This window comes from Chiloscyllium punctatum, chromosome 49, assembly GCF_047496795.1.
Source record: "Chiloscyllium punctatum isolate Juve2018m chromosome 49, sChiPun1.3, whole genome shotgun sequence".
NCBI classification, from domain to species: Eukaryota; Metazoa; Chordata; class Chondrichthyes; order Orectolobiformes; family Hemiscylliidae; genus Chiloscyllium; species Chiloscyllium punctatum.
Genome location: NC_092787.1, coordinates 36,740,029 through 36,884,207, shown reverse-complemented (window position 1 = coordinate 36,884,207; position 144,179 = coordinate 36,740,029). Strand labels below are relative to the sequence as shown.

Genomic DNA, 144,179 nt, shown 5'->3' with positions numbered 1-144,179 from the left:
TCTACATAAACCCCTGGAGTCAGCCCATCAACATGCATCAACCCTCCCATACTTGAACAAGCGCAGCACAGTGGCTCAGTGGTTTGCACTGCAGCCTCACAGGTTTGATCCCAGCCTCAGGCAACTGTCTCTCTGTGTCTGCATGGGTTTCCTCCCACAACCCAAAAAGATGTGCAAGTTAGTGGAATTGGCCACGTTAAATGGCCCATAGTGTTCAGGGATGTTTTGGTTCGGGGTAAATGTTGAGTAATGCAGAATGGGTTTGGGTGGGATATCCTTTGGAAAATCAGTGTGGACTTGGAGGGCTGAAGGGCCTGTTTCTTAGCTGTAGGGATTCTATTCTATATTTTAAAAAAGCAGCAGTGCGAACAACACACAATGATATTCACTAACTTTATTTTTGTAAGTACAGCAGTCTTATGCTGTAAAATGTGTTTTTCCTAATTCAGTACACTATGAAAAATAAAGTCAAATGAAAAGATAAAGTTAGATTACAGGGAATTCAGGGTGATACAACTGCATACAAAATTGACTTAGTGGTAAGAGACTGAGAGTGATGGTGGAGGGCTGTTTCTCGGACTGAAGTCCTGTGACTGGTTGTATTCCACGTGAACATTACTAAATCCACTTTTGTTTGTCATTTATGAAATGATTTAGATGGGAATATAAACGGTAAGGTAAGTAGATTTGCAGATGATATCAAGATTGGCAGCATAGTGGATGGGGAAGAAAGCCATCTAAGATTACAAAGAGATTTTGATCAATTCGGTCAATGTACTGAAGAGTGACAGATGGAGTTTAATTTGGATAAATGTGAGATATTGCATTTTGGTAAAACAAACAATTAATAGTAGAGCCCTGGGTAAGGTTTTAGAACAGAGAGACCAAGGGGTTCAGGTACATAATTCTTTGAAGTTTGCATCACATATAGATAGGATGTTAAGAAGGCTTGCCTTTATCGCTCAGACATTGTAGTTTCGGAATTGGAATATTCTGTTGAGATTGTACAGGACATCGATGAGGCTTATTCTGGGGTATTGTGTCCTGTTCTGGTCTCTGTGTTATAGGAAGGGTATTATTAAGCTAGAGAGGGTTCAGTAGAGATTTACCAAGATGTTTAGATCAGAGTGGTACTGGAAAAGCACAGCAGGTCAGGCAGCATCTGAGGAGCAGGAAGTGTTGCCTGGAATGGAAGGTTTGAGTTATAAAGAGAGGCTGGATAGGGTGGGACATTTTGACTGGAGTACAGGAGGTTGAGGGGTGATAGAGGTTTATAAAATTACAAAGAGTATAGATAAATTGAATCATAGTTACCTTTTTGCTCAGGTGTAGCATTTCAAGTTTAGGGGTCATATTTTAAAGTGAGAGGAGAAGGATTTAAAAAAGACATGAGTGACAATTTGTTTACATAGAGTGGTTCAGGTGTGGAATGAACTTCCAGAGGAAGTGATGGATACAGGTACAGTTATACCGTTTAAAGGCATTTGGATAAGCAAATGAATAAGAAATATTTGGAGGGTTATGGATCAAGCGCAGGCAGATGGGATTGGTTTAGTTCAGGATTGTGATTGGCATGGACTGGTTGGGGTGGCACAGTGGCGCAGTGGTTAGCACTGCTACCTCACAGTGCCAGGGACCTGCATTTGAACCCAGCCTTGGGTGACTGCCTGTCTTTGTGGAGTTTGCATATTCTCCCTGTGTCTGCGTGGGTTTCCTCTGCGCTGGTTTCCTCCCACAGTCCAAAGATGTAAAGGTTAGGTGAATTGTCTGTGCTCAAGGATGTGTAGGTTGGGTGCATTAGTCAGGGGTAAAATGTCAGGGAATGGGTCTGGGCGAGTTACTCTTCAAAGGGTCAGTGTGGATTTGTAGGGTTGAAGGGCCTGTTTTCACACTGTAGGAATTCTATTCTATTCTATCAGATAAGAATGAAGGGCATGTTTCTGTGTTGCATGACTTTATGACTCTATATGGTCTTTACAACCTGCATTAAACAAAAAGTTACTGATCCTGGATGAATCATCAAATTTTGCAAATCATTTCCAGGACTGTACTAGAACTTAGTCCTGTCTGGAATCACAACAGATTAAAGTCTATTTGTGAAATTTCAAATCCAAGGACGGATACAGGATTTACTGAAGGTAAGGTCAACAGGATCTCAGAGTGTACCTTATAATTTACTGAAAAGCAGGTATGGCTTTGTCAATTATGACTTCTCTGCAGAGAGAGCATATATGCCAGAATTATTTACATAATTAACCAATAGCATTAACTAAACAATTAAAGTGGAATTTTAAGGAATTGGCTAAGAAGTCCGATATAATTGAGGTAATAGCACAGCATTTGGAACCAGAAGAAAAGCCTGACCCTGCTCTAATGCAGCTTGATTTAGTTGCAGTTGAAGCTGTTTGAAATAGAGAAGAAATTTTTAAGAACCTGGTTTGGAAAAAAGACAAAGAATTGGAAATGTGAAAGAGACAGAAAGCTTTAAATAAAAGGGAAAGAGAGACAATTTGCTCTAAAATAGAAGTCCAAAGTTACTGAATGAAAATATGATTGTGTCATCTCCCACCAAGAAATCTTTACCTGGTACCCTTGAGGACAGAAACAAAGAAACCGAGAAACTAGTTACAGTACACCTGTTGGCCCTTCAAGTCTGAACCAACATTTGATATGATCATAGCTGATCATGCAAGTTCAGTATCCCATTTCCAGTTTCTATCGATGCCCTTTGGTTCATTATGATCGTGACTGATTATCCAACTCACTAACCTGTTCCCACTTCTACCCCATATCATTTGATCCCTTTAGTTGCAAGGGCCATGTCCAACTCCATCTTGAATATATCTAATGAATGGGCCCAAAAGTCCTGAATGGCTTACCCCATATTCTTAGACTGTGACCCCTAGTTCTGGACTTCCCCAACATTGGGAACATTCTTCCTGAATCTAGCCTGTCCCATCAGGAGTTTTATGTTTCTATGAGACTCCCCCCTCATTCTTCTAAATTGCAGTGAATACAAGCCCAGTCAACCTAGTCTTTCATGACATGTCAGTCCTGCCATCCTGGGAATCAGTTTGGTGAATGTTTACTGGACTCCCTCAATACAAGGAGTGTCTTTTCTTAGCTGAGGAGACCAAAGCTAGACTCAAAACTATGCACAATACTCAAGGTGTTGCCTCACTAAGACCCAGTATAACTGCAGGAAGACATCTCTACTTTTTTACTCAAATCCTCTCGCTATGAAGGCCAGAATGTCATTTCCATTCCTCACTGCCTGCTGCCTCTGCATCCCAACCTTCAATGACTGTTCCACCATGACACCCAGGTCTTGTTGGACCTCACCTTTTCCTAAACTGTCACTGTTCAGACAATAATCTGTCTTCCTGTTTTTGCTACCGGTTTCTCTCACATTTATCCACATTATGTTGCATTTATCAAGTATTTGCCCACTCAGCCAACTGGTCCAAGTCATCCTGCAGCCTCTCGGCATCCTCCTCATAGCACACACTGCCATCCAGCTCAGTGTCATGACAGAGTTGAGGGAAACTTTCAGAAAGTGGCTTCAATCATAAGGACCCAGAGGCTCTTATTTTCCAAAGCAACTTGTTCAGGAATGTAATGGATGTTAATACTAACCTTTTTGCAGAACAACATTCAAATGAAGAGACAATAAAGGTTGTGACACTAACAGCTTGTTCCTGGAACAGATCACTTAAGATTTTGGACTTTACAGAAAGAACAGAATGAAAACTTTATTTAGTTTGCTGAGGAGAAGGAAATCTTGTTTGGGAGATTCAAATAGCATTCCGATAAACATTAGATCACACCAGGAAAATTATAAGAGAAATGGATGTTCTGGGAGATGGATATGATTATCACATAGGTAGCTAAGACAGTAGGTCTCTATTTGTAAACTCACAGGGAAACCCGAGGAATTATAAGTTTTCTGGGTTCAGGGAGATGGCCGAGCAGTCTCAGTAATTTTAAATTACCTCAGTAAAAGGTAATTTTATACAACAATGATAACTGGAATGGAGCATATTTTCAAAGAAACCAGTAATTGGAGATCATGCGAGGAATTTTGGCTTGGAGGATTCTGTGCATTTGGTTGTATGCAAATGTTGAAACTGGGAAAATTGCCAGTGCTTAACAAAAATAGCACTAACTATTGACGTCAGATTTAATTCAAGTACATTGGGGTATGTGACTGAGAACAGGCAATGTTCCGAGTAAAATATCCTGTGTGGTCACTGAAAATAATATTTCAACCCAATTTTACATTTCATCTCACATCCAGAAATATCCCAGGATTCCTAAAACTGTGTGAAAGCACAGCAAGGATTAAACAACAACTGAGACATTGGATACAGTGCACAGGAATATAGCCAGGAATATTCAGCACTCAGAGCTGCCCACTGCCGCCCTTGGAACAGAGTATTCCCTTAATATTTCATTAGGAGTACCTATCATTCTTAAACTCTCCAATGAATATAGGCTGAAATTTTCTATTTTACCCCTCTTAAAAAAAGCAGAGTGACATGTACAATGTTCTAATGCAGTTATATTCTGTACCTAGGAAACTCTGAGAGATTATGGTTAGGCGATCGACAGTGTGGTCTCTTACTTCCTTTAATGCCATTGAATGGAAAGCATCAGGTCCTGGGGATCTTTTACTCTTTAATTCCATTAATTTCCTTATCAACAATCTTTTGCTTAATGTTAATTTTATTAGTCCCTGTTCCCAATCCACTATTTCTTTCCTCGGGACTACTGGTAAGGTATTTTTCTAATGTTAATGCGGTGGAAAGTTATTTTTTCAAAATATCTGCCATTTCCCAAAGTCATTGACAATATCTCACTTTCAATTGTTAGTGGGCCAACATTGCTTCTAGCCACTTGCTCTCCTTTCATGTAATGATAAACATCTTTCTCTCTGATTATGATGACCCTTAAAAATTGCTGCATTGTTCTCCTGCTGTTTAATTTCTCGTGTAGGTGCTAACTGTGTAATCACTGCCAAGCTCCAAACCACACGTCTGGTCCAACTATTCACGACTGTCCACTCCCCACTCAATTATTCACTCACTCATCACTTCCACCCCACACTTATCGCTCCTCTCTGTTCCTTCTTAGATAGTCTCATGGAATTGAGAATGACTTGCTTTTCCTCTAGTTCGATGGGTTATGAAATTGCTGATAGGTCTAGTGTGGATCTGCAGTATCTGCCAGATATAGGATTAATGCTGAAAGGATTAGGTGAACATAGACAAAGACCATACAGCCCACAAACACTGCTCTGCTATTCTAGATCATAGGTAATCAAATTGTCAATGTCCTTTGCCAAGCGTTCTCTGTCCCTTAAAGTCACTAGTTTTCAGAAGCCTATTGACTTCTGTCTTAAACTTGCTCAAATATTGAGCTTCCACAAACCTCTGGAGTACACAATTCTGAAGATGCGTGACCCTCTGAAGAAATGGCCTGTTTTTATCCTTTTCTATTTTGGGGAAGTGATGGCCTAGTGGTATTATCGCTCGTCTATGATAATGTTCTGTGGACCTGGGTTCGAATTTTACTACGGCAGATGGTGGACTTTGAATTCAATAAAAAATATCTGGAATTAGGAGTCAACTGATGACCATTGTTAATTGTCAGAAAAGCCCACCTAATGTCCTTTAGGGAAGGAAATCTGCCATCCTTACCTGGTCTGGCCTACATGTGACTCCAGAGCCACAGTAACGTGATTGACTGTCAACTGTCCTCTGAAATGGCCTAGCAAGCCACTCAGTTGTACCAATCACCTAAAGGATATAACTGATAGACTGGGTCTGCAGCAGGTGGTGAAGGAACCAACAAGAGGAAAAAATAGACTTGACCTCATCCTTACTAATCTGCCGACTGTAGAAGCATCCATCTATGACAGTATAGGTAAAGGTGACCACCGCACTATCCTTGTGGAGATGAAGTCCTGCCTTCACATTGAGAATAACCTTCATCGTTTTGTGTGGCACTATCACCGTACTAAATGGGACAGACTTCAAACTGATCTAGCAGCTCAAAACTGGTCATCCATGAGGCGCTGTGGGCCATCAACAGCAGCAGAACTGTACTCCAGCACAATCTGCAACCTCATGACCTGGCATATCCTCCACTCAACCATTATACCCGTGGAATACACCTGTGCTTGCTGTGTAGAACTAGGTAAAATATGAAAAAACACTGACCTTGGCAGCTGTATTATAAATATAACTTTGAAATTCTGAACAGTATTGATCATCTCAGTGTGAGTTAAGCAAACCTAAAACACTAATAAGTCTTATTTTTCTTTGTATGCTTTCTCCAATTCCTTCTCAAGGGTTGATCAGTTATTGGAAATGGGAATCAAGGTTGACTTTCCTGTCTTAAGCTTGGGAGGTTGACCCATTCGTAACATCCCTGCAGAGACTGGCTAATAAGTCAAGTGTTAAATTTAACACTTCCTGGTTTACATTATAACTTGAAGTGCTACATTTACCAACCAATTAATTTAGGAAACTTTCTTTCGGAAGCATTCAACAGAAATTTGCGTCTAGCAGGTGGTTACCACAGTTTGCAGTGCTACATGGACCTGTTGGGTTTTCACCCCACAAAGAATTGAAGTTACTTCTAATTATTCTTAGCAGGCCACTCTATGAAATTTCAATACAAGGGTTTTGGAGAGATCCAGTATTCACCTCCCAATCTTCAAGTTCTTGGTACTGGAACATTTTAATTGAAACAGGACTGGAACTTAGAAAAGTGGAAATTTAAAATGTCTTATTCTAAGCAACTATAACAAATGTGTTGCTTGCTGTGTTGTGGATTATCAGTGATGTACAAAACTTTTCCAGATCTAGTGAATAAAGTTGAAATGTGTTTTTAAAAAAAAACTGGGTGGCATGGTGGCTCAGTGGTTAGCAGTGCTGCCTCACAGCGCCAGGAACCTAGGTTCAAATCCAGCTTTGGGCGACTGTCTGTGTGGAGTTTGCACATTCTCCCTGTGTCTGCGTAGGTTTCCTCCGAGTGCTCCCGATTCCTCCCACAGTCCAAAAGCTGTGCAGGTCAGGTGAATTCGCCATGCTAAATTGCCTATCGTGCTAGGCGCATTAGTCAGGGGTCTGGATGGATTGCTCTTCAGAGGGTCGGTGTGGACTTGTTGAGCCGAAGGGCCTGTTTCCATACTGTAGGTAATCTAATCTAATCTAATCAAAAATTACCATCAAGCCAGGGGGTCAACCCTAGTTCAATGAAGAGTGCAGGAGGGCATGCCAGGAGCAGCATCAGGCATACCTAAAGGTGAGGTGTCAACCTGGTGAAGCCACCAAACAGGACTACTTGCATGCCAAATGGCATAAACAGCAAGTTATAAACAGAGCTAAGCGATCCCACAACCAACGGATCAGATCTAAGCTCTGCGTGTCCTTCCACTTCCAGTCGCGAATGATGGTGGACAATTAAACAACTCAATGAAGGAGGAGGCTCCACAAATATCCCCATCCTCAATGATGGAGGAGCCCAGCACCTCAGGGCAAAAGGTAAAGCTGATGAATTCACAACAATCTTCAGTCAGAAGTGCCAAGTGGATGATCCATCTTGGGCTCCTCCAGTGATCCCCAGCATCACAGATACCAGTCTTCAGCCAATTAGATTCACTCCACGTGATGCCAAGAAATGGCTGGAGGCACAAGATACTGCAAAGTCAATGGGCCTTGATAATATTCTGGCAATAGTACTGAAGACATGTGCTCCAGAACTTGCCCCTCCCCTAACCAAGCTCTTACAGTACATTTACAACACTGGCATCTACCTGACAATGTGGAAAATTGCCGAGGTCTGTCCCATTCACAAAAATCTGGACAAGTCTAACCCAGCCAATTACTGCCCCATCAGCCTACTCTCCATCATCAGTAAAATGACGGAAGGTGTCATCAACAGCGCTATCAAGCAGCACCTACTCAACAACAACCTGCTCAGTGGCACCCAGTTTGAGTTCCACCAGGGTCACTCGACTCCTGATCTCATTACAACTTTGGGTCAAACATGGGCAAAAGAGCTGAATTCCACAGGGGAGATGAGAATGACAGCCCTTGAGATCAGGGCCGCATTTGATCAAGTGTGGCATCAAGGAGCCCTGGCAAAACCGGAATCAATGGGTATCAAGGGGCAAACATTCTGCTGGTTAGAGTCATACCTGGCACAAAGGAGAGTCAGTCATGTCAGCTCCAGTACATCACTGCAGGAGACCCTTAGGGTAGTGTCCTAAACCCAACAATCTTCATCAATGACCTTCCCTCTGTCATAAGGTCAGAAGTAGGGATGTTCGCCAATGATTGCACAGTTCTCAGCATCATTTGTGATTCCTTAGATACTGAAGCAGTCTGTGCTCAAATGCAACAAGATCTGGACAATATCCAAGCTTGGGCTGCCAAGTGGCAAGTAACATTCATGCCACACAAATACCAGACAATGACCATCACCAAGAAGAGACACTCTCACCACCACCCCTTGACATTCAACGGTAATACCATCACTGAATCCCCCACTGTTAACATCCTTTGGGTTATTATTGACCAGAAGCTCAACTGGACTCACGACATAAACACAGTGGCTACAAAGGCAGGTCAGAGACTAGGCGAGTAATTCACCTCCTGACACCCCAAAGTCTATCCACCATCTACAAGGCACAAGTCAGGAATATAATGGAATTCTCCCCACTTGCCTGGATGGGTGCAGCTCCAACAACACTCAAAAAGCTTGACACCATCCAGGACAAAGAACCCACTTGATTGACACCACATCTACTGACATTCAATCCCTCCACAATCAGTGCTCAGTAGCAGCAGTGTGTGCTATCTACAAGATGCACTGCAGAAATTCACCAAAGATCTTTAGACAGCAAACCCATGACCACTTCCATCTAGAAGGGCAAAGGCAGCAGGTACTTGGGAATGCAAGTTCCCCTCCAAGCCACTCACCACCCTGACTTGGAAATGTATCACCGTTCCTTCACAGTCGTTGGGTCAAAATCCTGGAATTCCCTCCTTATTGGCATTGTGGGTCAACCCACAGCAAGTGGACTGCAGTGATTCAAGAAGACAGCTCACCCCCACCTTCTCAAGGGCAAATGGGGATGGTCTATCAATGCTGGCCAGCCAGCGATATAGTCATACAGTCATAGTGATGCATAACACGGAAACAGACCCTTCGGTCCAACTCGTCCATGCCGACCAGATATCCCAACCCAATCTAGTCCCACCTGCCAGCACCCGGCCCATATCCCTCCAAACCCTTCCTATTCAAATACCCATCCAAATGCCTCTTAAATGTTGCAATTGTTCCAACCTCCATCACCTCCTCTGGCAGCTCATTCCATACACGTACTACCTACTGCATGAAAAAGTTGCCCCTTAGGTCCCTTTTATATATTTCTCCTCTCACCCTACACCTATGCCGTCTAGTTCTAGACTCCTCCACTCCAGGGAAAAGACTTTGCCTATTTACCCTATCCATGCCCCTCATGATTTTATAAACCTCCATTAGGTCACTCCAACTGTGGCCTAACCAATGTCCTGTACAGTCGCTACATGACCTTCCAACACCTCTACTCAATACTCTGACCAACAAAGGAAAGCACACAAAACGAGTTCTTCACTATCATATCCACCTGTGACTCCATTTTCAAGGAGCTATGAACCTGTCTCTTTGTTCAGCAACACTCCCTAGGACCTTACCATTAAGTGTATAAGTCCTGCTAAGATTTGCTTTTCCAAAATGCAGTACCTCACATTTATCTAAATTAGACTCCATCTGCTACTTTTCAGCTCATCGGCCCATCTGATTGAGATCCCATTGTAATCTGAGGGAACCTTCTTCACTGTCCACTACACCTCCAATTTTGGTGTCATCTGCAAACTTACTAACTTTACCTCTTATGCTCACATCAAAATCATTTATATAAATGATGAAAATTAGTGGACCCAGAGCCAATCCTTGTAGCACTCCACTGGTCACAGGCCTCCAGTCTGAAAAACAATCCTCCACCACCACCGTCAGTCTACTACCTTTGAGCCAGTTCTGTATCGAAATGGCGAGTTCTCCCTGCATTCCATGATACCTTGCTCACCAGTCTCCCATGGGGAACTTTGTCGAACAACTTACTGAAATCCATATAGATTACATCTACTGCTCTGCCCTCATCAATCCTCTTTGTTAACTTCTTTAAAAAAAGTCCCACAAATGAATTTTAATAAAAGTCACCAGCTGGTAAAATCATCCTATTGACACCCACCCTGTAAGAATTTAAGTTTCAATGAGGCCACCCTTCAGTTTTTTTTATTCTAGCAAATTAAAACTTGGTTTCTTCAAATTGCACCTCATAAAACTATCCTGCCTTCCCAGGACCAATCTGATGTGCCTTCATTGGAAACTATATCCTTCCTTGGAGAAGTAAACTAAACCTGTATACAAAACAAAAAGTGAGGACTCACCAAGTTTCTGTACAAATGCAGCAAGATGCCTTAACTCCTGTTCTCAAATTGTCTGAAATGAATGCCAACATTCCATTTGCCTTTCTAATTGTCTGCTGTACCTGCAGGCTAGCTATTAGAAATTCATGGACAAGGACACCCAGATCCCTTTGGACATCTGCGCTTCCTGACCACTCACTATTTGGCACATATTCTGCTTTATCTTTTTTTCTGCCAAAGTAAATAATATAACACTTATTTAGATTACACTCCATCAAGTGCAATTGTATGCTCTGTCTGAGTCCTCCTCACATCCTCATCATCACAGACAGCCCCACCCAGTTAGGAGCCATCAGAAAATTTGGAAGTATTACAGTTGGTCCACACATCCAAGTTGTTGAATAGATTGTGAAATGCGAGAAGTAGAAACAGGTGTAGGCAGTTTGGCCGCATGAGCCTACTCCGCCATTCATAGGATCTGGCTGATCTGGCATTCCTTATATCCATTTGCATGACTTTTCCCCTTAACCCTTGATTCCCCTAAGAGTCTATCTCAGCCTTAAATGTAATAAGGTCTCTGCCCCACAGCTATCTGTGGCAAGGCATTCCATAACCCTCTGAAAGAAGAAATTTTTTTCTCATCTCAGTCTTAAATTGGCACCCCTTTATTTGGAGATTATACTGTCTGGTCTTGGACTTCTCCCATGAGGGGAAATGTTCACTCAACATTCATCCCACCAAATGGCGTAATAATCCTCTATGTTTCAATGAGCTCACCTCTCATTCTTCTAAATTATAGTTAATAAAGTCCCATCCTGATTAGCCCCTGCTCATAAGACAATCCTTCCATACTAGGGATCAACCTGGTGAACGTTCTATAAACTGCCTCCAATGAAATAATACCTTTCCTTCAATAAGGGGAACCAAAACTGCTCGCACGACTCTAGATGTGATCTCACCAACACTTTGTACAGTTAAATAAAGCCTTCCTTATTCTTATACTAATAAGGATCAACATTCCATCAGTGTCCCTAATTTTCTGCTGCACCTGTGTGCTAGTTTTCCATGTTTTGTGCACAAGGACCCTAAGACCCTTTGTGTTGTCACTTTCTTAGTTTATTCCTCCATTTAAATAATAGTCTGTTCTTTTGTTATCTCTTCCAAATTGATCAATTTCACATGTTTTGCCCACTTACTGATCAATACCTCTCTGTAAACCTTTTGTATCCCTCTTGCAACCTGCCTTTTGTGTCATTTGCAAATTTGGCTATCGTAGATTTGCTTCCTTCCTCATTGTTATTAATATACATTGTGAACAGTTGAAGTCACAGCAAGGACCCTTGTTCTAACTCCACTAGTTGCAGGTCACCAACCTGAAAAAAAACCCTTATTCCCACATTCTGTTTCCTATCCATTAGGCAATTCGCAATCCATGGCAAAATGCTACCTCCGAAACAGTAGTCTCTTATCTTATGATTTAACCTTTTTTTGAGATACCCAATCAAACGCCTTCTGGAAGTCCAACTTCAACAAATTTGCTGGTTCCCCTCTATCTGGTTGAGATTTCCTCAAAAAGCTAATAAGTTAGTAAGATACAAATTCCCTTTCATGAAGCAATGTTGATTCTACTTGATTATGTTATGATTTTCTAAGCGTGCTGCTATTACTTCCTTAATAATCAATTCCAGTATTTTTCAAGCAATAGATGTTAGGCTAATCGGCTATAGTTACCCACTTTTTGCCTTCCTCTTTTTTTGAATAGGGGTGTCATATTGGCACTTTTCTAATCCTCCAATACACAGGATATTGGAAAATTACACCTAATGCATCCACTATCACTGCAGCTACTTCTTTCAGGATCCTTAGACTGAAGGCCATCAGGGCCAGGGGCTTATCTATCTGTAGCCCCATTAGTTTGTTTCATACTACTTCTCTCCATATTCTTTAGTATTAATAAGACATTCAAAATATCTTACAGCATATAGACTAAAGTAAAATATCTGTTTACCTCCATTGCCATTTCCTTGTTCCATTATTCTCTCTCCAGATACATTTTCTAAGGGGGCCATGTTTATTTTGACTTCTTTCTTCTTTTTATATATTTAAAGATGATCATAGAATTCCAAAAGTGCAGAGACAGGCCATTCAGCCCAATGAGTCTGCACCAACCCTCCAAAGAGCATCCCACCCAAACCCAGCCCATTCCCATAACCCTGCAATGACCATGGCTAACCTACCTATCCTACACATTCCCAGACACCATGGGGCAATTTGCTATGGCCAATCCTTCTAACCTGCATAATTTGGATTGTGGGGGCAAACCAGAGCACCTGGCAGAAACCGATGCAGACATGAGGAGAACGTACAAATTCCACACAGACATCACCCAAGGCTGGAATCAAACCTAGGTCCCTGGCACTGCAAGGCAACAGAGCAACCAATGAGCCATAGCAACAACTCATGAAGTTAAACTCACCCATAGGAATTGGTCTTTTTTTACAAGCCCCCTTTTTTTGTTGATTTATACACTTTTCAACAGTGTGGCTACCATTTGGGAGTCTATAAACAACTCTTTCTCTTGTGATTTTTATTTCCGCCTAAATGAACTCTCCATCATCCAAGCTGAGATGATCGCACACAACTTCCATATTTCATCCCTAAGTAACAGTGCTCCTCCAAATTTGCATCTTCCTGTCTTTCAAAAGGCCAAATATCCCTCAATATTAAGTTCCCAGTTTTGATCACCTTGGAACCATACCTATGTAATTGCTGCGTGATTATATCCATTTATGTCAATTTGCACATCAGTTCCTCTACTTATTCAGAATGCTTCATGCATTAAGATACAAAGCCTTCCAGCTGTTTTTTTTTGCCATTTTAAATCATCCTAACATTTTTTTGTACCTATTTGCTTCTTGTTTGTGGCCCAGGCAACAGAAGGAACTAGATTGAACTGAACCAATTAATCAGTTACTCTCCAATAGAAGCAAAATACGTAAGATACTGGAAATCTGACATAAAAGTAGAAAATGCTGGCAATGTACAGCAAATCTGACAGTATCTGTGGTGAGTTAATATTTCACACCTGGTATGACTCTTCTTCATAGAACATAGAACATAAACAATACAGTGCAGGACCAGGCCTTCAGTCCTCGATGATGTGCCGACCTTTTATCCTACTCGAAGATCAAAATAGCCTACATACCCTTCATTTAACTATCATACATGTGCCTATCCAAGAGTTGATTAAATGTGCTTAATGTATTTGACTGTAATACCACTGCTGGCAGTGCAGTCCACATACCCACCACTCTCTGTGTAAAGAACCTTATAATCCAAAGATGTGCAGGTTAGGCAAATTAGCCTAAATTGTCTATAGTATTCGGGGATGTGTAGGTTCAATGGAACCACAGACTATAGCAGGGTAGGGGAATGGGTCTGGGTAGGATACTCTTTGGAAGGTCAGTGTGGACTTGTTGGGCCAAATGGCCTATTTCTACACTGTAGGGATTCTATGATTGATGAACCTACCTCTCACAATTCCCCTAAACCTTCCTCCAATCACCTTAAACTTACTTGCACTCGTGATAGCCATTTCTGCCCTGGGAAAACGTCTGTGGCTATCCACTCTATCAATGCCTCTCATCACCTTGTACATCTCTATCAAGTCACCTCTCATCCTTCTTCACTCCAATGAGAAAAGCTCTAGCTCCCTCAATCTTTCTTCATAAGACATGTCCTCCAGTCCAGGCAGAATCCTGGTAAATCTCCCCTGCACCGTCTCTAAAGCTTCCACATCCTCAAAGTTTGTGAGAAGATTTGTAGCTCGGGTGCTCGTTGTTGTGGTTCTGTTCATCGAGCTGGGAATTTGTGTTGCAGACGTCTCGTCCCCTGTCTATGTGACATTCTCAGTACTTGGGAGCCTCCTGTGAAGCGCTTCTGTGATGTTTCCTCCGGCATTTGTAGTGGTTTGGATCTGTCGCTTCCGGTTGTCAGTTCCAGCTGTCCGTTGCAGTGGTCGGTATATTGGGTCCAGATCGATGTGCTTATTGATTGAATCTGTGGATGAGTGCCATGCCTCTAGGAATTCCCTGGCTGTTCTCTGTTTGGCTTGTCCTATAATAGTAGTGTTGTCCCAGTCAAATTCATGTTGCTCATCACCTGCGTGTGTGGCTACTAAGGATAGCTGGTCGTGTCGTTTCGTGTCTAGTTGGTGTTCATGGATGCGGATAGCTGTCTTCCTGTTTGTCCTATGTAGTGTTTTGTGCAGTCCTTGCATGGGATTTTGTACACTACATTGGTTTTGCTCATGCTGGGTATCGTTCTGGTTCTGGTGAGTTGTTGTCTGAGTTGTTGTCAGTTGTTGGCTGTTGGTTTGTGTGCTGTTATGAGTCCTAGTGGCCGCAATAGTCTGGCTGTCAGTTCGGAGATGCTCTTGATATATGGTAGTGTGGCTAGTCCTTTGGGTTGTGGCATGTCCTCGTTCCGTTGTCTTTCCCCTAGGCATCTGTTGATGAAATTGTGCGGGTATCCGTTTTTGGCGAATACATTGTATAGGTGTTCTTCTTCCTCTTTTTGCAGTTCTGGTGTACTGCAGTGTGTTGTGGCTCTTTTGAATAGTGTCTTGATGCAACTTCTTTTGGGTGTGTTGGGGTGGTTGCTTTCGTAGTTCATAGAACTACTATCCTTAGTAGCCACACATGCAGATGACAAGCAACATGAATAGTGGGACAACACTACTATTATAGGACAAGCCAAACAGAGAACAGCCAGGGAATTCCTAGAGGCATGATGCTCACTCACAGATTCAATCAATAAGCACATCGATCTGGACCCAATATACCGACCACTGCAATGGACAGCTGGAACTGACAACCGGAAGCGACAGATTCAAACCACTACAAATGCCGGAGGAAAGATCACAGAAGCGCTTCACAGGAGGCTCCCAAGCACTGAGGATGTCACCTAGACAGGGGATGAAACGTCTGCAATACAAATTCCCAGCTCAGCGAACAGAACCACAACAACTTTCACATCCTTCCTATAATGAAGTGATCAGAACTGAACACAATATTCCAAGCGTAGTCTAACCATGGTTTTATCGAGCTGGCCCATAACCTCGTGGGTCTTAAACTCATTGCCCCTGCTCATGGAAGCAAACACACCATACACCTTCTTAACAACCCTATCAAGCTGGGTGGCAACTTTGTGGGATCTATGAATGTGGACCCCAAGATCCCTCTGTTCCTCTACACTGCCAAGAATCCTGCCTTTAACCCTGTAATCTGCATTCAAATTCAACCTTCCAAAACAAATCAATTCACACTTTTCCAATTTGAACTCCATCTGCCACTTCTCAACCCAGCTCTGCATCCTGTCAACCTACCACAACCCTCCACACTATCCAGATCTCCACCAACCCTCAAATCTTTGGCAAGTTTACAAACTCACCCTTACACTTCCTCACCCAAAGATCCCAGAACAGATCCCTGCAGAACACCATGGTCACTGAGCTCCAAGCTGAGTACATCTACTATCAGCCTCTGTCTTCTATGGGCCAGCCAATTCTGTATTCAGACAGCCAGATTTCTCTGCATCCCATGCCTCCTTACTTTCTGAATGAGCCTGTCATGGGGAATCCTATCAAACACCGTATCATATGTATACATATTCAGAAGCAAAAAGTCATATTGGACTCAAAAAATGATCTCTCCACAGATGTTACTAGCTCTGCTGGGTTTCTATATTTAATCTCCAGAAGAGCTAGTTTACCCTGTCCGAAGCCAGGAGAAACTTTATTTTCTTACCTGCAGTTGATTCAGAGCGCAATGACAAACTGTTCAATGCTAGCTATAGGTGACACTTTTAGAAATAGGTTGATATTTAGTAGCTCATCATTCGCCAAATTCAATCTACACGAAATTTCTGCTGCACTTGTATTTATACTATTTGAATCACCAGTGTGGGAACTAGATTGAACCGGTTTAACTAGTTAACTAAACAGTTCCTCTCCATGAAGTACTTAGATCCGGGTCCAAATCTCATCTGCAAAGGAGGTGTACATGTCTGAACATGTTAAAAAATGATTTTAACCCTAAAGCTGGAAGAAATTGACTTTATTTCCTTATCTTGCATTAATTCTGAAATAACTGCACAGAGACCAGTTGTCCATTACCACGTCACCCTTTATTTACTAGTGCACAGTACACTGGCTGTGACCAGTTTCAGAATTAATCATCAATCTCCTAGTTGTTTTATATTGAAAAATGCAGAAAATATGAACAGTCAACAATAAATAGCAATTTAGAGCAGAAAGGGGCTGCAAAGCCGAAACTGCAAATCCCAGACTCCACCCGTACAATTTATTCACAGAGAAATGTGGATGAACCCAACTTAATTTAACAAAGATGAAATAGACACAGTCACATACAAAACAGTCCAATCAACTGAATAATAAACAGTGCATTTCACACAGACATTTAATGAACCAGCAAATGCATGCATAGGATAAATAGACAAAGTCTTTTCCCTGGGGTCGGGGAGTCCAGTACTAGAGGGCATAGGTTTAGGGTGAGAGGGGAAAGATATGAAAGAGACCTCAGGGGCAACTTTTTCACACAGAGGGTGGTACGTGTATGGAATGAGCTGCCAGAGGAAGTGGTGGAGGCTGATACAATTGCAACATTTAAAAGGCATTTGGATGAGTATATGAACTGGAAGGGTTTGGAGGGATATGGTCGGGTGCTGGCAAATCGGACTAGATTGGGTTGGGATATCTGGTTGGCATGGACATGTTGGACTGAAGGGTTTCTTTCCATGCTGTCCATCTCTATGACTCCTTCCAGCCCCCACCTTCCAGCCACCCAAAGGCAGCCAACCCCTGCGCACCTACTGGCTCTCAGTCCACCCCTACACCCCTTCTGGCTCTTGGTCTGCCCATACACCCCTTCTGGCTCTCAGTCTGCCCCTACGCCCCTACTGGCTCTCGGTCTACCCCTAGACTTGTTCTCGGCTCTCAGTCTGCCCCTACGCCCCTTCTGGCTCTTGGTCCACCCCTTCGCCCCTTCTGGCTCTCGGTACACCTCTACACCAATTCTGGCTCGCAGTCTGCCCCTACGCCCCTTCTGGCTCTCGGTCCACCCCTTCACCCCTTCTGGCTCTCGGTCCACTCCTACACCCCTTCTGACTCTCAGTCTGCCCCTCCGCCCCTATTGGCTCTCGGTCCACCCCTACGCCTCTTCTGGCTCTCGGTCCACTCCTACTCCCCTTCTTGGCTCTCAGTCTGCCCCATGCCCCTACTGGCTCTCGGTCCACCCCTATGCCCCTACTGGCTCTCGGTCAACCCCTACGCCCCTTCTGGCTCTTGGTCCACTCCTACTCCCCTTCTCGGCTCTCAGTCTGCCCCATGCCCCTACTGGCTCTCAGTCCACCCCTACGCCTCTTCTCGGCTCTCGGTCCACACCTACGCCCCTTCTAGCTCTCAGTCCACCCCCACACCCCTTCTCAGCTCTCAGTCTGCCCCTACGCCCCAACTGGCTCTCAGTCCACCCCTACACCCCTTCTCAGCTCTCGGTCCACCCCTACACCCCTCTGGCTCTCAGTCCACTCCCACACCCCTTCTTGGCTCTCAGTCTGCCCCTACGCCCCTACTGGCTCTTGGTCCACCCCTACATTTCTTCTCGGCTCTCTCCACCCCTACACCCCTTCTCGGCTTTCAGTCTGCCCCTACGCCCCTTCTGACTCTTGGCCCATCCCTTCTGCCCCTTCTGCCTCTCAGTCTGCCCCTACGCCCCTTCTGGCCCTCAGTCTGCCCCTACACCACTTCTGGCTCTCAGTCTGCCCCTACACCACTTCTGGCCCTCAGTCTGCCCCTACACCACTTCTGGCCCTCAGTCTGCCCCTACACCACTTCTGGCTCTCAGTCTGCCCCTACACCACTTCTGGCCCTCAGTCTGCCCCTACACCACTTCTGGCCCTCAGTCTGCCCCTACACCACTTCTGGCTCTCAGTCTGCCCCTACACCACTTCTGGCTCTCAATCTGCCCCTACACCACTTCTGGCTCTTGGTCCGCCCCTTGTCCCTTCTGGCTCTCAATCCACTCTGACACGCCTTCCGGCCACCTCTAGACCGGCCCTTCCTTGGACGATAGCGATCAGGATATTCTACCACCTTCTGGCTTCCCTAACCACCCCTCTGGTTCTTGGTCCGTCTTACATGCCTTGCAGCCATCTCTAGTACAGCCCGCCTCAGTACTATCCAGGGAAGACAGTGTTTAGGATGGCCTACCCACTTTCCGACTGTCAGAGCAGCCTTCCCACCTTTTGGTCCTTGGTCAGACCTTCTGCACTGTCTGTCTCTCGCCAACCCCCCACACACTTTCTGGCCCTCAGACCGCCCTGATGCACCTTCCAGCCACCTCAAGGACCGCCCTTCCTTATACCTACCCAGGACGACAGCGTTCAGGACGGCCCACATGCCTTCTGGACCTTAACCTGTCTCTACGCATCTTCTGGCTTTTGGTCGACCCGGACACAACTTCTGCCGCCTCTAGGACAGCCCATTCCCCTCCTTCCTCAGGACGATGGTGTCCAGGAAGACTTCCCCTCCTTCCAGCTCTCAGGGTAACTGGCATTGGGTCGGCTTACTCACCCTCCAGCTATCGGGGTGACAGCTTTTGGGACAACCTATGAACCTTCTGGCTTACAGTCAGGCCTGCTAGACCCAAGGACACAATGACACAATGCAGGTGATAAAATCAGCCATTGAAAAAGCTGAGTCCATTAGCAAAACAAAGCCCACACCCGAAGGCAGAGTCCGGGCCTGAAGGCAGAATCCAACCCAATGGCAGAGTCCACTCCAGTTTGCAACAAATGGATACCTCACAGCGTTCAACAGGGGCTCAGTCTCGATAGAGGCTTAGTCCACCCATAGAGGCCCAGACCCACTCACAGTGATAGAGTTCATTTGTAAAGGCACAGTAGGCCAATAGATGCTCAGTGCAAACACCAAAAAAGTGAAAACACATGCAAAAAAGAAAGTGCAGATACTCAAAACCATAGTACGAGGGCCAAGCCCTGCCACAAAATCAGCATTGTCCTTGCTTAAAATGAAACAAAAAGAGTTTCCGGGAGAAAGCCACAGTGGCCAGATCTCTTTCACTGAGCCTGGCTCTGTGGCTCAGAAGGAAAGGGGAATGAATAGGAGAGCGATAGTGATAGGAAATTCAATGGTTAGAGGAACAGACAGGAGATTCTGTGGTCGTGAACGAGACTCCTGGATGGTAGGTTGCCCCCTGAGTGCCAGAGTCAGGGATGTCTCGGATCGAGTTGACAAAATTCTTAAGGGGAAGGGTAAGCAGCCGGAAATCAAGGTACACACCAATACCAGTGACTTAGTGAGGAAAAGGGAGGAGGACGTGAAAAGTGAATATAGGGAATTAGGTTGGAAGCCAAAGGGCAGGACGAGCAGAGTAGTAATCTCAGGGTTGCTACCAGTGCCATGGGCTAGTGAGACTGGGAACAGAGCGCGATTGCAGCTGAATATGTGGCTGCAGAGCTGGTGTAGGAAGAAGGGCTTCAGATATGTGGATCATTGCGATACCTTCTGGGGAAAGTGGGACTTGTACAAGGAGGACAGATTGCTCCTGAACTGAAGGGGCATCAACATCCTAAGCGGGAGGTTTGCTAGAGAGAAAGGGGTAGCTAGTGAACAGGCAGATACAGGATGCAGGGAGTCTGTGAGGAAGAATTGACAGTTGATAGGGTGGACTTGCAGTCAGTATGATGGGTTGAAGTGTGTCAATTTTAGTGCTAGAATTATCAGCAAAATGGGTGACGAATTTAGAGCATGGATTAGTACTTGAAGCTATAATGCTGTGGTCACCATGGAGACTTGGATATCGCAGGGCCAAGAATGGTTGTTAGATATTCCAGGGTTTATGCATTTCAAAAGGAAAAGGGAGGGAGGTAAATGAGGTGGAGGAGTGGCATTGCTCATCAGAGATAGTATCATAGCTGCAGAAAAGGAGGTCACTGAGGAGGATTTGTCTACTGAGTAATTACAGGTGGAAGTCAGAAACAGGAAAGGAGTAGTCACTTTATTGGGAGTTTTCTATAGACCACCAGCAACCACCCCCCCACCCCCAGCCCCACCCCTCACCCCATAGCATCAGAGACACGGAGGAGCAGATTGGGAGGCAGATTTTGGAAAGGTGTAGAAGTAATAGGGTTGTTATCATAAGTAACTTCAACTTCCCTAGCATTGATTAGAACCTCCTTCATGCAAATAGTTTGGATAGAGCTGATTTTGTCAGATATGTTCAGGAAAGACTCCTGACTCAATGTGTAGATAGGCTGACTAGAGGAGAGGTCATATTAGATTTGGTGCTTGGCAACAAACCAGGTCAGATGTCAGATCTTTTGGCGGGAGAGTATTTCGGTGATAGTGATCACAACTCCTCGACCTTTTCTATTGTCACAGACAAGGATAGGATTAGACATTATGGGAAAGTATTCAAATGGAGGAGGGGAAATTACAATGCTATTAGGCGGGAACTGTAGGGCATAAATTGGGAACAGATATTCTCAGGGAAATGCACAACAGAAATGTGGAGGTTGTTTAGGGAGCACTTGGTGCAAGTGCTGGATAGATTCATCCCACTGAGGCAAGGAAGGGATGGTAGGGTGAAGCAACCTTGGGTGACAAGAAATGTGGAACATCTCGTCAGGAAGGAAGCTTACTTAAGTTTGAAGGAGCAAGGACAAACAGGGCTCAAGAGGATTTCAAGGTAGCCAGGAAGGAACTGAAGAATGGACTTAAGAGAGCTAGAAGGGGGCATAAAAAAGCATTTGTGGGTAGTATTAAGGAAAATCCCAAGGCATTCTACATTTATGTGAGGAACAAGAGGATGGCCAGAGTGAGTGTAGGGCTGATCAGGGATATTGGAGGGAACTTGTGTCTGGCGTTGGAAGAGGTAGGGGAGGACCTTAATGAATACTTTGCTTTAGTATTCACTAGTGAGCAGGACCTTGATGTTTGTGAGGACAGCGTGAAACAGGCTAATGTTAGGAAGGAGGATGCGCTGGAAATTTTGAAAAATATGAGAATAGATAAATCTCCTGGGTCAGTCAGGATATATCCAAGGTTAATATGGGCAAGAGAAGTGATTGCTATGCCATTGGTGATGTTCTTTGCATCCTCACTGTCCACTGGAGGTGTACCAGATGACTGGAGGATGGCAAATGTTGTTCCCTTCTACAAGAAAGGGAATAGGGATAACCCTAGGAATTATAGACCAGTCAGTCTTACTGACAGACAGGATTTATGATTACTTGGAAAAGCATAGTTAGATTAGTGATAGTCAACATGGCTTTGTGAGGGGCAGGACATGCCTCACAAGCCTTACTGAATTCTTCGAGGATGTGACAAAACACATGGCTGAAGGTAGAGCAATGGATGTGGTGGACATGGATTTTAGCAAGGCATTTGCTAAGGTTTTCCATGGTAGGCTCATTCAGGAAGTAAGGAGGCATGGGATAGAGGGAAATCTGGCTGTCTGGCCCATACAAGACAGAGGGTGGTAGTAGATGGAAAGTATTGAGCCTGGAGCTCAGCAGGAATCTGCTCTTTGCAATTTTTATAAGTGACTTGGATGAGGAAGTGGAAGGGTGGGTTAGTAAGTTTGCTGATGCCACGAAGGTTGGTGGAGCTGTGGATAGTGTGGAGGGCTGTTGCAGGCTACAACAAGACATTGACAGGATACAGAGCTGAGCTGCAAAGTGGCAGATGGAGTTCAACTTGGAAAAGTGTGATGTGATTCCTTTTGAAAAGTCAAATATGAATGCAGATTACAGGGTTAAAGGCAGGATTCTTGGCAGTGTGGAAGAACAGAGGGTTCTTGGGTCCATGACCACAGATCCCAAAAAGTTGCCACCCAGCATGATAGGGTTGTTAAGAATGCTTGTTAGCTTTCATTAGCAGGGCATTGAGTTTAAGAGCTGCAAAATTATGCTGCAGCTCTATAGAGCCCTGGTTAGACCGCACTTGGAATATTTTGTTCAGTTTTGGACAACTCATTAAAGGAAGGATTTGAAAGATGGTGGAGAGGATGCTGCCTGGACTGGAGGGCATTTTTTGTGAAGCAAGATTGAGGGAGCACGGCTTTTTCTCATTGGAGTGAAGAAGGATGAGAGGTGACTTGATAGAGGTGTACAAGATGATGAGAGGAATAGATAGAGTGGACAGTCAGAGACATTTTCCCAGTGCAGTAGTGGCTATCACAAGGGGGCATAATTCTAATGTGATTGGAGGAAGGTTTAAGGGAGATGTCAGAGATATGTTGCTTACACAGAGAGTGGTGGGTGCATGGAATGCACTGCCACAGTCGTAGTAGAGTCCGATACGTTCGGGACACTTAAGCGACTCTTGGATATGCACATGGATGATTTTAAATTGAAAGGTGCATAGGTTAGTTTGATGTTTGAGTAGGATAAAATTTCGGCATAACATCTAGGTACAAATTGGCTGTGCTGTGCTGTATAAGAATAGAAGGTCATAGAATTCCTGCAATGTGGAAACAGGCCATTTGGCCCAATAAGTCCATACCGACCCTCTGAAGAGTAACCCTCCCAGACCCATTCGCCTAACCTACTACTCTATATTTACCCCTGATGAATGCACTTAACCTACACATCCCTGAACACTGTGGGCAATTTAGTATGCCAATTTACCTAACCTGCACATCTTTGGATTTTGGGATGAAACCAATGCAGGCAAGAGGAGAGTGTGTAAATTCCACACAGACAGTCACCCAAGGCTGGAATCAAACCTGGGTCCTTGCAGCTGTGAGGCAATAGTGCTAACCACTGAGTCACTGTGCCGCCCCGTACCGTTCTAGGTTCTATGTTCTTATTAGCACACAGGCTGCAACTAGCCAGTGAAACAACTCCCTGGTGAGAAGTGAAATACAGCAGTAACACACTGATGATGTGGTCAGACAGTTCAGAAGTCAGCCCTCAAAAAGGAATAACAGGAACAAACTAGCTGTGTGGCCATCCAGGTCAGAGTCAATCCTCAACTGTGGAGATTCTATATATTCGACAGAACCTGGTTCCTGATACCAATTCACCCATTATTTATGAGGGCACAATCCCAAGATGTGTAGGTTAGGTGAATTGGCCATGCTGAATTTCCCGTAGTGTTCAGGGATGTGTAGGCTAGGTGCATTAGTCAGGGGAAAATGTAGAGTAATAAGGTAATTAGAGTAATTAGGGGGCGGCACGGTGGCACAGTGGTTAGCACTGCTGCCTCACAGCGCCAGAGACCCGGGTTCAACTCCCGCCTCAGGCGACTCTCTGTGTGGAGTTTGCGCATTCTCTCCGTGTCTGTGTGGGGTTTCCTCCAGGTGCTCCGGTTTCCTCCCACAGTCCAAAAATGTGCAGGTTAGGTGAATTGACCATGCTAAATTGTCTGTAGTGTTAGGTGAAGGGGTAAATGTAGGAGTATGGGTCTGGGTGGTATACGCTTCGGTGGGTCGGTGTGGACTTGTTGGGCCGAAGGGCCTGTTTCCACACTGTAAGTAATCTAATCTAAGGTAGGGGAAAAGGTCTAGGTGGCTTACTGTTTGGAGGGTCGGTTTGGACGTGTTGGACCAATAATCTGTTTCCACACTGCAGGGATTCTATGATTCTGTGAGTACACTCGTTGTAACCAGCCAGTTTGGAGTCAGTCCTCAATTGAGGAGATTCTAATTTCATTGGTTATATTTTTTTCTTTGGTTATATTGGTCAGCCGAAGATTTTCTGATTGGCCCAGGTTAATAACCCCAAGCAAATACCTTGCCGTTAACAAGGTCGACTTGGTCCCAGTCACTACATCCCTCCCCCTCTATGTCCAGGGATGGAGGCCTGGCCTTTCACTTGTGGTTTCTCTAGTGACGTTTTCACCTCAGATCCAGTTTCTCTGACTTGGACTCAATCACAGCTGGTGTGTACCAGACTGTGGCCTGTCTCTTGCATCCAGAATATCTTGGAAAATTCTCCTCCTCTTCTTTTTTCGACAGCAATGGTATTGAGGCTGCATCCATTTGAGACTCAGAGGTCTCCTGACACTAGATAGAGGGGGAGCATCTTGGTTTCTGCTGGACCTTTGGGCTGTTCTGAGTACCCAGGTACATTTTGCTCCTGCCCAATCTGTGAGATAAAAGTTTTCAGGTGATCCACATGTTTGTTCAGGCCTGTATCATCTACCTGAACTTTGTAAGTCATGGGACCTGACCTCACGTCAACCTTGCCTCACAGCCATACAGGGCCATTCCCATGGTTCTGGAAGCAAACTTCATGCCCTGAATTAAATTGTCTCCCTTGCTTAGAGGAAGCATTTGGCTGGCATTAGCATTCCTGCTCCATTTCACCCTCTCCCCATGTCTGGGAATATCAGGTTTAACCTGGTTTGGATTCTTCTCCCCAGCAGTAACTCCACTGGAGCTATCCCCATTTTTACACATGGGGTGGTTCTACAATCGAATAGGAACCGGGACAGTTTGGTCTAAATTGATACTGCAGGCTGCTTCTTTAAGCCTACCTTCAACAGTCATACTGTACATTCTGTTAGGCCACTGGATGATGGATGGAATGGAACTGTGCTAATGTGCTGAATATCATTTAACTTTCGGAAATATTCAAATTCCCTGCTGCTAAATTACATCTTATTGTCTGTGACCAATACTTCTGGGAGTCAGTGTAACATGAATGATGTTTGCAACTTGTCAATCATCACTCCTGAGTTTGCTGAATGAACTTTGAGTACATCCAACCACTTGAAACCATGTCCGTAATGACCAGGAACATTGAGCCCGTGCAAGGATATGCAATCAAGTCCAGGATTTATCCAGCCAATCCCACGAATGTGAGGATGCTGGTGCTGGCAAATTTTGTCCTTGTTGGCACTCTGATCACATCCCACCAATGCAGCTGTTGGTATCCAACCCTGGCCACCACACACAGCTTCTTGTTAGCACCTTCATTCAGGGGTAGCCCAAGTCACATGCATCTGCTAGTCATCATAACCTTGTCAAAAATCCTGATACAGGTTCCCCTGATTCTTCAACTGCCAAATAAAATGAATAGCATTGCAGTGTTAGTGAAGGTTTGGGGTCTTGACATTCCTTAAACAAGTCTATCAACTATTGGGAAATGTCTGGATCCTCTGGGAGAGTTAAGACCCTCATAATCAAAAATACTATGGGTCCACACACAGTCAGGAGGATTGCTCATTGCTTTTCATCTGCCCCAATGTCATTTGCCTGGAAAAAAATATGGCATTCTTTCCACATGCTGGACCCAGTCTTTGATCGCAGGGTCAAATGAGCCAAGCTTCCCAAATAGAAGCATGATGTCAGAAATGCTTACCATAACTCCAAGATGAGTTGCAAGTGAATGTTCCTCAGACACATCCTGTTTTCTTCCATTTTGCTAAATAACTGTACAGAAGTTGGTGTCCCATCACCCAAGCCCTCCTTTATTAACCAGAAGGCCAGACAGCTCACAGTCAGTTCTCAACTGAGGAGATTCTAATCTCGTGTTATTCTTCTTTTTCTAATCCCCCTGTTTTGTTGCTTTTTTTTCCTTTTTTTTTTCTAAGTCAACCTTTATTTACTGCTGGACAGGACACTGGCTGTGGCCAGCCAGCTCACAGTAAGTTCTGAACTGAGAAGATTCTGATCTCCTTGTTTTTATGAAAAAGGAAGGCAATATCTCCCAGCCCAGAGAACATTTTTTCCCCTGCAGTACACTGGTTGTGTTTGGCAGCCAGCTCAGAGTCAATCCTCAGTTGAGGAGATTCTAGTCCTCTGTTTTTTGTTTTTCCCCACACTAACACCTAACAGCGGCAGTGTTAATTTTTCCCCAGCACCCATGGTGTGTGTGTGCAGGTATAAGACACAGTGAAAGACAACAAGTGTATAAATCTTTATTTCTCTTCCACAACCAGGAAGAACGGAAACACCAGGGTGCCCAGTGACAAGCAGTGCCCTTCCTGACAAAAAGCACTACAATCTCCTATTATTTTATCCCCCTTTCTTGGAGTCCTTCACCACTGATACAGCTCCCTCAGAGGCAGATCTCAGAGTGACAGAACCCCTGACCTCCTGTTTATTTTTTTTCTTTCCTTTTCAGCTCCCATAGTGAACAGAACCTCGGACACTCCTATTTATTATTAATTTTTCTTTTTTTTCTCCCTCTCCCTCCACACTGCCGCCTAACAGTGCTTATTTTCCCTATGTTGCATGTGTGCAGGTGGAGGACACAGTGCGTAAATCTTTATTTGTATTCTACCACCAGGAAGAAAAGAAATACCAGAGTGGCCTGTGACAAGCAGTGCCGTTCTTGATAAAGGGCAATAAAACTCCTGTTTTTTTTCTTCTTTTCCCACACTACTACCTAACAGCAGGAGAGTTTACTTTTTCCCAGTACCCATGTTGTGTGTGTGCAGGTGTCAGACATAGTGAAAAGGTGACAAGTAGGTTAGACCAGGGAAACCCAGTGGATGTGGTCTATTTAGACTTCCAAAAGGCCTTTGATAAGGTGCCACACGGGAGGCTGCTGAGCAAGGTGAGGGCCCATGGTGTTCGAGGTGAGCTACTGGGATGGATTGAGGATTGGCTGTCTGACAGAAGGCAGAGAGTTGGGATAAAAGGTTCTTTTTCAGAATGGCAGCCGGTGACGAGCGGTGTCCCGCAGGGTTCAGTGTTGGGGCCACAGCTGTTCGCATTATATATTAATGATCTGGATGAAGGGACTGGGGGCATTCTAGCGAAGTTTGCAGATGATACGAAGTTAGGTGGACAGGCAGGTAGTACTGAGGAAGTGGGGAGGCTGCAGAAGGATCTAGACAGTTTGGGAGAGTGGTCCAGGAAATGGCTGATGGAATTCAACGTGAACAAATGCGAGGTCTTGCCCTTTGGCAAAAAGAATAAAAGCACAGACTACTTTCTAAACGGTGAGAAAATTCATAAAGGCAAAGTACAAAGGGATCTGGGAGTGCTAGTCGAGGATTCTCTGAAGGTCAACATGCAGGTTGAGTCAGTGATTAAGAAAGCGAATGCAATGTTGTTACTTATCTCAAGAGGGTTGGAATATAAAAGCAGTGATGTGCTACTGAGACTTTATAAAGCTCTGGTTAGGCCCCATTTGGAGTACTGTGTCCAGTTTTGGTCCCCACACCTCAGGAAGGACATACTGGCACTGGAACGTGTCCAGCGGAGATTCACAGGGATGATCCCTGGAATGGTAGGCCTAACATATGAGGAATGGCTGAGGATCCTGGGATTGTATTTATTGGAGTTTAGAAGATTAAGGGGAGACTTAATAGAGACGTACAAGATAATACATGGCTTGGAAAGGGTGGACGCTAGGAAATTGTTTCCGTTAGGTGAGGAGACTAGGACCCGTGAACACAGCCTTAGAATTAGAGGGGGTAAATTCAGTACAGAAATGCGGAGACATTTCTTCAGCCAGAGAGTGGTGGGCCTATGGAATTCATTGCCGCAGAGTGCAGTGGAGGCCGGGACGCTAAATGTCTTCAAGGCAGAGATTGGTAGATTCTTGTTGTCTCGAGGAATTAAGGGCTACGGGGAGAATGCGGGTAAGTGGAGTTGAAATGCCCATCAGCCATGATTGAATGGCGGAGTGGACTCGATGGGCCGAATGGCCTTACTTCCACTCCTATGTCTTATGGTCTTATGGTCTTAACAGGTACATACCTTCTCAATAAAGGGCAATGCAGTCTCTTGTTATATATTTTTTAAAATTATTATTCCCCACGTTACCCACACTGCCCTTCTCAACAAAGGGCAATGCAATCTCCTGTTTATATATACTTTTCCTGTTTTTTTGGCCCAGTCAGCACATAGTCAGTCCCCTAAACTGAGGAAATTCTAAATCCCCTGGTTATATTCCCCTCCCCCACCCCCGGACTAACAGCAGTAGTGCTTACCTCCTGGTTATATCAGTCAGCCAGGGATTTCCTGATTGTCCCAGGTTAACAACTCCATTCAAGAACCTCATAATTAATGAGGTCAATCTGGTTGCGATCACTACAAAATCTTGGCCCACTAAAAACAGACAGGTGATAGTTGCAGTCTACACTTTTAGAATATTAATGACACTTATAACTCATCACTTTGGAAATAAAGTAAACAAAATAACTGTGGATGCTGTAAATCAGAAACTACAACAGAAATTGGTGGAAGCGTACAGCAGGCATGGCAGCATCTGGGGAGAGAAATGAGAGTTAATTCTTTAGGTCAAGTCACCATAAAACATTCTGAGGAAGGGTCACTTGACCTGAAGCATTAACCCTCATTTCTCTCCCCATATGCTGCCAGACCTGCTGTGCTTTTTCAGCGATTTCTGTTTTTGTTTGTTTCATTCATTTCTGGGATGTAGGCATTGCCGGCTGGCCAATATTTATTGTCTGTCTCATGTTGTCCTTGAGAAGATGATGATGCGCTGTCGTTTTGTCCTGCTGATGTCCATCTGCCATGGGTTGACCGAAAATGCTATAAGGGAAGGAGTTCCAGGATTTGACCCAGGGAATGTAAAGGAACTGTGACATCTATCTAAGTCAGGATGGTGATTAGCTTGGAGGACAACTTGAAGATGATGCGTATCTACTGCCATTGTCCTTCTAAATGAAACTGATTTTGGCAGGAGCTGTCTCAGGATGTTTGGTGAATTTCTGCAGTGCATCTTGTAGACTGTAAACGTTGGTGCTACTGAGTGTCTGTGGTGGAGGGAATGGATGTGACACAGTGAATGAGGTTTGTCCTTTGATGTCTCAGTTCCATTCTTGCACATCACTGACAAAACTTCCCTCTGTTTTTGGTGCCTTCCTGAATGAATCTTCTCCTTGTTGATCTCCCTTCAAACCTCATTCACCAACCCATTGTTCATTCACGCAAACTCTTACCCACTCATTGCACGTTTATGATCTTCATCAAACCCTTTAAGATCTTTAAACACTGACCTGAGCACTTCAGCTAGTCTGTGCCTGCACTCCCTGGGACTGCTGCACTATGAGATTGCTTTTTTAAATTGTGAAAATATATTCATAGAAAATATCTTATAAGCATAACCACAATGTTCTCAATCCATTCCATACAGTCATTATAGACAGAAGGAAGGAAATAAAATGACATATTGGAATTTGACATCTAACAAGGCTGCCACGCAGTTGCAAAAACAACGTTTTTTTAAATTCATGTAGGAAAAATATTTACATTTATTTCGACTCAGTGGGGAGGTCTGAGATTTAAATGGACTCCTATTTTACTTCTGCAGAAAAACCTTGGGTAGTTGTCTTTCCCCATTGTGTCCTGGTGGCAGCTGCCACAAGCTTTCCTGTGCCGAACAACATGTAGACTGGGATTTTGGAGTGTGCCACAAGATCATGAGCCAGAAAGACTTGAGTATGAGGACAGATGTGATGGCACAGTGGCTCAGTGGTGCATGCTGCTCCCTCACAACTCCAAGGATCCATTTAAAAGGCATCTGGATGGGCATATGAATAGGAAGGGTTTGGAGGGATATGGGCCAAGGGCTGGCAAATGGGACTTGATTAAGTTGGGATATCTGGTCGGCATGGACGAGTTGGACCGAAGGGTCTGTTTACATGCTGTATATCTCTATGACCCAAGTTCAATTCCTGCCTTGGGTGACTATCTGTGTGGAGCTTGGTGCATGTTCTTTCCGTGTCTGCATCAGTTTCCGCTGAGTGCTCCGGTTTCCTCTCACAGTCTGAAGATGTGCAGGCTAGGTGGATGAGCCATGGTAAATGGGATAAGGTGGGTTGGGGCAGTCTGGTTAGGAGCTCTTCAGAGGTTTGGTACAGACTCAGTAGGCTCTTTCTGCACTGTAGGGAGTCTATGAATAAAAAGGGACTGCTGGCAGTTATTATTGCAATCAACTTGCTCACCTCAAAATAGCTGCTAATCTGGCCTGTTATCTTGCAGATTTGTTGACATTTTCACTGATTTTAACAAATTCCCAAGCTCAACTGTCAAGCTCTTATTACTATTTAAAAACTGATTAGAATAATTCTATCATTAGTGCTTGGGAAAGTGGAAGAAACTTTCGACCTTTTCCATTGGTGCATTGTTGCCTCGGTTTGACAAAATCTGTCGGAGCCTTTTCCACAGTCTACACACTCTGCAGTTCATCACTCCTCCATGATGATGGGAGCTTCAGGCAAGAATTTACAACCTAAATGTTTTACAATATACAGTTTTAATTACCTGAAGCATTTTCTCATCTTTACTCCCTACCTTCCTTTAAAGTTGTTCTCTGTCTCCAGGTTTCTCCCTGATGGTAATGTGAAATAAACAAAGTTTTGAAAAGTTTGATACAAGCAGCAGTTTACAGCAACACGGATATTTAAAAAGGAATTTATTCAAACCAATTGTGAAGGAAGTAAGAAAGTGTTGACACCTGGCCTTGCTTAACTTGCTTAATTGTAAAAGGAGTAAATCAATTTCATGCAGGATTGTTGGTCAAAGTTAAACAAATCAAGAATAGCAATGAGTTAGAATATACAACATAGAACATTACAGCACAGTACAGACCTTCAGCCCTCGATGTTGCGCTGACCTGTGAACCAATCTGAAGTCCATCTAAATTAGATTAGATTACTTACAGTGTGGAAACAGGCCCTTCGGCCCAACAAGTACACACCGACCCGCAACCCACCCATACCCCTACATTTACTGCTTACTAACACTATGGGCAATTTAGCATGGCCAATTCACCTAACCTTCACATCTTTGGACTGTGGGAGGAAACCAGAGCACGCAGACAGGGGGGAAAACGTGCAAACTCCACACAGTCAGTCGCCTGAGGCGGGAATTGAACCCAGGTCTCTGGCACTGTGAGGCAGCAGTGCTGACCACTGTGCCACCGTGCCGCCCACTATCTATTCTACACTATTTCATTCTTGTCCACATGCCTATCCAATGACCATTTAAATGCCGTTAAAGTTAGTGATTCTACTACTGTTGCAGGCTGTCACTGTCCATCCCATCTAACCCTCTGATTATCTTCTATATCTCAATTAAGCCACCTCTCAACCTTCTTCTCTCTAATGGAAACAGCCTCAACTCCTCAGCCTTTCCTTATAAGACCTTCCTTCCATACCTAGTAAATCTTCTCTGAACCCTTCCCAAAGCTTCCACATTCTTCCTATCATGCAGTGACCAGAACTGTACTCAATAGCCCAAGTGCGGCTACATCAGAGTTTTGTACAGCTGCTGCATGATCCAAAACTCAATTCATCTACTTATAAAAGCGAACACACTGTATGTCTTCTTAACAACCCTATCAACCTTGGTGGCAATTTTCAAGGATCTCTGTTCCTGGGCACTGTGATCACTCTGCTCATCTACACTACCATGAATCTTACCATTAGCCCACTACTCTGCATTCCTGTTACTCCTTCCAAAGTGAACCACCTCACAATTTTCCGCATTAAACTCCAATTATCACCTCTCAGCCCAGCTCTGCAGCTTATCTATGTCCCTCTCTAACCTATAACATCCTTCGTCACTCCACAACTCTATCAACTTTATATCATCTGCAAATTTACTAACCTATACTTCTATGTCCTCAACCAGGTCATTTATAAAAATGACAAACAGCAGTGGTCCAAAACAGATCCTTGCAGAACATCACCAGTAACTGAACTCCAGGATGAATATTTCCCATCAACTACCACCCTGTCTTCTTTCAGCTAACCAATTTCTGATCCAAACCGTTAAATCATCCTCGATTCCATGCCTCCATATTTTGTACAATTGCTTAACATGGGAAACCTTATCAAACACCTTATACACCATATCAATATACGTCCATATACACCACATCAACTGCTTTACCTTCATCCAGTTGTCTGGTCACCTCAAAGAACTCAATAAGTTTTGTGAGGCATGATCTATCCTTCACAAAACCATGTTGACTATCCCTAAACAAATTATTCCTTTCTATATGATTATAAATCCTCTCCCTTATAATCCTTTCCAACACTTTACCCACAACTGAAGTAAGGCTCACTGGTCTATAATTACCATTGTTGTTTCTATTCCCCTTCTTGTACAAGGGAACAACATTTGCTATCCTACAGTCTTCTGGCGCTATTCCTGTAGACAATGATGACATAAAGATCATAGCCAAATATTCGGCAATCTCTTCCCTGGCTTCCCAGAGAATCCTAGGATAAATCCTATCTGGCCCAGGGGAATTATCTATTTTCACACTTTCCAAAATTGCTAACACCTCCTCCCTGTGAACGCTAATCCCATCTAGTCTAGGAGCCTGTACCTCTGTATTCACCTTGACAACATTGTCTTTTTCTCATGTGAATACAGATGAAAAATATTTATTTAGCGTTTCCGCTATCTCCTCTGACTCCACGCACAACTTCCCACTACTATCCTTGAGTCACCCAAATCTTACTCTACTCATTCTTTTATTCCTGATATACCTATAGAAAACCTTAGGGTTTTCCTTGATCCTATCTACCAATGACTTCTCATGTCCCCTCCTGGCTCTTCTTAGCTCTCTCTTTACATCTTTCCTGGCTAACTTGTAACTCTCAAGCGCCCTAACTGAGCCATCACATCTCATCCTAACAAAAGCCTTCTTCTTCCTCTTGACAAGAGATTCAACTTCCTTAGCCATGGCTCCCATGCTCAACCACTTCCTCCCTGCCTGACCGGTACATACTTATCAAGGACCCACAATAGCTGATCCTTGAATAAGCTTCACATTTCAACTGTGCCCATCCCCTGCAGTTTCCTTCCCCATCCTATGCATCCTAAATCTTGCCTAATCGCATCATGATTGCCTTTCCCCTATCTATAACTCTTGCCCTGTAGTATATATCTATCCCTTTCCATCACTAAAGTAAACATACCCGAATTGTGGTCACTATCACCAAAGTGCTCACCCACCTCCAAATATAACATCTGGCCAGGTTCATTTCACAGTATCAAATCCAATGTTACCTTGCCCCTTGTTGGCCTGTCTACATACTGTGTCAGGGAACCCTTCTGCACACATTGGACAAAAATTGACCCATCTGAAGTACTTGAACTATCGTATTCCCAGTCAATATTTGGAAAGTTAAAGCCCCCATAACAATTACTCTGTCACTCTTACTCCTATTGTGGATCATCTTTGCTCTCCTATCCTCTACATCTCTGGAACTATTCAGAGGCCTAAAACTCCCAACAGGGTGACCTCCCCTTTCCTCTTTCTAACCTCAGCCCATACTAGCTCAGTAGCTGAGTCCTCAAACGTCCTTTCTGCAACCGTAATACTGTCCACATTCCCCCCTCCCCTTTTACCATTTTCTCTGTTGTATTTGCTTGTCAATGGGCAGGATCATCCACTTCTTAACCAGACATGGAGTGATTTGGAGACGTCCAGAAAATTCTGCCAACTTCAAACATGCTTCATACATTCATTAAATTTGAAAATTTCATATCCTCACTGTTCTACAACCAATGGGAACAGATTGAATACAAAAGGGACCATGGACATTGAGGAGGATTCTCAAAGGAAATAGCAGGATATAAATTAGCAGGAGACTTGGGCAGAGAACCAAAAACCAGACTTTATTTATCTCATTCATTTGCACTTGGTCCAAAGCCTCCCATACCCTGGCATTTGAAGTCAAGATTAAAGTGGTGCTGGAAAAGCACAGCCGGTCAGGCAGCATCCGAGGAGCAGGAAAATTGATGTTTCGAGCAAAAGTCCTTCATCAGGAATCCTGCTCTTCAGATGCTGCCAGACCGGCTGTGCTTTTCCAGCACCACACTAATCTTGACTCTAATCTCCAGCATCTGCAGTTCTCATTTCTGCCTAGCATTTTAAATGCTTGTCCAGATGCTTCTTAAATATTGCAAGAGTATCTGCATCTATGACCCTGTCATGCAACATGTTCCATAATTCCATCACGCTTTGGGTGGAAACGCTTTTCCTTTGATGCCCTCTAAACCACTTACTCCTCAGCTTAAACTTATGCTCTCCGATCTTAGGCACATATGCCATGGGAAGATGATTCTCACGATCCACCCAAACTACACTTCTCATAATTTTGTAAACATCAATCAGATCACCCTCAACTTCTCCTGCTCTACAGAAAACAAACTCAGGCCATCCAGTCTCTCCTCATACCTGAAACTTTCCATCCCAGGCAGCAACCTGGTCCTCTCCACCCTCTCCAGTACAATGATTTCCTTCTAGCAATGTGGCAACCAGAAGTATACACAGATATTTCATCTCTGGCCCAATCAATGTTCTCTAAAGTTGGAACAAATCTTCTCTGCTCTTATATTCTGCACCTCACCTAATAAAAGCAAGCATCCCATACACCTTCTTCACCATCCCATCTACATATACTGAAACCTTTAAGGATATGTGAACTAGTACACCAAGGTCCCTTTGTTCTTCAAAACCCTTGAGGGACCTACCATTCATTGTGTAAATTCTTCCCTGATTAGGCTTCCATATATTCTAGTGAAAGTCCTTGACAATGGGACTATATCCCTGTGGAAGGCAATTATGATGGGACTATATCTCAATGTAAGGTCAATGACAGTGGGACTATACCTCAATAACAGGCAGTGACAGAGGGATGATATCTCTGTCAGTTCACGACAGAGGGACTATATCTAAGTGAGAGTGACTGACAATCAGAATGTATCCCAGTGTGAGTCAGTGATAGTGCAATAGTAGAACAATAGAGTAATGGAATCATAATTCTGGGTGGAAAAAAAACTTTGCCCAATCCCTTCCAAACAGTGTTAGTGTTGGAGTTAGGATTAGTGCTAGGTCTAAGGCTAGGGCTAGAGATAGGGTTAGGGTTAGGGTCAAGATTAGATTAGGATTAGGGATAAAGTTAGGGTTAGGGCTAGGGTTGTAGCTAGGGTTAGGATCAGAGTGACAGGTAGGGTTAAAGTTTGCGTTCAGTTTAGGGTTAGACTCAAGAGATAGATTAAGGGTTAGGATTAGGGATAGGATTGTATAGGTTTAGGTCTAGGGTTCGGGTTACAGTTGGGGTCAGCTTTATGGCTAGCATTAGGGTTAAGGTTAGGGGTAGGGTTAGCATGAGGTTTAAGGCTAAGGTTAGGGCTAGGGTTGGGGTAGAGTTTGGGTTACATTTAGGTTTTGGGATAGGGTTAGGGATAGGGTTAGGTTTAGGGATAGGAATAGGATAAGATTAGGGTTCGGGTTAGGTTTCGGGTTAGAGTTAATGTTAGGGTTGGGGTTAGTGTTTGTGTTAGGGTTTGGGTTAGGTTTAGGTTTAAGGCTAGGTTTAGGGTTAGGGTTAGGACTGGGGTTCTTCTTTGGGTTTGGGCTAGGGCAAGGACAAGATTTTAGGGATAGGATTATGGATGGGTTAGGTTTAGGCCCAGGTTTAGTGATATTAATAGGATGAGGGTAAAGGCTACAGAAATTGCCTGGGCTGGGATGGAACTACAGCTAGGGCTTGGTCTAGGATTAGGTTTAGCATTGATGTTAGTCCAGGACTATGGCACCATTTAAGTTTAGGACTGGGACTTGAGTTATGTTTAGGGTTAGGGTTAGGACCAGGGCTAAGGTATGGCTCAGACTAGGACCAGGTCTGGTGTTATGTTTAGGGTTTGGTTAAGTGTAATGATAATGCTAGGGTTAGGGTTAAGCCTAGTTTTAAGATTGGGCTACAGTTAGGTTTAAGGCTCGGATTTGGGTCAGGGTTAGAGTTAGGTTTAGGTTTAGGGTTAGTGTTAGGTTTGGGGGAGGCCAAGGTCTAGATTTAGTGACAGGGTTAGGATTAGGATTAGATTTAGGGTTAGAGTTTGGGGTCAGTTTAGGGTTAGGATTATGTACAGGTTCAGAGCTTGGCATATGCTAAGGACTGGAGTTAGAGGTAGGCCGACGACAAAGTGCTAGGGTTACAGTTTGTTTTAGAGCTAGGGTTCTGGATAGGGATTGCATGAGGCTTAGTGTTATGGCTCAGGCAATGGCTGGCATTTGGAGTATGATTATGATTATGGCTAGGCTTCAGGTTAGGTTTAGGGTTAGCATTAGGGTCAGGGTTATGTTAGAATTTGGGCTAGAGCTAAAATGAGGTCTGAGCTTAAGGTTACGGCCAGGGTTTGTGTTAGGTCCAGCATTAGGTTAGCTCAGGGATACTGTTAATTCACCCTAAGGTTGGGTTTTAGGTTTGGGTTCAGGCCAAGCTTAGGGTATGGACTAGGATTAGGACTTGTGTAAGGGTTAGAGTTAGATTGGGCTATTGTAAGGATTAGGGGTCTAACCAGGACTAGGGCTAGGATTATGGGTGGGATCACGGTTAGGGATAGGGTTAGGATAAGGGTAAAGTTTGATCTAGTGCTAGTGCTAGGGCTAACCTTTGGGATGGGGTTAGAGTTGAGTTAGGGTTAGGCCCACAATAAGAATTTGGGTTGGAGCTATGATTATGGTTGGGGTTATGGTTAGGGATAAGATTGGGATTAAGTCATGGCCATAGTTCAGGTTAGATTTAGGGCTAGGAATGGAGTTAGGTTTAGATTTAGGGTTAGGACTAGGTTAGGATTAGTACTAGGGATTGTGCTAGGACTAGGGCAAGGGCTATAGCTAGGGCTAGGACTTTGGCTAGGACTTGGTCAAGGTCAATGGCTAGTGCCAAGGCAAGCACTGGATTTAGGAGTAAAACTAGGGCGAGGTCAATGATTCAGGATTGGATCAACGTTAGGGTTAGGTTAGGGTTAGGATTTGTGCTAGGGTTAGGGCTGAGGATTGGGCTTGAGTTATGGATAGGATATGGGCTGGGGCTAGGATTGCAACTATATTTGTGTTTTGGCTAAGACTATGGTTAGTAATAGGATTAGGGTTAGGGCTAGAGTTATAGGTGAGATTTAGGGCTCAATTTTGGGTCAGGATTAAAATTAGATTTAGATTTAGGTTTAGGGTTGGGGAGAGCAAGGGCAACAACTATTGCTATGGTTGTGATTATGGTTATGGTTAGGGTTAGAGTTATGGTTACAGTTGAGTTAGGTTTAGTCTAGGATTAGGATAATGGAGAATGTTCAGGTTAGGGTTAAGTTAAGGTTAGCTTCAGTGTTAGCGTTATGGAGCTGAAGGTGTGTACTGTACCTTTAAAAGAAAGTGAACGATGAAAAGCTGCCAAGCACCTGTTGTGTGGCTGAGTGCAGGCACAGAGGGTACTGGACAATTTAAAGATGTAACATCTGAGCTGTAACTCAAATAATGAGTTATTTTCACAACCATTCAAATTCAACCAAACAGTTTAAACTATGCCCTAATATACTAAAACCCAAAACTAAATACTGTTTTGACAGCATCAAACCAATGAGGTGATCTGATGTTTTGGGGTATAAAAAGCAGGCATGTTGAACAGTTAGCTGGAGACAAAGAGCATTTATTGTTGTTGATAGATGGTCTACAGACCCTCTCTAAAAATCAAAAAAGGTACCTGTTTCATATGAAACATCTTTGCAGCAGAAGGCTGATGATAACCCAGGGAAAATCTATGGACAGGAGTTTGACACATGAAGATGACAACTGGTGTTGAAAATTGATTTAGTGTAAATTTGTAGGGGCTTTATTGGATCAGAATATTGTTATGGAGTGGGAGGAAGATTAAATTGTTAAGACAAAGGAGGCTTACAGTTGTAGGCTGTTGTTTAATGTTCTCTTTTAGAGTTAAAGAATAAATTGTTAATTTTTTTCTTTTAAATAGTGGAATTTGAGTAGTTTTATTACTTTAACAGATTGAGGTGAGCTTTTCTGTGTGTTTGACTTAAATTAGCAGAAGGGTTTGTCCTGTGTTATAACAGTATGGGGGCTTGGGTCTGTGATTTGGACAAGTTTAAACAGGCCCAGTCTGAGATTTGGACAGATTAGAACAGATGAGATCCCAGCTGATTTAAACACTTGCTGATTAGTGTCCTTGATCTTTAAAATATGGGTGAGGCAATTTGTTTAATTTTGGTTTTGTGTTTGATTGAATTAAAATGGGTGGCATGGTGGGCTCAGTGGTTCGCACTACTGCCTCACAGTGCCAGGGATGTGGGTTTGATTCCTGCCTGAGGTGACTGGAGTTTGCACATTTTTTTCCCTGTGGCTGCATGGGTTTCCTCTGGGTGGTCTTGTTTCCTCCCACAATTCAAAAATGTGCAGGTCAGGTGAATTAGCCATGCTAAATTGCCCATAGTTTTGGGTGCATTTGTCAGGGGTAAATATATGGTAGGGGTCTGGGTGGGTTACTCTTTGGAGGGTTGGTGTGGACTTGTTGGGCTGGAGGGCCTGTTTCCATACTGTAGGGAATCTTCTCTGAAAAGGGGAGAAATGACTCTGAAAATTGAAGAGATTCTGATGTTTGAAGATGATTCCTAAACTTGTCAAGAAAGTTTTCAGAAGGAAAGAAAAAGACCTTACTTTTTGAATTAGCAAAGAGGTTAGAATTGGGTTTAACTAAGGATGAAAGTAAGGATACAGTTGTAAGGGAATTGCACACACTTACGTGTGTCAGAGAAACAGACAAGAACTGTAGAGGTAGCAAACCTTGAATTACAATTGAGGATAATGGAGTTAGAGGATAAAGAAGAGTGTTTAAAAAGAGAAAGAAGGTTCTTAGCTGGGCGAAGAGAGAAGAAAGGGAGCGATAAAGAGAATTTGAACTTCAGAAGTTGTGACTTAGTCGGCAAAGTCAAGTTAACAGGACAGATTAAAAGAAGGTAGTGATACATACAAATATGTTAAAACACTGTCTCATTTTGATGAGAAATGTCAAAGCCTTCTCTATTTCATTTTAAAAACTGGCTAGGCAGATGGAGTGGTCAGAGGACTTGTGGATAATACTAGTTCTGACTAAACTGGTAGGCAGAGCTAGTGAGGTATTTGTAGCACTCCGATGAGGGGTCAAGAGACTATGAAGAAGTCAAACAGGCTATTTTAAATGCCTATGAATTGGTACCAGAAGTATAATGGACAGCAGTTCAGAAACATAAAGAAGGAATGAGGTCTTATTAATGTTGTGTTTGAAAGAATTAAATATAGTCATTTTGATAGATGGGTGCAGGCCTTAAAAATAAGATCTGAGGCTCTAAGAGATTATTCTGCTGGTGGAGTTAAAAAACTCACTTTCAGAGATTATATGAATTCATGTGGATGAACAGTAAGTTCAGGAAGTGAAAGCAGAAGAGATGGCAGGTAAGGCAAAGTTTAACTTCTGGCAAGAACCTCATCCTGTGAGGGATAGAAGTTGGGAGAAGGGGTTTTCCTACACTATGAAACAAAGAGGCCACTGATTACCGCAATTTTCTTTTTTAAATCCCAACAGGGTGGAAAGGAGGTGATAGACCTTGGTGTTTCCACTGTGGTAAAGTGGGATATGTAAAGTCACCACTAAGCCAGTGGAATTAATGAAAGTTGTGAAGGAAACTCCAAGAAAAGGAGCTGCAGGAAAGTGCACAGCCTAGGTAGGGGCTGTGGGTGGAATTAGTGTATTTTCTCTATAAAGACTTTGCCTCTGTGGGAAACGTTTACTCAAAGAAAAGAGGGATAAGGGACAGAAGTATAATTTTGAGATATTCCCTTATGTAAGATCAGGTTGGAGTGCCAACTCAAGACTGGGGAAGGAACAGTGGGAGTAATTGAGTGTGTCAGTTCCAGGAATCCAGTTTGTTTTTGGGAATGATTTAACAGGATCCAAGTTGGAAATGATAACCCCTTGCTGTCGTGAAGCCCAAGGAAGACCTAGAAACTTTGTTAAAACAAACATCTCCTGGTATTTTCCCAGATTGTGCAGTAACCAGATCCCACTATCATAAGTCACAGCACGAAGCAAAAAATAAAGAGAAAGATGGAGTTGAGGTTCAGTTAGCAGATACCCTGTTTGATGTAAGGGTGCAGGAAAAACCTGAACAGGCAAAGGGTCAGACAGAAGTGCTTAGTCCTGAAAGGCTCGGGGACTTGCAACAGGAAGACGAGACAATAAAAGACATATATTAATGCATACTCAGAAAAGGAGGCAGAGAATATTCCGGAGGGTTATAATCTGAAAGATAGAATCCTGAGGAAAAAAGGATACCACAGCAGGTTAGTGCAGAGGAGAAATGGATAGAAGTACACAGATTGTTGCTAATAGCATACAGACAGGTTGTGTTACAGATAGCGCACAAACTACCGTAGGAGATCATCTAGGGGTACAAAAGACTCAGGCTAAGGTACAAAAACATTTTCCCTTGGCCTGAAATGCACAAGGATGTGGTTAACCTTTACCAATTGGTAGGTAAGCCATAGACAGTAATAAAACCAGCACCTTTGTTGCCAATTTCTGCATTTGAAGAACCTTTTACGGGGGTTATAATTGATGGTGTAGGTCCCCGAGAACTAAAGGTGGGAACCAGTACTTGTTAACCATAATGGATGTGTCTCCCAGATTTCCAGAGGCAATTCCATTATGGAGTATCAAGGCAAAAAGGGTAGTAGAGGAGTTAGTAGCTTTATTCCCACAGTATGGGCTACCCAGAGAGATTCAGTCAGAGCAAGGTTTAGTTTTATGGAAGTTATGGATAGCTTAGGTATACAGCACTTTAAATCCAGTGTGTATCATCCTGAATCCCAGGGAGATTTAGAAAGGTGACATCAGACCTTGAAGACCATGTTGAGAACACACTGTCAGATTACCCGACTGATTGGGATAAAGGTATCCCATTCATGTTGTTTGCCATTAGAGATGCCCCAAATGAATCTACTCAGTTCACTCCCTTCGAATTAATATTTGAACATGAAGTGAGACCCTTTGAAATTAAAGAAAAATTGAAAGGACCAAAGTCAAAGTCAGAGATCTCACACTTAAATTTTATGTATCAGAGGTGAGGGAGTGATTAAATTGAGTAGGTGAGTTAGCTGAACAGCACCTGGAGAGGGCACAGTATAGAATGAAGCAGGTGGCAGATAAAAACAGATTTGGATGTTTTTCCAGTGGGAATGATGTATTAGTATTGTTACCAGTGATAAGAGATCCCTACAAAGCCAGGTTTAGTGATCTCTATCAAATTGAGAAAAAGTTGAGTCAGGTGAACCATCTGGTAAAGATGCCAGATGGCAAAAACTATATTGGATATGTCATGTGAAAATGTTGAAACATTATTATAATGGGAGAAGGAAGGGACTGGAGAAACAGGTGTTAATTACTGCTGTGCAGAGTGAGGAATCAAAGCCAGATGTCGTGGAGTTTAATGTGCCTCAAAATACATTAAACAATGAGGAAATCCTTGAGGAGTGAGATAGGTTAGCGAACTATCTGTCTCAGGAGCAAAGAACATAGTTGAAAGGTTTGTGCAGCTGTATGAGGCCATATGCAGGAATAAGATGGGGAGGACCAATGCTGTTGTGCATGAGGTGAAAGTAGGGAATGCTGTTCTGCTAAAACACCCCTACAGGCTTAATCCTTTCAAAGCCAGACAGGCCCAAAAGGAAGTGGAGGCAATGCTCAATGAAGATATCATCAAACTGAGTTAGAGCAAGTGGAATTCGCTGGTTGTGTTAGTTCCCAAACCTAATGGGACAACAACTTTTGAGGACTATTGGAAGGTCAATGCCATAACAAGATCAGACTCCTACCTAATACCGAGACTGGAGGACTGTACAGAGAAAGTTGGACAAGCCGGTTACATCACAAAGTTGGACTTGCTGCGTGGTTATTGTCAGGTACCTTTTATCAGAGAAAGCAAAAGAAATTTGTGTTAGTAACCCCAAATGGGCTGTAGCAATTCAGTGATGCCCTTAGGAATGAAGAAAGCACCTGCCACATTCCAAAGACAGAGTTGTGGCTGGGTTAACAAACTCTGCAGTCTATTGGACGATGCAGTGATCTTTCGTGAATCTTGGAATGATCACATCGTACAGTTGGCAGAGCTATTTGAACAACTATGAGAAGCAAAACTAGTAATAAACTTACAGGAAACAGAATTTGCAAAAGCAGAGCTCTCATTCTTGGGGCATAACATTGGTCATGGCAGGTTAACCCCATGGAATGCAAAGATGAAGGGCACCAAGGAATTTCCACGACCAACCTCAGTGATGCTCCGATTTTTGGGACTAAGTGGATTCTACTGGAAGCTTGGAACAAACTTCAGCAGTGAAGTGGCACTTAACAGATTTGCTGAAGAACATAATTTCTGTGGACAGAACAATGCCAGGAGGCATTTGACAATTTAAAAGCAGTATTAACCATTTTTAGCTACACTGAACTTTGGAAACCCTTCAAAGTTTGCAATCGATGAGTGACATAGGAATTGGAGCTGTACTGCTACAGGAATTGATGGAATTGAATGGCCAGTTGCTTACTTTTCAAAGAAAGTCAACACCCATCAGAGAAAATACTCTACGCTCAAAAGAATTAGAGTTTGGTACTGGCCTTACAACATTTTAATGTGTATGTCATAAACAATGTGTTGGAGATGTTTGTGTACACAGATCGCATTCTTGGAACACTTTAAAGACAATGAGACTATTTTGGAGTCTTGTTATACACTTTAAATTTACAAATTGTACATGTTATGGGTCGTAAGAATACTATAGCAGATGCATTATCATGGATTTAACAGATAGGATTGAATAGATACCAATATTTTATATGTATGTGCAGAGGTTAATATGAACTTAGATTAATGTCCTGTGTATGTCATGGTAAGGCAGAAAAATCAAGCCATCTTTTTACTATGATTGTTCATTTTTTTTCTTAAGGGGGGGAGATAATGTGGAGTTGAAGGTGTGTACTGTACCTTTAAGAGAAAGCTGGCAAGAACTTGTCATGTGACTGAGTGCAGGCACAGAGGGTACTGGACAAGTTGAAGATGTAACATTTGAGCTGTAACTTGGATAATGAGATGTTTTCACAATCATTCAAAATCAACCAATCAATTTAAATTATATCCCAAGATACGAAACCTAATCAAATTTGAATTTTACTGTTTTGACAACATCAAACCAATGAGTCGTTCCAATGTTTGGGAGTATAAAAAGCAGGCATTTGAACAGTTAACCAGAGACAAAGACCACCTACTTCCATCGATAGGCCTCTCTTCTTTTTTGTATGTAACATCTTTGCAGCAGAAGACTGAAGACAAACAAGAGGAAATCTACAGACAGGAATTTTGACACACTAAGATGACAAATGATTTTGAAAATTGATTTACTTTAAATTTTAGAGGCTTTATTGGATCAGTGTTATAGTGAGGGAGGTAGATAAATTTTTAAAACAAAGGAGGCTTGCATTTGTGGGTGTTGTTTAATGTTCTCTTTTGGAGTTAAAGAATAAATTATTAACTTTCTTTAAATAGTGGAATTTGGTGGTTCTCTGCCCCTCACACTTTAATAGATTGAGGGGAGGCAAGCTCTTTGTTTGTTTAAATTAGCAGAAGGGTTTACCCCACCTCAACAGTTAGGGTTAGGGGTAGATTTTGGGTTCAGTTCAGGATTCCATTCAAAGTTTGGTTTAGGTCTAGGTTAGGTTTAAGGCTGAGACTGGAGTTAAGGTTAGGACTATAGCTTGGACTAGGGCTAGAGCTATGTTTGGGGTTTGGTTAGGGATTGTGATGGATTAGGTTTAGTGTTAGGACTAGGGTTAGGTTGGTTTTGGGGTCCTGTTAAGGGGATGGTAAGTTCTACTATTTAACTACAACTGTAAGCCTCCTTTGTCTTAATTTCTTTCAGTGATGAAAAGGGATAGGTATATACCACAGGGCAAGAAGCTTTACTGGGAGAAAGGCAACTATGATGCATTTAGGCAAGATTGAGGATGGGGAAGGAAACTGCAGGGGATGGGCGCAATTAAAATGTTGAGCTTATTCAAGGAAGTGTTGTGAAGATGTAGGGTATTGTACCTTTAAGAGACTTGAAAAGCTAGCAGAACTATCTGACAACAGTATTCTGAACAAGGTAACAATGTAATACTTAGTCAAACAGCTAGATTAGCTGGGTTGCCTGGTTCCAAAAACCAATTCAAATTCAGCCAGTCAGTTTAAATTATGCCCCATGATACCAAACTCAAAGTTTGAATTTGGTATTTTGACAAGATTAAAACTAATGAAACGATCAAATGTTTTGGGGTATAAATATCAGACGTTTTGAACAGTTACCCAGAGCAGCAAAGAGAATTGCCAAAAGACCAACAGATGTAGACTGCTAGTAAGAGGTCTGAGAGGTACCTGTCTGGAGAAGGAGTTTGCACAGAAAAAAACATTGATATCAACCTGGAGAGAAAATCTACAGAGATAAATACAAAGAGGAGATTTGAAATTTGAATTTTTCTGTAAATCTTAATCAGGAGTTTTATCGGACCAGTATTGAAGAGGGGAAGGTGAAAGATAGGTTTAGAGAAACATGTTGTAAATGGTTGTTAGCTGCAATTCTGTGTTAGACTTAAAAGTTCTTAATTTTTTTGTATTTCACATAGTGACTTTGGGGATAGCTCTTTGCCTCTCAAATTTTAACAGATGACAGCACAGGATGATTACTAATTTAAACCAGCAACACAGAAAACAGAAGGGCTTACCCCATGTCATAACAATAGCTATTACATGTCTTTGAGTATGTACCTGCCAGGCAGGGAGTAAGTGGTGGAGAGAGGGAGCTGTGGTTTACTAAGAAGTTGAATCTCTTTTTTCGGAGAAAGAAGGCCTGTGATGAGATGTGAAGGCTCAGTTAGGGCTCTTCAATTATAATTTAGCCAAGAAAGACCCAGAGAGCTAAGAAGAGCCGGGGGGACATGAGACATCATTGACTGGTAAGATCAAGAAAAGCCCTAAAGCTTTATAGGGAGATCAGGAAGAAAACTTCTAGAGAAAGATTAGGACCAACCAGGATAGTAGCAGGAAGGTGTGCATGGAGTCAGAAAATAGGGGAAGCACTAAGTGATTTGTTTTGTTTTTTCAGTGTGAATACTGACAATGTTGTTAAGAATACTGAGATGCAGGAAACTACACTAGACTGGATTGAGGTTCACGAGGAGGTGTTAGCAATTCTGGAAAATAAAGTCCCCTGAGCCAGATGGGATTTATCCTAGGATTCTCTGGGAAGCCAAGGAGGAGATTGCAGAGCCGTGGCTTTGATCTTTATGTTGTCATTATCTACAGGAATAGTGCCAGAAGCCTGGAGAATAGCAAATGTTGTACTCTCCTTCAAGAAGAGCAGAGACAATTCTGGTAATACTAGACCAGTGAGCCTTACTCTGGTTATGTTAGAAACAGTAATAAGAGGATGTATAATCATCAGAGCAATAAGTTGATCAGGGTTAGTCAGCACTGTTTTGTGAAGGATAGGTCATGCCTTACGAACCTTATTGAATTTTTTTTGAGATGGTGACCAAACAGATGGATGAGGGTAAAGCAGTCGATGTGGTATATATGGATTTCAGTAAGCCTTTTGATAAGGTTCCCCATGGTAGCCTATTGCACAAAATATGGAGGTGTGGGTTTGAAGGTGACTTGGCGGTTTGGATAAAAAAATTGGCTTGCTGTAAGAAGACAGAGGATGGTGGTTGATGGGAAATATTCACCCTGGAGTTCAGTTACTTGTGGTATACCATAATCTGGTTTGGGGCTAATGCTATTGGTCATTTTTATAAATGACCCCTGAGAGCATAGAAGGATGGGTTGGTAAATTTTACGGATGCCACTAAAGTTAGTGGAATTGTGGATAGTGCTGAAGTTGCAGATTACAGGGACATAGATAAGCTGCAGAGCTGGGCTGAGAGGTGGCAAATGGATTTTATGCAGAAAAGTGTGAGGTTATTCACTTTGGAATGACCAACAGGAATGCAGATTACTGGGCTAATGGTAAAATTCTTAGTAGTGTAGAAAAACAGATCTGTGCCCATGTACATCGATCCCTGAAAGTTGCCACCCAGATGGGGAGGTGGGGGGTGGCACACTTTCTTGCTACTATCCACGGAGGTGATTTTGGCAACATTATTGATCTGTACCCATAGTATTCCAGTCGAATTGATGTTCTACCTTGTCTGAGTGAATGGCAATGAGTGTCAATTGGTTGTGATGTTTTACTGCAAGTTGGTATTCACATATTCTGGTATGTTCAGTGTATCTGGCTGTACTGTGTCTTCATGACGTTGTGTTCCATAAGCATCAGTGGATGAAGTTGATTCGGAATTTGTTCGCCAAACCTTTGTGGAGGTGTTCTCATTTTAGCTCCATTCCAGGGTGCTTCATTGCTCATTTCAAACATGTTCTGACACAGCTGAGCTTGTGGAAGTTGTGATGGTTTCTGTGGAAATGAAGGGTTTTGTCTGTGTGGTTGCCTTTTTATATACCTTGGTTTGGAATTCACTGTTGGTCATTCTTTCCACCATTACATCCAGTATTGGGAGTTGGTGATTTTCCTCTGCCCTGAATTTTATACCACTGAAAATGTTACTGATAAGTCAGTGTGTTTCCTCTAACCTAGTGTTTTTGATGTCAAATGTATCAGTTACATGTTGAATCAACAGCTTTGGTTGGATCAAGGGGAGGGCTGTATGTTCCAGTCTCTGCATGACTGCTTCTGCTCTGGTACCTGAGTGGGTGATCCCATGGGTGTGCCACTGATTTGTTCATGCACCTGACCATTAAAGATGAGGTGGGTGGTAAGGCAGAAGTCCAGTCATTTTAGCATGTTATCCTTCTAGTAGTGTGGCTAGTGTTTCTTTCACAAGTGGTATGTCATTGGATGTGAACCATACTGAGAGGCCAAAGGAAACCATAATTTTGTCTCTATCGACTTTGTTTTTGAGGTTTTGAGGAATTCCTGGGCTGAATGGATTGAGTTGTTTGAGCCATTGATGACATGTTGGAGATTCCATTGTAGTTCTTTTGGCTTGTGCATGGGTGTGCCTGGTGGAAACTATGGGTCTGAGTGGGTCTGCTGGCTCTTGTACATTGGGAAGTCTGGCGAAGTGGATGATGTTTGATCCTTCTGGTTTCATTCTTAGGTGATTTCTCTTGTCTGTTTTAGTTTCTTCAATGTATAGATTTTGTTTTCTAACTGTTTTAGTTCCATCTCCATTTGTTGGTATGTAATTGTATTTGCAAATCGTGCTTGTGCTTTTTCAAGGTACCTGGCTTGTTTGGTATAATAGTCATGCACACTTTGTTTGCTAGTAGGATTACAATGTTTTTGCCTTTCTTTAGTCCTTCTAGGGTCTTTCCGTCTGACTTGTTGAGGGTGTTCAATTCATGTTAAATGCTGGTATTACTGTTTTTCTGATGGCCTGTTGCATTTCATCTGGGAGTCAGTTGGCTTTTAGTGTGGATGTGAATACAGTTAAGTCTGTTTTGTTTGAGTCTTTATGGTTGTTCACATATTAGGACATCTTTTTCTATGTTTGTTAGTGTTCTTTTGGATACATTGCTTATCTGAGCTTCTGATTTGCCATGGTGTTGGATCTGTTTGGCCAACTTCTCTTCAGATAAGACTTTTCTTTGTCTGGTTCTATGTTGAGGCTGATGGCCTGTTGAAGAGTTGTGGTGTTTTCTTTGGTGCAACTTGTTCCTAAGGTATTGGTGAAGGAAGAAAAGGTGTTTGCAGGTAGCTTTCAGTTGGTTGGCGCAAGTTTCCCATTGGCGAATGTTTTGAGCATGTTGCACCTGTAGCTGTGTTAAGGTTTTGTAGCTCAGGTTGTACATGCAATTGTTGCTTTGGCTAAGCTGGTAGGCTTGCAAGCAGACGTTTCATCACCCTGCTAGATAACATCCTCAGTGCATCTTCTGATGAAGCACGTTGAACTACTCCATTCATTATTTATCTGACTCTGGTTTGTTCTGGTAAGTTGTGGTATTTCCAATCCTGCACTGCAATGGTTCATATATAGGGTTCATTTCTACTTGTCTGTTAATAGCATTCCAGGTTGAGAACCAGACCTCTAGCAATGCCTGTGCATGTCCTTGTTTAGTTTGTCCCACGATGGTTAAGTTATTCTCAGTCAAATTGATGGCCCTCCTTGTCTGAGTGCATGGAAATAAGTGAAAATTGATTGTGATGTTTTACTGTCAGTTAGCGTTCATGTATTGTGGTATCCAGACTCCTTCTGGTCTGTCCAATGTAACATTTGTGGCAGTCACTGTATAGAATTTTGTACATTACGTTGGTTCTGTACGTTAAGAGGTATGGGGTCTTTCATCTGTGATAGCTGTTGGAGTGTGGCTATGGGTTTGAGTGCTACCATGATCGAGTGGTCAGAGGAATCTTATTGTCATATCTGAGATTTTTGTAATGTAAGGTAGGATGAGCAGTGTATCTGGCTTGCTGTGTGTTCATGAGATTGTGTTCTATAAGCATTGGCGGACCAAGTTGATTGTGTAACTCTGGAGGTGTTCCACTTCATTTTTGTGTAGTTCTGGGGTGTTGCAGCGTGTTGCTCATTTGAATAGTGTTCTGACAGTTCTCTTTGGGATAGTTGCTGTTGAAGTTAAGGATTTGGTTGGTGAACCCCATGGGTGTACTATTGATTTGTTCATATCCCTGGCCATTAAAGATGAGATGGTTGGTGAGGCATAAATGCAGCAGCTTGAGCATGTTCTAGCTGATGGTGTAGTTGGGGGTCAGCAGTTTTGTTCTTCTAATGGTGTGGCTAGTGTTTCTTCAGTTAGTGGTATGTCAATGGATTAAACAATACTGTGAGTTGAAAGAAAACGATAGTTTCTTTGATTTTTTTTGACATTTTATGTTTGTGAGGAATTCTTGGGCTGAATGGATTGAGTGGGTTGAGTCATTGATGAGATGTTGGAGACTCCATTGCAGATTTTTGGCTCACTTGTAAGTGGGTGTGCCTGGTAGGGAAACTATGGATCTGACTTGGGCCTCTGGTGTGTGTAGAGATTTGAGACTTCTGTTTTTTTCTTAGGTAATCTGGTCAATGACTGGTCAGGTGCAGGGATAGGAAAGTTATCCAAAAGAATGCTAGCAACATGCAAAAAGTATTCCTTTTTTGAAGGAAGGACTGTAGAAATTGTATACATGGACTTCAGTAAAGCCTTGGATAAGGATCCCCATGGTAGGCTGATAGAGAGAGTGAAGTCGCTTGGGGGCATGGGTGTACTCTCTCTAGATGGATAGAGAACTGGCTGGGCAACAGGAGACAGTAGCAGTGGAAGGGAGCTTCTCAAAATGGAGAACCGTGACCAGTGTTCTACAAGGATCCATGCTTGGACCACTGTTTGTGATAATCATAAATGATTTTGGAGGAAGGTATAGTTGGCCTGACTTAGCACATTAGTAGATGATATTAAGATTAGTGGAGTAGCAGATAGTGAAAGGAACTGTCAGAGTATAGCAGAATATAGATTGGAGAGCTGGGCAGAGAAATGGCAGATGGAGTTCAATCCGGACAAATGTGAGGTGATGCGTTTGTGTAAGATCCAATTTACACCGTAAATGAAAAAGTCCTGAGGAAAATTGATGTACAGAGACCTGGAAGTTCAGGTCCAATGTTCCCTGAAGGTGCCAACACAGGTCCAATAGAGTGGTCAAGAAGGCATGCAGTGTCCTTTCTTTCATTGGACGGGTATTGAGTGAAAGAGTTGACACATCATAGTTACGTAAGAATTTTTGGTTCAACGACATTTGGAAAACTGTACAGTTCTGGTCACCACATTACCAATAGGATGTGGATGCTTTGGACAGGGTGCAGAGGAGGTTCACTAGGGTGTTGTCTGGTATGGAGGGCACTAGCTATGAAAAAGTTGAGTAGATTAGTATTATTTTCACTAGAAAGACAGGTTGAGGGAGGTCCTGATTTGAGGTCTACAAAATCATGAGGTATAGACAGGGTGGATAGTAAGAATCTTTTTTTTCCCCTCAGAGTGGGGGACTCAATTACAAGGAGTCAAGAGTTCAAAGTGAGAGGGGAAAAGTTTTTAGGGGAGATATGCATAGAAAGTTCTTTATGCAGAGGGTGGTGGGTGTCTGGAATGCGTAACTGGTGGAGGTGGTAGAGGCTGGCATGGTCGTGTCACTTAAGATGTATCTAGCCAGAGATACGAATGGGCAGGGAGCAGAGGGATACAGATCTTTAGAAAATAGGTACCTTGTTTTGATAGAGGATCTGGATTGGCACAGGCTTGGCAGGCCAAAGGGCCTGTTCCTGTGCTGTACTTTTCTTTGTTCTTTGTAGTTGAGTCCACACATTAGAACAACGATGAAGACTTCTTAGCTGCACTTGAATGCATACTAAAAACCAACAGAAGAAATGCAACAGGGCCTCAGACAAACAGTGGTCCCATCATTTAACCAAAGACATGAATTAAATACCCTCAACACATCAGAGACCCTAGAAGGACTAAAGAAAAACAAAAGCATCACAATCCTACTAGCAGACAAAGAGTGCAGAAAATCACCAAAGGAAGGGGAGGGAACCTAAAGCAATTTCTATCATGAGCAAAAATGATTAGCAAAATCAATAGGACTAATAGCTGACAAGTCCCCTGGAACTGATGGCCCGGTTCTTTACCATTTAAAAATAGTGCCTGCAGAGATACAAATACTGTTATACAGAAGAATTACTGTAGAGACTGGAACACATAGCCCTCCCCTTCATCCAACCAAAGCTATGGATTCCATATCTATATAATACACTTGTCGTCATCAAAAGCACTAGGTTAGAGGAAATGCAATGACTCAGCAACAACATTTTCAACTGAACTAAAGCTTCAGAGAAGACGAAAACAACAACCAACTCCCATTTCTGAATGTATTGGCAAAAAGAATATCAAACAGTGAATTCCAAGCCAAGGTAAAAAAGAAGGAAATCCACACAGACCAAATCCTTATTTTCAATGCAACCATCCCAATGTCCACAACCAGAACTAAGTCAGAACACTAGTCAAATGAACAATGACACACTGTGGGGGGTGTTCTTTTTTTTTGCTTAGTTCTGGGTGCTGCAAAGTTTTTTTTCAAGCAATAGATACCCAATGAATGTTGTTCGCTGATGCTTATGGAACAGACAACATCCTGAAGATTCAGGACAGCTGGATGCATTAGTCACCTTACTTCATGTTATGAGCATATTGGAAATGCCACAATTCCTACGACCACGCATGATTATGGTAGCACACAAACCCACAGCCACACTACATTAAATGCTGTCATGGATGAAAGACCCCATACTCGTAACTTACAGAACCAATACAAAAAATTCCATGCAGTGTCTACCATAAGCATGACTTTGGTCAGACTGGAAGGAGACTGGATACCAGAATTTGCGACCTTTAAGCGGCATTTGGATAGGTACATGGATGGGTGCTTAATCTAGGATAGAAGTTCGGCACAATATCGTGGGCCGAAGGGCCTGTTCTGTGCTGTACTGTTCTATGTTCTATGTTCTAATATGCAAACACCAACTGGCAGTAAAAAGTCATGATCAATTTTCACTCATCTCCATTTACTCAGACAAGGAGGGCCATCAATTTGGCTGGCATAACTTAACCAACTTGGAGTGGCTAACCAAAGACATGCACAGGAATTTCTAGAGGCCTGGTTCTCAACCCAGACTACTATCAACAGACATATCGAAATGGACCTATATATGAACCACTGTGGAGCAGGACTGGAAATGCCACAACACAACATAATAATAAAAAATGGTTAGTATCTTGGGGCATAATTTAAACTGGCCAAATTTGAATTTGCTTTTGTCTTATAGCAACCCAGCTACTGTGAGCTGCTAGAGCAAATGTTACATTGTAAATTTTCCAGTACTGTGTGCCTCTCTAGGTCCTTGCTAGCTTTACACCTTCATAACACCCAAAAGAACTACCCTGTTACTTTCACTCCTATCCAGAATCACCTTTGCAATCTTTTCCACACATCACTGGAACTTTTCGGAAGCCTATTGAAGACTCTCAACAGGATGGCCTCTCCTTTCCTGTTTCTAACCTCAGCCCATACTACCTCAATAGTCGAGTCCTCAAACATTCTTTCTGCCACCGTAATACTGTCCTTGACTAACAATGCCACACCTGCCCCTCTTTTACCACCTTCCCTGTTCTTGCTGAAACATGTAAACCCCAGAACCTGCAACAACCATTCCTGTCCCTGCTCTACCCATGTGTCCGAAATGGCCACAACATCAAAGTTGCAGGTTCCAATCCATGTTGCAAGTTCACCCCCTTGTTCCGGATACTCCTGGCATTGAAGTAGATACAGTTCAAACCACCTTCCAGTCTGCCTAGACACTCTTGCGACTTTGAAACCTTATTTATGACCTTGCTACTCTCAACTTCCTGTACACTGGAACTACAATTCAGGTTCCCATCCCCCTGCTGCATTAGTTTAAACCACACCCAACCCCCAATCCCCATTAGGAAATTTCTTCCCCAGGATATTGGTACCCCTCTGGTTCAGGTGTAGACCATCCCATTTGTAGAGATCCCACCTACCCCAGAAAAAGCCTCAATCATCCAAATCCCTCCTTCCTGCGCCATCCCTATAGCCATGTGTTCAACTCCTCTCTTTCCCTACTCTTCGTCTCGCTAGCACATGGCATGGGTAACAAACCAGGGATTACAACTACTTGTTCTAGCTCTAAGCTTCTACCCTAGCTCCCTGAATTTCTGCCTTAATATGTACAAGGAACTGCTGTTCTCTTTAATATACACAAGTACTGCTGTTGTCTGTAACATACATCAGGACTACTGTTCTCTATGATATAGATACAGACTGCTGTTATCTATGATATAGACAGAGATTGATGTTCTGTCTAATGGACACAGTGACTGCTGTTCTCTAATATACATACAGACTGCTGATGTGTGTAATATGCACAGGAAATGCTGTTCTTTTTACAATGTGTAGATAAGGGATTGCTGTTCTCAATAATGTCGATGAGGATTGCTGTTCTCCACAATGTTCTCAGGGCATGCCTTTTTCGACAACATTGCTGGATACTGCCGTGCTCTATAATACACACAGGAGATGGAGTTCTGTATATCATGCACAGGGACTGCTTTTCTCTATTACATATTTAGGTACTGTTGTTCTCTGATATATTCCTAGTGACTGTTATTTTGTACAATATTCCCAGGGTCTGCTGTTCTCTTCAACATAAACAGGGACTGATGTTGCCTGTAACGTATGCAGAGACTGGTAATCCATATAATATTCTGAGGGACTGCTGTTCTTTACAGACTTATCGACACTGTTGTTCTCTTTCATATAGCCTATAACTGTTGCTCTCTATAATATAGATGGGAACTGCTGTTTACTGTAATATACACAGGGACTGATGTACTCTGTAATGGAGACTTCGGCTACTGTTCTGTGCTAGATACACAGAGCTTTGTTCTCGAGAATATCACAGGGACTGCTGTACTCTATCATACAGACAATGACTGGAGTTTTTGATAAAATCAGAGTGAGTGCTGTTCTCTGTATTATACAAAGGCACTGCTGTCCTCTCTAACATGGAAAGGTACTATGGTTCTCTAAACTATAGACAGACAGGGACAATAGCTATCCTGCATATACACAAGGACTGACATTCTCTATAATATAGACTAGGACTGCTTTTTCCTGTAGTGTATACAGTTGCTGCTAGTTTCCATGACAAAGACAGTAACTGCTGTTCCCTGTAGCATGCACAGGGACTCCAGTTCTCTATAATATAGACAGGGACTGCTAATCTCTATTACATAGACAGTGGCTGGTGGTCTGTATAATGTGGACAAGGACTGCCGTATTCGATTAATATGGACAGGAACTACTGTTCTCTATAACACAGACAAGAACTGTTGTTTTCTACAATATGAATAGTGATTGCTGCTCTCTAATATAAAGACAGGAACTTATGTTCTACATATTTTACATAGGAATGGTTGTTCTCGATAAAATCACAGGGGCTGCTATTCTCCATACTATGTACAGGGACTGTGGCTATCCTGAATATAGAAAAGGACTGTTTTCTTTAAATGCCAAGGAACTGCTCTTCTCTATAATATGCACACAGACTTATCTTCTTGGTAATGTGCGCAGAGTCTGCTGTTCTCTATAAAATAGACAGGGGCTGCTGTTCTCTAAAATATACACATGGAGTGCTGTTCTCTATTTTTTACCGAGGGTCTGATGTTCTCTATAATTTACACAGGGAATGCTATTCTCTGTAATGTAGATGGAGATTGCTGTTGTATCATAACAGGAACTGCTGTTCTCCATAATACAGACAAGAACCATTGTTCTCGATAACACAGTTAGGGACTGCTGTTGTCTATCATATACACTGTGACTGCTACTTTTTAAAATATATCCCAGAAGTGCTGTCCTCCATTTTCACACATTGTCTGTGATTCTCTATAATTTACACAGATACTGCTATTCTCCAAAACATTGACAGGAAATGCTGTTCTCCATATTACAGTCAGGGATTGCAGTTCTTCGTAATATATGCTGTGACTGCTGCTCCCTAAAATATATACAGGAACTGTTGTTCCCAGTAATATAGACTGTGGCTGCTGTTCTCTACACCTTTTCCAGGTGCTGCTGTGCTCTGCAATATCAAAAGGGACTGCTATTCTTTACTATATAAGCAGGGTCTGCTGTTGTATCATACACTCTGAAATGTACATATGGATTGCTGTTCTCTGATATACACAGGAACAGCTCTTCTCAAAAATCTTCTCATGGATTGCTGTTCTCTGTGATATACTCGGGAAGTGCTTTCTCTATAATACAGACAGGGACTGCTGTTCTCCAAAATATATACAGGGAATGCTGTCATCTAAAATATTATTTGGAGATGCTGGTGTTGGACTGGGGTGTACAAAGTTTAAAATCACACAACGCCAGATTATAGTACAGCAGGTTTATTTGGAAGCACAAGCTTTCGGAGCACTGCTCCTTAATCAGATGGTTGTAGAGTAGAAGATTGTAAGACACAAAATTTATAGCAAATCTGAAATGTAATCCCACGAACTGCTGTTCTCTGTAATATACATAGAGACTGCTGTTCTGTACAATATACATAGAGAGTGCTGTTCTTGGGTAATGGACACAGGGGCTCTTGTCACAAAGATTCCCAGTGACTGCTGTTCCCTATAATATGAAAAGAGACTGCTGTTGTCTTAAGTATAGACAGTGACCTGTATTCTGTGTAACATGGACATGGACTGCTGTTCTCTATAAGATAGACAGGGATTGCTGCCATTTATATTTTGGAAAAGAACTGCTGTTCTCCATTGCAGATAGAGACTCATGTTCTCTTTAATGCAGATAGGGATTGCTGTTGTCTATAATATGCACAGTGACTGCTATTTGATTAATTAGTGTGGAAACAGGCCCTTCGGCCCAACAAGTCCACACCAACCCTCCGAACAGCAACCCACCCAGACTCATTCCCCTACATTTACCCCTTCACCTAACACTATGGGCAATTTAGTATGGCAGTTCACCTAAGCTGCACATTTTTGGACTGTGGAAGGAAACCGGAGCATCCGGAGGAAACCCATGCGGACACGGGGAGAATGTGCAAACAATGCTATTCCCTGTAATATTCTGAGGGGTTGCTCTGCTTTATATTATTCCCAGGGGACTGCTGTTTTTGACTGTTGTTCTCTATAATAGAAAGCAAATAAGTTCCCTGGGCTGGATGGGATTTATCCTAGGATTCTGAGAAGCCAAGGAGGAGATTGCAGAGCCTTTGGCTTTGATCTTTATGTTGTTATTGCCTACAGGAATAGTGCTAGAAGACTGGAAGATAGTAAATGCTGTCTCCTTGTTCAAGAAGGGGAATAAAGACAACCCTGGTAATTATAGACTAGTAAGCCTTACTTTGGTTGTGGGCAAAGTGTTAGAAAAGGTTATAATAGATAGGATTTATCATCTAGAAAGGAATAAGTTGATTAGGGACAGTCTATACGATTTGTGAAGGATGGGTCATGCCTCACAAACCTTATTGAGTTCTTTAAGGTGACCGAACAAGTGGATGAGGGTGAAGCGGTTGATGAGATGGATGGATTTCAGCGAGGCGTTTGATAAGGTTTCCCATGGTAGGCTATTGCAAAAATACAGAGGCATGGCATTGAAGCTTTGGTCCAGAAATTGGCTTGCTGAAAGAAGACACAGGATGGTGGTTGATGGGAAATGCTTATCCTGGGGTTCAGTTACTATTGGTGGACCGCAAGGATCTGTTTTGGGGCCACTGTTTGTCGTTTTTATAAATGACATGGACGAGGGAGAAGGATGGGTAAGTAAATTTGCGGATGACACTAAGGCCAGTGGCGTTGTGGGTATGGCCAAAAGATGTTGCAGGTTACAAAGGGACATAGATAAGCTGCAGAGCTGGGGTGAGAGGTGGCAAATAGAGTTTAATGGAGAAAATGTGAGGTGATTCATTTTGGAAGGAGCAACAGGAATAAAGAGTACTGGGCTAATGGTAAGATTCTTATAGTGTAGATGAACAGAGAGATCTGTGTCCATGTGTATAGATCCCTGAATGTAGCCATCCAGGTTGATAGGGTTGTTAAGAAGGCATACGGTGTGTTAGCTTTTATTGGTAGAGGGATTGAGTTTCGGAGCCACTAGGTCATGCTGCAGCTGTACAAAAGTCTGGTGCAGCTGCATTTGGAGTATTGCATACATTTCTGATCACCACATCACAGGAAGGACGTGGAAGCTTTGGAAAAGGTTCAGAGGAGATTTACTAGGATCTTGCCTGGTATGAAGGGGAGGTATTATGAGGCAAGGCTGAGGGACTTGAGGCTGCTTTCGTTAGAGAAGGAGGTTGAGAGGTGACTTAATAGAGACATAACATAATCAGAGGGTTAGATAGGGTGGACAGTGAGAGCCTTTTTCCTCAGATGGTGATGGCTATCATGAGGGGACATAGCTTTAAATTGAGGCATGATAGATATGGGACATGTTGAAAGTAATTTCTTTACTCATAGAGTAGTAGAGGCGTGGATGGCACTGCCTGTGACAGTAGTAGACTCGCTAACTTTAAGGGCATTTAAATGGTCATTGGATAAACATATGGATGAGAATGGAATAGTGTAGGTCAGATGGGCTTCAGACTGGTTCCACGAGTTTGCAGAACATCGAGGTTTGAAGGACCTGTACTGTGCTGTAATGTTCTATATTCTACAGAGAATGTTCTTTGCAACATATACAATATCTGCTAATCTCCACATGTACATGTAGACTGCTGCTCTCTATAGTGTAGAAGGGGACTGCTGCTCTCTATAGCGTAGATGGGGTCTGCTCCTCCCTGCTGTGTAGACGGGGGCTGCTGCTCTCTATAGTTTCGACGAGGACTTCTGGTCTCTAAAATATACACAGTGACTGCAGTTCTCTATTATTTCTGTAGGTATTGCAGTTCTCTGTAATCTTCCCTGTGACTCCTATTCTGTACAAAATTCCCAGGGACTGCTGATATCCTCAATGTATACATAGACTGCAGTTCTCTGTAACATATATCGCGACTGTTGTTCCTTGTAACATACACAGGGACTGCTGCTCCTTCTCAAGTGGTCCTTCTATGATGGTCCAAGGTCGTTTTTTGATCCGAGTCCAGCGGTGTGCCAGAAGGTCTCAAGCTGGGTCCAAAACATTTTGTCATTTATTGAAATGATTTGAATATGAATAGAGGATGTATGTTTACTGAGTTTGCAGATGACACCAAACTTGGTAGGGTTGTGGACAGCAAGGAACGGGGCCATGATCAGATGGGCCAATGAGTGGCAGATGGAGTTTAATTTAGATAAACATGAGGTGTTGCATATTGGAAAGGCAAATCAGGGCAGGACATATACACTTGATGGTAAGGTCCTGGGAAGTGTTACTGAACAAAGAGACTTTGGAGTGCAGGTTCATAGTTCCTTGAATATGGAGTGGCAGGTAGTAAGGATAGCGAAAAAGGCATTTGGTATGCTTGCCTTTATTGGTCAGTGCATTGAGTATAGGAGTTGGAAGGTCATGTTGCAGCTGTACAGGACATCGGTGAGGTCATTTTTGGAGTACTGCAAACAATTCTGATTTCTTCCTGTCGGAAAGATGTGGTGTCACTTGAAAGGGTTGAGAAAATATTTGCAAGGATGTTGTCGGGGTTTGAGGGTTTGAACTTGAGGAAGAAGCTGGATTGGCTGGGGCTATTTTCCATGGAGTGTCAGAGGCTGAGGGGTGACCTTGTAGAGGTTTATGAGATCATGAGGAACATGAATAGGGTGAACAGCCAGGGTCTTTTTCCCAAGGTAAATGAATCCAAAACTAAAGGTTTAAGGTAAGAGGGGGAATATTTAAAAGGGACTTAAGAAGTAACGTTTTCATGCAGAGCATGGTGCATGTATGGAATGAGCTGCCAGAGGGAGTGGTGGAGGTTCGTTCAATAATAAGTTTTAAAAGTCATCTGGATGTGTACATGAATGGGAAGGGTTTAGAATGATATGGGTGACTAGACTAAATTAGGATAATTAATCAGCATGGATGAGTTGGACCAAAGCATCTGTTTCTATGCTGTACATCTATGACTTTGTGACTCTAATAAATTAAAATAGGTTTCTCTTTTGTGGAGAAGTAGCAGAAGCTGAGATAATTTGCCTTGGAGCTGAGAAGGTTATGCAGTCCAGTGCAGATTTGTTTCCAGGATATTTAATTTGCAGAGAAAGAAAGTGAAGTTATTAACATTTTCTTGTACCAAACGTTGTGACAGTGAAGTCTGCACATGCTGGAGATAGAGTCAAAAAGTGTGATGCTGCAAAAGCACAGCAGGTCAGGCAGCATCCGAGGAGGAGGGCCATCAATGTTTTGGGCAAATCTCTTCTTCAGGAATGTGGAAGGTGGGGGAAAGGGGGCTGAGAAATAAATAAGAGGGTAGGGGTGGGCTGGCGGGAAGATAGGTGGGAAGGCAATATGTGGGTGTAGGTGGAGAGTGATTGTGATAGTTGAAGGGGAGGGTGGAGCAGATAGGTGGGAAGGAGGATGAATAGGTAGGCCATGTCCAGATTGTTGCTGCTGATGTGGTCTCCTCTCCATCAGGAAGACCAAGCACCAACTTGCAGAGCATTTCAGGCAACATCTCCAGGTTCAATTCCCGCCTCAGGCAACTAACTGTGTGGAGTTTGCATGTTCTTCCCGTGTCTGCGTGGGTTTCCTCCGGGTGTTCCGGTTTCCTCCCACAGTCCAAAGATGTGCAGGTCAGGTGAATTGGCCATGCTAAATTGCCCGTAGTGTTAGGTAAGGGGTAAATGTAGGGGTATGGGTGGGTTGCGCTTCGGCGGGTCGGTGTGGACTTGTTGGGCCGAAGGGCCTGTTTCCACACTGTAAGTAATCTAATCTAATCTGACACATGCACCAAATAACCCCATTGCTCTATGGCTGACCATCTCAACACTCGTTCCCACTTCCCCAAGGTCATGCAATGCCCTGGGCACCCTCCACTGCTAAATCCATGCGACCCGATGCCTGGAGGAAGAATGCCTCATCTTCTGCCTTGGGACCCTGCAACCACACAGCATCAATAATGACTACACCATTTTCCTTATCACCCCTCCCCATGCTTCATCCCAGATCCAACCCTCCAACCCAGCACCGCCCTCTTGAACTGTCCTACCCGCCCAACTTCCTTCCCATCTTTCCGCTCCACTCTTCCCACCAACCTATCACAATCACCTCCTATCTGCATGCACCTGTTGCCCTCACCTCTCCCCTCCCCTAACCCCGTATTTAGCTCTCACCCTCCTTCACCCTCCACATTCCTCAAAAAAAGGCTTATAACCAGTTGATTGGAGTAGTTCGTTTGCAAGCAAAAGGACCTCTGGCAAGTAGGGAGCTTTCAAACTGAGATAACTCGAGTTCAAGGACCATATGTTCCTGTGAGGGTCAAGGGTAAGAATGGCAGGATTAGGGAACCCTGGATGAGAAGAGGATATTGAGGTTTTGACCAGAAAAAAGGAGGCATGGCTCAGGTACAGGCATATGGAATCAAGGGTATCCCAAGTAATATGAGCATTTACTAAAGAAGGAAATCAGCAGGGCGAAAAGGGGGCTCAAGATAGCCTTGGTTGCAAAGCTTAGAGTGAATCCAAACAAGTACTTTAAGTATATTAAAGGAAGAAGAATAATTAGAGAGGGAGTAGGGCCCCTCGAGGACCAAAGCAGACGTGTATGTGTCGAGCCGCAGGAGATGGGTGAGGTTCTCAATGAATATTTCTCCCGTGTTTACCGTGGAGAAAGACATGATGACTTGGGAACTTGGGGAACCTCAGTAAGGTTAATTGAATTACAAAAAGAAATGGCCGAGTATTGAAATGGTAAATAATAATAGTGATTTAAGTGTAGAAGGAGAAACTAAAGGGATGTCCAACGACCGCATTCCAACGGACAGCCCTGTCGGAAAAATGTTACGAGACTGGAAGTACAATCCTCGGACGCGAGGAAAGGATAAAATACAAATTATAAAATGTCAGTAGAAAACAGCCTTACAGTCAGGAGGAATCAGATTATGCTTTGTGTCAGAAGGGCTAGTAGCTGAAGGGCTACTGAGGGTGCATTTCGTAACTAACTTTTGGCCAGACATCTAGAAAAATATTCAAAAGCTAGAGGAATTGTTGCGGGAAACTCAGAGTGTCTGTGAGACATGGTGTCTGTGTGTGTGTGTGTGTGTGTGTGTGTGTGAGAGAGAGAGAGAGAGAGAGAGAGAGAAAGAGAGAGAAAAGAGCTGTACAGCTAGTAGAAAGTTTAACCCTTTGTGATTCAGTCAGAATGCACATTTGTTTGTTGGTGATTGAATGTCCCCTGGAACTTGCAAGCCAGAACTGTTTTGAATCTGATTTCTATTATGGAAATTTTAACATGATTTCTTTTAAGGTTAAGGATTTTACAGATTATGAAATAAAATGTTAACTCCTGCTCTTTTTACACGTCATAACTGCCTTACTATCAGTTTCTAACTAATCTCTTTTATCCTTACATAAACGCAATTTATGGAGGACAGTTGAAGTTTCAATTCAACATTAGATTGTAATAAATCAAAAAAAAAATTCTATGGTTAAAATCGGTGACCTTGATTCGGCCATTATTTATGCATTAGAAGTTTTTTCAACAATCTATAGCATTGTAATTGAGCAATGACTGGTCAGGATTACTTAAGAAAACTGATTTTGGATTTAAATCAAGGGACTAAAACCGGGTAATTACAGTGAATTTACAAGTAATATACCTAAATGTATATTTAGGAGCAGGCTTTAAAGTTAGACAAGCATAAATTGACAAATTATATCTGAGATTACTAGGAGCAAGAAATATTGCAATATTTCTTTAAAAATCAAAGTCTAAACAAAACTTTGGGTGATGAGGAATGGCCATGAGGTTGCCCTAAAGCTGTTCAGTTGGTTAAATCGGCTCAGCAATTGATCTGCCACATAACATGAGAAGCAGAAACAGAAGGCAAAAATAATGATAAGCCATGGTTAATGAGGTAATAAAGAAAAGGACAAAACTAAAAGGAGAATGAAACCGGAATGGTGGCGGGCAGCATGTTGAAAATAAAGGGAGGAGAAAGGATCGGGGAGATGTTAAGGGATCTGGTAAACAGAAACAAGGATCAAAATGGAAATCCCCACAGGCGGGATGTTATTACTGTGGAAAGACAGGTTACTTTAAGAGAGAGTGTCCAGATCCGAAAAAGGAAGTAAAAGCAGTGCTGTTTATAAACCTTGATGAAGAATAGGGGTGTCAGGAGTTCCTGCCCCCGGGGACCCACCAGGAACCCTTGATAAATTTAAAGGTGGCACCTTACAAAGAGGACGTAGTTTTCTTAGCCGATACGGGGGCAGCAAGGTCATCCTTAAAGTTTAAGCCAAAGGGAGTGGGAACAAAAAAGTTAATTGGATTATGGCAACAGTTTTGGGCGGCACGGTGGCACAGTGGTTAGCACTGCTGCCTCACAGCGCCAGAGACCCGGGTTCAATTCCCGCCTCAGGCGACTGACTGTGTGGAGTTTGCACATTCTCCCCGTGTCTGCGTGGGTTTCCTCCGGGTGCTCCGGTTTCCTCCCACAGTCCAAAGATGTGTAGGTCAGGTGAATTGGCCATGCTAAATTGCCCGTAGTGTTAGGTAAGGGGTAAATGTAGGGGTATGGGTGGGTTGCGCTTCAGCGGGTCGGTGTGGACTTGTTGGGCCGAAGGGCCTGTTTCCACTCTGTAAGTAATTTAATCTAAAAAAAACTTCAAAATCTTATCATTCAACAGTTTTGTGATGAGAGACAGGAAGAATCAGTTTTGCGCTCATGACGAGATATTGCCACCAAATTGGGGACTGAATTAACTGCAAATGGTGCTATGGAACCTGTTGAGGTTCTTAAAAATGAATGTGCTTGAGCAAACAATTACAAAAACAGAGTGAAGTCACAAGTGACTGGTAAACAAACAGAACTGCGTGATTACAGTTTTTAAAATGTTTTAGTCACTTGTTGCGTTTCCGCCCTGAATTATAATATATATAATTAATATTTATAATAAATCAATTATGTTAGCCTGAATCAATATTAATTGGCAGGATTCCTTCACACATTCTCAGTGACCTGTTATATTGATTCATGGTTAATTTAAAACATGAACTGCATTAATTCACTGTTAATTAAAGAATGGAAAGATACATTACTGACCAGAGTGTGTGCAGGCAGTGGCAGCAACAGCCTTATTGGTAGAGGAGAGTCGGAAACTTACTTTTGGGGAAGCCTTAGTCAGCACCCTACATCAGGTACAGACCATACTAAATCAGAAAGCAGGACAATGGCTCTTAGACGCTCGGATCTTGAAATATGAGACAATCTTAATAGAACAGGATGACCTTGTGTTAGTCACAGACAGTTGCTTGAATCCAGCTGCATTTCTGTGGCGGAGAGAGGGGGGTGGCCCCTGGCAATCCAGAACATGACTGCCTTGATATAACTGAATATCAGACTAAATTGCAAATGAACTTAAGAAACATAGAACATAGAACATAGAAGAATACAGCGCAGTACAGGCCCTTCGGCCTTCGATGTTGCGCCGATCAAAGCCCACCTAACCTACACTAACCCACTATCCTCCATATACCTATCCAATGCCCGCTTAAATACCCATAAAGAGGGAGAGTCCACTACTGCTACTGGCAGGGCATTCCATGAACTTACGACTCGCTGAGTGAAGAACCTACCCCTAACATCAGTCCTATATCTACCCCCCCTTAATTTAAAGCTATGCCCCCTTGTAATCGCTGACTCCATACGTGGAAAAAGGTTCTCACTGTCAACCCTATCTAACCCCCTAATCATCTTGTACACCTCTATCAAGTCACCCCTAAACCTTCTTTTCTCCAATGAAAAGAACCCCAAGTGCCTCAGCCTTTCCTCATAGGATCTTCCTACCATACCAGGCAACATCCTGGTAAACTTCCTCTGCACCCGTTCCAGTGCCTCCACATCCTTCCTATAGTATGGCGACCAAAACTGCACACAATATTCGAGATGCGGCCGCACCAGAGTCTTATACAACTGCAGCATGACCTCAGGACTCCGGAACTCAATTCCTCTACCAATAAAAGCCAGTACGCCATATGCCTTCTTCACTGCACTATTTACCTGGGTGGCAACTTTCAGAGATCTGTGTACATGGACACCAAGATCCCTCTGCTCTTCCACACTACCAAGTAGTCTACCATTAGCCCAGTAATCCATCTTTTTATTACTCTTACCAAAGTGAATCACCTCACACTTAGCTACATTGAACTCCATTTGCCACCTTTCTGCCCAGCTCTGCAGCTTCTCTATATCCCGCTGTAACCTGCCATTTCCTTCCTCACTGTCTACAACTCCTCCGACTTTCGTATCATCCGCAAACTTGCTCACCCAACCTTCTAACCCTTCCTCCAGGTCATTTATAAAAATGACAAACAGCAATGGTCCCAAAACAGATCCTTGCGGAACACCGCTAGTGACGGCACTCCAAGATGAACCTTTGCCATCAACTACTACCCTCTGTCTTCTTCCAGCCAGCCAATTCCTAATCCAAACCTCCAACTCACCCTCAATGCCATATCTCTGTATTTTCTGCAGTAGCCTACCATGGGGGACCTTATCAAATGCCTTACTAAAATCCATATATACCACATCTACCGCTTTCCCCTCATCTACCTCCTTAGTCACCTTCTCAAAGAATTCAATAAGGTTTGTGAGGCACGACCTGCCTTTCACAAAACCATGCTGACTATCCTTGATCACATCATTCTTATCCAGATGTGCATAAATCCTATCCCTTACAATTCTCTCTAAGACTTTGCCCACAACAGAAGTGAGACTCACTGGCCTATAGTTACTAGGATTATCCCTACTCCCCTTCTTGAACAAGGGAACCACGTTTGCTAGCCTCCAGTCCTCTGGCACTACTCCTGTAGACAAAGAGGACACAAAAATCAAGGCCAATGGCTCTGCAATCTCCTCCCTTGCTTCCCGGAGAATCCTAGGATAAATGTCATCAGGCCCAGGGGACTTATCTATTTTCACCCTTGCCAGAATTTCCAACACCTCTTCTCTACATATCTCAAAGCCATCCATTCTACTTATTCGTGCCTCAGTATTCATATACGTACCATTGCATGCGGGAGCTTGGTTGTTTATCGACGGGTCCCCCCGGATGATTGAGGGTAGAAAAAAACACAATGGATATGCTGCAGTAGACGGGATGGAGGGAAGCATTATCGAGGCTGAAAGACTGCCTAACGGCTGGTCAGCCCAAACTTGTGAACTCTATGCCCTAGAAAGAGCTCTCAGAACCTTAGAAAACAAAAAAGGAACGATATGTACAGACTCCAATTATGCATTTGGAGTGCATGTATCTTTGAAAAAAAAATTGGCAAGAAAGAGGACTGATAAATAGCAGAGGAAAAGAACTAGCTCATGAGGAATTGATAAAACAAGTGCTGATATCTCTGTTACTCCCGAGAGGAATAGTGGTAATTCATATAAATGGACATCAGAAAGTGAATGACCTGGAAGTAAGGGGAAATAGACTGGTCAAAGAGGTAGTTAAAGAAGCGACCCTGAATCCACAAGGAGCAGTAATATACTCCCGAATACCTGCAATTTCAGATCTTCGAGATGCCCCGTTGTTTACTACAAAGGGGGAAAAGGGACCAAAAGAGTTAGGAGCTGCAAAGACAGCAGATGGAGCAGCCTTATAGTAGTTAGTACCCCCCCCCCCCCACCCCCCCCCTCCGCATCAAGTCAGAACTGTGTTAAACCAAAAGGCAGGGAGATGGTTGACGAGGCCATCCTGATGGAAAAAGATGACCTGGTGTTCGCAATAGACACCTGCCTCAACCCAGCTACCTTCTTATGGAAGGGAGAACCCTTAGACAAACGAGAATTAGAACATGACTGTTTAGATATCACAGAGTATCAAACCAAAATTAGACCTGAGAGATCCATCTTTACATGACAGGAATAGATTGTTTATAGATGGACCATCGAGAGTAGTGGAAGGAAAAAGACACAATGGATATGCAGTAGTGGACGGTAACAAAAACCGAACAGTGGAGGCAGACCGGCTGCCAAACATATAGTTAGCCCAGACCTGTGAATTGTACGCATTAAATCAAGCTTTAAAACACTTAGAGAATCGGGATAGAACAATTTACACTGATTCTAAATATACTTACGAGGTAATCCATACCTTTGGAAAGATATGAGGGGGCATAGTTTTAAATTAAGGGGTGGTAGGTATAGGACAGATGTTAGGGGTAGATTCTTTACTCAGCGAGTCGTGAGTTCATGGAATGCCCTGCCAGTAGCAGTGGTGGACTCTCCCTCTTTATGGGCATTTAAACGGGCATTGGATAGGCATATGGAGGATAGTGGGCTAGTGTAGGTCAGGTGGGCTTGGATCGGCGCAACATTGAGGGCCAAAGGGCGTGTACTGCACTGTATTCTTCTATGTTCTATGGAAAGGACGAGGACTAATCAATAGTCGGGGAAAAGGAGTTAGTCTATTATGTGTTCGGACTGCCCCAAGACATGATATCGGCCTTTCTCCTTATGAAATGATGTTTGGACTATCATTTCTAGGAGGGAAAGGAGAAGTGCCTACAGCTGAATTTAATGACAGGTTTTTGAAAAACTATATTGTGGCACTTGGCTCTTCATTATCTATTCTTAGGAACAAAGGCCTGCTGGTGCAGATACCGCCACTCGAGTTTGCAGCACATCAGATACAACCGGGTGACTGGGTCCTGATCAAGACCTGGAAAGATACCAAACTCCATCCGAGCTGGGAGGGACCATTCCTAACCCTCCTGACTACTGCGACAGCCATCCGAACTGCTGAGAAAGGGTGGAGTCATCACACTCGCGTCAAAGGTCCTGTGAACGCCCCATTGGTGGAGTGGCACGCTCATCCTACAGACAACCCTCTGAAAATTAAGCTGAGAAAGAGGGAATGAACTAAGATAAAAGACTTTTTTTTAATGTTTGATGATATTCATTGTTATTGAATGTAAGGGTTGTATGGACTCACCTCTCCCTGACACCTAAAAAGTTAAGACAGGATGGTAGGCATGGTTTAGAGATGGGTAGATACTGGTATAGTATTGTAATGTTAGAAATACTAACTATTCAGAGAGGCTGGAAAAATCACTTCACTACGCTGTGCCAGAATTATGCTAAACAAGAGAGACCTGCCAATTGTTGGGTCTGTGCAGAGGTCCCACACCATGGCGAATCTGGGATCCCCACTTCGGTAATACCGCTCACTAAAAAAGAAGTATACGATATACAATTTGATGTGGGTTCAAATAATACAAAGTGGAGATCTGAAAGGAGCAAATATAACTTTGTGGGATGGTTCCCAAGGTCAGCCCCGAAAAATCAGGGCGCTATTGATAGTCTTAGAATTTCCCTACTGAAAGGAGCAGTGAATACCACCTGTTCCTGTAATCAGAATGATGCTGCACCTTTTCAACTAGGAAAATCATCTTGTGTCCATACCAGTCAAGCCACTGCCACAACCACTCCCTGAAAATTAAATGGAACATATTAGGTATGTGGTCTGAAGGCCTATCCATTATTTCCCAGGAAAACATATTCAAATTAGATTACTACATATGTTATGAAACACTTCCCCAAGACCAGAAAGGTTGGAGTGGTTGCTGTTACCTCGCTTATATAGTCCCTCACCTCCGAATAGAGCCCAACCTGAGAAAGGAGGGGGGATAAGATGTAAGACCCAAGAGGTCTCTGAAGGAGACCACCTGCTGTGGACACTACTCCCAAACTACGGTACTACAAGGGCAGGGGTGGAAATACAGAAACTGGCGGCTGCCCTTGAAAATATAATTAATGATACCACCAGCGCAATGGGGGAAACTCAATCCCAAATATCGGCCATAACCACTGAAGTGATTGCCACAAGACTGACAGCTTTACAAAATCAAATGGCTTTAGACTATCTTTTGGCCGAAATAGGGGGAACCTGTGCTCTGATTGGTAAAGAATGTTGCACCTTCATCCCAGACACTTCTTCCATAGTGGAAGACAAGGCAGAAATAGTAAAGAAAAAAGATAAGCAATATAAGAGAAATTGGAGATGAACTCCGAAAAGATGAAGGATGGGAATGGGAATGGGGATGGGGTAACTGTAGATTGACCGGGTGGGGAAAATGGTTAGTGAATTTAGGCATTTATGTGCTACTAATAATCGTAGATAGGGTTTAATGTGATCACAAGCGCAAGAAAGAGAGAGTAACAGGTTACTCCTAGAGTTTGAAAAAAAAGACAAATTTAGAAGGATAGAAATGACTAGATTGTGAACCTCAACACCATAGGGTGAAAAGAGGGCAGAAAATAAGATTGCAAAAACAACAAATGGTTAAGAAAAGAAATGGGGGAATTGTTAGAAATTGGGTAAAAGTGTTGTTTTTGCAGATATAGAAAAAGCATACAGAAAAGGGGTACAGCAAGAGAACTATTAACTCTGCAGAAGAGTATCTCTACTTTTCAGTGCATAATTATGGATAAGTAAGTACTAACTTTAATGTAGATTTATTAAAGAAAATAATTCCTTTTACCATAATGTTTAAAACAACAGTTTCAGCAAAAAGCTAAGATTACTGAAACATATAAGCGAAGCACGAAAAAGATACATTGTTCAGATGTATGTACAAGAATGGAATGTACCTAGGGATAATGAAAGAAGTTACAGAGAGGAACATCGAGATAAGAGTTTAGCCTTATGACAGCACGTGCAAGGGGGAAATTGCCAACTTGGAAAGAAAGGGGCAATGGGCGTGGAACATAGATGGGTAGAGGTGAAATAGTAAAAGAGATTGGGTAATTAGGAGTCTGGAGAGATGACCTCACTCAGCTCAAAGGGTATAACTGGACACTAACCTAAGTTCTAATTTGCCTTCATTTTATTATGCAATTGAGGCCCATGCTTGCAAGTTCGTAATAAATTGTCTTGTTTCCAGTTTTGGTGGTCTCGTCTAAATTTTATTGATTTTGTTTCTAACACCATCAAACTTGGCCTTTCTCCAATTTCGAGCTTCAACTTTTATTTCTGGTCTATCCTTTTCCATCACTATTTTAAAACTAATAGAATTATGGTCGCTGTCACAAAGTATTCCCCCACTGACAACTCAGTCACCTGCTCTACCTTATTTCCCAAGAGTAAGTCAAGTTTTGCACCTGCTCTACTGAGTACATCCACATACTGAATCAGAAAATTGTCTAAAACACACTTAACAAATTCCTCTCCATCTAAACCCTTAGCACTATGGCAGTCCCAGTCTATGTCTGGAAAATTAAAATCTCCTACCATAACCACCTTATTATTCTTACAGATAACTGAGATTTCCTTATAAATTTTTTTCTCAATTTCCCTCTGACCTTTAGAGGGTCTACAATACAATCCCAATAAGGTGATTATCCCTTTCTTATTTCTCAGTTCCAACCAAATAACTTCCCTGGATGTATTTGCAGGAATATCCTCCTTCAGTACAGCTGTAATGCTATCCCTTAACAAAAAAGCTACTCCCCTCCTCTCTTGCCTTCCTTTCTGTCCTTCCTGTCCATCCCTGAGCCATGTGTCTGGAATTACTATGAAATCCCAGTCCCATATTCCATGCCCTGAGTTAATCTTGCTTCCCTATTAGGCCCCTTACATTGAAGTAAATGCAGTTTAATTCATCAGTCCTACCTTGTTCTCTGCTTTGTTCCTGCCTGCCCTGATTGTTTGTTTGATTTGCTTCTGTTCTCAACTGTACCAGTGTCAGATTGATCTCTTTCCTCACTATCTCCCTGGATTACACCCCACCCCCCCGAACTTACTAGGTTAAATCCTCCCGAGGAGCTCTAGCAGATCTCCCTGCCAGTATATTAGTCCCCTTCCAATTTAGGTGCAGTCTGCCCTTCTTGTACAGATCAGTTCTAGCCCAAAAGAGATTCCAATGATCCAAAAAGTGAATCCTTCTCCCATACACCAGCTCCTCAGCCATGTATTAATATACTCTATCCTCCTATTCCTGCCCTCAGTAGCTTAGAGCACCAGGAGTAATCCAGATATTACTACTCTCTAGGATCTCCTTTTTTAAATTCCTGCCGAACTCTCTGTAATCTCCCTTCAGAATCTCAACCTTTTCCCTTCCTATGTTGTTGTTTCCAATGTGTACAATGACCTCTTGTTGTCCCCTCTTTCCCCCTGAGAACATTCTGCACCGTCTCTGAGACATCCTTGATCCTGGCACCAGGGAGGCAACACACCATTCTGATTTTTCGCTCCTGACCACAGAAATATCTGTCTGTACCTCGGACTAGAGAATCCCCTAAACACAATGGATCTCTTGGAATGTGTTGTACCCCTCACTGCGGTCTCAATACCAGAAACTTGGCTGTTTGTAGTACGTTCCCCTGAGATTCCATCACCCCTATGTTTTCCAAAACAGCATACTTGTTTGAAATGGGGATAGCCACAGAAGACTCCTCCGTTACCTGCCTACCTCCGTTACCTTTCCTGGAGTTAGCCCATCTAGTGACTGTATCTGCAACTTTTCCCCCTTCCTATAACTGCCATTCATCACATCCCTTTGCTCTGGTAAATTCTTCATTGCCTCTATCTGTTTCTCCAACTGATCCATTCAATCTGATACGATTCGCAACCAATGGCATTTATTGCAGATATAATCCTCAGTAACACGTAAGCTCTCCCTAAACTCCTACCTCCGACAAGAAGAGCATATCACTCTACTAAAGGCCATTTTTGCTTCTTTCAATCTACAGACCCAGAAAATAGCACTGTCTTAGTCCTCTACAAACACTGCTCCAGGTAGAATTAATAACTTATGACTTGTATTTTTAAGTTTAATCAAGAAAGATAGCTCAGTACAACATATAATCAAAAACAAACCCACTCTACTCATGACTGCAGACTTACTGAAAGGCCATGCTTAACATATTCACTTATCTGTTTCTGTGCTGTGACCTCTCCCAAATAAGTTCCTCCAAGGTTAGTTGTGAATTTCACTGTTTGTTCATTTTCCTAGATGCACTCCAATGTCCAGCGATACCTGGGTTCAAATAGGGTGAATACACTCAATCTTTTTCCAGGTTTTGGGGAATTGAGGACTAAAGGATATTAGTTTAAGGTTAGAGGGGGAAGAATAAAAGAGAACCTCAGGGGCAACATTTTTACACACATATACGCACACGGATTGAGCTGCCAGCGGAAGTGGTTGAGGTTGGTACATTAACAATACTTAAAAGGTTTTGGACACATCATGGATAGGAAAGGATTAGAAGGATAGGGCCCAAGAGCAGGGAAAAGGGTTTAGCGTAGATGGACATTTTGGTCGGCATGGACCAGTTTGAGCCAAAGGGCCCGTCTCCATGCTGACCAAAATGTCGACTCTTCTCTTACTCATGTGCTGCCTGACCTGCTGTGCTTTTCCAGCCACTGGTAACTAGTAAACCACTTTCAGGTAACTGGCAAATAATGCAGAGTGAAAATTTGAAGATTATTTTACACCGTGAGTTTTGAGCATCTGGAACAGTCTGAACAGCAGCTAGATGTAGATTCAGCAGTTATTCTCCAAAGAGATTTGGAATGTAACTTTTTAAGGAAAGATTTGGAGGGCTATAGGTAAATGGCAGGGGAGTTGGGACAGATTTGTAGTATCTCAGAGGGAGAGAGTACCGCCCCAACAGGCTGAATACCCCTCCAGCCCCTTTCCCTATGCTGTGAAATCCAGTCCAATTCACTGTGAATGATGAAGCTCATCCCATCACAGAGTGAGGGGGAATCCCACCACTGACTTCACAATGGGGCCCCTCTGATTGACGGCAGCTTTGGCCCAATAGGAGGGTAGCGGGAGGGACTGATGGACCATGCGGAAGTGGCTCATCTTCCAACCAATGGGCGTGAGTGAGGGGCGAAAGCAGCGGCATCACACGTGACCATTGACTGCACATGCGCATTGCCCCGACTGGTGAGTGCGAGAGGAGGAGACGGAGACGGCTGGAAAGGTGGGAGTTCTAGTTGAGACCGAAAGGAAAATTGAGTCACTCTGGACTAATAGGTTTCATAAACACTCAGTGTAGGCTGCTAGACCCGAAGTAGAAACTCCCGATTCCGCGGCTCAGGAACTGAGGTGATGATCGGTCCCGGGTTACCGCCGCCATCTTTATCAGGGGCAAGGCACAGGGATGCACGTGGTTTCTAGGCGAAAGTGGGTGCTGCAGATTAGAGAGGTGCTGGAATAGCACAGCAGGTCAGGCAGCATCCGAGGAGCAGGAGAATCGACGTTTCGGGCAAAAGCCCTTCATCAAGAGTGAGGTAGGAAGCCTTCGGGCTAGGTACAAGTTGCCCAGATGGAGTTGGGGACGAAGTTGATAGGTTGGAGAGGAGGGGGAGCGGATAGTTGGGAAGGAAGATTGGCAGTTGGGACAGTTCATGAGGATGGTGCTGAGCTGGAAGGTTGGAACTAGGATAAGGAGAGGGTAGAGAATGAGGAAACTGGTGAAGTCCACTTTGATGCCAAGGGGCTGAAGTCCAAGGCAGAAGATTAGCTTAGATTCCCTATAGTGTGGAAACAGGCCCTTCGGCCCAACAAGTCTGCACCAACCCTCTGAAGAGCAACCCACCCAGATCCATTCCCCTACATTCACCCCTGACTTTAGCATAGCCAATTCACCTGATCTGCATATCTTTTTTGGATTGTGGGAGGAAACCCTCGCAGACACTGGGAGAATGTGCAAACTCCACACAGACAGTTGCCCAAGGTGTGACTTGAACCCGGATCCCTAGTGCTGTGAGGCAGCAGTGCTAACCACTGAGCCACTATGCCGCCCTAAGATGAGGTATGAGAAGATGAGGCCTTCTTCCTCCAGGCGTCAGGTGGTGAGGGAGTGGCGGTGCCCAGGACCTGCATGTTCTCGGCAGCGAGAGGGGGAGTTGAAATGTTTGGCCACTGGGTGGTGAGGTTGATTGGTGCGGGTGTCCTGGAGATGTTCCTGTAAAGCGCTCTGCGAGGAGGCGATCAGTCTCCCTAGTGTAAAGGAGGCCGCGTTAGGAGCACTGGGTACAATAAATGACATTGGTGGATGTGCAGGTGAAACTTTGGATGTGGAAGGCTCCATTGGGGCCTTGGATGGAGTTGAGGGTGGAGGTGTGAGCCCAAGTTTTGCAATTTCTGTGATGACAGGGGAAGGTGTCAGGACAGGAGGGTGGGTTGTTAGGAGCATGGACCTGACCAGGTAGTCACGGAGGGAACGGTGTTTGCGGAAAGAGGTGGGGAGGGAAATACATCCCTGGTGGTGGGGTCTATTTGGAGGTGGTGGAAATGTCGGCGACGCATGTTGGTAGGATGGAAGGTGAGGACCGGGGAGGGGCTTCTGTTCTTGTTGTGGTTGGAGGGGTGGACTTTGAGGGCAGAGGTGCTGGATGTGGATGAGATGCGTTGGAGGGTATCTTCAACCATGTGGGAAGGGAAATTACAATGTTTAAAGAACACCAGTTCCATCACAGAACACACCAGAAGGCCACCTCCTTTATAGATCTCCCATTTATCCCTCCACCCCAGAGGCTCCTTGCCTCATTCCAGATGAAGGGCTTTTGTCCAAAACGTTGATTCTCCTGCTCCTTGGATGCTGCCTGACCTACTGTGCTTTTCCAGCACCACTCTAATCTAGACATATGTTAGTTTGAGCAAATGCTTGAAATCTAGGAAAATTGCTAGCTCATTTACATTCTCTTCAAGGGAGTAACTAGCTGAATCTAGAGAGGAGTCATGGCAGGGGATGTTTGACCCGTGGTGTGCTCTTCTTGCACAATTTGGGAAATAAGAGATGTTTCCAGAGTCCCTGGTGGTCATGTGTGCAGGAAGTGTCCATCTGCAGCTACTGGCAGTGGAGGAGGCCCAGGACCTGCATATCCTCGGCAGTGTGAGAGGGGGAGTTGAAATGTTCGGCCACTGGGTGGTGAGGTTGATTGGTGCAGGTGTCCTGGAGATGTTTTCAGAGCTGGAGCTGTGGATGGTTTCACTGTGGAGCATCCCTGATACTTAGAATGTCGTGGACAGCACGTTTAGCGAGTTGGTCACACGGCAGCTGAGGAAGAGGGGGGAATGGGTGGCCATCAGATAAAGTAAATGGCTCAGGAAGGAAATGTAGCAGTCCCCCAGACGTCATTTCCCCCCAGTTTGGATTTGGTGGGGGGCCTTTCAGGGAAAATCAGCAACAGCCAAGTTGCACAGGAGGGGAGGAAAGAGAGTGGCAGAGATATAATGATAGGGGATTCAATAGGGGTACAGATAGGCACTTCTGTGGCTGCATACATGAATCCAGGATGATATGTTATCTCCCTGGTGCCAGGATCCTGATATGGACCAGGTCAGACACCCTCAAAACATTTCTAGTTGTTTTGAGAAGATTTAAAGTGGATATTCCAGGAGTGGTGTAGCTCGTCCACCCCTTAGTTTTAAACAAAACAGCATTTATTTGCAGAATACCAAGTGAAACACAAACAAAAGAGAACAGAATAGCTTAATCTAAAAATCCAACACACTATCCCAAATTAATGATAGTGTTCCAACTTCCTGCAACAATCCACATAAGTAACCCTTGGCAAGAACGGTAAAATGGTCTTACCAGAGAGATGGCAGAGGGATTCAGCATGGAAGACCTTCTTCCGTGTAGCTGTTTCTATGACCAGTCTCAAAACTGACTGCTTTCAGTGAACAGCCAGATTGCTAAGCCTGACCTCCCTGGCTGACTCATCGTCTCAGCATGCTCCTGTCCCACTGAACTTATCTCTACCTACCTCGACACTGTCCTATTCCCCCCCGCACCCCCCACACCAGTCCAGGAACTCCCCACATACGTTTGAGACACCACCCATGCCCTCCACCTCCTCCAAGACTTCTGTTTCCCCGGCCCCCAATGCCTCATCTTCACTGTGGATATCCAATCCCTCTACAGCTCCGTCTGCCATGACTAGGGCCTCCAAGCCCTCCGTTTGCTTCCTCTCCCAACGTCCCCAACAGTACTCTTCCACCGACACTCACTCTCATTCGTTTGGCCGAACAGGTCCTCACCCTTGACAATTTCTCCTTTGAATCCTCCCACTTCCTCCAGACCAAAGGGGTAGCCACGGGCACCCATATGGGCCCCAGCTATGCCTGTCTCTTTGTTGGCTACATAGAACAGTCCATCTTCTGTAGTTACACAGGCACCACTCCCCACCTCTTCTTCCGCTACATTGATGACTGCATTGGTGCCACCTCGTGCTCCCGTGAGGAGGTTGAGCAATTCATCAACTTCACCAACACATTCCACCCTGACCTTAAATTTACCTGGGCCATCTCTGACACTTCCCTCCCCTTCCTGGACCTCTCCATCTCCTTTAATGACGACCGACTTGACACCAACATTTTTTACAAACCCACCGACTCCCACAACTACCTGGATTACACCTCTTCCCACCCTACCTCCTGCAAAAAATGGCATCCCATATTCCCAATTCCTCCGCCTCTGCCGTATCTGCTCCCAGGAGGACCAGTTCCACCACAGAACACACCAGATGGCCTCCTCCTTTAGAGACTGTAATTTCCCTTCCCATGTGGTTAAAGATGCCCTCCAACGCATCTCATCCACATTCCACACCTCCGCCCTCAGACCCCACACCTCCATCCGTAACAAGGACAGAACGCCCCTGGTGCTCACCTTCCAACCTATCAACCTTCGCATAAACCAAATCATCCGCCGACATTTTCGCCACCTCCAAACAGACCCCACCACCAGGGATATATTTCCCTCCCCACCCCTTTCCGCCTTCTGCAAAGACTGTTCCCTCCGTGACTACCTGGTCAGGTCCACACCCCCAACAACCCACTCTCCCATCCTGGCACCTTCCCCTGCCACCACAGGAATTGCAAAACCTGTGCCCACACCACCTCCCTCACCTCCATCCAAGGCTCCTCTACATTGGGGAGACTGGACGCCTCCGAGCAGAACGCTTTAGGGAACATCTCTGGGACATCCGCACCAATCAACCACACTGCCCTGTGGCCCAACGTTTCAACTCCCCCCTCCCACTCAGCCAAGGGCATGGAGGTCCTGGGTCTCCTTCGCTGCTCCCTCACCCCCCCGATGCCTGGAGGAAGAATGCGTCATCTTCCGCCTCGGAACACTTCAACTTCAGGGCATCAATGTGGACTTCACCAGTTTATCATTTCCCCTTCCCCCACCTCACCCCAGTTCCAAACTTCCAGCTCAGCACTGTCCCCATGACTTGTCCTACCTGCCTATCTTTCTTTCCACCTATCCATTTCACCCTCCTCTCTGACCTATCACCTTCATCACCACCCCCACTCACCTATTGTACTATATGCTATTTTCTCCCCCACCCCCACCCTCCTCTCATTTATCTCTCCACCCTTCAGGCACTCTGCGTCTTTCCTGATGAAGGGCTTTTGCCCAAAATGTCGATTTCCCTGCTTCTCGAATACTGCCTGAACTGCTGTGCTCTTCCAGCACCATGACTCCAGAATCTGGTTTCCAGCATCTGCGGTCATTGTTTTTACCTAGCCAGACTGCTAAAGCCAAACCAAACTAGAGAAAATTTGAGTTAGGAAAACTGGCCACTCCCTTTTCATTGTGCACGTGTGTTTTTTAAACTTGAAAGCCTTTTGCCTGAGACAGTATATATTCGCTATAATGAAATTGTCCCTAAAACCCAGACCACCCAGAGTCTGTTTGTATGACCCTTCTGTAAAGAAAACCAAGGACAACATAACTTGTTTTCTATGGTCAACTCAGCCACATTAGGGAGATTTTGGGATAGTATAGGGGGGGCGAGCTGAGATAAGTCCACACGTTGGCGCAACGTTGAGGGCCAAAGGGCCTGTTCTGCACTGTGTTGTTCTATGTTAAAGGAGCAGTGTCATGGATTGGCTGCAGGACATTCTGGAGTTGGAGGGTAAACAGCCAGTGGTAGTGGAAAACCTAAGTACCAACGACGTAGTGAAACAAAGGGATGGGGGCCTGAAAACTGAATCTTGGAAGATAGATTTGACGACTAGGATTTTAACCTAATAATGTAAGACTTGCTCCCAGTGCCATGTGCTAGCAAGAGCAGAAATGAGGATAGGTCAGCTGAACGTGTAGCTGGAGAAATGGTGTACCAGAGAAGGGTTTAGTTACTGAGGCATTGGGATCATTTTTGTGGTAGGTGGGACCTACGCAAGCCTGACTGCTTGCCCCTGGTTAGAGCTGGGAGAAATCTCCTTGTGGGGGCATTTGCCAGTTTTGTTGGTGAGGTTTTAATATGGCAGGGGGATGGGAACCAAAGTGTAGGCTTAGATGGGTCCGATTCAGATGAGAAAATGGGAGTTGGATCATTCATTACTGATGTAGTCAGCGCTTCCAAGACTAAAAGGAGGATTAAATGAGAATCGAGTCTCTCTTCATACATCAGTCCTGACATCCCAGGACTCAGTCTGGTGAACCTCCTTTACTTTCTCAATAGTTGGGACATCCTCCTTTGGGAAAGGAGAACATAGGTATACAGAGTACTCACCAAAGGTCTCACCATAGGCCTTATAGAAAGCTATCCCTGCTCAATAGATAATAGGTGCAGAAGTAGGCCATTCTGCCTTCGAGCCTGCATCACCATTCAATATGATCATGGCTGATCATCCTTAATCAGTATCCTGTTCCTGCCTTGTGTCCATAACCTTTGATTCCACTCTCCTTGAGAGCTTTATCCAACTCTTTCTTAAATGAATCCAGAGACTGGGCCTCCACTGCCCTCTGGGGCAGAGCATTCCACGCAGCCACCACTCTTTGGGTGAAGAAGTTTCTCCTCATCTCCGTCCTAAATAGTCTACCCCGTATTTTTAAGCTGTGTCCTCTGGTTCGGCACTCACCCATCAGCAGAAACATGTTTCCTGCCTCCAGAGTGTCCAATCCTTTAATAATCTTATATGTCTCAATCCGATCCCTCTCAGCCTTCTAAACTCAATGGTATACAAGCCCAGTTGCTCCAGTCTTTCAGCGTAAAGTAGTCTCTCCATTCCAGGAATTGACCTTGTGAACCTACGCTGCACTCCTTCAGTAGTCAGAATGTCTTTCCTCAAATTTGGAGACCAGAACTGCACACAGTACTCCAGGTGTGGTCTCACCAGGGCCCTGTACAGCTGCAGAAGAACCTCTTTGCTTATGTACTCAATCTCTTTTGTTATGAAGGCCAGCCTTCTTCACTACCTGCTGTACCTGCATGCTTACCTTAATTGACTGGTGTACAGGAACACCCAGATCTTTTTGTACTGCCCCTTTACCTAAATTGATTCCATTTAGGTAGTAATCTGCCTTCCTGTTCTTGCCACCAAAGTGGACAACCATACATTTATCCACATTAAACTGCATCTGCCATGCATCTGACAACTCCCCTAACCTGTCCAGGTCACCCTGTAATCTCCTAACATCCTCATCACATTTCACCCTGCCACCCAGCTTAGTATCATCAGCAAATTTGCTAATGTTATTATAATACCATCTTCTATATTATTAACATATATTATAAAAGGCTGCGGTCCCAGCATTGATCCCTGTTGTACCCCACTGGTCACTGCCTGCCATTCCAAAATGGAGCTGTTTATCACTACTCTTTTGTTTCCTATCAGCCAACCCTAATTTTGCTTACTAACCTCCTATGTGGGACTTTATCAAAAGCTTTCTGAAAATCCTGTGCTTTCACTGTGAAGGCCACTGTATTATTTGCATTCTTCACTATTTGCAGCTCCTGCCTGCTTCCTAAAATCACAGAGAAACGTGGGACAAAATGGGGTCAAAGTCTCTGACATAAAACTATTGAACATAATGAGCCCATCATATCCATGCTGGTCATCGAGCCCTTATTTACTCTCGTCCCATTTTCCAGCACCCAGTGTGTAACCTATGTGGTAGTGTCTTGTATGATCATCTAAACATGTCTTCAAGGATGCAATATTTCTTGAATCTGTCACCATTTCAGATGCTGCCAGACCTGCTTAGTGTTTCCACTTTGTTTTTATTTCAGTTTTCTATCACTTTGTTTCAGCACTTTAGAGTCATAGAGTTATACAGCATGGAAACAGACTGTCCAGTCCAACTTGCCCATATCGATCTGTACATGCCCATTCTGTACATGCACCACCCTCTGATTAAAAAGGTTGCCCCTTTGGTCCCTTTCAAGTCTGGCACCTTTCACGTTAAACCTACACCCTCTGGTTTTGGACTGCCCTACCCTGGGAAAAGAATTTTGACTATTCACTGTATCCATGCTCCCCATGATTTCATAAACTTTTGCAAGGCACCCCTCTGCTTCCAATGCTCCAGGGAAAATAGCTCCAGCCTATTCAGACTCTACCTATACTTCAAACCCTTCAACCCTAGCAACGTCTTTGTGAATGTTTTCTGAACGCTTTAAGTTTCACAACATCTATCTTATATCAAGGAGACCAGAGCAGAATGCAGTTTTGCAAAAGTGGTGTAACCTATATCCTGTGCAGCCGCAACATGACCTTGCAACTCCTCTACTCAATGCACTGACCGTTAACAGCTAGTGTCCGAAACGCCACCTTCACGATCCTGTCTACCTTCATCTCCACTTCCAACTAACTATGAACTTGCATCCCAAGGTCTCTTTTTTTCAGTAACAATTTCCAGGAACCTACCATTAAGTGTGTAAGTCCTACCCTGGTACCATCTTTCTGAAATCAGTGAAAAGAGAATGGAGCGCAGTATTCTACAACTGACTTCACCAATGTCCTACACAGCTGCAAAATGACATTCCAACCTCTGTACTCATAGAATCGTAGGAAGCAGGCCATTTGGCCCATGAGATCACACCAACTGTCCAAAGAGCAGCCCACCCTATCCCTTTAACCCTGTATTTCCCATGTCTAATCTATCCAACATGTACATCTTTGGACTGAGAGAGGAAACCAGTACACATGGAGACACAGTGAAAATGTGCACATTCCATACAGTGTAGAATCAAACCTAGGTCCATTTATTGATCAGTGTACTACCAATAAAGACAAATGTGCCCAATGTTGTCTTCTGTGCTCAATCTACCTGAAACTCTACTTTCCAGGAACAAACACTTGTCATAGAACAGTACAGCACAGAACAGGCCCTTCAGCCCCTGATGTTGTGCCGACCGTTGATCGGCACCCTCAAATTTCTGTGACCATATGCATGTCCAGCAGTCTCTTAAATGTCCCCAATGACCTTGCTTCCACAACTGCTGCTGGCAATGCATTCCATGCTCTCTCAACTCTCTGTGTAAAGAACCCGCCTCTGTCATCCCCTCTATACTTTCCTCCAACCCGTTTAAAACTATGACCCCCTCGTGTTAGCCATTTCTGCCTTGGGAAATAGTCTCTGGCTATTGACTCTATCTATGCCTCTCATTATCTTGTATACCTCAATTAGGCCCCCTCTCCTCCTCCTTTTCTCCAATGAAAAAAAGTCCAAGCTCCGTCAACCTCTCTTCATAAGATAAGCCCTCCAGTCCAGGCAGCATCCTGGTAAACCTCCTCTGAACCCTCTCCAAAGCATCCACATCTTTCTTATAATAGGGCGACCAGAACTGGACGCAGTATTCCAAGTGCGGTTTAACCAAAGTTTTATAGAGCTGCAATAAGATCTCACAACTCTTAAACTCAATCCCCCTGTTAATGAAAGCCTAAACACCATATGCTTTCTTAACAACCCTGTGCACTTGGGTGGCCATTTTAAGGAATCTATGTACCTGCACACCAAGATCCCTCTGTTCCTCCACACTGTCAAGAATCCAATCCATAATCCTGTACTCAGCTTTCAAATTCGACCTTCCAAAATGCATCGCCTCGCATTTATCCAGGTTGAACTCCATCTGCCACCTCTCAGCCCATCTCTGCATCCTGTCAATGTCCTCCTGCAGCCTACAACAGCCCTCTATTCTGTCAACAACACCTCCAACCTTTGTATCGTCTGCAAACTTGCTGACCCATCCTTCAATCTCCTCGTTCAAGTCATTAATAAAAACTACAAATAGTAGAGGCCCAAGGACAGAGCCCTGTGGAACACCACTCACCACAGACTTCCAGGCAGAATATTTTCCTTCTACTGCCACTCGCTGTCTTCTGTTGGCCAGCCAATTCTGTATCCAGACAGCTAAGTTCCTCTGTATCCCATTCCTCCTGACCTTCTGAATGAGCCAACCGTAGGGAACCTTATCAAATGCCTTGCTGAAGTCCATATACACCACATCCACAGCTCGACCCTCATCAACGTTTCTCGTCACATCCTCAAAGAACTCGATAAGGTTTGTGAGGCATGACCCCCTCACAAAGCCGTGTTGACTGCATTTAATCAAGCCATGCTCCTCCAGATGATCATAAATCCTATCCCTCAGAATCCTTTCTCACACCTTGCAGATGACAGACGTGAGACTTACAGGTCTGTAATTGCTGGGAATTTCCCTATTTCCTTGTCATTACCCTCCAATCCCTCTGAAGGGCGATTGGGTTGTGGCTTACTTATGAATGAGCTCAGTTTTAATGATCTAGCAGTTTTCCTAAGTGACCAGACTGATTTCTCTGTTTCACAGCCTGTGTTCTCTTCTGGTTTCTCAGAATACATTTGTTTTCTGTTTGAAAGGTTGTTTTGCAATGCGAGGTTTCAAACAAATTCACATCCAGATCTGACGATCACTGTGTTTGTAACAATCTCATGATCTCAGGATTTTGAGCATTGAAGGAAAAAGCACCATTCACACTGGGGAGAAACACGTATCGTCTGTGTGTGTTTTTAAGAGTCTGTGAAGATTCATCTGAAATGTCCAAATGCCAGAGCAGTCACACTGGGGAGAGACCGTGGAAGTGTGAGGATTGTGGGAAGGAATTTCTTTACCCATCCCGTCTGGAAACTCACCAACTCAGTCACACTGGGGAGAAGCCGTTCACCTGCTCGGATTGTGGGATGGGATTCACTCAGTCATCCCACCTGCTGACACACCAGCGAGTTCATACGGGGGAGAGACCATTCACCTGCTCCCAGTGTGGGAGAGGATTCAGTCAGTCCTCCAGCCTGCGGATACACCAGCGAGTCCACACTGGGGAGAGACCGTTCGCCTGCTCAGAGTGTGGGAAAGGATTCAGTCAGTCATCCCACCTGCAGATGCACCAGCGAGTCCACACTGGGGAGAGACCATTCACTTGCTCTGACTGTGGATCGAGATTCGCTCAGTTATCCAGCCTTCAGGTACACCAGCGAGTCCACACTGGGGACAGACCGTTCACCTGCTCCCAGTGGGGTGGGTTTCACTCGGTCATTCAGCCTGCGGATACACCAGCGACTCCACACTGGGGAGAGACCATTCACTTGCTCCGATTGTGGGCAGGGGTTCACTCAGTCATCCAGCCTGCAGTTACACCAGCGAGTTCACACTGGGGAGAAACCATTCACCTGTTCTGAATGTGGGAAAGGATTTGCTCGGTCATCCCACCTGCTGATACATCAGCGGATTCACACTGGGGAGAGACCGTTCACCTGTCCTGAATGTGGGAAAGGATTTGTGCAGTCATCCAAACTACAGATACACCAGCGAGTTCACACTGGGGAGAAACCATTCACCTGTCCGGAATGTGGAAAGGGGTTCATTTGCTCCTCTAAACTGCTGGAACACCAGGGGGTTCACACTGGGGAGAAACCATTCACTTGCTCAGCGTGTGGGAAAGGATTCATTCAGTCATCCAAGCTGCAGAGTCACCAGCGAGTTCACACTGGGGAGAAGCCATTCACTTGCTCCACTTGTGGGAAGAGGTTTAGCCAATCATGCAACCTGCAGAGACACCAGCGACTTCATGCTGGTGAGAAATATTCACAGAGTCAACTCACCAGCTGATGCACCAGTGAGTTCGTTCAGGGGAGAGACCTTTCACTTGTTCCACATATGAATGGTATTCACTGTCATCCAAACTGTTAGCATACCAGTGAAATGACACTGGCTGGGTCACGTTCATCTGCTCTGTTTGTGTAAATGGATTTACTATTTGCAAATACACTAGCAAATTCACAAAGAATCATAGGTGAAGGGTTTTGCTTTCCCTCTCACAAAGGAATGTACTTTGGTCATCAGGCTGTTTTGTATTGATAGAAATAAACTCAGTTGGGTTAAAGAGGCTGACAATTTAGGTGAGTGTTGATATAATTGTGTATCTGTATAGTATGTTTTGAAAATGATCACATTGTCACTGTACATCAACACATTTGCACTGGGTAAAGTCTGTCCACAATGAGTTTTCTAGTAACGATGATGGTTGTAATGAGTTCCTGACTATCTAACAGTGGTGGATTTGATGCTACAGAAGACGTGGTTTAATATTTATAAACACCACAGGTTCAGTGACTAGTTTGGGATAAAAATTATATACACCAGCTTTTCATTGAATCCATGTTGCATGAAGTCTGCCTCATTCTGAGTGCCTTAGAGATAAGATAATCATGTGTACACTTCATCTGAGAAGTTGGGAGAAGGCACATCCAGAGTGAGATACAGCCTGTAATAGTGGGAATTTAGTTTTGGGTGATGTTTAACCTAACGTGGCAAGGAGATGGAATCTGAAGACAGTCAATTAATGTGTCAGGGAGGCATGGACATTACAAGCCAGTTAAGGTACAAGGGAGTTTAACACAGTTGAGTGGCATTGATTTTAATGCTGAGTTTGATGAACAAGGCAGAAAAGTTAAGGATGCAAATTAAAACATAGGACTATAATGACATTGCTGTCACTGAGACATGGTTGAGAGGTAGGTAGGTTTGGAGGCTCAGTACTCTAGGATATAGGGTCTTCATGTGAGACAGTGAAGGAGGCAGAATAGGAGGGGATGTCACTATAATGTTCAGGGTATTTATTACAGTTTCAAAAACTCTTTCAATAAACCCATTTGGGTGGAAGAGCGGGTAAAGCGGGAAATTTCAGGGAAGTGTAAATGTAATAGGGTCGTAATAGGGAATTTCAACTTCTCCAGCATTAACTTTTGGAGATGCTGGAGTGTATAAAGTTAAAAATCACACAACACCAGGTTATAGTCCAACAGATCTCATTGGAAGCAGTAGCTTTTGGAACTCTGCTCTTTCATCAGGTGGTTGTGGAGTACACGATTGTAAGAGACAGAATTTATAGCCTGTAAATTCTGTGTCCTACAGCTGACACAATTGGATACAAATGAATACTTTTGATTTAGTCTCCCTGGACATTAAGGCTTTTGATCTGTTCCTGCATGGAACACATATCAAAGGTAACAATTGGATCTAGTGAAATTTGGTCAGTTGGATCCACAGTCGTTTTCGCTGCTCGTTGGTTGCTGCCTGAATTGCTGTGCTCTTCCAGCACCACTGATCCAGGAAGCAGTGGGTGATGATCGAGGAATATTTTTCTGACTGGAGTTCTGTGTCTAGTGGCGTGTCTCAGTTGAGTGCTTGGCTGATCGATGGTAAATTGATTTTCAATCTGGATTAGTGAGAAGCAACATATTTGGACAGGGTAATTTATTCATTGCATTTGGCTGTTATCCATACGGTTAGTAGACCAGCCAGGGAAGAAAGAACACATGTTGTTTTCTCATAAGCATATTCAGTGACACAGTCCTGGATAGTCAATGGGATTTTGGCAGCAAGATAATTCTGCTCAAATGTTGCTTCGTCCACAGTTAGACCTCAAAAGACAGCTTCTAATGTATGGTGCTGCAAATTATGAAACAAAATGGAATGTTGACCTTAATTGCTAATTGAACAGCAGACTTTCTACCAACTGAGTTAACCTGGACCCGTATAGCAAGCGTTTGAATCACATTTTACAGTATTAGAAATGTGTTTTTCACTGATAGTTTTGACATTTCTATCTGCAAATCTTTCCCTACCAATAGTTTTTTTTTAAAGTTATCACTGACGGTGCAGGGTAATAATTCCAAATAGACAATTCTAGTTTCTAGGTCACATTCTCTTTTAATCCGAAAAAAAATTACCTGCCCACGTACTCTCCCTTCCTTTGAAGAAAGTGAGGACTGCAGTTGCTGGAAATTAGGGTTGAGAGTGTGATGCTGGAAAAGCACAGCAGGTCAGGTAGCATTTGAGGAGCAGGAGTATCAACAAAACATCCTTGTTCTCCTGCTTTAGATGTTTCACATAAACTGTTAGGTCATTATCCTTCAGTATCTCGCAATCGACTTCAGGTTTGGAAATTGTAAAAACTCTCGATGTCCCATATTGTGCCAATAGACTTTTGAGTTTTGTTGAGGAAAGATATAATGGCTACAATCTGCAAGGTTACTGGTTTTGCACTGTAAGGTCTACTCAACAAATTGAGTTTCTGAAAGCTATTTGCCAGATAAAATATGTCTGCCTTAGCATCAATACATCTTTTTACATGCTCTCTATTAGATATGATTGAAACTATGGAGTCCCAGAGTGTAAAAAAATGTTGAAGACAGTTTCCCTTGGAAAGCCCACCTTGCCTTGGTACGCAGCTGCAGTATCCAGAAGTCGTCTTCATTTTCTTCACACAGCTACCAAAAAGACAATCCTGAAGGGCATGGAATTTGAAGAAGTTTACAGCCTTTATGACAACTGAAAGCGAAAGATTGAGATATCCTCCTAAGTTTTTAGCTGCTACGTGCTCTCTGTGAATGATTCAATGAATAGTAAAGACAGAAGGTGTAATTCTTTTTAGATAGATGAATCCTCTGCATTGATCAACCATAGAAGTGGCACCATCAGTTGCACAGACAATTATATTCTTCACTGGAATATTGTTCTTGCTTAAGTAACGTTTGACTTCTTCAAAAATAGACTTCCTCAGTATTTGTTTTAATCCTCCTAGCAAACAACATCTCTTCCCTTAGTTTGTTTCTGTTCCAGAAGATCACATAAACCATGAGAATAGCGTTATGGTGTTGTAAACTGGTTTTGTCTAATTGTAAAGAGAATTTCTTGTAATGAACCGATCAATCCCTCTTCAATGTTCTGTACTATCTCATCGATTCTTCTGGGAACAGTAGAACTACTCAAAGGAATTGCCTGAATTATTTTTGGCAATTCATGACCTCATTATTATGAACACTGAAGGTAGGGTAAGTGATTCACCAATGTTGCAAGCATTTCCAGTTTTAGCAATCAGTTTACCAATTTTGAATGAAGCAACAAGACCCTTCTCTAATCTCTGCGATGTTTGAGTAAGCATTTGTTTCAGCATTGACCTCTTGAAATTATTTCCAAGGTTTTTGAAGACATCTCAGGGTTTATCCTTTTAATCTAGATGTGAGGTATCTGACGTTTTTTTCCAATTTGCTTGACCTCATGCTTTCATTTGACAATGTAGTCCTGCAGTTTAAACACAGAGGCAAAGATGGCTTTGGCTTTGGTGCGATGAGACCATACAATCAGTATTCCACTGAATACTGCCAACTCTTTTTTGGCCAAGGAATTCATGGGTAGAATTATTTCTGAAAATAATAAAAATAATCATAAGGCACTTCTTATGAGGAAAATAATGAGTAAACGAACTAGGATACAAAAGGCCTAGCACGACATGCTGCCTTTCTGATAATGAAGTATGGTGATAATAGATGCGAGAACCCTTGATTGAATTCAATAACACAGTGCAGTCTGATTCATGACAAACTCTGAAGTGAGGCTGTGTGGGAGGAGCTTAAACAATTAACTTACCAGGTGCACCAAATTCAAACGGTGTGTTGGAAAGATATTATAAACAGGAGGGTAACTATTGACTCCAATGAAGATTGTTGTTTTGTTATTTCTTCGGTTCTGTTACAAGGGCCCCCATAAACCTGTGGCTGCTTTCAGATGTGCCAGGGCTACTAAGGGGGTCATTCGGTCCCAATTGAGAATGTCTGCTACATACGATTGACAGGGACTGTGGCTATGCTGCATATACACAAACACTGCTGTTCTCTATTATTTAGACATGGACTGCTTTTCTCCATAATATAGACAGTTACTATTAATCTCCATCACAAAGACAGGGACAGCTTTTCTCTGTGATACAGACAGGGATGAGCTAATCTCCACAATATAGACAATGACTGGTGTTCTCCATAACATGGACAAAAACTGCCATATTCGATACCATGGAGGGGAACTGCAGTTCTCAATAAAGCAGACAGGGACTGTTGTTGTCTATGATATTGCCAGGACTGCTGATTACTATAATAAACACTGACTTGCTGCTGTCTAATATAAAGTCAGGGACTGGTATTCTCCATAAAATAGACGGAATGCTGGGCTCGTGGTTAGCACAGTTGCGTCACAGTGCCAGGAATCCAGGTTTGATTTCTGCCTTGGGCGACTGTCTGTGTGGAGTTTGCACATCTCCCTGTGTCTGTGTGGGTTTCCTCTCTGTGCTCCAGTCTCCTCCCACAGATGTTGAGGTTAGGGTGGATTGGCCATGTTAAATTGCCCATAGTGTTCAGGGATGTGTCAGGTGTATTAGTCAGGGGTAAATATAGGATAATAGGGTAGGTGAATGGGTCTGGCTGAGTTACTGTTCTGAGGGTTGGTGTGGACTTGTTGGGCTGAAGGACCTATTTCCACACTGTAGCGTTTCTATATGTAAAAAAAATCTGTGTAATATGCAGAAGGACTGCACTTTGTAGAATGTACAGGGTCTGCTGTTCTGTATAATGTAAAGAGGGACTGCTATTCCCCAACACATAGACAGGAACTGCTGTTATCCATACTATCGATAGGGACTACTGTTAAAATTCCTGATGCCAGGCTTTTGCGCGAAACATTAATTCTCTTGTTCCTCGGATGCTACCTTACCTGCTGAGCTTTTCCAGCACCACACTCTCGACTATAATCTGCAGCGCCTGCAGTCCTCACTTTCGACTACTGTTATCCATAATATGGAAGGAACTGCTGTTCTGTACAATAAAGACAGGGACTACAGCTCTCCATAATTCATTCAGTGACTGCTGTTATCCATAACCTACACTGTGACCGCTGCTCGCTATAATTTACACAAGGTCTGTGTTGTCCAGAAATTACACAGGAACTGGTGTTCTCGATAATATAGACACTGGGACTGCTGCTCTGTGTAATAAAAAACAGGGTCTGCTGTTCTCTACACTATAACCAGGGACTAGTATTCTCCATAATATATGCAGTGACAGCCGTTCTTGTTATTATGTACAGGAATGTCATTCTGCATAAAGTCTTTACATTATACTGAGGGAATGCTGTTCTCTAAAATTTACACAGTGACTGTTGTACTCTGCAATATACACTGAAACTACTATTCTCAATAGTGTCGACAGGGACTGCTGTTCTCTATAATAATGACGGGGACTGCTATTCTCCGTAACACAGATAAGGACTGCCGTTCTCAATACATAGGGACTGTTTCTTTCAAAAACATTCCCAGGGACTGCTGTTCCCTGTGATGTAAAAAGCAACTGCTCTTCTCTGTAATAAAGACAGGGACTTGTATTCTCCAAAACATGGACAAGGACTGCTGTTCTGTAAAATATAGATAGGGGACTGCTGTTGTTTGTAATATAAAAAAGAACTGCTGTTTTCTATAATATAGACAAGGACTAATGTTCTCTCCCATTCATATAATTCTCTATAATTTACACAGGACTGCTGTTGTCCACGATGCACACAATGTGGTTATGCTTCCTATACAAAGACTTTCTTTTGCTATAACATTGACAGGGACTGCAGTTTTATGCAATATACACAAAGACTGATGCTCTCTTTAATAAAAACGGTGAATGCTATTCTCTGCAATCTATACAGGCATTGCTGCTCTCTGTAACACACACAGTGACTGTTGTTCTGATTATTATACACAGGAATGCATTCTATATAAATACAGAAGAATTGATCTTTTCTATAATATATTGAGGGACTGCAGCCTCTGCAATATACAATATAAAACATTACAGCACAGTACAGGCCCTTCGGCCCTCAATGTTGCGCAAACCTGTGGAATCAATTTGAAGGCCACCTAACGTACACTATTCCATTCTCATCCATATGTTTATCCAATGACCATTTAAATACTCTGAAAGCTGGTCAGTCGACTACTGTTGTAGGCAGTGCATTCCATGTCCCTATTACTCTCTGAATAAAGAAACTACCTCTGACATCTGTCTTATATCTACCACCCTGCAATTTAAAGTTATGTCCTCTCGTGCTAACCATCACCATCCGAGGAAAAAAGTTCTCACTGTCCACTCTATCTAATCCTCCGATCATCTTATCTGTCTCTATTAAGTTACCTCTCAACCTTCTCTCAAAATACAACAGCCTCAAGTCCCTTAGCCTTTCCTCAAAAGACCTTCCCTCCATAGCAGACCTGCAGTATGTCTAACTTGGTGATGTAACAGGTTTGTCAGACTTTCTGGATACAGTCCTCCAATTTGGAATTGGATAAGAGTCCAAATTTGTCTCAGCGTTGACCTTCTGATAATCCATGCAGAATCATTGAGTCCCGTCTGGTTTGGGAACTAAGATGATCGGTGAACTCCACTTGCTCTAGCTTGGTTCAATGATGTTCTCGTTGAGCATAGCCTCCACCTCCATCTGAACCTGTCTGGCTTTGAAAGGATTAAACCGGTAGGGGTGTTGTTTTATCCGAGCAGTATTCCCTACATCTGTTTCATGTAGAAGAGCATTGGTCCTCCCTAGCTGATTCTTACAGACTGCACTAACAATCTTTCAACAGTGTTCTATGTTCCTGAGACAGATAACCTATCTCACTCCTCCAGGACTTCTTAATTTTTAAATCTATTCTGAGGCATAGCAAATTCCACACCATCTGGATTTGATTCCTCGCTCTGTGGGGCAGTAACTAACACCTGTTTCTCCAGTTCTTTCTCTCTAGTATAACACGGTTTCAACATGTTCACATGACAGACGCGATACCAGTTTTTTCTATCTGGCATCTTTGCTAAATAGTTCACCCAACTCAACTTTTTCTCAATTTGATAGGGACCACTAAACCTGGCTTTGAAGGGCTCTCCTATCAGTGGTAACAGTACTAACATATTTTCCACTCTGGAGACGTCCGAGTCTCAGAGCTTTTACCTGCTTCATTCTACACTGTGCCCTGTTTAGGTGCTGTTTAGCGAACTCACCTACTCGATTTAGTCTCTCCCTCACCTCTGATATGTAATCAGATTCTGTTCCTGTCAATGTTTCTTTAATTAATTTCAAAGGGCCTCTCATTTCATGCCCGAATATTAACTTGAAGTGAGTGACTGAGTGGATTCATTTGGGACATTTCTAATGGCAAACACTTCGGGTGTGTTCTCAACATGGTCTTCAAGATCTGATGCCATCTTTCTAAAGTTCCCTGGGATTCAGGATGATACACACTGGATTTAAAGTACTGTATACCTGAGCTATCCATAACCTCCTTAAATAGCCTAGCAGTTAAATTTGACCCTTGGTCCGACTGAATCTCTCTGGATAGCCCATACCGTGTGAAGAAAGCTACTAACTCCTCTACTACCCTTTTTTTACCTTGATACTCCGTAATGGAATTACCTCGGGAATTCTGGGAGACACAACCATTATGGTTAACAAGTACTGGTTCCCACTTTTAATTCTTAGGAGGGGACCTACACAATCAATTATAACCCTGGTGAAAGGTTCTTCAAATGCAGGAATGAGCAACAAAGGTGCTGGTTTTATTACCACCTGTGGCTTACCTACTATTTGGCATGTATTACACATCTAGCAAAAGGTAACCACATCCTTGTGCATTCCAGGCCAATAAAAATGCTTTTGTACCTTCCCCTGAGTCTTTTGTACTCCAAGGTGACTTTGGGGTATGTAAGGATACTAGTGATAAAGCGTCATGTCGTCTTGTGGCTAGTTGATGTTCATGTATCCTGGTGGCTAGTTTTCTGCCTGTTTGTCCAATGTACATACAGATAAGGAAGGACTCCACTTCGACTGGGAACAACATATCCATCCTAGGACAAGCCAAACAGAGACATGCATGAGAATTCCTAGATGCATGGTATTACAGCCAGAACTCTCTCAACAAACACATTGACTTGGACCTCATTTACCACCCCCTGAGAAAAAGAACCGGAAATGACATCACAATAGGAAATGACATCACTAATCCAAAGAAACTCAAACATATAAATAGAAAGCAGGAATCATCAGCAGTGCTTCATTCAGAGGCTCACTGAAATGTTACCTAGTATGGTGACGAAACGTCTGAAAATGAACCTTCCAGCTCAACGATCAAACCTACATCCTGAACCTTAACATGGGCTATAAATCTTCTCAAAACTCGCTAACTGCTGCCCTCTGTAGTCTAGACAGGGACTGCTGCCCTCTGTAGTGTAGACAGGGACTGCTGCTCTCTGAAATATACACAGTGACTGCTGTTCTCTATTATATACATAGTTATTGCAGTTCTCTGTAATCTTCCCAGTGACTGTTATTCTGTGCAAAATTCCCAGGGATTACTGTTTTCTTCAATATATGTAGAGACTGTAGTCCTCTGTAACATGTATCGGGACTGCTGTTCCTTTTTACATACACAGGGACAGCTATTCCTTCTAATATGGTCCTTCTATGATGGGCTGAAAAATGTGTTGCTGGAAAAGCACAGCAGGTCAGGCAGCATCTAAGGAGCAGGAGAATTCTGGAATGAGGAGGGTGTGCCAAGCAGGCTAAGATAAAAGATAGGGAGGAGGGACTTGGGGGAGGGGCGTTGGGAATGCGATAGATGGAAGGAGGTTAAGGTGAGGGTGATAGGCCAGAGAGGTCGGGAAGAAGATTGCAGGTAAAGAAGGTGGTGCTGAGTCCGAGAGTTGGGACTGAGATAAGGTGGGGGGAGCGGAAATGAGGAAGCTGGAGAAATTTGTATTCGTCCCTTGTGGTTGGAGGGTTTTTTTCAGATTAGATTACTTACAGTGTGGAAACAGGCCCTTCAGCCCAACAAGTCCACACCGCCCCACCGAAGCGCAATCCACCCATACTCCTACATTTACCCCTTACCTAACACTACGGGCAATTTAGCATGGCCAATTTACCTAACCTGCACATCTTTGGACTGTGGGAGGAAACCCACGCAGACACGGGGAGAACGTGCAAACTCCACACAGTCAGTCACCTGAGGCAGGAATTGAACCCGGGTGTCTGGCGCTGTGAGGCAGCAGTGCTAACCACTGTGCCACCGTGCTGCCCACGGTTCCTAGGTGGTTCCTCCTTCTATGATGGTCCAATGTTTTTCGGTCTGAGTCCAGTGCTTTGCCAGAAGGTCTCATGCTGGGTCCAAAGCTTTTTGTCATTTATCAAAATTCTTTGAATGTGAACAGAGATGGTTCCTAAGTTTACAGATGACACCAAGATTGGTGGGGTAGCGGACAGCAAGGAACATTGTTTTAGAATATCATGGGGCCATGATCAGATGGGCCAATGAGTAGCAGATGGAATTTAATTTAGATAAACATGAAGTGTTGCATATTGGAAAGGCAAATCAGGGCAGGACATATACACCTGATGGTAAGATCCTGGGAAGTGTTACTGAACAAAGAGACCTTGGAGTGCAGATTCATAGTTCCTTGAATATGGAGTGGCAGGTAGTAAGGATAGTGAAGAAGGCATTTGGTATGCTTGCCTTTATTGATCAGTGCATTGAGTATCAGAGTTGGGAGCTGAAAATGTGTTGCTGGAAACGTGCAGCAGGTCAGGCAGCATCCAAGGAGCAGGAGAATCGACGTTTCGGGCACGAGCCCTTCTTCATGTCCAAAACATCGATTCTCCTGCTCCTTGGATGCTGCCTGACCTGCTGCGCTTTTCCAGCAACACATTTTCAGCTCTGATCTCCAACATCTGCAGTCCTCACTTTCTCCTATAGGAGTTGGGAGGTCATGTTGCAGCTGTACAGGACATCAGTGAGGTCATTTTTGGAGTACTGCAAACAATTCTGATTTCTCTCCTGTTGGGGAGAGGATTGTAAGGATGTTGTCAGGTTTTGAGGGTTTGAGCTCGAGGAAGAAGCTGGATTGGCTTGGGCTACTTTCCATGGAGTGTCAGAGGCTGAGGAGTGACCTTGTAGAGGTTTATGAAATCATGAAGAACAAGGATAGGGTGAACAGCTAGGGTCTTTTTCCCAGGGTAAGTGAGTCCAAACTAAAGGGCATTGGTTTAAGGTGAGAAGGGGAATATCTAAAAGGGACTTCAGAAGAAATGTTTTCATGCAGTGCATGGTACATGTATGGAATGAGCTGCAAGAGGGAGTGGTGGAGGCTGGTTCAATTACAGTTTTTAAAAGTCATCTGGATGAGTACATGAATGGAAAGGGTTTAGAATGATATGGACGAAATGCTGGCAAATGGGACTAGATTAATTTAGGATATCTGGTCAGTATGGATGAGTAGGACCAAAGTGTTTGTATCTCTATGACTTTGCGACTCCAATAAATAAAAATTAAGATGGGTTCCTCTTTTGTGGAGAAGTAGCAAAAGCTGAGATAATTTGCCTTGGAGCTGAGAAGGTTAAGCAGTCCAGGTGCAGATTTGTTTCCAGGATATTTAATTAGCAGAGAGAGAATGAGTGAAATTAATAACATTTTCTTGTACCAAACGTTGTGACAGTGAGGTTTGCACATGCTGGAGATAGAGTCATAAAGTGTGATGCTGCAAAAGCACAGCAGGTCAGGCAGCATCCGAGGAGGAGGACCGTCAATGTTTTGGGCATAAGCTCTTCTTCAGGAATGTGGAAGGTGGGGGAAAGGGGGCTGAGAGATAAATAGGAGGGTAGGGGTGGGCTGGCGGGAAGATAGGTGGGAAGGCAATATGTGGGTGTAGGTGGAGAGTGATTGTGATAGTTGGAGGGGAGGGTGGAGCAGATAGGTGGGAAGGAGGATGGATAGGTAGGCCATGTCCAGATTGTTGCTGTTGATGTGGTCTCCTCTCCATCAGGAAGACCAAGCACCAACTTGCAGAGCATTTCAGGCATCATCTCCAGGACACACGCACCAAACAACCCCACTGCTCTATGGCTGACCATTTCAACATTCGTTCCCACTTCCCTAAGGTCATGCAATGCCCTGGGCACCCTCCACTGCTAAATCCAAGCGACCCGATGCCTGGAGGAAGAATGCCTCATCTTCTGCTTGGGACCCTCCAACCACACAGCATCAATATCGACTTTATCAGTTTCCTTATCACCCCTCCCCACACTTCATCCCAGATCCAACCTCCAGCCTGCCACCGCCCTCTTGAACTGTCCTACCCGCCCATCTTCCTTCCCACCTTTCCGCTCCACCCTTCCCACCAACCTATCACAATCGCCTCCTATCTGCATGCACCTGTTGCCCTCACCTCTCTCTCCCCCAACCCCGTATTTAGCTCTCACCCTCCTTCACCCTCCACATTCCTCAAAAAAAGGCTTATGACCATTTGTTTGGAGTAGTTCGTTGGCAGGCAAAAGAACCTCTGGCAAGTAGGGAGCTTTCAAACTGAGATATCTAGAGTTCAAGGTCCATATGTTCCTGTGAGAGTTAATAGTAAGGATGTCAGGAATAGAGAACCCTGGATGAGATGAGATATTGAGGCTTTGACCAGAAAAAAAGGAGGCATGGCACAGGCACAGGCAAATGGAATCTAGGGTATCCTTCGAATTATACAAGTGATATGAGCATTTACTAAAGAAGGCAATCAGCAGAGTGAAAAGGGGGCTCAAGATAGCCTTGATTGCAAAGATTAGCATGAATTCAAACAAGTACTTTAAGTATATTAAAGGAAGAAGAATAACTAGAGGGGGAATAGGGCCCCTCAAGGACCAAAGCAGACGTATATGTGTCGAGTTGCAGGAGATGGGCGAGGTTCTCAATGAATATTTCTCCTGTGTTTACCATGGACAAAGACATGAAAACTTGGGAACTTGGGGGAGTTTGTGGTCATATCTTAGGCACAGTCCATATCACAGTAGAGGAGGTGTTGTATGTATGAAAGTGGCTAAATCTCCTGGTCCTGACCAAATATATCCAAGAATATTGCAAGAGGCTAGAGAAGAAATTTCTGGTGCTGAGGCTGATATTTTTGCATCGTCATTAGCTACAGGTGATGTCCCGGACAACTGGAGGGGAGCGGATATTGTGCCCTTATTTAAGAAGGATTGCAAAGAAAAACATAGGAATTGTAGATCAGTGAGCTTAACATCTGTCTGAGGTAAGTTACTTGAGAAGATTCTGAGGGATAAGATATACATGCATTTAGAAAGACAGGGTTTGATTAGGAGTGCTCAGCATGGCTTTGTGAGTGGGTGATCATGCCTCACAAATTTGTTAGAATTCTTCGATGAAGTGACCAAGAAGGTTGATGAGAGCAGGGCAGTAGACATAGTCTATACGGATATCAGTGAAGCCTTTGATAATGTTCTACATGGTAGGCTGCTCTGGAAGTTTAAATCATATGGAATCTAGAGTGAGCTGGCAAACTGGATACACAACTGGCTTGATTTTAGGAAGCAGGGGGTAATAGTGGAAGGATGTTCGTCGGACTGAAGGCGTGTGACTAGTTGAGTGCCTCAGGACTGGTGCCGGGCTCATAGCTTTCTCAATGATTTGGATGTGAATGGACAAAGTTTGATTAGTAAGTTTGGCGATAACACTAAAATATGCGGTATTGTGGACAGTGGGAAAGGTTGTCAGAAATTGCTGCAGGACTTTGATCAGCTGGGGAAGTGGGACGAGAAACGGTGAATGGAGTTCATTATAGATAAGTGTCAGGTCTTTCATTTTGCAAAGTAAAATCAAGGTAGGAGTGTAATGGTGAATGGAGGGTGTTAAGGAGTGTAGTGGAACAGAGGGATCTTGGAAAGTGGAGTCACAGGTAGACAGGGCTTTTGGCACACTGGTCTCCATTAGGCAGGGCATTGAGAATAGAAGTTGGGAGGTTATGTTAGAACAAAGAACAGTACAGCACAGAACAGGCCCTACAGCCTACGATGTTGTGCAGACCATTGATCCTCATGTATGCACCCTCAAACGTCTGTGACCATATGCATGTCCAGCAGTCTCTTAAATGTCCCTAATAACCTTGCTTCCACAACTGCTGCTGGCAACGCATTCCAAGCTCTCACAACTCTCTGTGTAAAGAACCCACCTCTAACATACTTTCCTCCAACCAGCTTAAAACTATGACCCCTCGTGTTAGTCATTTCTGCCCTGGGAAATAGTCTCTGGCTATCGACTCTATCTATGCCTCTCAATATCTTGTATACCTCAATTAGGTCCCCTCTCCTCCTCCAATGAAAAAGGTCTGAGCTCAGTCAACCTCTCTTCATGAGATAAGCCCTCCAGTCCAGGCAGCATCCTGGTAAACCTCCTCTGAACCCTCTCCAAACCATCCACATCTTTCCTATAATAGGGCGATCAGAACTGGACGGAGTATTCCAAGTGTGGTCTAACCAAAGTTTTATAGAGCTGCAACAAGATCTCACGACTCTTAAACTCAATCCCCCTGTTAATGAAAGCCAAAACACCATATGCTTTCTTAACAACCCTGTGCGCTTCGGTGGCCATTTTAAGGGATCTATGTAACTGCACACTAAGATCCCTCTGTTCCTCCACACTGCCAAGAATCCTATCCTTAATCCTGTACTCAGCTTTCAAATTCGACCTTCCAAAATGCATCATCTTGCATTTATCCAGGTGGAACTCCATCTGCAACCTCTCAGCCCATCTCTGCATCCTGTCAATGTCCCGCTGCAGCCTACAACAGCCCTCTATACTGTCAACAACACCTCCAACCTTTGTATCGTCTGCAAACTTGCTGACCCATCCTTCAATCCCCACATCCAAGTCATTAATAAAAACTACAAACTTTTCCAAGGACAGAGCCCTGTGGAACACCACTCACCACAGACTTCCAGGCAGAATATTTTCCTTCTACTACCACTCGCTGTCTTCTGTTGGCCAGGCAATTCTGTATCCAGACAGCTATGTTCCCCGGTAGCCCATTCCTCCTGACCTCCTGAATGAGCCTACCATGGGGAACCTTATCAAATGCCTTGCTGAAGTCCATATACACCACATCCACAGCTCGATCCTCATCAACATTTCTAGTCACATGCTCAAAGAACTCGATAAGGTTTGTGAGGCATGACCTGCCCCTCCCAAAGCCGTGTTGACTGCATTTAATCAAGCCATGCTCTTCCAGATGGTCATAAATCCTATCCCTCAGAATCCTTTCTAACACCTTGCAGATGACAGACGTGAGACTTACTGGTCTGTAATTGCCGGGGATTTCCCTATTTCCTTTCTTGAAGAGAGGAATTACATTTGCCTCTCTCCAGTCCTCAGGTACGACTCCAGTGGAGAGCAAGGATGCAAAGATCTTTGCAAGTGGCGAAGCAATTGCATTTCTCTTTTCCCAAAGTAGCTGAGGATAAATCTGGTCTGGGCCTGGCAACTTGTCAATCTTAATGTTTGACAAAATTTTCAGCACATCAGCTTCCTCTATCTCTATCCATTTCAGCATGCACACCTGTTCTTCAAACGTTTCATTCACTACAAAGTTTATTTCTTTCATAAAGACAGAAGCAAAAAACTCATTTAGGGCTTCCCCTATCTCCTCAGACTCCACACAGAAGTTCCCTATGCTATCGGGAGAAAGTGAGGACTGCAGATGCTGGAGATCAGAGCTGAAAATGTGTTGCTGGAAAAGCGCAGCAGGTCAGGCAGATGCTGCCTGACCTGCTGCGCTTTTCCAGCAACACATTTTCAGCTTCTTCCCTATGCTATCCCTGATCGGCCCTACTCTTTCTTTGCCCATTCTCTTATTCCTCACGTAAGTGTAAAATGCCTTTGTGTTCTCTCTAATCCGTTCTGCCAAGTCTTTCTCGTGCCCTCTCCTGGCTCTCCTCAGACCATTTTTGAGCTCCTTCCTCGCCTGCCTGTAATCCTGTAGAGCTGAGCTTGACCCTAGCTTCCTCCACCTTATGTAAGCTACCTTCTTCCTTTTGACGAGAAGCTCCACCGCTCTCGTCATCCAAGGTTCCTTTATCTTACCCTTTCTTGCCTGTCTCAGAGGGACATATTTATTCATCACTCGTAACAACTGTTCCTTAAACAGTCTCCACATGTTGCAGTTGTACAGGATGTTGATGAGGCTGCACTTGGAGTGTTGTATTCAGTTTTGGTTACCTTGCTATCGTTAGGATGTTATTATACTGGAAAGATTGAAGAAGAAATTTACAAGGATGTTGCCAGGACTCAACAGTCTGAGTTACATGGGAAGGTTGAACAAATGAGGACCTTTTTTCTTGAGAACATAGGAGGCTGAGGGATGGTCTTAGAGAAGTGTATAAGATCATGAGAGTCATTGAGATATACAGCACAGAAACAGACCCATCGGTCCAACGTGTCCATGCTGACCAGATATCCCAACCCAATCTAGTTCCAATATGCCAACACCTGGCCCATATCCCTCCAAATCCTTCCTATTCATATACCCATCCAGGTTCCTTTTAAATGTTGTTATTGTAAGAGCCTCCATCACTTCCTCTGGCAGCTCATTCCATATACATAACACCCTCTGTGTGAAAATGTTGTCCCTTAGTCTCTTTTATATCTTTCACTTCTCACCCTAAACCTATGCCTTCTAGTTGTGGACTCCCCCACCCAGGGAAAACACTTTGTCTATTTATCCTATTCATGTCCCTCATGATTTTATAAACCTCCATATGGTCACCCCTCAGCCTCTGACACTCCAGGGAAAACAGCCCCAGCCTATTCAGCCTCTCCCTGTAGCTCAAATCCTCCAACCCTGGCAACATCCTTGTAAATCTATTCTGAACCCTTTCAAGTTTCACAACATCTTTCCGATAGGAAGGAGACCAGAATTGCATGCAAGATTCCAACAGTGGCCTAACCAATGTTCTGTACAGCTGCAACATGACCTCCCAACTCCTGTACTCAATACTCTGACCAATAAAGGAAAGCATACTAAATGCCTTCTTCACTATCCTATCCACCTGCGACTCCACTTTCAAGGAGCTGTGAACCTGCACTCCAAGGTCTCTTTGTTCAGCAACACTCCCTCGGACCTTACCATTAAGTGTATAAGTCCTGCTAAGATTTGCTTTCCCAAAATGCAGCACCTCAAATTTATCTCAATTAAACTCCATCTGCCACTTCTCAGCCCATTGGCACATCTGATCATGATCCCATTGTACCTCCAATTTTGGTGTAATCTGCAAACTTACTACTATACCTTTTATGCTCACATGCAAATCATGGAAATAAATGATGAAAAGTAGTGGATCCAGCACCGATCGTTGTGGCACTCCACTGGTCACAGGCCTCCAGTCTGAAAAACAAACCGCCACCACCACCTTCTGTCTTCTATCTTTGAGCCAGTTCTGTATCCAAATGGCTAGTTCTCCCTGTATTCCATGAGATCGAACCTTGCTCACCAGTCTCCCATGGGGAACTTTGTCGAACGCCTTACTAAAGTCCATATAAATCACATCTACCGCTCTGCCCTCATTAATCCTCTTTGTTAACTTCTTCAAAAAACTCAATCAAGTTTGTGAGACATGATTTCCCATGCACAAAGCCATGTTGACTATCCCTAACCAGTCTTTGTCTTTCCAAATACATGTACATCCTGTCCCTCAGGATTCCCTCCAACAACTTGCCCACCACTGACGTAAGGCTCACTGGACTATAGTTCCCTGGCTTGTCCTTACCACCTTTCTTAAACAGTGGCACCACTTTGGCAACTTCCAGTCTTCCGGCAACTTACCTGTGACTATTGATGATACAAATATCTCAGCAAGAGGCCTAGCAATCACTTTCTTAGCTTCCCACAGAGTTCTAGAGTACACCTGATTTATCCACTTTTATGCATTTCAAGACATTGAGTACTACCTCCTCTGTAATATGGACATTTTTCAAGATCTATTTCCCTCCATTCTATATCTTCCATGTCCTTTCCTACAGTAAATACTGATGCAAAATACTTGTTTAGTATCTCCCCCCATCTCCTGCAGCTCCACACAAAGGCCACCTTGCTGATGTTTGAGGGCCCGTATTCTCTCCCTAGTTACCCTTTCGTCTGTAATGTATTTGTAAAAACTCTTTGTATTCTTCTTAACTGTATTTGCCAAAGCTATTTCATGTCCCCTTTTTGACCTCCTGAGTTCCCTCTTAAGTATACTCCAACTGCCTTTATACTCTTCTCAGGATTCACTCAATCTATGCTGTCTATACCTGACATATTCTGGATTATTGGTGCTGGAAGAGCACAGCAGTTCAGGCAGCATCCAGGAGCAGCGAAATCGACGTTTCAGGCAAAAGCCCTTCATCAGGAATAAAGGCAGTGAGCCTGAAGCATGGAGAGATAACCAAGAGGAGGGTGGGGGTGGGGAGAAAGTAGCATAGAATACAATAGGTGAGTGGGGAAGGGGATGAAGGTGATAGGTCAGGGAGGAGAGGGTGGAGTGGATAGGTAGAAAAGGAGATAGACAGGTAGGACAAGTCCGGACAAGTCATGGGGACAGTGCTGAGCTGGACGTTTGCAACTCGGGGAAAGGGGAAATGAGGAAACTGTTGAAGTCCACATTGATGCCCTGGGGTTGAAGTGTTCCAAGGCGGAAGATGAGGCGTTCTTCCTCCAGGCGTCTGGTGGTGAGGGAGTGGCGGTGAAGGAGGCCCAGGACCTCCATGTCCTTGGCAGAGTGGGAGGGGGAGTTGAAATGTTGGGCCACGGGGCGGTGTGGTTAATTGGTGCAGGTGTCCCGTAGATGTTCCCTAAAGCGCTCTGCTAGGAGGCGCCCAGTCTCCCCAATATAGAGGAGACCGCATCGGGAGCAACGTATATAATAAATGATATTAGTGAATGTGCAGGTAAAACTTTGATGGATGTGGAAGGCTCCTTTAGGGCCTTGGATAGAGGTGAGGGAGGAGGTGTGGGCACAGGTTTTACAGTTCCTGCGGTGGCAGGGGAAAGTGCCAGGATGGGAGGGTGGGTCGTAGGGGGGCGTGGACCTGACCAGGTAGTCACGGAGGGAACGGTCTTTGCGGAAGGCAGAAAGGGGTGGTGACAGAAATATATCCCCGGTGGTGGGGTCTTTTTGGAGGTGGCGAAAATGTCGGCGGATGATTTGGTTTATGTGAAGGTTAGTAGGGTGGAAGGTGAGCACCAGGGCATTCTGTCCTTGTTACGGTTGGAGGGGTGGGGTCTGAGGGCGGAGGTGCGGGATGTGGACGAGATGCGTTGGAGGGCATCTTTAACCACGTGGGAAGGGAAATTGCGGTCTCTAAAGAAGGAGGCCATCTGGTGTGTTCTGTGGTGGAACTGGTCCTCCTGGGAGCAGATATGGCGGAGGTGGAGGAATTGGGAATACAGGATGGCATTTTTGCAAGAGGTAGGGTGGGAAGAGGTGTAATCCAGGTAGCCGTGGGAGTCAGTGGGTTTGTAAAAAATGTCACTGTCAAGTCGGTCGTCATTAATGGAGATGGAGAGGTCCAGGAAGGGGAGGGAGGTGTCAGAGATGGTCCAGGTAAATTTAAGGTCAGGGTGGAATGTGTTGGTGAAGTTGATGAATTGCTCAACCTCCTCGCGGGAACATGAGGTGGCGCCAATGCAGCTCGCCTCCGCCTCCGAGCTTACTTTCACAATCAGGATTCCCACCCACCTTGCGAGGACCCCTTCGCCCACCTCCAATACACTGCATCCACCTGGACACCCTGCGCTGGCCTATTACCTGCCCTCGATCTCTTCATTTCCAACTACCTCCAGGACATTAACCGCCTCAACCTGTCTACCCGCCTCCCGCACTCCAACCTCTCACTCTCACAATGCGCAGCCCTCCAATCTCTCTGCTCCAATCCCAACCTCACCATCAAGCCAGCGGATAAAGGGGGTGCAATGGTAGTCTGGCGCACTGACCTCTACACCACTGAAGCCAAACGCCAACTCGAGGACATCTCTTCCTACTGCCCCCTCAACCATGACCCCACTCCCCATCACCAAGCCATCATCTCCCAGACCATACAGAACCTCATCACCTCAGGAGATCTCCCACCCACAGCTTTCAACCTCATAGTCCGGCAACCCTGCACTGCCCGGTTCTACCTCCTTCCCAAGATCCACAAGCCTGACCACCCTGGCCGACCCATTGTCTCAGCATGCTCCTGCCCCACTGAACTCAAATCTACCTACCTCGACACTGTCCTATCCCCCCTAGTCCAGGAACTCCCCACATACGTTCGAGACACCACCCACGCCCTCCATCTCCTCCAAGACTTCCGTTTCCCCGGCCCCCAACACCTCATCTTCACCATGGATATCCAATTCCTCTGCACCTCCATCCGCCATGACCAGAGCCTCCAAGCCCTCCGTTTTTTCCTCTCCAGACGTCGCCAACAGTACCCTTCCACTGACACTCTCATTCGTTTGGCCGAACTGGTCCTCACCCTTAACAATTTCTCTTTCGAATCCTCCCACTTCCTCCAGACCAAAGGCGTAGCCTTGGGCACACGTATGGGCCCCAGCTACGCCTGTCTCTTTGTTGGCTATGTAGAACAGTTGATCTTCCGTAATTACACCAGCACCACTCCCCAACTCTTCCTCCGCTACATTGATGACTGCATTGGCGCCACCTTGTGCTCCCGCGAGGAGGTTGAGCAATTCATCAACTTCACCAACACATTCCACCCTCATCACCAGACGCCTGGAGGAAGAACGCCTTATCTTCCACATTGGAACACTTCAACCCCAGGGCATCAATGTGAACTTCAACAGTTTCCTCATTTCCCCTTCCCCTACCTCACCCCAATTCCAAACTTCCAGCAATGTCCCCATGACTTGTCCGGACTTGTCCTACCTGTCTATCTCCTTTTCTACCTATCCACTCCACCTTCTCCTCCCTGACCTATCACCTTCATCCCCTCCCCCACTCACCTATTGTACTCTATGCTACTTTCTCCACACACCCACCCTCCTCTAGTTTATCTCTCCACGCTTCAGGCTCTCTGCCTTTATTCCTGATGAAGGGCTTTTGCCCGAAACATCAATTTCACTGCTCGTTGGATGCTGCCTGAACTGCTGTGCTCTTCCAGCACCACTAATCCAGAATCTGGTTTCCAGCATCTGGAGTCATTGTTTTTACCTTGTTTATACCTGATATATGCTTCCTTCTTTTTCTTAACCAAACCCTCAATTTCTTTAGTCATCCAGCATTCCCTGTACCTCTCCTTTCAGCTTAGCAGGACGAACCTGTCTCTGGGATCGAGTTATCTCATTTTTGACAGCTTCCCATTTTCCAGCCATTCCTTTACCTTCGAACATCTGCTTTCAATCAGCTTTTGAAAGTTCTTGCCTAATACCATCAAACTTGGCCCTTCTCCAGTTTAGAGCTTCAACTTTTTGATCTGGTCTATCCTTTTTCATCACTGTTTTAAAAGTAATAGAATGATGGTCACTGGCCCAAAGTGCTCCCCCACTGACACCTCAGTCACATGCCCTACCTTATTTCCCAAGAGTAGGTCATGTTTTGCACCTTCTCTGGTGGGTACATCCACATGCTGAATCAGAAAATGTTCTTGCACACACTTAACAAATTCCTCTCCATCTAAACCCTGAACACTATGGCAGTCCCAGTCTATGTTTGGAAAGTTAAAATTCCCTACCATAACCACCCGATTATTCTTAAAGATAACTGAGATTTCCTTATAAATTTGTTTCTCAATTTCACTCTATTAGGGGGTCTATAATACAATCCCAATCAAATGATCATCCCTTTCTTATTTCTCAGTTCCACCCACATAACTTCCCTGGATGTATTTGATGGAATATCCTCCCTGAGTACAGCTGTAATGTTATCCCTTATCAAAAACGCTATTCCCATCCTCTCTTGCCTCCCTTTCTGTTCTCCCTGTAGTATTTGTGTCCTGGAACATTAAGCTGCCAGTCCTGTCCATCCCTGAGCCATGTGTCAGTAATTGCTATGAAATCCCAGACCTCTAACCATGCCCTGAGTTCATCTGCCTTCCCTGTTAGGCTCCTTGCATGAAATAAATGCAGTTTAATTTATCAGTCTTACCTTGTTCTCTGCTTTGTCCATGCCTGTCCTGACTGTTTGACTCGCCTTTGTTCTCAACTGTACCAGACTCAGATTGATCTCTTTCCTCACTGTATCCCTGGGTCCCACTCCCCATTCCCCAACCGTACTAGTTGAAATCCTTCCGAGCAGCTCTCGGAAATCTCCCTGCCAGCATATTAGACCCTTTCCAATTTAGGTGCAATCTGTCCTTCTTGTACAGTTCACTTCTACCCCAAAAGAGATTCCAATGAACCAAAAATATGAATCCTTTTTCCATACACCAGCTCCTCAGCCATGCATTCATCTGCTCTATCCTCTTATTCCTGCCATCACTACCTCATAGCACCGGGCGTAATCCAGATATTACGCCTCTCAAGAAATGGGGATAGCTACAGAAGACTCCTCCACTATCTGCCTACCTCTCTTACCTTTCCTGGAGGTAACCTATCTATGTGACTGTATCTGCAACTTTTCCCCCTTCCTATAACTGCCATCCATCACATCCCCCTGGTCTTGTAAATTCCTCATTGCCTCTAAGTGGCTCTCCAACCAATCCATTTGATCTGATAGGATTCACAACGAATTGCATTTATTGCAGATATAATCCTCAGTAACACGTAAACTCTTCCTAAACCCGCATCTGACAAGAAGAGCATATCACTCTACTAAAGGCCATTTTTGCTTCTTTCAATCTACAAACTCAGAAAATAACACTGTCCTATTCTTCTATTAAACACTGCTCTGGTTTGAATTAAACTTATGGCTTATATTTTTAAGTTTAAACTGGAGACATATCTCAATACAACATATAATCAAGAAAGAACCCACTCTACTCACTTCTGCAGACTTACTGAAAGGCCATGCTTAAAATATTCACTTGTCTGTTTCTGTGCTGTGACCTCTTCCAAACAGGTTCCTCCAAGATTAGTTGTGAATTTCACTGTTTGTTCATTTTCCCAGATGCACTCTGATGTTGAGCAATAACTGAGTTCAAATAGGGTGAATACACTCAATTTTTTTTTCCAGATTTGGGGTATTGAGCACTAAAGGATATCAGTTTAACGTTCGAGGGGGAAGAATAAAAGAGAACCTGAGGGGCATTTTTTTTTTACACAGAGGATAGTACACACATGGAATGAGCTGCCAGCGGAAGTAGTTGAGGTTGGTATATTAACGATATTTAAAAGGCATTTGGACAAATCATGGATAGGAAAGGATTAGAAGGATAAGGGCTAAGTGCAAGGAAATGGGGTTAGCGTGATGGACATTTGCTTGGCATGGACCAGTTTGGGCCAAAGGGCCTGTCTCTGTGCTGACCAAAACTCTGACTCTCCTGATGTCCGTGTGCTGCCTGACCTTTTGTGCTTTTCCAGCCACTAGTAACTCGTAACCACTTTCAGGTAACTGGCAAATAATGCAGGGTGAAAATGTGAAGATTATTTTACGCTGTGAGTTTTGAGCATCTGGAACAGTCTGAACAGCAGCTAGATGTAGATTCAGCAGTTATTCTCCAAAGAGATTTGGAATGTAACTTTTTAAGGAAAGATTTGGAGGGCTATAGGTAAATGGCAGGGGAGTTGGGACAGATTTGTAGTGTCTCAGAGTGTGAGAAACAAAGCCCACTCACTTCAATAATTTCAGTCCGAGACAAGATCTGAAACAGCAGTGCCCTTTATTTTACACTTGCAAGTGGGTGAGATGTCCAGTGCCTATAAGGTAGAGGACATACACACACCAAGTTAAATTCATACATAATATTTATATGATTTGATGTCTTTTGTTTTACATTGCTCCTCCCCTGTTTACATCGTCCACTTCCCTAAGACCGGCCCCCATTACCCTGTTTACCTCTTGCCATATCCGGCCTTGTCTGTGATAAAATGCTTATTTCTGGTCTCACAAGGCTGTTTGACCTCATCCTGCTATAGGTCATTGTTAGGCATATCCTTTCTTCATCATTATCTACCCCCTCTATCTGTGCCTTTCCCGAGGCCATTCTGATCCCTATGACCCTTTTAATTGGGGTTTGTTCCTGTGTTTTTGTAAATGTGGGAAGCAGATGTTTATACCTACTGTTTGTACAGGCGTATCTAGCTTAACTTCATCCCCTCACAACATCTTATCTACTTGCCCGTAATGTCTGCCATTGTTTTGAAGTCACATTTCATTCTGACATACAGTTTTAGCTAATACAAAAACAATTATATATTTCCTCCACATCGTTTCCATTCTTGTTGACTCAGCTCTTGGCTAAAACAATTACACACTGGTGTGAGTTCATTTTACTTTGTAAAATGGAATTGCAGAACTGCAGAAGTAACATTAATTTACCTATATCCCACAATTTCCCCCTTTTCTTTTAATTACCATTTGTTATCTTCTGCATTTTTCTTTTAGGGGCACTTGTTTCATCAAGGCTGTTTCAATCAGTCTTTGGGTGAGTCCTCGTATACAAGGTATGATACAACAGCCAATGGCCACTAATACCCCGACTACTACTATCAGGGAAGTAAGGATAGAAACCATCATCCCCTTCTACCTTCCAAACCATGATTCAAGCCATCCTGTGAGAGATGTATCTACTCCTGAATTCTCAGCCAGTTCCTCTGCTAAGGTAGTCAATCCCCTTAAGGCCCGATTAATTGAACCATCAGGTGCAGTGTTATTAGGAATAAAGGTACAACAGCTTCCTCCTAACATCACACACACACCCCCTTTTTCTGCTAAAATCATATCAAGGGCGATTCTGTTTTCCCATGCCATCCTACTTGTCGCATCAAGCTGTTCTGATATTCCTTTAACCGCATCTCTTGTATAATTTATAAATCGCTGTTGATTATAGAAAATGTAATTTATCCAATCTACATTTTTATTAATTGTTACCCACCAAAAGAGAGCTGACTCAAAGCCTGCTGCAATCTGGTTACGAGCCTTGAATTCATCAGGTACCCCCCCCCCCCCCCCAGGGACTCCTACAGAATAGAGATAAATCCTGTCATTGAAAGAAGTGTCTAACAGTAATCTCTTACCCCTTCCCTTTTTCCCTTCTTTCTTTTCCTTCTCAAATACCAGGGTAAATGGAATTGCCAATTGTACAATTGCACATATCCCTCTCCAATCTGGAGGTAGCGTGGGTCTCAATATTTTGCCTCCACAGTCCCACCACAGATCTGCTCGGGGAACCTTTAGTGCTGAGTAGTTCCCTCCCTTCTCCGTTTCGGTAACATTCTTAATCTCTGTACATAATTTCAGCTCCCCCAAATCTTTCGACCGACTTGTACCTCGTCTACGCACACACGATGTGTGATTTCCAACTGCGGCAGAAAACAGGGGGGGAGCTTTTACATCTTTCTTCTCCAAGGGAGGGAACATCAGAGATAGGGAGGTACAATTCCTATCATTCCACGCAGTCTCATCCTGATACAGGGCTATCATACATATCATGCCCTTCCTGTCTCGCTTCCACCCGAGTGGAAAGGAAACCACCTGGGCCACTGGCCGACCGGAGGCACATGCATAGCAATTGCTTTTGTTCAGACTTTTCACAGTATACTTTACCCATTCAACCCAGGCATTTGCATCCCGTACCCAGTTTCTATTTCAATGGTCTGTTACAAGTCCTTTACCTCTATAAATTTTACTACTTTAGGATCATCGGGAGGGGTGAAAGATTGTACCTTATTACCCAGTAGTTCTACCCGTTTTCCCTGTCCTACACTAATTCGGAAACAACAGCCCAAGAAATCCTTCCCATTTGCTTTCATTTCTATCCCAAACATTTCATTTCATTGTATCTCATAGGTGCCCCCCCCCAGGATTGTTTCGTGCCATGTGGTTTTCCTTATCGTTAGGTATATTGGGTTACACTTTTTATCAGGACAATCACGAGCTGGTCGGAAGGGGGCCTGGTGTACTGTGACGAGACCATTATACTAAGTACCGTCCCCAAGGCCATCCCCATAGGACTTAAGATGTATCTCAGAGCTGCGGTACTGTCTCTGATTATCTACATCCCCACAATTTACTAAGCCGCATACATCAGCGTCTATTACTTGTGGATTATCAGACTTGGGGACCGTTAATAATACATATGAAAATGATATTTGACAAAATCCCAATACTAAAAGGGCCAGCATCATAATTCTAGCAGCATTCCCAGTATTCTAAACATCATGCTGAAGCACAAAAAGACTTAATATACAATCTTACAGAAATAATCCCGCGCTCGCATCGCCACTGTATAATCAGTTACTCAAAGTCTCTTTAGCCTGAGTTTCAGTGGGTCTTGCGTTGATTCGGCTGTCCAGACTTCTTCCTCAACTGGAGGGTCCACTGGCCCTTTGATCCGAGTGTAGTGAGTCCAGCCTTTCTCCGCTGTCCTTATTGCCATTTCGGTAGTCAAAAGAGCCTGGTACGGCCCTTCCCAGTCCGGCTGCAATTTAGTCTCTGTCCATGATTTTACTAAGATTCAGTTGCCCGGCTGGATGGGATGAACGGTGAATTCAAGGGGTGGAGTCTGTGCCAATAAACCCTGTTTCCTGAGGAAAGACAAAGAGGAGGACAAGCCCAGTATATACTTCTTTAAAAACAAATCTTTAGTTTCGGGAATTGGCAATTCTCCATTCGTTCCCAAGTAAGGTAATCCAAATAAGATTTCATAGGGGGATAGTCCCAAATCTTTCCTTGGGGCTGTTCGTACTCGCAAGAGAGCTATCGGTAAACATTTGGTCCAAGGGAGTCTGGTTCCTATTATCAATTTAGAGAGCTGTCATTTGAGTGTTTGGTTCATTCTCTCAACCTTTCCCGATGATGGTGGGTGCCACGGAGTATGGAACTCCCAGGAAATTCCCAACCCTTTCATTACCCCCTGTAACACTTTAGAGGTAAAGTGAGTTCCTTGGTCGGAATCAATATGGTTCACGAGCCTATATCGGGGAATTATGTGCTCCAATATTGTTTTAGACACTCCATTCGCAGTGGCGGTAGCTATGGGGTATGCCTCAACCCAACCAGATAAATGCTCTACTATGACTAGCATATATTTTAGTCTGCCTACCCTGGGGAGTTCAGTATAATCTACTTGTATACTCTGGAAAAGTCTCAATCCCGGGTCTCTTCCTCCCGGGGTCTGTTTTCTCAAGACTTTCTTATTTACCTTTTTGCATATGATACATCCCTCACATATTTGTTTAGCAATTGTATATATTCCTTTACATCCATATTCCCTAAGAACTAAATCACACATTGCTTGTACTCCCCAATGGCTGCCTTGGTGTAGGACAGCCATAATCTCTCGCATCATCATTTTGTTTAACATTCTCCTTCCATCAGGTAACATCCAATGCCCGTCTGCTGTTTTTACAGCCCCGAAATCTCTCAATTCATTTTCTTCGCTTTCAGTAAATATAGGAGCTTCCCTAGGACTTGGGACAGTAGGTATTAGGGAATGAATCACCACTTCTTGTGGGTTCAGGGCTGCTTCCTTAGCCACTTCATCGGCTAACCTATTTCCCCTAACTTCTAGTTCATTTCCTTTCTGAAGACCATTTACATGCACTACTGCTATTTCTCGGGGAAGTAATAGGGACTCCAAGACCCGTTTAATCAATTCTTCATGTACTAATTCTTTCCCTCGGCTATTGATCAGCCCTCGTTCCTGCCATATCTTACCGAAAGTGTGCACAACACCAAATGCATATTTAGAGTCAGTGTATACTGTTCCCTCTTTATTCTCTAATGGCCTAAGGGCTCTTTCCAATGCATAGAGTTCACAAGTCTGAGCTGACCACCCATTTAGCAACCGTCCTGCCTCCACCACACTACTGTTTGTCCCGTCTACGACTGCATACCCATTATATCTTTTCCCTTCAGTCACCCGGGATGATCCGTCTATAAAAAGTCTAGCCCCTACATGAAGTGGAACATCTCTGAGGTCCATGCGGACCTTAGTTTGGTATTCTATAATGTCAAGGCAATCGTGGCCTGGATTCTGAGGAGAGTCTCCTTCCCCTTTCCAAAGAAAGGCAGCTGGATTTAAACAATTGTCCGTGACCAACACTAGATCATCCTTTTCTATTAATATTGCCTCATATTTCAGAATCCGCGAGTCTGTCAACCATCGCCCAGCTTTTTGATTTAGGATCGTTCTCACTTGGTGTGGAGTGCTTACTATTAGGGCTCCCCCAAATGTAAGCTTTCTGCTTTCCTCCACCAACAGTGCAGTGGCAGCCACAGCCTGCACACACTCAGGCCACCCCCGGGATACTGGATCCAGTAGCTTCAAAAGATATGCTACTGGTTGTCTCATTCCTCCCCACCTCTGGGTCAATACTCCCAAAACCGCTCCCTTATCCACGGTAGCAAAGAGGTGGAAAGGTTTATCTAGAGAAGGTAAGGCTAACACGGGGGCATGGATCAGATCTCTTTTGAGTTTCTCAACTAGTTCTTTTTCCTCATCATCCCAACTTAAACATTTTGGTTCCTCCTCTAATAGTTTGAGATATAATTTCCAAAAATTTGCGTAACTCCCGTTTAGTGCTGGGCAGTGGCATCCCCACTGTTCCCTCTATCCGTTCCGGGCTTATCTTTCGCTTTCCCTCACTAACTAAATCTCCCAAGTATTTCACTTCTTGCTCCACATATTGTAGTTTGTTTTTAGATACTCGCAGTCCCTGCTGACCCAGGAAATTCAATAATTTGTTAGTGGCTTCTACTACTCTTTCTCTTCTTTTTCCTGTTACTAAGAGGTCGTCTACATACTGCAACAGGGTAGTCCCCTTGGGGCTGCTAAATTTCTCCAATACTTGTTCTAACATCTGTCCAAATAAACTCGGGGATTCCGTAAACCCCTGGGGAAGCACAGTACACCGGTATTGCTGTTTCTGTCCTGTCTTAGGGTCTTCCCACTCAAAGGCAAACAAATTCCTACTTTCCTCTGCCAAGGGACAAGCCCAAAAGGCATCCTTTAAATCTATCACACTAAACCATTTGTGGTCATGAGGGATCTCACTTAATAAGGTATAGGGGTTTGACACCACTGGGTGCCTGATCTGTACTATTCGATTCAATGTTCTCAAATCCTGCACCAATCGATATGTTCCATCGGATTTCCGCACTGGTAGTATTGGGGTATTATAAGGAGACATACATGGCTCCAACAGTCCATCTCTAATCAATCCTTCAATTACTGGCTGCAGTCCTCATTTACCTTCTATGGAAATGGGATATTGTCGCTCACAGACAACGTCCCCTTTCCTTTTTAAATTTATATCAAGGGGAGGGATCTGTAATTTTCCACGATTCCCTTCTCTAGCCCATACAATAGGGTCTATCTCTCTCTCCATATCCTCTGTCAACATTGCCATTTGGACAACTAATTCTTTTTCCTGAATTCCAATCTCCAGTCCTAAGAGGATAATTAAATCCCTAATAAGTTACATCCTATATCAGGGATATACAACAGTTCCCCTGTGACCCTATCCTTAGGACCTTCTATCATCATAGGTTCAAATACTGGAACAATAAATCCTTCCCCTTTTACCCCGGAAACAGTAATTGACCGTGTTGACATTCCTACTTTCTTTGGTTTAAAATTCAGCGATGACCGTGCTGCCCCCGTATCTACTCGGAAGACTACCTCTTCCCCACAGGGTCCCACCTTCAGGTTTATCAAGGGTTCCTGGTGGGCCCCCGAAGGCAGGAACCCCTGACACCCCTATTCCTCATCAAAATTCATAAGCGGAATTGCCCTCTCTTCCCTTTTCAGAGCAGGACACTCCCACTTAAAGTGCCCTATCTTTCCGCAATAATAGCATCCTGCCTGTGGAGACCTCCAGCTCTGCCCCTGTCGCTCGAACCCTCTATCAAACGCTCCCCCTTGTCCTCTCTGTACGACATGCTGCCACCCACCGCTCCAGTTGCTCACTATTGGTTCCATTCTTTTCTTAACTACCTCATCAACCGCAGCTACCATCATTTTCACCTTCTGTTTTTGACTCTCATCCTCTCTCTTTACAAACACTTTCTGTGCCTCTCTTAACAATTCATCTAATGGCTTTTCACTCCACCCTTCGATCTACTGTATCTTTCTCTGTATGTCTGGCCATGCCTTTGTCACAAAATGTACTTTCAAAAGACCCTGTGCCACTGGGTCCTCAGGGTTCATTCCAGAATATTTCCGCATTGAGTCTCTTAATCTTTGCAAGAAAGCTGAGTGAGTCTCATCTTTCTCCTGTCTAACTTCAAAGGCTTTAGTCAAATCCTGTGACTTCGGAACTGCCTCTCTTATTCCTTTTAGAACCAGGTCTTTCAATTCCCTCATTCCTTCTTAATACTCTGGGTTTTGATCTTCCCACTGGGGGTCTCTGAGGGGAAACTTCACCTCTCCCTGTCCAGCATCCCCATCTCCAATGGGGTGTTCCCTGTCCCATATTTTAATGGCTGCTCCCCATATAAGTCCCCTTTCTTCCCCAGTAAATAGTATATTCAAAATAGACATTAACTCAGCCCAGGTATACAGACTGGGCCCCAAAAATTGATCAATTTGTTCAGACAACCCTACCGGATCCTCAACCAGGACCTTCATTTCCTTTTTAAATTTTCTGACCTCCCCACTGCTGAGGGGGATACTTACAAACCCAATCTCTTTGTCCCCTATTGGTACCTCCCGAAGGGGATAAGTCATTATGTTCTTCCCCTTTTTCTTTTTTTAAAGAAATATTGCAATATTTCTAGCTCCCCATAACTTCAAACACCAATTCATCAATTCATGCTTGACTAACTTTAAAGCCTGTTCCAAACTTGTAAATATATTTATATATTTAGGTTCATTTATTCAGTATTTAATATTCAAAATGTAAAATGCATACAGTTCTCAATTTTGAAATCCACTGTAATCACCCAGTTTTAGTCCCTTAATTTAAATCCAAAATTAGTTTTCTTAAGTAGTGCTGACCAATCATTGCTCAATTACAATACTATAGGTCTTGAAATAATCAGAGCTGCCTTAAAATTATTTGTCTATTCAAGTTTAAAAAAAAACTTCTAATGCATGAACAATGGCCGAATCCAAGGTCACAGATATTAACCATAGAATTTTGTTTTTATTACAATCTAATGTTGAACTGAAACTTCAACTGTCCTCCATAAATCGCCTTTATGTAAAGATAAAAGAGATTAGTTAGAAACTGATAGTAAGGCAGTCATGACCTGTAAGAAGAACAAGAGTTATCATTCTTTTTTATTTCATAATCTCTATAGAATCCTTAACCTTAAAAGAAATCATGATAAGTTTCCATAATAAGAATCAGATTCAAAACAGTCCCCGAACTCAAGCTCCAGGGAATAAAATGCAAACATTCAATCACCAACAAACAAATGTGCATTCAAACCAAATCACAAAGGGTTAAACTTTCTACCAGCTGTACAGCTCTTTTCATTCTCTCTCTCTCTCTCTCTCTCTCTCTCTCTCACACACTCATTGACATATAAATTCAGATATTTACAAACCCAGTCTTTGTCCGACCTGTATTTTGGCCAGAAGACGGCGGGACGAAGAATGGATTCCTTAGTCCATCAACAATATTTAATCATCTTTTTCCATTGTACAAGTATTATTTTGCCAATTCCACGACATCCTGCCCAAAGGACTTTCTGGAGGTATGTTGTAAGGGACCCCGCCTCCATTTCCATTGCCTCTTCCTTCTTTTGTTTTCCCCGAGGCTTTTTCCTTACCCACGGCACAACCCATATTGAGTTCCTTCGTTAGTCCCTTATTAACTACTAAAACTCAATCCCGGCCACCAAGGCAATACTTAAAAGTCAGGTTTCTTACCTTGGTCTGTGCACAGAATTGCCTGGCCCCTTGTCGCTGTATTTTCTATCGAACGCCTATCCCTGTCTGATTCAGATGTCTCTCCTGTGGGATTCGTACCAGTCGCCCAAGGGAGCAGACCAAACCAGGACACGAGACCGCTCCTCAATGGGGAATGGGACGCGTCTTCCCAGTGTCCAAGGCCAGCCACTCCCCCCGGTGATGGAAGAAAATCCCGGACGAGCCCCCAATTGTGAGAAACAAAGCCCACTCACTTCAATAATTTCAGTCCGAGACAAGATCTGAATCAGCAGTGCCCTTTATGTTACACTTGCAAGTGGGTGAGATGTCCAGTGCCTATAAGGTAGAGGACATACACACACCAAGTTAAATTCATACATAATATTTATATGATTTGATGTCTTTTGTTTTACATTGCTCCTCCCCTGCTTACATCGTCCACTTCCCTAAGACCGGCCCCCATTACCCCTGTTTACCTCTTGCCTTATCCGGCCTTGTCTGTGATAAAATGCTTATTTCTGGTCTCACAAGGCTGTTTGACCTCATCCTGCTGTAGGTCATTGTTAGGCATATCCTTTCTTCATCATTATCTACCCCATCCATCTGTGCCTTTCCCGAGGCCATTCTGATCCCTATGACCCTTTTAATTGGGGTTTGTTCCTGTGTTTTTGTAAAAGTGGGAAGCAGATGTTTATACCTACTGTTTGTACAGGCATATTTAACTTAACTTCATCCCCTCACAACATCTTATCTACTTGCCCGTAATGTCTGCCATTGTTTTGAAGTCACATTTCATTCTGACATACAGTTTTAGCTAATACAAAAACAATTATATATTTCCTCCACATCGTTTCCATTCTTGTTGACTCAGCTCATGGCTAAAACAATTACACACTGGTGTGAGTTCATTTTACTTTGTAAAATGGAATTGCAGAACTGCAGAAGTAACATTAATTTACCTATATCCCACAATTTCCCCCTTTTCTTTTAATTACCATTTGTTATCTTCTGCATTTTTCTTTTAGGGGCACTTGTTTCATCAAGGCTGTTTCAATCAGTCTTTGGGTGAGTCCTCGTATACATCTTTATCAGTTGCAAGGCACAGGGATGCACGTGGTTTCTAGGCGAAAGTGGGTGCTGCAGAGTAGAGAGGTGCTGGAAAAACACAGCAGGTCAGGCAGGAATGATGAATTGCCTTCCTGATGAAGGACTTTTGTCCGAAACGTTGATTTTCCTGCTTCCCGGATGCTGTCTGACCTGCTGTGCTTTTCCAGCGCTACTCTAAGTCAGTGCACATGTTTCTTCCAGGTGTGGGGGTGGGTGGTATAAAGAGGAGCATTTCCACAAACTGAAACCAAAGGAACTGTTTGTCTGTTCTTGATTTCTCCCTTGGACTGATAGTTAATTTTTTTTTGTGAATTTGTTTTAGACGATAATAATTGAGACTGGTGCTGGTAAAGCATAGCAGGTCAGGCAGCATCCGAGGAGCGGGAGCTCCTCGCAACTTCTCTCCTGAATGCACTGACCGTTAACAGCTCGCGTCCCAAACACCACCTTCACGATCCTGTCTACCTTCATCTCCACTTTCAACTAACTGTGAACTTGCACCCCAAGGTCTCCTTTTCAGTAACAATTTCCAGGAACCTACCATTAATTGTGTGAGTCCTACGCTGGTAACATCTTTCGGAAATCAGTGAGACTAGAACTGAGTTGAAAAATGTGGTGCTGGAAAAACACAGCAGGCCAGGCAGCATCCGAGGATCAGGAGAATCGATGTTTTGGGCATAAGCCCTTCTTCAGGAATCCTAGAATTGAGCGCAGTATTCTACAATTGGCCTCATCAATGCCCTACACAGCTGCAAGATAACCAACCTCTGTACTCATAGAATCAAATGAAACAGGACATTTGGCCCATGAGATCACACCAACTGTCCAAAGAGCACCCACCCTATCCCTTTAAACCTGTATGTCTAATCCATCCAACATGTGCATCTTTGGACTGAGAGAGGAAACCAGTACACATGGAGGAGCCCCATGCAGACACGGGGAAAATGTGCACATTCCACACAATGTAGAATCAAACCCAGGTCCATTTATTCTTCAGTGTATGACCAATAAGGACAAATGTGCCCAATGTTGTCTTCTGTGCTCAATGTCCCTGAAACTCAACTTTCCAGGAACAAACATTTGTCATTACCCTCCAGTTTGTCTGAAGGGCGATGGGTAGAAAACACGAACCACATTGGGTCGTAGCTCTATAAAATGCCTATCCTTTCTGCCTGGCTCTCCAACCTTGGTGTTTTCCTGTAGTTTTATGCAAAAACTCATTCCCTTCCCTGAAAGACATTTCCGAATGAGTTCAGTTTTAATGATCTAGCGGTTTTCCCAAGTGACCAGACTGATTTCTCTGTTTCACAGCCTGTGTTCTCTTCTGGTTTCTCCGAATACATTTGTTTTCTGTTTGAAAGGTTGTTTTACAATGAGAGATTTCAAACAAATTCACATCCAGATCTGACAATCACTGTGTTTGTAATAATCTCATTATCTCAGGATTTTGAGCATTGAAGGAAAAAGCACCATTCACACTGGGGAGAAACCCGTATCGTCTGTGTGTGGAAGAGTCTATGAAGATTCATCTGAAATGTCCAAAAGCCAGCGCAGTCACACTGGGGAGAGACCATGGAAGTGTAGGGATTGTGGGAAGGGATTTTTTTACCCATCCTGTCTGGAAACTCACCAACTCAGTCACACTGGAGAGAAGCCATTCACCTGCTCGGATTGTGGGATGGGATTCACTCAGTCATCCCACATGCTGACACACCAGCGAGCTCATACGGGGGAGAGACCATTCACCTGCTCAGAGTGTGGGAAAGGATTCAGTCAGTCATCCCACCTGCAGATGGACCAGCGAGTCCACACTGGGGAGAGACCATTCACTTGCTCTGATTGTGGGTCGAGATTCACTCAGTTATCCAGCCTTCAGGTACACCAGTGAGTCCACACTGGTGACAGACCGTTCACCTGCTCCCAGTGTGGGGTGGGTTTCACTCGGTCATTCAGCCTGCGGATACACCAGCGACTCCACACTGGAGAGAGACCATTCACTTGCTCCGATTGTGGGCAGGGGTTCACTCAGTCATCCAGCCTGCAGTTACACCAGCGAGTTCACACTGGGGAGAAACCATTCACCTGTTCTGAATGTGGGAAAGGATTTGCTCGGTCATCCCACCTGCTGATACACCAGCGGGTTCACACTGGGGAGAGATCGTTCACCTGTCCTGAATGTGGGAAAGGATTTGTGCAGTCATCCAAACTACAGATACACCAGCGAGTTCACACTGGGGAGAAACCATTCACCTGTCCGGAATGTAGAAAGTGGTTCATTTGCTCCCCTAAACTGCTGGAACACAAGGGGAAGAAACTATTCATTTGCTCTGCTTGTAGGAAGAGGTTTAGCCAATCATGCAACCTGCAGAGACACCAGCGACTTCACACTGGTGAGAAATATTCAGAATCAACTCACCAGCTGATGCACCAGTGAGTTCGCTCAGGGGAGAGACCTTTCACTTGTTCCACATATGAATGGTATTCACTGTCATCCAAACTGTTAGCATACCAGTGAAATGACACTGGCTGGGTCATGTTCACCTGCTCTGTTTGTGTAAATGGATTTACTATGTGCAAATGCATCGGCAAATTCACAAAGAATCATAGGTGAAGGATTTTGCTTTTCCTTACACCAAAGACTGTACCTTGGTCATTGGGCTGTTTGTATTGATATAAATAAACTCAGCTGTGTTAAAGGGGCTGACAATGTAGGTAAATGTTGATATAATTGTGTATATGTATGTTATGTTTTGAAAATGATCACATTGTCACTGTACATCAACACATTTACACTGGGTAAAGACTATCCACAATGAGTGTTCTATTAATGATCAGTGTTGCATTTTGATGCTGTTATTGTTAATGTTCAAATCATGTTTTCCGGAACTTTTTCCGATGATGGCTGCAATGAGTTCCTGACTATCTGACAGTGGTGGATTTGATGCTGCTTTTGTCTATGTTCAGAATCAGGTCCAGAAGATGTGGTTTGATGATATTTATAAACACCACAGGTTCAGTGACCTTTTTGGGATACAAATTATATACACCAGCTTTTCATTGAATCCATGTTGCATCAAGTCTACCTCTTTCTGAGTGCCTTAGAGATAAGATAATCATGTGTACACTTCATCTGAGCAGTTGGGTGAAGACACATCCAAAGTGAGATATAGCTTGTAATGGTGGGAATTTAGTTATCAGTGCTGTTGGGTGGTGTTTAACCTAACGTGGCAAGGGGATGGAATCTAAAGACAATCAATAAATGTTTCAGGAAGGCATGGACATGACAAGCCAGTTAAGGTACAAGGGAGTTTAACATAGTTGAATGGCATTGATTTTAATGCTGAGTTTGATGAACAAGGCAGAAAAATTAAGGAGCTGAAAATGTGTTGCTGGAAAAGCGCAGCAGGTCAGGCAGCATCCAAGGAACCGGAGAATAGATGTTTCGGGCATAAGCCCTTCTTCAGGAATGAGGAAAGTGTGTCCAGCAGGCTAAGATAAAAGGTAGGGAGGAGGGACTTGGGGGGGTAGAAAATGCAATAGGTGGAAGGAGGTCAAGGTGAGGGTGATAGGCTGGAGTGGTGTGGGGGCGGAGAGGTCAGGAAGAAGATTGCAGGTTAGGAAGGTGGTGCTGAGTTCAAGGGATTTGACTGAGACAAGGTGGGGGGAGGGGAAATAAGGAAACTGGAGAAATCTGAGTTCATCCCTTGTGGTTGGAGGGTTCCTAGGCGGAAGATGAGGCACTCTTCCTCCAACCGTCGTGTTGCTATGGTCTGGCGATGGAGGAGTCCAAGGACCTCCATGTCCTTGGTGGAGTGGGAGGGGGAGTTGAAGTATTGAGCTACGGGGTGGTTGGGTTGGTTGGTCCGGGTGTCCAAGAGGTGTTCTCTGAAACGTTCCGCAAGTAGGCGGCCTGTCTCCCCAATATAGAGGAGGCCGCAGCGGATGCAATAGATGATGTGTGTGGAGGTGCAGGTGAATTTGTGGCGGATATGGAAGTATTCCTTGGGGCCTTGGAGGGAAATAAGGGGGGAGGTGTGAGCGCAAGTTTTGCATTTCTTGCAGTTGCAGGGGAAGGTGCCGGGAGTGGAGGTTGGGTTGGTGGGGGGTGTGGACCTGACGAGGGAGTCACGGAGGGAGTGGTCTTTTTGGAACGCTGATAGGGGAGGGAAGGGAAATATATATCCCTGGTGGTGGGGTCCGTTTGGAGGTGGCGGAAATGACGGCGGATGATACGCTGTACATGGAGGTTGGTGGGGTGGTAGGTGAGCACCAGTGGGGTTCTGTCCTGGTGGCGGTTGGAGGGGTGGGGCTCAAGGGCGGAGGAGCGCAAAGTGGAGGAGATGTGGTGGAGGGTATCGTCGATCACGTCTGGGGGGAAATTCCGGTCCTTGAAGAAGGAGGCCATCTGGATTGTACGGTTTTGGAACTGGTCCTCCTGGGAGCAAATGTGGCGGAGACTAAGGAATTGGGAATATGGGATGGCGTTTTTACAGGGGGCAGGGTGGGAGGAGGTATAGTCTAGGTAGCTGTGGGAGTCGGTCAGTTTATAGTAAATGTCCGTGTTGATTCGGTCGCCCGAGATAGAAATGGAAAGGTCTAGGAAGGGGAGGGAGGAGTCTGAGACGGTTCAGGTGAATTTGAGGTCGGGGTGGAAGGTGTTGGTAAAGTGGATGAACTGTTCAACCTCCTCGTGGGAGCACGAGGCAGCGCCGATACAGTCATCGATGTAGCGGAGGAAAAGGTGGGGGGTGGTGCCAGTGTGGCTGCGGAAGATGGACTGTTCCACATATCCTACGAAGAGGTGGGCATAGCTGGGGCCCATGTGGGTGCCCATGGCTACTCCTTTGGTTTGGAGGAAGTGGGAGGATTGGAAAGAGAAGTTGTTCAGGGTGAGGACCAGTTCAGTCAGTCGAAGGAGAGTGTCAGTGGAAGGGTACTGGTTGGTGCGGAGGGCTTTGAGTCCTTCGTGATGGGGGATGGAGGTGTACAGGGACTGGATGTCCATGGTGAAGATAAGGCGTTGGGGACCGGGGAAGCTAAAATCATGGGAGGAGTTGGAGGGCGTGGGTGGTGTCCCGAATGTAGGTGGGGAGTTCTTGGACTAAGGGGGACAGGACCATGTCGAGGTATGCAGAGATGAGTTCAGTGGGGCAGGAGCAGGCTGAGACAATGGGTCGGCCGGGACAGTCAGGTTTGTGGATTTTGGGCAGGAGGTAGAAACGGGTGGTGCGGGGTTGTGGGACTATGAGGTTGGAGGCGGTGGATGGGAGATCCCCTGAAGTGATGAGGTTATGGATGGTCTGTGAGATGATGGTTTGGTGGTGGGAGGTGGGGTCATGGTCAAGGGGGCAGTAGGAGGAGGGGTCCGCGAGCTGGCGTTCAGCCTCAGCGTCCACGAGCTGGTGTTTAGCCTCAGCTGACTGACCTGCTGCGCTTTTCCAGCAACACATTTTCAGCTCTGATCTCCAGCATCTGCAGTCCTCACTTTCTCCCAGAAAAATTAAGGATGCAAATTAAATCATGGGACTATGATGACATTGCTGTCACTGAGACATGGTTGAGAGAGAGGCAGGATTGGAGGCTCAGTACTCCAGGATATAGGGTCTTCATGTGAGACAGTGGAGGAGGCAGAAGATGAGGGGGTGTCACCATTATGTTCAGGGTATTTATTACAATTTCAAAAACTCTTTCAATAAACCCATTTGGGTGGAAGAACGGGTAAAGAGGGAAATTTCAGGGAAGTGTTAATGTAATAGGGTGGTCATAGCAGGGAATTTCAACTTCCTCAGCATTAACCTTTGGAGATGCTGTTGGACTGGGGTGTACAAAGTTAAAAATCACACAACACCAGATTATAGTCTAACAGGTTTAATTGGAAGCACTAGCTTTTGGATCACTGCTCCTTCATCAGGTGGTAGTGGAATACACGATCTTAAGACACAGAATTTATAGCCTGTTGGACTATAACCTGGTGTTGTGTGATTTTTAGCATTAACTTTGGTCATCATAGTGTGATAGATTTAGAGGAACTTTTAAAATAGATTCAGTACAGCTTTTGAAGCCAGTATCTGGAAGTCTCAACAAGGAAGGGGCAGGTCCTGGACTTAACATTAGGTAACCAAGTCAGACAAGTGGTAGAAATATCAGTGGGGGATCATTTTGCAGAGTTATCGTAACTCTGGAAAAGATTCCGCATTGTTATAGAAAAGGAAAAGGATGGTTCTGTAAGTTCCAAATTGGTTTGTTTTAATAAAACCAGATATGATTTGGCCAGAGTGCACAGGGAGGAGATATTTTTCAGGTTAATGTATAAAAGGGAATTTAAATGGGGAGGTAAGGAGAGCTATAAGGGGAATAGGAATTGATACAGCCGGGTAAAATAAAGCAAAATGCTCAGTTGTTTTACCGGTAGTTTAATGGTTAAAGGATAATGGGAGAATGAGGGAAGCGCATTGAGGACCACAGAGGTAATCTATGTGTGGAACTAGAGAATGTAGGCCTGGTTCAAAATGAATACTGTATGTCAGTGTTCACTCTTGAGAGGCGAATCGGGGAGAATATTTGTGATAGAATTTATAGAAATTTGCACAGAGAGAGGAGGAGGTTCAGCGTCATCTGGCAGGCTTAAATGTACATAAAGCTCCAGTGTCAGGTGAAATGCATTCGACATTATTGTGATGATTAACCTGTTCGGATGAAATGGCAGGGCCACGTGCAAAAATTTTCATTTCCCCTCTGATTACAGGAAAGCTGCAAGAGGATTGAGGGAGGGTCAAAGTGGAACTTTTATTCAAGAACAGAGCAGGGAATGAACTGTGAAACTGCAAGCCAGTCAGCCTCACCTTGGTGGTGGGGAGACTATTGGAAGTTATTCTGAGGGCCAGGTTTTATTTGCATTTGGAGAGAGATTTAATCACGGACAGTCTGCCTGTATTTTTTTAAAGTAATCATGTCTGACCAACTTGATTCAGTTTTTTTGATTTGATACAATTGGATACAAATGAATACTTATGTAGCCTCCCTGGACATTTAGGCTTTTGATATGTTCTTGCATGGAACACTAATCTCAAAGGTAACAGCCCATTGCATCTAGTGAAATTTGGTCAGTTGGATCCACAATTCGCTGAGTGGCAGGAAGCAGTGGGTAATCATCAAGAAATATTTTTCTGACTGGAGTTCTGTGTCCAGTGGCTTGTCTCAGTTGTGTGTTTGGCCTTTACTGTTTCTGGTTTATAAATGACTTCTGTAAATCTCTTAGACTTGAATGTAGGAGGGTTAATCACTTAGTTTGCAGATGATACAAAAGTAACGGGTGGCAAATAGGGTAGCCTTAGCTTACAGGAGGGGATAGACGGGCTGGTCAGGTGGGCTGATCGGTGGTAAATTGATTTTCAATCTGGATTAGTGAGAAGCAACATATTTGGACAGGATAATTTATTCATTGCATTTGGCTGTTATCCATGAGGTTAGTAGACCAGCCAGGGAAGGAAGAACACATTTTGTTTTCTCAGAAGGATATTCAGTGACACAGTCCTGGCTAGTCAATGGGATTTTGGCAGCAAGATAATTCTGCTCAAATGTTGCTTGGTCCACAGTTAGACCTCAAAAGACAGCTTCTAATGTATGGTGCTGCAAATTATGAAAGAAAATGGAATGTTGACCTTAATTGCTAATTGAACAGCAGATTTTTTACCAGCTGAGTTAACCTGGCCTCCTATAAGCGAGTCTTTGAATCCTATTTTATAGTATTAGAAATGTGTTTTTCGCTGATCGCTTTGAAATTTCTGTCTGCAAATCTTTCCCTTCCAATATTATATTTTTTAAAGTTATCACTGGTGCAGGTGGTGCAGGGTAATAATTCCGAATAGGCAATTCTAGTTTCTAGGTCACATTCTCTTTTAATCCCAAAAACAAAATTACCTGCCCATGTACTCTCCCTTCCTTGAAGAAAGTGAGGACTGCAGATGCTGGAGATCAGGGTTGAGAGTGTGGTGCTGGAAAAGCACAGCAGGTCAGGCAGCATCTGAGGAGCAGGACAATCGACGAAACATCCTTGTGCATCTGCTTTAGATGTTTCACATAAACAGTTCGGTCATTATCCTTCAGTATTTCGCAATCGTCTTCAGGTTTGGAAATTGTAAAAATTCTCGACGTCCCATATTGTGCTAATAGACTTTTGAGTTTTGTTGAGGAAAGATATAATGGCTACAATCTGCAAGGTTACTGGTTTTGCACTGTAAGGTCTGCTCAACAAATTGAGTTTCTGAAAGCTATCTGCCAGATAAAATATGTCTGCCTTAGCATCAATACATCTTTTTACATAGTTTCAATCATATCTGATAGAGAGCATGCTTAAAAATGTGTTGCTGGAAAAGCACAGCAGGTCAGGCAGCATCAAAGGAGCAGGAGAATTGACGTTTCGGGCATAAGCCCTTCGTCAGGAATGAGGAGGGTGTGCCAAGCAGGCTAAGATAAAAGGTAGGGAGGAGGGACTTGGGGGAGGGGCGTTCAGAATGTGATAGGTGTAAGGAGGTTAAGGTGAGGGTGATACGCCGGAGAGGGGGTGGGGCGGAGGGGTCGGGAAGAAGGTTGCAGGTCATGACGGCGGTGCTGAGTCTGAGGGTTGGGACTGAGAAAAGATGGGGGGGAGGGGAAATGAAGAAGCTGGAGAAATCTGCATTCATCCCTTGTGTTGGAGGGTTCCTAGGCGGAAGATGAGGCGCTCTTCCTCCAGGCGTTGTATTGCCATGGTCTGGCGATGGAGGAGGCCAAGGTCCTGCATGTCCTTGGCGGAGTGGGAGGGGGAGTTAAAGTGTTCAGCATTGGGGTGGTTGGGTTGGTTGATGCGGGTGTCCCAGAGATGTTCTCTGAAACGTTCCGCAAGTAGGCGGCCTGTCTCCCCAATGTATAGGAGGCCACATCGGGTGCAGCGGATGCAGTAAATGATGTGTGTGGAGGTGCAGCTGAATTTGTGGTGGATATGGAAGGATCCTTTGGGGCCTTGGAGGGAAGTGAGGGGGGAGGTGCGGGCGCAACTTTGCATTTCTTGCGGTTGCGGGGGATGGTGCTGGGAGTGGAGGTTGGGTTGGTGGGGGGGTGTGGATCTGACGAAGGAGTTGCGGAGGGAGTGGTCTTTCTGGAACGCTGATAGGGGTGGGGAGGGAAATATATGCTTGGTGGTGGGGTCTGTTTGGAGGTGACGGAAATGACGAAGGATGATACGATGTATCTGGAGGTTGGTGGGGTGGTAGGTGAGGACCAGTGGGGTTCTGTCCTGGTGGTGATTGGAGGGATGGGGTTTGAGGGCGGAGGAGCAGGAAGTGGAGGAGATGCGGTGGAGAGCATCATGATTGAAACTATGGTGTCCCAGAGTGTAACAAAATGTTGAAGACAGTTTCCCTTGGAAAGCCACCTTGCCTTGGTACGCAGCTGCAGTATCCAGAAGTTGTCTTTTCTTCACACAGCTACCAAAAAGACAATCCTGAAGGGTATGGGATTTGAAGAAGTTTACAGCCTTTATGACAACTGAAAGCGTAAGATTGAGATATCCTCCTAAGTTTTTAGCTACTAGGTGCTCCCTGTGAATGATTCAATGAATAGCAAAGACAGAAGGTGTAACTCTTTTTAGATAGATGAATCCTCTGTATTGATCAACCATAGAAGTGGCACCATCAGTTGCACAGACAATTATATTCTTCACTGGAATATTGTTTTTGCTTAAGTAACAGTTAACTTCTTCAAAAACATACAGTCCCTTAGTATTTGCTTTAATCCTCCTGGCAAACAACATCTCTTCCCTTAGTTTGTTTCTGTTCCAGAATCTCTCATAAGCCATGAGAATAGCGTTGTTATGTTGTAAACTGGTTTTGTGTAATTATAAAGAGAATTTCTTGGATTGATCAATCCCTCTTCAATGTCCTGTACCATCTCATTGATTCTTCTGGGAACAGTAGAACTACTCAAAGGAATTGCCTGAATTGCTTCTTTGGCACTGGAATTCATGACCTCATATTATTATGAACACTGAAGGTAGGGTAAGTGATTCACTGATGTGGCGAGCATTTCCAGTTTAGCAATCAGTTTACCAATTTTGCATGTGCAACAAGACCCTTCTCTAATCTCCGTGATGTTTGAGTAAGCATTTGTTTCATCGTTGGCATTCTGTCGAAATTAATTCCAAAGTTTTTTTGAAGACATCTCAGGGTTTATCCTTTTAATCTAGATGTGAGGTATCTGACTTTTTTCAATTTGCTTGACCTCATGCTTTCATTTGACAATGTAGTCCTGCAGTTTAAACACAGAGGCAAAGATGGGTTTTGTGGAGATGTTAAATATTTGACTGAACACTGCTGATACTTATTTTTGCCAAGCACTCATAGGTAGAATTATTTCTGAAAATAATACAAATAATCATTAGGCACTTACGAGAAAAATGAGTAAACGAACTAGGATACAAAAGGCCTAGCAAGACATGCTGCCTTTCTGAAAATGAAGTATGGCGATAATAGATGCGAGAACCCTTGATTGAATTCATTAACACAGTGCAGTCTGATTCATGACAGACTCGGAAGTGAGGCTGTGTGGGAGGAGCTTAAACAATTAACTTACCAGGTGCACCAAATTAAAATGGTGTGTTGGAAAGATATTATAAACAGGAGGGTAACTATTGACTCCAGTGAAGATTGTTGTTTTGTTATTTCTTCGGTTCTGTTGCAAGGGCCCCCATAAACCCTTGGGGCTCCCCTTTTCACAGTTTTCAGTCTGTGGCCACCTTTAAATGTGCCTGGGCTACTAAGGGGGTCATTCGGTCCCAATTGAGAATGTCTGCTCCATATTATTGACAGGGACTGTGGCTATGCTGCATATACACAAACACTGCTGTTCTCTATTATTTAGACATGGACTGCTTTTCTCCATCATATAGACAGTTACTATTAATCTCCATCACAAACACACTGACTGTTGATCTCTGTCACATGCATCGGAACTGTTGTCTGTAATGTAGACTGGGACAGCTTTTCTCTATGATACAGGCAGGGATGGGCTAATCTCCACAATATAGACAATGACTGGTGTTCTCTATAATATGGACAAAGACTGCCACATTTGATACCATGGATGGGAACTGCTGTTCTCGATAAAGCAGACAGGGACTGTTGTTTAGATCAGAGTGGTACTGGAAAAGCACAGCAGGTCAGGCAGCATCTGAGGAGCAGGAAAATCGACGTTTCGGGCAAAGGCCTTTCATCAGGGACTGTTGTTTTATATGCTATTGCCAGGTCTGCTGTTTAGTATAATAAACACTGTGACTGCTGCTCTCTAATATAAAGATAGGGACTGCTGTTCATAAAATAGACAGGGAATGCTGGGCTCGTTAGCAGTTGCCTCACAGCGCCAGGAACCCAGGTTTGATTTCTGCCTTGGACGACTGTCTGTGTGGAATTTGCACATTCTCCCTGTGTCTCTGTGCTCCAGTCTCCTCCCACAGTCCAAAGATGTTGAGGTTAGGGTGGATTGGCCATGTTAAATTGCCCATAGTGTTCAGGGATGTGTCGGTTAGGTGCATATTGGATTAAGGGTAGGTGAATGGGTCTGGCTGAGTTACTCTTCTGAGGGTTGGTGTGGACTTGTTGGGCCGAAGGACCTATTTCCACACTGTAGGGTTTCTAGAAAATTCTGCTGTCCTGTGTAATATGCAGAAGGAATGTCTTCTTTGTGGAATGTACAGGGTCTGCTGCTCTCTATAATTTAAAGAGGGACTGCTGTTCCCCAACACAGAGATAAGAATTGCTGTTATCCAGAATATCAATAGGGACTACTGATAAAATTCCTGATGTCGGGCTATTCCCCAAAACATTGATTCTCCTGCTCCTCGGATGCATCCTTAGCTGCTGTGCTTTTCCAGCGCCATACTCTCGACTATAATATCCAGTCCTCACTTTTGACTACTGTTAACCATAATATGGAAGGAACTGCTGTTCTGTACAATAAAGACAGGGACTACAGCTCTCCATAATTCATTCAGTGACTGCTGTTATCCCTAACCTACACTGTGACCGCTGCTCGCTATAATTTACACAAGGTCTGCGTTGTCCAGAAATTACACAGGAACTGGTGTTCTATATAATATACACTGGGACTGCTGCTCTATGTAATAAAAAAACAGGGTCTGCTGTTCTCTATACTATAACCAGGGACTACTGTTCTTCACAATTTACACAATATTCTCCATAATATATGCAGTGACAGCCGTTCTCATTATGTGCAGGAGCACCATTCTGCATAAAGTCAGAAGAATTGACCGTCTTTACATTATACCGAGGGAATGCTGTTCTCTATAACGTACACATGGAGTGCTGTTCTCTAAAATTTACAGTGACTGTTGTACTCTGCAATATACACTGGAACTGCTATTCTCAATAATGTTCTCTATAATAATGACAGCGACTGCTATTCTCTGTAACACAGACAAGGACTGCTGCTCTCTAAAATATACACAGACAGTGCTAGTCTCGAGTAATGTACACAGGACTGTTCCTATCGAAAACATTCCCAGGGACTGCCGATCCTTGTAATATAAAAAGCAAATGCTCTTCTCCGCAATAAAGACCGGAACTTTTATTCTCCCGGACAAAGACTGCTGCTGTTTATAATATGGAAAAGAACTGCTGTTCTCTTTAATACAGACAGGGACTAATGTTCTCTGCAATCCAGACAGGGAATGCAGTTCTCTATATTTTACATAGAGACTGTGGTTATGCTTCGTATACAAAGACTTTTTTTACTATAACATTGACAAGGGCTGCAGTTGTATGTAATATACCCGAAGACCGATGTTCTCTTTAATAAAAAAGGTGAATACTGTTCTTTGCAATCTCTATATAGGCATTGCTGCTCTCCATAATACACAGTGACTGTTGTTCTGGTTATTATACACAAGAATGCATTCTATATACATAGGAATTGATCTTCTCTATAATATATTGAGGGACTGCTGTCCGCTGCAATATACAACACAGAACATTACAGCCCAGTACAGGCCTTTTGGCCCTCAATGTTGCACAAACCTGTGGAATCAACCTGAAGGCCATCTAACCTACACTATTCCATTCTCATCCATATATTTATCCAATGACCATTTAAATGCCCTTAAGGTGGCGGGTCTACTCCTGTTGCATGCAGTGCATTCCATGCCCCTACTACTGAAGAAACAAACTACCTCTGACATCTATCTTATATCTACCACCCTGCAATTTAAAGTTATGTCCTCTTATGCTAACCATCACTATCTGAGGAAAAAAGTTCTCGCTGTCCACTCTTATTTAATCCTCAGATCATCTTATCTGTCTCTATTAAGTTACCTCTCAACCTTCTTCTCTCGAAAGAAAACAGCCTCAAGTCCCTTAGCCTTTCCTCAAAAGACCTTCCCTCCATACCAGACAACATCCTGGTAAGTCTTCTCTGCATCCTTTCCAATGCTTCCACATCCTTCTTATAATGCGATGACCAGAACCGTACCCAAAACTCGAGTGTGGCTGCACCAGAGTCTGTATTGCTGCAGCATGACCTCATGGTTCGAAACTCAATCCCTCTATGTACATGGACACCGAGATCTCTCTGCTCATCCACACTGTCAAGAATCTTACCACTAGCGCAGTACTCTGTATTCCTGCTACTCCATCCAAAATGAATCACATCACACTTTTCTACATAAACTCAATTTGTCACCTCTCAATTCAGCTCTGCAGCTTATCTATATCCCTCTATCACCTGCACTGTTCACAACCCCACAGACTTTTGTGTTCTCTGCAAATTCACTAAGCTATCCTTTTACATCTTCATCCAGGTCATTTATAAAAATGACAAACAGCAGTGGCCCTAAAACAGATCCTTGCAATACATTGTCTTTTCCGAGTGTGATTAGTAACATTTAGCGCTAATCTTAACTCCTCTGACTCCATGCACAACGTCCCACTGCTGTCCTTGATTGGCTCTAATCTTTCTGTAGTCTTTTTTTTATTGCTGACATACCAATTGAAAGCTTTTGGGGTTTTCCTTGATCCTACCTGCCATGTCCCCTCCCTAGCTCTTCTTAGCGCTCTCTTTTGGTCCTTCTTGGCTGACCTGTAACTCTCAAGTGCTATAACTGAGCTTTCATGTCTCATCCTTACATAAGCCTGCTTCTTCCTCTTCTCAAGAGATTCAACTGAGAGTCATAGAGATGTACAGCATGGAAACAGACCCTTCGGTCCAACCCGTCCATGCCGACCAGATATCCCAACCCAATCTAGTCCCACCTGCCAGCACCCGGCCCATATTCTTCCAAACATTTCCTGTTCATATACCCATCCAAATGCCTCTTAAATGTTGCGATTGTACCAGCTTCCACCATATCCTCTGACAGCTCATTCCATACATGTACCACCCACTGCGTGAAAAAGTTGCCCCTTAGGTCTCTTTTATATCTTTCCCCTCTCCCCCCTAAACCTATGCCCTCTAGTTCTGGACTCCCCGACCCCAGGGAAAAGACTTCGTCTATTTTTCCTGTCCATGCCCCTCATAATTTTTTAAACCTCTAAGGTCACCCCTCCGCCTCTGATGCTCCAGGGAAAACAGTCCCAGCCTGTTCATCTCCCGAGAGCTCAAATCCTCCAAACTTGGCAACATCCTTGTGAATCTCTTCTGAACCCTTTCAAGTTTCACAACATCTTTCCGATAGGAAGGAGACCAGAATTGCATGCAGTATTCCAACAGTGGCCTAACCAATGCCCTGTAGAGCCGCAATGTGACCTCCCGACTCCTGTACTCACTACTTTAACCAATAATGGAAAGCATACCAAACGCCTTCTTCACTATGCTATCTACCTGCGACTCCACTTTTAAGGACCTATGAACCTGCACTCCAAGGTCTCTTTGTTCAGCAACACTCCCATTAAGCATATAAGTCCTGCTAAGATTTGCTTTCCCAAAATGCAGCACCTCGCATTTATCTGAATTAAACTCCATCTGCCATTTCTCAGCCCATTGGCCCATCTGGTCAAGATGCTGTTGTAATCTGAAGTAACCCTCTTCACTGTCCACTACACCTCCAGTTTTGGTGTCATCTGCAAACTTACTAACTGTACCTCTTATGCTAGCATCCAAATCATTAATGTAAATGAGAAAAAGTAGAGGACCCAGCACTGATCCTTATGGCACTCCGCTGGTCACAGGCCTCCAGTCTGTAAAACAACCATCCACCACCACCTTCTGTCTTCTACCTTTGAGCCAGTTCTGTATCCAAATGGCTAGTTCTCCCTGTGTTCCATGAGATCTAACCTTGCTAATCAGTCCCCCATGGGGAACCTTGCCGAACCCCATATAGATCACATCTACCACTCTGCCATCATCAATCCTCTTTGTTACTTCTTCAAAAAACTCAATCAAGTTTGTGAGACATGATTTCACATGCACAAAGCCATGTTGACTATCCCTAATCAAGTCCCTGCCTTTCCAAATACATGTACATCCTGTCCCTCAGGATTCCCTCCATCAACTTGCCCGCCACCGAGGTCAGGCTCACTGGACTATAGTTCCCTGGCTTGTCCATACCACCCATCTTTAACAGTGGCACCACGTTTGCCGACCTCCAGTCTTCTGGCACCTCACCTGTGACTATCGATGATACAAATATCTCAGCAAGAGGCCCAGCAATCACTTCTCTAGCTTCCCACAGTGTTCTCGGGTACACCTGATCAGGTCCTGGGGATTTATCCACCTTTGACCGTTTCAAGACATCCAGCACTTTTCTCCTCTGTAATCTTGACATTTTTCAAGATGCCAACATCTATTTCCCTACAGTCCTTATCTTCCATGTCCTTTTCCACAGTAAATACTGATGCAAAATACTCATTTAGTATCTCCCCCATTTTCTGCAGCTCCACACAAAGGCCGCCTTGCTGATCTTTGAGGGGCCCTATTCTCTCCCTAGTTACCCTTTTGTCCTTAATGTATTTGTAAAATAAAACTCTTTGGATTCTCCTTAATTCTATTTGCCAAAGCTATTTCATGTCCCATTTTTGACCCCCTGATTTCCCTCTTAAGTATACTCCTACTTCCTTTATATTCTTCTTAGGATTCACTTGATCTATCCTGTCTATACCTTGCATATGCTTCCCTCTTTTTCTTAACCAAACCCTCAATTTCTTTAATCATCCAGCATTCCCTATACCTACCAGCCTTTCCTTTCACCCTGACAGGAATATACTTTCTCTGGATTCTCGTTATCTCATTTCTGAAGGCTTCCCATTTTCCAGCCATCACCTTACCTGGAAATATCTGCCTCCTTTCAAAATTTCTTGCCTAATACCGTCAAAATTGGCCTTTCTCCAATTTAGAACTTCAACTTTTAGATCTGGTCTATCCTTTTCTATCACTATTTTAAAACAAATAGAATTATGGTCACTGGCCCCAAAGTGCTCCCCTATTGACACTTCAGTCACCTGTCCTGCCTTATTTCCCAAGAGTGGGTCACATTTTGCACTCTCTCTAGTAGGTACATCCACATACTGAATCAGAAAATTGTCTTGTACGCACTTAACAAATTCCTCTCCATCTAAACCTTTAACACTATGGCAGTCCCAGTCTATGTTTGGAAAGTTAAAATTCCCTACCATAACCACCTGATTATTCTTAAAGATAACTGAGATTTCCTTACAAATTTGTTTCTCAATTTCACTCTATTAGGGGGACTATAATACAATCCCAATAAAGTGATCATCCCTTTCTTATTTCTCAGTTCCAACTAAAAACTTCCCTGGATGTATTTGCTGGAATATCCTCCCTGAGTACAGCTGTAATGTTATCCTTTATCAAAAACGCTACTCCCATCCTCTCTTGCCTCCCTTTCTGTCCTCTCTGTAGCATTTGTGTCCTGGAACATTAAGCTGCCAGTCCTATCCATCCCTGAGCCATGTGTCTGTAATTGCTATAATATCCCAGACCCATGTTCCTAACCATGCCCTGTGTTCATCCGCCTTTCCTGTTAGGCCCCTTGCATGAAATAAATGCAGTTTAATTTATTAGTCCTACCTTGTTCTCTGCTTTGTCCATGCCTGTCCTGACTGTTTGACTCGCCTTTGTTCTCAGCTGAACCAGTCTCCGATTGATCTCTTTCCTCACTGTATCCCTGGGTCTTATTCCCTGCCCCCCCAACTGTACTAGTTTAAATCTTCTCAAGCAGTTCTAGCAAATCTCCCTGCCCGTGTATTAGCCCCCTTCCAATCTGTCCTCCTTGTACAGGTCACTTCTACCTCAAAAGAGATTCCAATGATCCAAAAATATGAATCCTTCTCCCATACACCAGCTCCTCAGCCATGCATTTATCTGCTCTATTCTCTTATTCCTGCCATCACTAGCTCGTAGCACCAGGAGTAATCCAGATATTGCCCTTCTCAAGGACCTCCTTTTTAAATTCCTGCCTAACTCTCTGTAATCTTCCTTCAGAATCTCAACCTTTTCCCTTCCTATATTGGTGGTTCCAATGTGTGCAATGACCTCCTGCTGGCCCTTCTCCCCCTTGAGAACATTCTGCCCTTTCTCTGTGACATTCTTGATCCTGGCACTAGGGAAGCAACACACCATTCTGATTTTTTTGTGCTGGCCACAGAAACATCTGACTGTACCTCTGACTAGAGAGCCCCCTAACACAATCAAACTTTTGGAACCCAGCATACACCTCATTGCATTAGAGCCTATGTTAATACCAGAAACATGGCGAATCCATCACCCCCTACATTTTCCAAAACAGCATACTTGTTTGAAATGGTGGTAGCTACAGAAGACTTCTGCACTACCTGCCTACCTCTCTTACCTTGCCTCGAGTTAACCCATCTATGTGACTGTTTCTGCAACTTTTCCACCTTCCTATAACTGCCATCCATCACATCCCCTTGGTCTTATAAATTCCTCATGGCCTCTAACTGTCTCTCCAACCAATCCATTTGATCTGATAGGATTAGCAACCAATTGCATTTATTGCAAATATAATCCTCAGTAACACATAAACTCTTTCTAAATTCCCACACCTGACAAGAAGAGCATATCACTCTACTAAAGGCTATTTTTGCTTCTTTCAATCTACAAACCCAGAAAATAGCACTGTCCTATTCTTCTACTAAACACTACTCCGGTTTGAATTAAACTTATGGCTTATATTTTTAAGTTAATCTGTAGACATATCTCAGTATAACATATAATCAAGAAAGAACCCATTCTACTCACTACTGCAGACTCTCTGAAAGGCCATGCTTAAAATATTCACTTATCTGTTTCTGTGCTGTGACCTCTTCCAAACAGGTTCCTCCAAGATTAGTTGTGAATTTCACTGTTTGTTCATTTTCCCAGATACACTCAGCTGTCCAGCAATAACTGAGTTTAAATAGGGCGAATACACTCATTTTTTTTCCTTATTTGAGGTATTGAGCACTAAAGGATATCAGTTTAAGGTTGGAGGGGAAAGAACCTGAGGGGCAACTTTTTTACACAGAGGATAGTACACACATAGAATGAGTTGCCAGCGGAAGTGGTTGAGGTGGGTACATTAACGATATTTAAAAGGCATTTGAACAAATCATTGTAAGAAATGGGGAAGTGTGTTGTTTTTGCAAAAAGGTAGTGATAAGCTTAAGTATAGTGCTGATAAATTGAGTGTAAAGGGCAGCTGCAGACAATGATTAAATCAGCAAACACTAGGGAAATGTATAATTGTGTACTAACTTTAGTGCATAATTATTCTAGTAAATAATTTCTTTCATCATGATAGTTTAAATAATTTAGTCTCAGCAAAATAGCTGAGATAGCTGAAACACATAAACTAGGCAAGAAAAGATACATTGTTAAAATGTATATTCAGGAATGGAATGTACCTATGAACCATGTTACAAGCAAACAGATAAAGTGAAAGGAACATGAAGATCCAAGTTTAGCAAAATCTTCCTTATGTCAGCACTTACAGAGGGAAGGGTCACCAACTTGGAGAAGGGGAGGGGGGGAAATACTAAGGGCGGATCGCAAGTTAGTCAGAGAATAAAGTTGATTGGGTAATGTAGGAGTCAGAAGAGGTGACCTCACGCAGCTCAAAAGTATAACTGTGTACTCGTTTCAATGTTCATTGTTCATTTGCTTCTGCATTTGATGCCTTTTCTTGCAAGATCTTAGAATAAATAATGTTGTTTCCAGTTTTGGTGGTCTCGTCTAATTTTATTAAAACTTGTTTCTAACAGATTTGGGGGCTCGTCCCGGGATCCCAAGCTCCGGTCGCTCGGCATTTTTGGGAAAACTGAGAAGGTGCACCTCGGTGATTTCGGCAGTCTCTAGTTCCCATCCTTGCTGTGGCGGCTTGGGCAAGCGTGATCCGGACTGGGAGACCCTGGAAACAAGATGGGCAGACGCGGCGGGTTCCTCAGGTAACTCTTGTGTGCACAAGACCCGGGTAAGAAAGGTCTTAAAAGATTTATCCGGGTGAGAGGGGTGGGCACCGGTATTTGCTGCCAGTTGGATATATCCGGGTGGCTGGCAGCGGTAGTTGCTGTTGCCAGGTGGATATATCCGGGAAACTAGGATTCCGGGTGACCAGGTTAGGTGAATCTGGTCGACCAGGGTAGGCAGCGTTAATTGCTGCCAGGCGGATATATCTGGGTATTGCCGCGGGACGGGGTGCGCTGAAATGACCAGGTAACTCTGTGCACAGACCAAGGTAAAGAAAATGCACCTTTAAGTATTGCCTTGGTGGTTGGGGACGTACGAGAAGTACGGGGAATTGGCAACATATAAAATAAAGTATATAATTGGCTAGATTAATCTGATGAGTAAGGTGTCTACCTGATTTGGCCACCCAGCCTTAGACCGGTTGTTAAGAGGGGAAATCCCCCATGCGAAGGTCAGGACCCTGAATAGGGTGTGGAAGAAGGTGACACCGGACCTCAGTAAGGTTAATTAAATTACATAAAGAAACGGCCGAGTTTTAAAATGGGAAATAAGAATAGTTGTTTAAGTGTCGAAGGAGACATGAGAGCGACGACCGAGGACCACATCCCAATGGACAGTCCTTTAGGAAAAACGTTAAGAGATTGGAAGTACAATCCTCGGATGCGAGGAAAGGATAAAAAACAAATGATAAAACGTCAATGAAAAACAGTTGGGACAGATTTGTAGTATCTCAGAGGGAGAGAGTACCGCCCCAACAGGCTGAACACCCCTCCAGCCCCTTTCCCTATGCTGTGAAATCCAGTCCAATTCACTGTGAATGATGAAGCTCATCCCATCACAGAGTGAGGGGGAATCCCACCACTGACTTCACAATGGGGCCCCTCTGATTGACGGCAGCTTTGGCCCAATAGGAGAGCAGCGGGCGGGAGTGATGGACCACGCGCAAGTGGCTCATCTTCCAACCAATGGGCGTGAGTGAGGGGCGAAACGTGACTGCACGTGACCATTGAGTGCACATGCGCATTGCCCGGACTGGTGAGTGCGAGAGGAGGAGACGGAGACAGCTGGAAAGGTGGGAGTTCAAGTTGAGACCGAAAGGAAACTTGAGTCACTCTGGACTAATAGGTTTCATAAACACTCAGTATAGGCTGCTAGACCCGAAGTAGAAACTCCCGATTCCGCGGCTCAGGAACTGAGGTGATGATAGGTCCCGGGTTACCGCCGCCATCTTTATCAGGGGCAAGGCGCAGGGATGCACGTGGTTTCTAGGCGAAAGTGGGTGCTGCAGATTGTAGGATAATAATTAAGACTGGGATCTCAAAAACAAATTGTGATAGTCAGCAGAGTCGTCAGGATCTGAGTATCATTGTCATTTAACTGTAGACGGTGAAAGGTTTGTCTGTGGGAAGATACCTCTGATCTGTCTGTAAATTGAGAAAATGTTCAAATCTGTGGTTAGATCACCTTGGTATATGAGGAAGGAGATACTGGCCTAAGAGGGAGCATAGATTTATCTAAATTACACTTTGTCTCTTTGACGGAACTGTCATATTTAGTCCCAATCGTCCACTTCATGATTTTAACCTATAAACTTATTCTCAATCACCTTTAACATTCCTTATAGATTTGAATTCCTGCACTTTTTCAGGTGGAATGTTCCAGATCCTGACAACTCTCTGTTGAGCTGCACTGGGACAGTACAGGAGGCTGAGGTCAGAGTAAGTGTGGGCAGACGATGAAAATGACAAGGTTGCACAGTGAGTGATGCTTGGCTCAAAGAGAGTGCTTTAGAGTTGGCTAAGACAGGGAGAAGGTGAAGCTGAAAGTCTGAATGTGATGCTCAGTCTCAGTTCGGGCAGTTCAGAAAGTGAAACAGTCCCCAGTGGCAACAGCTGATTTGTAAGTGATGCCTGTAGATGAGGTTTTTTATGTTTTTAAAAGGGGATTTTAGATTATAACAAATGCTTGAAATGAAGGAAGATTGCTAGCTCATTTACATTCTCTTCAAGGCAGTAACTAGCTGAATCTAGAGACGATTCATGGCGTGCTCCTTGCACAATTTGAGAGATAAGGGATGTTTCCAGAGTCCCTGTTGGTCATGTGTGCAGGAAATGTGTCCATCTGCAGCTACTGTGTAATAGGTTTTCAGAGCAGGAGCTGTGGATGGACTCACTGGAGCATCCACAGGACTGAGAATGTTGTGGACAGCAAATTTAGCGAGTTAGTCATACAGCAGGTGAGGATTTCACAGGCAGAAAGGAAATGGGTGGCCATCAAATAAAGTAAATGGAAGTGTAGCAGATGTAACTACAACCTATATTTTGTGCAGCCGCAACATGACCTCGCAACTTCTGTACTCAGTGCACTTACCGTTAACAGCTACCGTCCCATACACCACCTTCACGATCCTACCTTCATCTCCACTTTCAACTAACTGTGATCTTGCACCCCAAGGTCTCCTTTTCAGTAACAATTTCCAGGAACCTACCATTAAGTGTGTGAGTCCTACCCTAGTAACATCTTTTTGAAATCAGTGAGACTAGAATTGAGCGCAGTATTCTGCAATTGGCCTCACCAATATCCTACACAGCTGCAAGATGACATTCCAACCTCTGTACTCATAGAATCGTAGGAAGCAAGACATTTGGCCCATGAGATCACACCAACTGTCCAAAGAGCACCCACCCTATCCCTTTAAACCTGTATGTCTAATCCATCCAACATGTGCATCTTTGGCCTGAGAGAGGAAACCAGTACACATGGAGGAGCCCCATGCAGACACGGTGAAAATATGCATATTCCACACAGTGTAGGATCGGACTCAGGTCCATTTATTGGTAGTACACTGATCAATAAGGACAAATGTGCCCAATGTTGTCTTCTGTGCTCAATCTACCTGAAACTCAACTTTCCAGGAACAAACATTTGTCATTACCCTCCAGTTCCTCTGAAGGGCAATGGGTAGAAAACAGGAATCGCATTGGGTCGTAGCTCTATAAAATGCCTCTCCTTTCTGCTGACTCTCCAACCTTGGTCTCTTCCTGTAGTTTTGTGCAAAACTCATTCCCTTCCCTGAAAGACATTTATGAATGAGTTCAGTTTTAATGATGATCTAGCGGTTTCCCCAAGTGACCAGATTATTTTCTCTCTGTTTCACAGCCTGTGTGTTCTTCTGATTTCTCCGAAAACATTTGCTTTCTGTTTGAAAGGTTGTTTTGCAATGAGAGATTTCAAGCAATTTCACATCCAGATCTGACCGTCACTGTGTTTGTAATAATCTCATTATCTCAGGATTTTGAGCATTGAAGGAAAAAGCACCATTCACACTGGGGAGAAACACATATTGTCTGTGTGTGGAAGAGTCTGTGAAGATTCATCTGAAATGTCCAAACGCCAGCGCAGCCACACTGGGGAGAGACTGTGGAAGTGTGAGGATTGTGGGAAGGGATTTCTTTACCCATCCCGTCTGGAAACTCACCAACTCAGTCACACTGGAGAGAAGCCATTCACCTGCTCGGATTGCGGGATGGGATTCACTCAGTCATGCCACCTGCTAACACACCAGCGAGTTCATACGGGGGAGAGACCATTCACCTGCTCCCAGTGTGGGAGAGGATTCAGTCAGTCCTCCGGCCTGCAGATACACCAGCGAGTCCACACTGGGGAGAGACCATTCACTTGCTCCGATTGTGGGCAGGGGTTCACTCAGTTATCCAGCCTGCAGTTACACCAGCGAGTTCACACTGGGGAGAAACCATTCACCTGTTCTGAATGTGGGAAAGGATTTGCTCGGTCATCCCACCTGCTGATACACCAGCGGGTTCACACTGGGGAGAGACCGTTCACCTGTCCTGAATGTGGGAAAGGATTTGTGCAGTCCTCCAAACTACAGATACACCAGCGAGTTCACACTGGGGAGAAACCATTCACCTGTCCGGAATGTGGAAAGGGGTTCGTTTGCTCCTCTAAACTGCTGGAACACCAGGGGGTTCACACTGGGGAGAAACCATTCACTTGCTCAGCGTGTGGGAAAGGATTCATTCAGTCATCCAAGCTGCAGAGTCACCAGCGAGTTCACACTGGGGAGAAGCCATTCACTTGCTCCACTTGTGGGAAGAGGTTTAGCCAATCATGCAACCTGCAGAGACACCAGCGACTTCACGCTGGTGAGAAATATTCACAGAGTCAACTCACCAGCTGATGCACCAGTGAGTTCGCTCAGGGAGAGACCTTTCACTTGCCATATGTGGACAGTATTCACGGTTATCCATACTGGGTGGGCATTGGTCACTTGCTCTGTTTGTGTAAATGGATTTACTATGTACAAATGCACCGGTAAATTCACAAAGAATCACAGGTGAAGGGTTTCGCTTTTCCTTACACTGAGGAATGTAGCTTGGTCATTGGGCTGTATGTATTGATATAAATAAACCCTGCTCTGTTAAAGTGGCTGACGATGTAGGTAAATGTTGATATAATTGTGTATATGTATGGTATGTTTTGAAAATGATCACATTGTAAATATGTTGTTGTACAATGACACTGGGTAAAGTCTATCCGCAATGAGTGTTCTATTAACGATCAGTGTAGCGTTTTGATGCTGTTATTGATATCCAAACCATGTTTTCTAGACCTTTTTTCCCGATGATGGTTGTAATGAGTTTCTGACTATCTGACAGTGGTGGATTTGATGCTACTTTTGTCTACATCCAGGAACAGGTCCAGAAGACATGGTTTGATGATGCTTATAAACACCACAGGTTCAGTGACCTGTTTGGGATAAAAAATATACACATCAGCTTTTCATTGAATCCATGTTGCATCAAGTCTGCCTCTTTCTGAGAGACATTCATGTGTACACTTCATCTGAGCAGTTGGGAGAAGGCACATCCAGAGTGATGTGCCTTACAGCTATATCTGTAATGGTGGGAATTTAGTTATCAGTGCTGTTGGGTGGTGTTTAACCTAACGTGGCAAGTATATGGAATCTAAAGACAATCAATGTGTCAGGAAGGCAGGACATTTCAAACCAGTTAAGCTTTAACATAGTTGAATGGCATTGATTTTAATGATGAGTTTGATGAACAAGGCAGAAAAATTAAGGATGCAAATGAAAATGTGGTGACATGGCTGTCACTGAGACATGGTTGAGAAAGAGGCAGGATTGGAGGGTCAGTGCTCCAGGATATAGGGTCTTCATGTGAGACAGTGAAGGAGGCAGAAGAGGAGGGGGTGTCACCATTATGTTCAGGGTATTTATTACAATTTCAAAAACTCTTTCAATAAACCCATTTGGGTCGACAAGCGAGTAAAGAGGGAAATTTCAGGGAAGTGTAAATGTAATAGGGTCGTAATGGCAGAGAATTTCAACTTCCCCAGCATTAAGTTTTGGAGATTCTGGTGTTGGACTGGGGTGTACAAAGTTAAAAATCTCACAAAACCAGGTTATAGTCCAACAGGTTTAATTGGAAGCACTAGCTGTTATAGGCTGTAAGTTCTGTGTCTTACAATTTTGTCCTCCACAACCACCCGATGAAGAATTGGATCTCCAAAAGCTAGTGCTTCCAATTAAACATGTTAGACTATAACCTGGTGTTGTGTGATTTCACACTATGTTCATCAGAGTGTGAAAGGTTTAGAGGAACATTTTTTTTTTAAAAAATCTCCGTATAGCTTTTGAAGCCAGTATCTGGAAGTCTCAACAAGGATAGGGGCAGGTCCTGGACTTAACATTAGGTAACCAAGGCAGACAAGTGGTAGAAATATCAGTGGGGGATCATTTTGCAGAGTTATCATAACTCTGGAAAAGATTCAGCATTGTTATAGAAAAGGACAAGGATGGTTCTGTAAGTTCCAAATTGGTTTGTTTTAATAAAACCAGATATGATTTGGCCAGAGTGCAATGGGAGCAGATATTTTTCAGGTTAATGTACAACAGGGAATTTAAATGGGGAAGTAAAGAGAGCTATAAGGGGAACAGGAATTGATACAGCCAGGTAAACTAAAACAAAATGCTCAGTTGTTTTACTGGTAGTTTAATGGTTAAAGGATAATGGGAGAATGAGGGAAGCACATTGAGGACTACAGAGGTAATCTATATGTGTAACAAGAGGGTGTAGGCCTGGTTGAGGCGCGAATCAGGGAGAATATTTGTGATTGAATTCAAAGAAATTTGCACAGAGAGAGGAGGAGGTTTAGTGTCATCTGGCAGGCTTAAATGCAAATAAAGCTCCAGAGTCAGGTGAAATGTATCCTACATTATTGCGGCGATAACTTGTTCGGATGAAATGGCAGTGCCACTTGCAAAAATTTTCATTTCCCCTCTGACTACAGGAAAGCTGCAAGAGGACTGAAGGAGGGTCAAAGTGGAACTTTTATTCAAGAACGAAGCAGGGAATGAACCATGAAACTGCAAGCCAGCCTCACCTTGGTGGTGGGGAGACTATTGGAAGTAATTCTGAGGGCCAGGTTTCATTTGCATTTGGAGAGCGAGAGATTAATCACGGACAGTGGGTGATGATTGAGAAATATTTTTCTGACTGGAGTTCTGTGTCCAGTGGCCAGTTGAGTGTTTGGCCTTTACTGTTTCTGGTTTATAAATGACTTGTGTAAATCTCTTAGACTTGAATGTAGGAGGGTTAATCACTTAGTTTGTAGATGATACAAAAGTAATGGGTGGCAAGTAGTGAGGAGGGTAGCCTTAGCTTACAGGAGGGTATAGACGGGCTGGTCAGGTGGGCTGATCGGTGGTAAATTGATTTTCAATCTGGATTAGTGAGAAGCAACATATTTGGACAGGATAATTTTTTCATTGCATTTGGCTTTTATCCATGAGGTTAGTAGACCAGCCAGGGAAGGAAGAATATATTGTTTTCCCATAAGCATAATCAGTGACACAGTCCTGGATAGTCAATGGGATTTTGGCAGCAAGATAATTCTGCTCAAATGTTGCTTGGTCCACAGTTAGACCTCAAAAGACAGCTTCTAACGTATGGTGCTGCAAATTATGAAAGAAAATGGAATGTTGACCTTAACTGCTAATTGAACAGCAGATTTTCTACCAACTGAGTGAACCTGGCCTCCTATAGCGAGTGTTTGAATCCTATTTTATAGTATTAGAAATGTGTTTTTTGCCTGAGAGCTTTGAAATTTCTGTCTGCAAATCTTTCCCTTCCAATATTGTTTTGATTTTTAAAAAATTATCACTGACAGTGCAGGGTAATAATTCGGAATACGCAATTCTAGTGTCTACGTGAGATTCTCTTTTAATCCAAAAAAGTTATCTGCCCACGTACTCTCCCTTCCTTGAAGAAAGTGAGGACTGCAGATGCTGGAGATCAGGGTCGAGAGTGTGGTGCTGGAAAAGCATAGCAGGTCAGGCAGATGCCTTTTAAATGCTTCAATTATACTAGCCTGTAAACTTCCTCTGGCAGCTCATCCATACACATACCTCCCTCTGCATAAAAAAAATTGCCCCTTAGGTCCCTTTTATATCTTTCCCTTCTCTCCCTAAACATATGCCTTCTAGTTCTGGAGTCTCCCACCCCAGGGAAAAGACTTTGTCTATTTATCCTATCTATGCCCCTCATGATTTTAAAAATCTCTATAAGGTCACCCCTCAGCCTCCGCTCCAGGGAAAACAAGCCCAGCCTATTCAGCCTCTCCCTATAGCTCAAATCCTCCAACCCAGGCAACATCCTTGTAAATCTTTTCTGAACCCTTACAAGTTTCACAACATAGGAAGGAAACCAGAATTGCACGCAATATTCCAAATGTTGCCAAACCAACGTCCTGTACAGCTGCAACATGAACTCCCAACTCTGATATTCAATACTCTGACCAATAAAGGAAAGCATACCAAACACATTCTTTACTGTCCTTTCTTCCTGTAGTTCTTTCAAAGTGCAATGAACCTGCATGCCAAGGTATCTTTGTTCAACAACACTCCCTAGGACCTTATCATTAAGCATGTAACTCCTGCTTTTCCAAAATGCAGCACTGTGCATTTATCTAAATTGAACTCCATCTGCCAATCCTCCGCCCATTGGCTCATCTGATCAAGATAACATTGTACTCTGAGGTAACCTCTTCGCTGTCCACTACACCTCCAATTTTGGTGTCATCTGGAAATTTACTAACTATACCTCCTTTGTTCACATCCAATCATTTATATAAATGACAAAAAGTAGTGGACCGAGCATTGATCCTTGTGTCACTCCACTAGTCACAGGCCTCCAGTCTGAAAAACAACCCTGCAGCACCACTGTCTTCTCTGTATCCAAATGGCTAGTTCTCCCTGTATTCCATGAGCTCTAACCTTGCTAACCAGTCTCCCACGGGGAACCTTGTTGAATGCCTTATTGAAGTACATATAGATCACGTCCTCTGCTCTGCCCTTAGCAATCCTCTCTTGTCACTTGCAGTCATAGAAATGTACAGCATGGAAACAGACCATTCGGTCCAACCTGTCCATGCCGACCAGATATCGCAAACCAATCTCGTCCCACCTGCCAGCACCCTGCCCATATCCCTCCAAACCCTTCCTATTCAAATGCCTCTTAAATGTTGCAATTGTATCAGCCTCCACCACATCCTCTGGCAGCTCATTCCATACACGTACCACCCTCTGTGTGAAAAAGTTGCCCATTAGGTCTCTTTTATAGCTTTCCCCTCTCACCTTAAACCTATGCCCTCTAGTTCTGGACTCCCTGATCCCAGGGGAAAAAAAATTGCCTATTTCGCCTATCCATGCTCCTCATAATTTTGCAAACCTCTATAAGGTCAAAACTCCAAGTTCATGAGACATGATTTCACACACACTAAGCCATGTTGACTATCCCGAATCAAGTCCTTGCCTTTCCAAATACATGTACATTCTGTCCCTCGGGATTTCTTCCAACGACTTGCCCACCACTGACGTCAGGCTCACTGGTCTATAGTTCCCTGGCTTGTCCTTACCACCTTTCTTAAACAATGGTTCCACATTAGCCAATCTCCAATCTTCTGGCACCTCATCTGTGACTGTCAGTGATACAAATATCTCAGCAAGGGGCCTAGCAATCACTTCCTTAGCTTCCCACACAGTTCTAGGTACACCTGATCAGCTCCTGGGGATTTATACACTTTTGTGTTTCAAGATATCCAGCACCACCACCTCTGCATGGACATTTCTCAAGATGTCACCATCTATTTCCCCACATTCTATAACTTCCACGTCCTTCTCCACATTAAACACTGATGCAAAATACTCATTTAGTATCTCCCCATCACCTGCAGCTCCACACACAGGCTGCCTTGCTGAACTTTGAGGTCTCTAGTTACCCTTTTGCCCTTAATGTATTTATAAAAACCCTTTGAATCATCCTTAACCCTATCTGTTGTCCCATTTTGCCCTCCTGATTTTCCTCTTAAGTATACTCCAACTGCCTTTATGCTCTTCTAAGGATTCTCTCAATTTCTCCTGTCTATACTGACATATGCTTCTTTCTTTCTCTTAACCAAAATCTCCATTTCTCTAGTCAGCCAGCATTCCTTACTCCTAGTAAGAGAGCTAAGAAGAGGCTGGAGGGGACATGAGAAGTCGTT

General features: G+C 43.8%; 2 protein-coding genes across 2 annotated transcripts in view; one reads left to right on the top strand and one right to left on the bottom strand.

Annotated features, from left to right (window-relative positions):
* LOC140469281 (ectonucleoside triphosphate diphosphohydrolase 8-like) overlaps positions 1–16,360 on the bottom strand; it is a 124,601-nt gene extending 108,241 nt beyond the window's left edge. The window contains exon 1 of the mRNA XM_072565624.1: positions 16,289–16,360. The gene's annotated coding sequence lies outside the window, so the exon portion shown is untranslated. The remainder of the gene's footprint in view (positions 1–16,288) is intronic.
* A 59,580-nt stretch (positions 16,361–75,940) lies between these two features.
* On the top strand, positions 75,941–139,461 carry LOC140469280 (uncharacterized). The gene is given in 6 exon segments (XM_072565623.1): positions 75,941–82,385; positions 82,387–82,978; positions 116,557–117,559; positions 134,390–134,572; positions 135,606–135,666; positions 137,886–139,461. Coding segments are annotated over 6 exon segments (3,222 nt in total). The 5' UTR covers positions 75,941–81,912; the 3' UTR covers positions 138,796–139,461.
* The last annotated feature ends 4,718 nt before the right edge of the window (positions 139,462–144,179 follow it).